Source organism: Notolepis coatsorum, assembly GCF_963971535.1.
Source record: "Notolepis coatsorum genome assembly, chromosome: 11".
In the NCBI taxonomy this organism is placed as follows: Eukaryota; Metazoa; Chordata; class Actinopteri; order Aulopiformes; family Paralepididae; genus Notolepis; species Notolepis coatsorum.
This window is the reverse complement of record NC_140175.1, coordinates 24,081,359-24,225,537: the sequence shown is the minus strand read 5'-3', so window position 1 is coordinate 24,225,537 and position 144,179 is coordinate 24,081,359. Positions and strand designations below refer to the sequence as shown.

At 45.7% G+C, this 144,179-nt stretch overlaps 10 protein-coding genes across 10 annotated transcripts in view; 5 read left to right on the top strand and 5 right to left on the bottom strand.

Annotated features, from left to right (window-relative positions):
- Positions 1–17,469: 17,469 nt before the first annotated feature.
- Positions 17,470–19,953, bottom strand: LOC311237036 (neurofilament light polypeptide-like; the record flags this gene model as incomplete). The annotated part of the gene is made up of 4 exons (XM_084324843.1): positions 17,470–17,747; positions 17,857–18,191; positions 18,521–18,645; positions 18,901–19,953. The coding sequence occupies 4 exons, from the start codon at positions 19,951–19,953 to the stop codon at positions 17,470–17,472; spliced, it is 1,791 nt and encodes a 596-aa protein (XP_084180969.1).
- A 1,062-nt stretch (positions 19,954–21,015) lies between these two features.
- LOC311237035 (uncharacterized protein) lies at positions 21,016–27,772 on the top strand (the record flags this gene model as incomplete). Its single annotated transcript, XM_084324842.1, has 6 exons — positions 21,016–22,044; positions 23,384–23,508; positions 23,719–24,686; positions 24,816–24,961; positions 25,397–26,254; positions 26,612–27,772. 6 exons carry the CDS (start codon positions 21,016–21,018, stop codon positions 27,770–27,772), a joined length of 4,287 nt encoding a protein of 1,428 aa, XP_084180968.1.
- A 20,702-nt stretch (positions 27,773–48,474) lies between these two features.
- LOC311237034 (neurofilament light polypeptide-like) lies at positions 48,475–50,951 on the bottom strand (the record flags this gene model as incomplete). Its single annotated transcript, XM_084324841.1, has 4 exons — positions 48,475–48,752; positions 48,862–49,193; positions 49,523–49,647; positions 49,899–50,951. 4 exons carry the CDS (start codon positions 50,949–50,951, stop codon positions 48,475–48,477), a joined length of 1,788 nt encoding a protein of 595 aa, XP_084180967.1.
- A 1,088-nt stretch (positions 50,952–52,039) lies between these two features.
- Positions 52,040–58,493, top strand: LOC311237033 (uncharacterized protein; the record flags this gene model as incomplete). Its single annotated transcript, XM_084324840.1, has 5 exons — positions 52,040–53,068; positions 54,803–54,927; positions 55,142–57,127; positions 57,234–57,258; positions 57,309–58,493. The coding sequence occupies 5 exons, from the start codon at positions 52,040–52,042 to the stop codon at positions 58,491–58,493; spliced, it is 4,350 nt and encodes a 1,449-aa protein (XP_084180966.1).
- A 14,613-nt stretch (positions 58,494–73,106) lies between these two features.
- LOC311237032 (uncharacterized protein) lies at positions 73,107–110,662 on the bottom strand (the record flags this gene model as incomplete). Its single annotated transcript, XM_084324839.1, is given in 15 exon segments — positions 73,107–73,384; positions 73,496–73,818; positions 74,147–74,271; positions 74,569–75,728; positions 76,978–77,161; positions 79,495–79,659; positions 84,261–84,727; positions 85,624–85,717; positions 86,543–86,866; positions 88,467–88,718; positions 88,950–89,007; positions 105,989–107,644; positions 107,862–107,986; positions 109,645–110,637; positions 110,639–110,662. Coding segments are annotated over 15 exon segments (6,228 nt in total), but the record flags the coding sequence as incomplete, so codon positions are not given.
- LOC311237500 (neurofilament medium polypeptide-like) lies at positions 76,601–80,853 on the top strand (the record flags this gene model as incomplete). Its single annotated transcript, XM_084325420.1, has 3 exons — positions 76,601–77,626; positions 79,102–79,226; positions 79,449–80,853. The coding sequence occupies 3 exons, from the start codon at positions 76,601–76,603 to the stop codon at positions 80,851–80,853; spliced, it is 2,556 nt and encodes an 851-aa protein (XP_084181546.1).
- A 1,137-nt stretch (positions 110,663–111,799) lies between the features above and the next one.
- Positions 111,800–113,697, top strand: LOC311237031 (neurofilament light polypeptide-like; the record flags this gene model as incomplete). Its single annotated transcript, XM_084324838.1, has 3 exons — positions 111,800–112,849; positions 113,151–113,275; positions 113,598–113,697. The coding sequence occupies 3 exons, from the start codon at positions 111,800–111,802 to the stop codon at positions 113,695–113,697; spliced, it is 1,275 nt and encodes a 424-aa protein (XP_084180964.1).
- An 8,118-nt stretch (positions 113,698–121,815) lies between these two features.
- On the bottom strand, positions 121,816–126,432 carry LOC311237499 (uncharacterized protein; the record flags this gene model as incomplete). Its single annotated transcript, XM_084325419.1, has 3 exons — positions 121,816–123,601; positions 123,827–123,951; positions 125,407–126,432. The coding sequence occupies 3 exons, from the start codon at positions 126,430–126,432 to the stop codon at positions 121,816–121,818; spliced, it is 2,937 nt and encodes a 978-aa protein (XP_084181545.1).
- Positions 126,433–127,415: 983 nt separating this feature from the next.
- Positions 127,416–129,964, top strand: LOC311237030 (neurofilament light polypeptide-like; the record flags this gene model as incomplete). The annotated part of the gene is made up of 4 exons (XM_084324837.1): positions 127,416–128,465; positions 128,712–128,836; positions 129,128–129,462; positions 129,570–129,964. 4 exons carry the CDS (start codon positions 127,416–127,418, stop codon positions 129,962–129,964), a joined length of 1,905 nt encoding a protein of 634 aa, XP_084180963.1.
- Positions 129,965–139,665: 9,701 nt separating this feature from the next.
- Positions 139,666–144,179, bottom strand: part of LOC311237029 (uncharacterized protein) — a gene marked incomplete at both ends in the record, with an annotated part of 5,566 nt that continues 1,052 nt past the window's right edge. Inside the window, 3 exons of the mRNA XM_084324836.1 lie at positions 139,666–140,757; positions 141,595–143,122; positions 143,328–143,452. Coding sequence (XP_084180962.1) covers positions 139,666–140,757; positions 141,595–143,122; positions 143,328–143,452 — 2,745 coding nt within the window. The remainder of the gene's footprint in view (positions 140,758–141,594; positions 143,123–143,327; positions 143,453–144,179) is intronic.

Below are 144,179 nucleotides of genomic sequence, written 5' to 3'. Positions count from 1 at the left end.
GGCAGAACGTTTGTGATTATTATAGGTTTTGAGTAGCGACCATCTGTGGGGATTTGTAGATTCTTTATATTCGGTTTTTTCAGTTGTTGATGATGGATGTGTATACTTGTTTGATTATCAATCTGTATTTGTTATGGGCCAAGTATGATGGCGCTGGTGGGATGGTAATGAAATAGATGTGTGGGTTTGTTTTGTGGCTTTTCTAGATGTTATTCGAATTATAGGCTGCTGATGTGAATGACGGGTTGAGAGATGTTGACGGTATGTGTCTGTCTGCGCATGCGCACCACGGTCGGTCGGCGCGAGAAGGAGGGACTATGGGCTTTTGATGAGGCAGTGGACAGTGAAGGGCTATGGGGGGCGATGTTGGTCAGGTATGGTTGAAGTGAGAGCAGCGGCGTTGTGTGATGGGATTTTGCGTGAACCCCCCCCCCCCCCTTTTTTCCTCTGTCTCTTCCTCCCTCCCTCCCTCTCTCCCTCCTTCTCTCCCTCCCTCCCTCCCTCCCTCCCTCCCTCCCTCCCTCCCTCCCTCCCTCCCTCCCTCCCTCCCTCCCCCCCCCCTCCCGCCCCCCTCCGCTCCATCCCTATCTCCCAGCTTGACTTTGTGAGATGACGGGTGCGCAAAGGGAGTTTTGTTGTTGCCTTTATGGTGGGCTTGGAGTATTGGTTATATTAATATAGTGTTACTTGCTAAATTATTACTTAGGGATAAATAGGATATTCATGGTCATTTTGGAGCCCTCCCCCCCTCCCTCTATGTCTCTCCATGCGGACTCTTTTAGTCTGATTGAAGTTAAGGTTGATTTGGGTTAAAGTTGGCAGCGGATGATGGTGATAGTGTTTGGAGTCCTGTGGGTAAACGGGACGAGGCAATACGGGGTAATCTGCTGATTGAGTGTAGACGGTTTTGGTAATAGTTAATGTTGCATTGTGTGCCCCCCCCCTTTCCTCCCCTCAGTCCCTGGATCCCTGTATCCCTCCCTCCTTTTTCTTTTCCCTGTGCCCCCCTCTGTCTCTCCTTGTATTTCTCCCTGTGGTTCGCCATCCCTGGTTTTGCGGCATGTTGTGGGCATTGGTTTGTGGGTTTATTTGAACTGCGTTGTTATTATGTATGTGAAGTAGGTACCGGATGGGCGTTGGCCTGTCTGGGTGCAGGTGATGGTAGGTTGAGTTTGTGGTATTCCTTGGTGGGAAGCTTGGGGTGTTTCCGTTCAGGTTAGAAACTGAAGGGAGGATGCTTTGGGCTGTGAGTTGACGGTTCTTTGTGTATTCAGGGAACTGGGTGAATATTGCGGGTGGCGTAGTGCGGATGTCCATGAATTTATTAACATGGCCAGCTGTGCTATGTGACGGTCAGGGTTTTAGTGATCTAAGTTGCTAAAAGTTTATTGTTTTCCCTGATTGGTGGTTGGTAGCAGTAGCAACACTAATTAATTTTTATTAGTGTTGTGAGGGGGTAATGGTTGTGTGTAAGGATGTAAGTGTGTGTGTGGGGATGAATGAAATTGATGTTGTATGAGGAGTGTGAAGCAAAAGCGAATAATACATTTAGTCGATACGCTAATCGGGCATTTAAAGTAAGAAATAAGATTAGGATGAACAGATTCATCAAAGCAAAAAGAAATTGGAACGGATGAAAGACCAGGTTTACAAAGGTTATTAGGCAATTGATAGGCGTGGGACTAATGATTATGTTTCCCAGAAAATCAGGTGAAGAGAACACACAGGGGATTGGAAACCTCCGGTGTTCCTGTTGAAGGAACGGACAAACACAAGATAAGCTGTATCGTTATTTTCAAACAGATCACACTGTGTCTCTCTAAAAATTTAGTATAGTGTTGCCCGACATTTCCAATGCATAACGAATAGTGGAAATAACAGGGAAATGCCACTGTATTAAGTCTGGATGTTTTTGCTTTCTTTCTGTACAGGTGCTCGGCTGGACAGGAGCTCTAAACGATTTCCATAACCATCTGGGGAAACGGCTGTAATGAGCCTTGGTATAAGTATGAATGATAAGCCAGTTATCAATCCTTGTCTGCACAGTAAAAATTTGACAGTGTGAGTGTTTTAACTCAAGTAAGTAGAAATAGTGAAAGACAGAGAAACTTGTTTTTTCAAACGGTGGTTGCAGGAGTGTTTGAAAGTGGAATGAATGACAGTAACATAGGAAGTTCACCTTAGTGGAACATTGATAGGAACAACTGAAGCGTTAGATGCAATAACAATAGAATAACAACAACAACAATATGGAAAAGGGCCTTAGTGATCAGGCCATTGGGGGGAGAAGGCCGAGAGCCTCTGCAGACATTTCCCAGATAGACTTTACCAGTGATGATAATCTGATTGATTGGAATATGGACTTCTCTCATGTGACCAGTACGACAGAAGGACTTGAAATGTTGACTTTGGTTCCAATACAGGGGAGTGAACCAGTGACAACGGTGTTACTCCAACCAGAACCGATTCAAGCTGGAGTGTCCATTGCAGGCGACTGCAGTTTAACCAAGGGGCAGAAAAAGAGACTGAGGTTACAGCAGTCCCACGAAGTCCACTCTGGCCGGAGGGCTGGAACTGAGACCGACAGCAGGTATGGAATAATACACGAACAGTTTCTACAGCCCACCCGTTTCCCATGTCCACCCTGCCCTCAGCACCGAAGCCAAGATGAGAGGCGGGGCCCAGCGATGGGAAGTCAAACCGCCAGTGCTGAGATGGGGGAAGAGGCAGCATCCTATAGACAACAGAGAGCGTTTGTGACAGCGTTCGAACAACACGAGGCGGTTCATCGAGATCTGATGAAGACACAGCTGGAGATCGGTCAAGCCGCACACGAGACTCAGAGATTGGAACGAGAACTGGCAAGAAAGGCTGCGCTACTAGAAGCGACAGCTGTTGAGGTCATGCTTCGGGCGTCTGACCTAGGCCGCCGTGATCAAAGAGTGCCCTGTGCTCCGTTGCCCGGACAGGGAACTGGGCCGCGACAGGGTGAGCAGAACCGCAGGAGGGGTGAGTTTCTAGGCCCCTCCCAACAAGAGAAGGCCCGAGGAGAGGCAGCAGAAAAGGACAGGTATGCCCCTCTCTCCTCCAGGCAACAGGACATGCGACCAGAGGACAGGAGAGGGGTTGACCTGGCGAGGACTGTGGGATGCCAGCCGAGAGACTGCGGGAGTCGTGGTAAACTGGAACCCCTGGGATGGCCGGCGTCGGCTGTGTGCTGGCATTGTGGGGAGATTGGCCATTTCGCTCGGTCATGTGACAAAGGGTGGCGGGCTCAGCAACAGTCCAGTAGAAAGCGAGAGTCCATCAGAGAACAGAGTTGCTGGAAATGTGGAGAGTTGGGACATTTTCAGAGGGGGTGTAAATAGGGGGTGTCTGCATAGGTCATAGGTTGAATAAGAGCGAAGCGGAAATGCACAAACAAAGCCTTTTGGGTGCTCGAGTAAATAGAGTTATTGATAAATTAAAGTGGAAAATGAGACTGATTAGAATAAGGATAGAGACGAGGATACATAGATAAGGTTTGATTAGGTGTGCAAGTTACTAAAATGGTTTGGAAGACTAACCAGGGTAAGTTGGGGCTATAGAGGGATGACGTAACTGAATATTGCATGGGCTAATCAAACTAACAAAATTTATGGTTTTAGACAGGAACAATGGAACATTTAATATTAGACAGAGTTAGAAACAAAGGACTATTTATAGTAGTGATTACATACTTGATCAAAGGGTGGTCAAGTTGAATTTGAAAAAAAAAAAAAAAAAAACACAACAACATTATTATTTCATTACTTATTTTATTTCTTTTTGGATTTTTAATTTTGCTGTCTTAGTTTTTGCGGGGGTATTTATGCCTCTAGATGATGGTTAAATTCTGTTGGATGGGTGTGTAGCATGTAGGCACTCACAATTTTTTGTTTGTTAATTTGTTTGTTTTTGTTTGGTACTGGGGAGATCTCTCGCCGGTCAGGGATGGCAGGTGGTGGTGACACAGCGAGACTGGTAGGAAGTCTGATGTAATGAGCTGGAAACTGAGAATGGACGGGAGCTGGTTCATGGTTTGTTTTCCGCTCATTAAGTGTCCAGATGTAGAATCTGGGGGGTTGTGTCACATTTTGGGTTATGGTAAGTGTTGGGGAAACATATTTCTCTGTCTATAGAAAGCTCTGTAGGTTTTTGGTCGCAAATTGGCCAGATGGTGTTCATGTAGGGTGCAGACATGTGAATTTGATGATTGACTTATGGGGGACTCTGCACCGGCTTGTTGAAGGCTGGCGGAGTGTGTGTGATGTGTGTTTAAAGGGACTGTGGTTTGTTGACCATGCACCTAGGTTCTGTTGGTGATTGGCCTCATCTAGAGCTGACTGTCCGGACCGAGGAGCTGTCTGGAGACAAGGTATTGATAGTGAAATAATGGTTATTCCACTTTCAAGGGTGGAAGTGGTAGTTGTGTTGATCTTGAGATATTTGATCTAGTAAAACAGTACAGCACAAAAAGAAATGAGACAAAGGTGATTTGATTGAATGCTAACGTAAGAAGCTGTGAAATACATAGATAATTAATTTGGAGAAAAATGTATTGTCAGAATGCAGAACAGTAGAGAATGTATCTGCGAAAGTAAAAGTTTCCAATCTATTGTGTGTTTGTAAATAATAATCCAAAATGCAAAAAGGACAGAGGGAAAATCGTTTCCTTCTGTGGAAAAATCGGAGCAGTACCGAGACCTGCACACAACAAAGAAGAGGCTGTGGTTAGCACAAAAATACAACAAGAAGAGAACAGTAAAAAACAAGTTAGCAGTAAAGGCCTCAGGAGGTTGAAATAGGGATAACTGACAGGGAGGTAATTGAGGCCTCAGTGGTCTTTTCAAGGAGAAGAAATGATTTATGTTGCTTGTTTGAATTTTCTCAAATGTTTAGAGTGTTAATCTTTTAGTGGTGTGATGTATTAATCTTTTCTTGCAGAGTCCATTACACAAAATAGACATTGAAGCTAATTACACGGATAATGGATAGTCATAATTGAAATAAGCTGAGAATGGTACGATGATTCTTTTTGTATAAAGACACGGACCTAGACTGGAAGTCGTACTTATAACTGATAATGTGTATAACTGTGAAAGGAGGAAAAGGTAGGGGAAATGATGATTTTGTAACTGTACAGATGGAAAGGGGTTTTGTAGTTCGATTTGTGTAAATTTTGGATTTTTTTGAAATTTTTGAAAATATTAGCAAAAATTATGATTATGATTTTAACATGTTTAATTTAGAATATTGATGCTGTATAGTGGGTTATTAAACCCCCTAAGGGTGGATTGTCGTATATTTCTAAATGAAAACATGAACATAGCAACTGAAATGTACAAGGTAATGATTAGAAAGACAAAATGCTGATTGATAGAAGGGCCATTAGAGCCAACTGGAGGACAATCTGCCGTCAGGGTTTCACAGATGAGGGTTCGCTGATAGGGCAAAAGACTGTTTATGACGTTAATGCACATTCCACTGGTTGGTTAGCAGCTGTGGTTTAGGAAATGGCCACCTCCAACAGACAAGGAAGGAGATCATTATCTTTGAAACAGGAACCAAACTCAAAATAACAGTTGAGATCAAAAGGTCATATTTACCCTAAGTAAGGAATTTCAGGTTACGACATGGCAGATGGTCTAGTGGGAGACCAGTGTTCAATGCATCAAGGTTTAGCAAATCAGAAACGGAAGAAACAATAAGAAATGCAGTTGATTGGTAAATATCAGAGGTAAAGGGTTAGACCATTTGCAAAATGTGGTGAAATGACTAACAACTGTTTTCAGCCAAGGTTACCATTTAGTATTATAAAGGAAAGTGTCCATGTGTTTGGGTTCAAATAAAATGAGTTGATTTGCTAATTCTATAATGTAAAATAATGAAATAGGCTACATTGTATAAACTTAGTCACAATAAAGAATAAAAACTCTTAATACTAGAAGATAAAAGCTGTACAATATTGGTCATATAATTTAATCAGGAAATAAAGTGTTACTCAGTGAAAAACGGATCCCCTCATCAAGTAAATGATTAAACAGCCCGGCAATATTATGGTGAACGGTTGTGTCAGCAGAATAAATTGTGTAACATGTTGTCACAAGACCCCGCAGACAAGTTCCTGCTGGAATGTGGCCAAATAAGGAAGGCAGATGGTGGGGGTTGTGACTAGGCAGGCAGGGAATCTCTCTCTCTCTCTCTCTCTCTCTCTCTCTCTCTCTCTCTCTCTCTCTCTCTCTCTCTCTCTCTCTCTCTCTCTCTCTCTCTCTCGCTCTCTGATAAATAGGGCTGACGAGATGGAGACTAGAGACACACAGAGAACAGACACTCAGAGGACACACACCCGGTGACGGGAGCGAGGAGACCAGAAGGGAACCTGGGGACTGAGAGACAGACCTGGAGCGCTGAAAACCTCCACCGACAGAGGGAGACTCGCCAAGCCGGCTACTGGAGAGCCGATGACACAGAGAGCCATTGACACCAGATGGCAGAGCCGAGGTTCATAGCAGACTCCGCCGATACGAAATCAAGCGCTCCCTGCCTGATCGGCAAGGAACGACCACAAACCACTAAGAGAGGACTCGTTGTTGCCATGGACAACCTGAGACAGCGAACAGCAATGGAGAAGAAAACCCTGATCAGCCCTAGCTGATCCGAGCATGGACCAAACAAGCCACATGAAAGAGACAATTAGATTGAACCAAAGAGACGATGTACTTGTTTTGATTCCTGAGCTGTGGTATTAATAAACACCGCAGTTGTTATTTTGACCACCTCGTCAGTCTCCCCTTACTTGAACCGAACATCTAAAATACCTAACCAATGCAGAGGAAAGGGTAATAGAAAACTATACGATCAATGAACTTAGATATAGGTAAATGAAGAACAGAAAGTTACTTCAAGTGATAATAATAATAATAAAAATATATAAATGCATTTTGAGTGAAAGCTTTAAATGGGCTTCGCTACAGATGCGGTCAGGAGTGTGTGAGTGAGACATTCTATTATATTCTTTCTTTCTGCATTCACAGGTGGGATGTGTCTGCATACTGTAGCTCAGTTCGGGGGAATCCCTTCCTCTCTTATACTATGTTTGTATCTATGGAAGGGAGACACTGTGCACATGTTAATATATAGTATATAAATATATGCGGGTGGGTGTGAGAGTGAGAAATGTTGATGAAGTTATATGACTTTTTTTTGTTTAAAATAAAGGGGGGAGGGCTCTACTCCTGCTCTTTTGAAGTAGCCTTACTTGATATGGAAAGATACCAGCTGAGCCAAAAAGAAACTACTAACAAATACACAACAGACAGTGAAAAAAGATAAATACATTTGGTGCGATGAACTCATGACCAACATCCAGTACCCAAAAGAAACTAAAGCTTAAATAAACCTGAAGAGACTTAAACATGCTTTTTCATCAACTGTGAGTGCAATTGAACATATAAACAAATGCGCACACGTGCATTCTTGCATGCATAGGATGGACTTTAATTTAAATACTGAACATAGATGAGGTGCTACTGTGTGCAGTTGCAACATATAGTTTTTCGAGTATCTTTGAGAACTGTGATAGCAGGGATACCGGTCTATAATTGGTAAACAAATGCTTGTCTCCAGCTTTAAATAATGGTATAACCTTTGCAATTTAAATTTTTTGATGGAATGCTCCGATTTTGAACGACAAATTGAATATATGAGATAGTGGCTCCACAATTCCTTGAATAATATTTTTTACCAGAGACATATCAATGTCATCCCCATCTGTGGAGGTTTTATTCATGCATTTGTTTACCATCTCAATAATGTCCTCTTTCTCCACAGATCCCAGAGATATTGAAGCAGGGTTTCTTTCTCCACAATCTTCCACCGCAAAAATCTTCCCAGTGTTGACTATTTCATTGGCTAGTTTTGGTCCCACATCAACAAAAAAGTTGTTAAACCCATCCACTACCTCATTTATAAGAATAATCTTTCTGTCCTTTTCTGTAAAATAGTAAGGGTAAGCTAGGTTGTTTGGTTTATTTCTAATAATACTATTTAATATGTCTCATATTCATTATTGTATCCAATAATTTGGTATAATAATCCTTCTTGCATTTCCTCATAATACTAATTAGTTTGTGAAATGAAACTATCCTCCAACACCAGGAGCGATAGAAACTCCAACAAGACAGTGTGCCACTTACAACAAGACAGGAACCGGGTAACGTAAGGTTATGAATATAACCAAGTTCTATGAATGCTAGTGACGCTCAGCGTCATATTGCATATATCTCGCTTCAGTGTATATGCACTGAATAAATTTCAAAATGCACCTTTACATACCAACATCCGTGTGACCACACCCCCATCTGCTACCTATATAAGCAGGGGTGGGGCCACACACTTATCTCCTTCCCAAAAAATTTCACCACAATGAAAAATCAAGGGCCGCAGTGGTGTCTAGACGCTGAGCGTCACTAGCATTCATAGAACTTGGTTATATTCATAACCTTACGTTCTATATCATGCTAGCTTCCGCTCAGCGTCATATTGCATAACAGGAGCTGAGCGGGAGCTCGACAAATGTACCCCGCTGAGGCCCCCCACAACCATCAGACCGGAGAGGACCGAGCCCCCCCGACCCTCCCTAATGGAGGATACCCTCCCTATTGGAGGACGGGAGGGAGACGAATCTGACCGTGCGAAGAGAAACTCGAGCAACTCAACGCACAGGGTGAGCAGACCGTGGCTTGACCCCACGACTACGCACACGCACAACCCGCATGCCACCAGGGAACGAACGGAAGGAACAAACCTTGTTACTGCCCCCAAAATCACAGGGGTCAAGAGCAAACTCAACCCCATGGCAAGGCCGTAGCAGCGGAGCACGAAGGAAGACCCAGACCCACTGAAGGGACTGGATCCCCCGGAAAAAGGGGGCCCGGAGAGGGCAACGACGCCACAGCATCAAGACCTCACCAGGCGGTCACTAGTGACACCGCCCCCCACATCGCTAGCGTATTTGGACTGGGCCCCTCCAAGAGCGGGCCCTTCCCCCCACTAGCACGCCGCCTGGCACACTGACCCTGGCACACTCAGGCAGTCAGCATGGCTGTAACTCGAAGCACTCAAGAGGCTACACCACAGCGGGAGCAGGCAGCGCGCCGGGGAGACGACCACCAGAAGGGGTCGATCTCTCAATCCAGGCAGCAGGCATTTGACCCAAGCCTGGAGCACTGTGGACAAGACAGGCGCCAAAGGGGTCAACTGAAAACAGCATCCCCGGTGGAAGGGGCGTATGCTGGCATTGTTGCGCACTATGACAAAGCCTCCACCAAAAAACCCTGACCCAGAGGGGCCGAGGCAGAGAAGGCTGACACGATTGGCAGACGTCATGAACGTGCAGGGGCACACTCAACCGGGTAACCCGGGAGTTGACTCTGCTCCAACACACCAGGGAATCAACCACCCTCTTGGTACCACATGCGGTGGTTGTTCCTATAACCCCTCAAGAAAAAACTCCAAAACACACTGCTATACCGCAGTACAAGTGTTTCAGTTTTCAAAAAGGGGTTATTCCAGGCCTACGGGTCGACGAAACACAACTTCGGACCGAGCCCGGCGGCCCGGGAAGCACACAGGGATGGCAGAGGAGGTCCATAAGACCACCCCAACAGCCCCCTCTTCGCCATGCGTAAGAGAGGAGCGAAAGGAATGGAAAACCCGCCCCTTTATGATAACGCAGGGTACAACATGTACCCAACAAAGAGTCTCCATAACGCCCAACCCTGTGACACCCGGGCCGACCCAGCATTTTTCCCCCCGAAAAAAGCACAAGTCCCTCAGGGTACCAGAACAGCAGATCTGCGTCCCCGGTGGGCAACGGGTTAACTGACCTGGACCAGCGTGACCAGAACCAGTCCCGTGCCCTAACCACGCCGACATCCCCACTCCAAGAGAGGGGGTAGGTACGCGTGTCGATCTAAAACATGAAAAGAGGGTGCCACCCAGACGGTCCCATTCGTACCGCGCTCAGTGGCCCACCCCAAGGGCGTGAGACCCCTCTACCTATGTTTTGATCTATTCCGTTAACATCCCCCAGATATGAACAAGAATTCGTCGAGACCTAGTAACAGGCGCTCGGAAGAGAAAACCTCCATCCCAGTTGCCCTATAAAAACGCTTTTTTAATAATGAGCAACCAAGGTGTACCAGCCTCATGCGTGATTCTTATTCTTATTCTTAAAACACCCTGAGCCAGCACTATGTATGCGTCGAGACCCAAACACATCAATGGATAGTCTAACAAGACACCAGACATTGTTCCTCCAAGTCGCCTGGGAGAACGACAAGGAGCCGTCATGCTTCATGTTCTTTCCTCTTTTTATTAAAAAAGAAAGAAACACCGACTGACATGAATCCCACGTGACGCGGCTGAGGGTAGAAATTGTTTTCATTTTTACATCCCGCCACCCTCGCCACAGGGAGGAGACGGGAATCCCCAGAGAGACTTCCCACGCGAGTTGTATAGATTGAAAAGAAATATTGCAACATTGAGCTATGTAACACTTAGGTTAGGGCTCTCCGAGGAGGAGGCACTGAACCAATACACACTCAATAATCGAATTGAATCGAATACACATACAATAGAGCAGAACTCCTTTTTGAAGTTCTTCTCACCTTGACAATCTGAGGAGGAGGTTTTAACCCCTGACCAATCAGAAAAGGGGAGGAAAGCATTACCAGTTCACCCCTTTACGACCCCTCACCCCTGATACGATGTAATGACAAAGTAGAGCATGACCCAGTCATAGCATGCTACATGAAGCATCTAACAGCTTCACATAGCTCATGTGCTAACCTGCTATCTGAGTTTTACTAAGGAAAAAACACAGAACAGAGAGGGCCCCTTTAAGAGCCCTGGTCCAGACTTACACATGTGCTTCTGTGGGCCAAACCTAACCCAGTTGTAGATCACAACGACACACACAACCCTTCATCACAACAAAAAATGGCAAAGTACACTCTTATTACAGAGGAACGCCGTTTTTCATAACGAGAGAGACATAAGTCCTTGATTACATATTGGCCACAGGCCTTGCTAAGCACATGTGATAAGTGACCAAACAACCTTTTCTTTAGGAAAATAATAGTTTCTCAAGCGGAAGCACAACCCCAGCAATTTAAGCTGAGGGTTACATCGTATCCCCACAAACACAGTGACACAATATATTGTAAACAAACATGTCTGAGAGGAGGGGGGGAAGCCCCAGGGAAACCGGGGGGGTCACCCCTCCTACCTTACCCTTGATACGACCAGGTTGAACAGGTACTCCTGTTAATATGTGAACATGCTGTTCATTGTCATCACAGGTTGAGAAAAAGATTCATTCCTCAATCACATGTCACTAAGCATAGCTTCACAGGTTAACTAACCCTCTTAGTTGTGAGTTCACCCACGTTACAACGTTACATGAACACACATGTTCTCATCACAACTAACCAGTTCATTTTTACACATGTAAAAAACAACGCCGATTTTCATGTTTTGGAAACATTGTTATTACAAAACATTTAGAAGGGAAGAAAAGAAGAAGTGTTTAAAGTCCGGTCAGGACTCCTACCTTCACCCTGAGCGCAGGCCAAGAGGACTGCAACACTGGTCAATGGGACACCGAGTTGAACCCGGCATCTCCTGCGTCGGTGACGAGGGTAATGTCCGCTACGCCACCCAGCCGCCGTTCTCCATGTTGACGAAGTCCTCGCTGGCATGGCACCCGGGTGTAGGGTCGACTAACATCCTCTGTCAAAGATGACGTCGTAGTCAGAGTGTTTAAGGCATGTTATAGTCACAGTAACGTTCAACAGTGTAGCATTAAGCTAACAGCCGCTCCCGACTGATAGCAACAAGCTAACGTTCACTAGCTTAGTGAACACAACGAGCTAGCGCCGCAGCTAACAGCTGACTGGTTAACAACAGTAGGCCACAAACTAGCACGCCAGCTAAGCAGCTATCACCTGAACTGTACACAATGACATAATAAGCCATACTTCAGACAGGCCGCCGCCTGAGTCCCTCCCCATCCTAAGAGGGAAGAGAAAAAGAAATGTCAAACACAGTTTTCAACGGTGATTTACCAGACATACAGCGGAGCCGGCACAATTCCCATCCGGGCTGCAGCCGACTTGAGCATGGATCTTCCGATAACGAAGGTCCATGCCCACATTTCCTCGTTAGGGTGTACTTCCACATTCATGTGAAAGATGGGGCCTGCACGGGACAGGGACAGAGAAGCATCCGCTCGTCCAGAGAATCCCAGGTTCAAACCAGGTCTCGGTCGCGGCCCACTAGGTTGACCATCATGGGCGTCAGACCAAGATCCTCCATCCGCCGCCTAAGAAGCCGAGCAGAGGACCCCAATCCGGGGCCGGCCTTCATAAAATTGTCAGCTAACCCCCATAGCGTTAACAGACAACTAGTGCTTGCAAGCAAACAGTACTCACCCAGCTCGGAAGCAAACCGGTTTCTCACAACAGCCGGTGCCTCCCACAGTCCAGCTGTATGACCGGAGGTTCAATACCTATCCAGCCGCAGCAAGGAGGACTGCAGGTGGGGAGTATATCAGCGGCGCGAGCCCCTAATACGAAAAAGCTGGTGGAGGTCAGAATGATCATCATCTTCCAGACACTCCAGTGACGAAGACAATATCGCCGTATTTTCTCAAAAAATTGTGAGAGAGAAAATAAAGATATAATGTCAACGTATCTCCTTGTCTTCTGTTTTCCTTTCTTCAGATAAATACTTTCTTTCCCACGTCAAGTGAGGTATATAACAGGCACTTCTTTGTGGTGAAATTTGAGAAGGAGATGAGTGTGTGGCCCCACCCCTGCTTATATAGGTAGCAGATGGGGGTGTGGTCAGACGGATGTTGGTATGTAAAGCTGCATTTTGAAATGTATTCAGTGCATATACACTGAAGCGAGATATATGCAATATGACGCTGAGCGGAAGCTAGCATGATATAGAACAACGTGTAATGACGCGACAGGGAAGACAGGAACTCGCAGGCTTATATACAGACACTGATTGACACAGGAGGGTAATTGGGTGATTAGACTCAGCTGGGGAGAACAGAGTGACACAGAACATTACAAGGTTGAAATATATATACACACAAAATAACAACACTACCCAGAACACAAAACCAACACAGATAGGAGAGACATTAGACCAGGGAGTGTAACATCACAGACAAGACAGACAGCAAATGAACAGAACGCAAATTGATAATAATAACATGACATAACATGGTGATCAGGGAACAAAGCTGCACCACCTGAAATAGTACACAAGATGGCGCACAACCTGGGGAGCGTTACAAACATTACTTGTTCAAAGCATGCACACTTGTGACAGTGACAGTGACAAGCCTGCGCCATCTAAGCTGGGAGTGACAAAACAGCAGTCACAGCGCGGCCCTGAGGGTAGCTGGACCCTTCTCAAATAAGCACGAAAAAGACGTCACTCGCCACTTAAAGAAATCAAAAGCATGTATTTAACAACCTCAAAAACGTTCGAAACACGCTTTATATTAATTTAATAAATAAACAAAAACGAAAAATCTACTTATGTCAACGAAAATGTCCAGTAGGACTAAATAACAGATATACATCTCTGTTACACGCCAGCAGCAGTTGGCCGAATCTGTCAGACGGCACTGGAGTAGATATACAGTACTGTTACATCCAGAACACACACACACATACACAATTACACAATTACACATGTTGCACCATATCTACACCCTCACACAACTCTGTCGCTTTTTCAGGAGTAGCAGGGAACATAGAACCTTTTTTTAGTCGTGACGTGTACGTTTGAGAACACTACCGTAATGACAGAGAAATGAAGCAAGCTGACATGGTCGGCCCTCACACAACTCGTCGCTTTTTCGGGAGCCGCAACAGGAGTGGGGAACATAGGACCTGGGGAACATAGGAATTTTTTTTTATCGCTACCGGGGAACATAGGACCCGGGGAACATAGACATGCTCCCGGCATTGTGATTCACTGAAGAAAATTACCCTTGATTGTGTTTAATTTGCCGCTTTTTCCGATCCGTTTTCTGCACTAAATGAAGCGTACACAATGTACCCGGGGTGAATGTTTCCCCTAAGCCGTAGTTGCGTAGCAACAACCGACAGGAAGTTGACTTCGAGAATTAATCGTTATACTGTATGCTAGTCACTTACGTAGTATAGTATTCATTGTTATCATATATGCTCTAACATTAGATTGTAATATCTGATTTGATTATATTGCATTTTCTTGCCCCTATAACTTTAAGTATCTGGCCCTATGAAAAGGACGCAGATGTTGCCCTGCTCTCTTTATGGCAGACTGAAGAAGGTATCTTACCCAGGTGTTGCCCTGCTCTCTTTATAGCAGACTGAAGAAGTATTCTTACCCAGATGGTGCCCTGCCCTCTTTATGGCAGACTGAAGAAGGTATTGTCGTATATTAATGTAAACATACTAGGTTAATCACAGTGTACATAGGTTGCTAAATGGATAGAAGAAGAATAGACATGGTGGAATGGTTTTCCCCTTCAGGGGAATAACGCTTGTAGTCAGGACAACCGAGCTAGGATTCAAACTCATATTTATTGCCAGAGGCCCAAGGTGGAAGAGCAGGTTTAGACACACAGGGATTAAATCATAGTACAATCATAATGAATACATGGTCACAGATACTTTCATATTCACACAAGTCTACACACATGTTCACATGTTTGTCAATGAAAGGGAATATACTATGCAATCACATGGTTAACCTGGTCCAAGATAGGGACCTTACATTTAAACTAGACCACCCAACAACAGTGGTTATCAGAATCATGGTTTACTCACATACATTGCAAAATACACTCTCAGGTGGCGCGGTGGAGACCAGACCTCGGTTGTCTGGCCTACCCTCTAACCCTACAGATCAGATCTTTATAGTCAATATGACATCACGGGTTTGACTATCTTTAGCCAATCAGAGTTATATCCAAAATTGTCTTCTACCAATGAGGTGTAAACAAGAGGTTGCTGTTCCTGGGTCTGTCTCTCTGTCTCCCCAGAGACCTCTCCATATATGGGCGTATTGTTCCTGCAGCCCAGGGCCCCCCTTGTCGTCTGTGGCTTCTTGCTTGAGTTGGCATAGAGGCTTCTCCCCCCAAGAGAGGATGAATTGGCAGTTGTCATTTCTTGTGTTGGCCGTTGAATACTAAAGCATTTCCAATGTACATGGTTCGTGTAATGAATTATAGATATCCAGCATTAAACCAATGTAGTCGTTGCCTATAGTTTGATACCAAATAGGCTATATGAAATAATCACAAGCCTGTATTTTCCAGACTGAACTAATGATATTTGGCATTTCCAAATTATTTATATAAACTCAGTTTTAACAGAGAAGTAGCAGTAGCAGGCCTGCTCTCTTTATGGCAGACTGAAGAAGGTATCTTACCCAGATGGTGCCCTGCTCTCTTTATGGCAGACTGAAGAAGGTATCTTACCCAGATGGTGCCCTGACTTCTTTATGGCAGTCTGAAGAAGGTATCTTATCCAGATGGTGCCCTGTCCTCTTTATGGCAGACTGAAGAAGATTTGTTTTGTACAGAACTATGGACTATTAACACTAGCACAGCCATGGAGAAAATGCCACTAATTCCCGCCAGGAACGGGTCAGATGACCCGACAGCTTGAGAAATATGAGAAAAGGAAACAGTGTAAACTATATAATTACCTCTGAATATACAAATATGAGGTTTACCACAATGAAATGTAGGTTTGAGTGAAGAAAAAAAAAGATTATAAAATAAAAAATAAATATATATATATATTATTAAAAAGAATGACATGAATTTGCTGTACCATACATGTTGTGATGTGGTCTATTTCATTATCTTGGCATTAGTAAGGTAATAAAGGGGTAGTTCAGAATCTTTGATTCCTAGCACTATTTCTTACTCATCGATGATGTTGTCATATGGAGTCCTTTCTCAACACAATCCATGCTGTGTTCCATAATGGATAAACCCAGCTCCTCCTTATTTAACCACAAAACGTATGTAAAGTTAATAGGACCATTGTAAAAAGCATTTAATCATACTCATGAACGTATTTAGCTGGTTTTCATTATTTATTCCAGGGCTTTTAGACACCAAAGCATGGCCTCATTACTTCAATGTAATTACCTACAGTAACCAGAGGTGCAGGTGTGGTTACAAATCTCGCAGGTCCAACCATTTGAATTAGTATATTTGTTTCTCTGGCCAAACTAACGTCAACGTTATTAACTTATTAATTCTGCCGCTGCACATTATTTAAAAACAGCCAATCAAATCCCAATCAATGGAAAATTAACCCGCCCATACCCATGCTGATTGGTCCTTGTGTGAGTGTATGCTTGGTTTCAATCCAGCCTTGCCTAAACACCAGCTGATGATTTCACTAATTGGTGCACCTCTTCAACTAACTCACCTGGTGCAATGTGTAGTTAAAATGAAAACTTGGCCCATGATGGAATGAGTTTGAGAACCCTGGTCTATCCCTTGCAATAAAAAAAAGTTTTTACTTAAACTTTTTAGTACTTAAGTACATTTCAAAGTAGAAACGTTTTGACTTTTACTCAAGTGTGTTTTAGCCAGATACTCTGACTTTTACTTGAGTATGATTTTGAGACAGTATACCCATACTTTCACTTAAGTATAATTTCTGGGTACTTTTTACACCCCTGGAAATAGGGCTATCCTTTAGATGCATTGTTATAATTTCCCTGTATGGCATTATTGGTATTTCTGTAACTTTGGAATCTCTCCTTTGAAATATATGGGGTTCTAGAATTGTTTTGATCTTCCAATCACAATGATTGCCTTCATCCGAGGGAAGCAACAGTTGTGATTGGAGGATCAAGAAAAGAGAGGATGGTTTGAGATAGGTCTATTCTGACTGATGCCCTATATCCCTCCCTTTCATCTTATATCAAAATGCCTAAATGTTTTTATTTTACATTAATAAATATATGTATTGGCCCTGTTGACATTACATAATATCACATTGATGAATCTAGTACATTCTTTGATCGAGACTAATTAATCACACACTCTTTTGTGGAATTCAGCAAGTGTTTATTTAACCATCAGAAACCACACACTCAGTCTCACATAAAGACACAGCACACAATTATTTTCACACGATTACACTGCAGTGATTGTGTAACCATTTTATTGACTACCCTGAAAGTTGGCAAGCAATTAACCTTGATTTGATACAGTAATTGATTCTATTAGACCACGTTGTACTGAGCACTGTGTTAACAAGCACACATGATAAGGTAAATGCAGGTATTCTACTGTATTTGTAACTGGATGGTCTTGTTGTGACTGGAGGTTGTAGTGAGTCTACCAGCTTACTTCTTACTCTTGGTCTTCTCGGTTTCAACTTTCTTCTTTTCTTCTACAGCAGGCTTTTCACTCTTTACCTCAGGTTGCGCTTCCTTTCCCTCTTCTTCCTTCTCCTCCTCTTTCTCACCCTCGTCTTTGTCGTCACCTCCTTCTTCCTTTTCTTCTCCTTCCTCTGCCTCCTCCTTGCCTTCCTGAGCCTCCTCTCCCTCTCCTTTGTCCTCCTCTTTCTCTCCTTCATCTTCAACTGTTTCTGCATCTCCCTCCTTATCAGCATCATCACCGCCTGTATCAAAAGAAATAAAGGGAATCTTTTGTTAGTGTCAGATGTCAACAGTTATTCAGACCATTTCCTCTTACAAATAAACGTGTGTCGTGAAGACAGAGGTGCTGACCTTCTTCTTCTCCTTTAGTCTCCTCTCCATCTTCCTTCTCCTCATCTCCTCCCTCCTCCTCCTTCTCCTCCTCTTCCTCCTTTGCCTCCTCCTCCTCCTCTTCCTCAGGTGGGCTGGCCTCCTCCTGCTGTGCCTGGCTTGTGGAGATGATGTCCTCTGTGTTGAAGGTGGTTCTGAGGAGATGTGATGATGTCAGGTAGGGGGCGCGAGAGCTCAGACTGGTGAAGAAGGGTCGGGTGAAGGAGGGTGTGGCCGATAGGGTGTGGCTGTACATACTGGACATGCCCCCAGCCACTCCCACACTGAAATGAGACTCCTCCCCATCGAGCAGCTGCCTGCAAAGGTGGAGATCATAGGAGAGACAGATGCTGAACACTTAGTAAACAGTAGTAGTGGAGTCAAGTTTATTTGTATTGTCCATTATCATGGTAGCATGTCTCAGTGGGCTTCACAGGCCGACATAGGACCCATCATATCAAGCTTTAAATACACTAAAATAGTAATTACCGCATTTATTATTAGCTTTATTGTTAACACTTTCTTGTCCTTGAGACAGATTAGAAAATTATTCCACATTTGATAATGAATGGATTTGAATGATCTTGAAATAATTAAGCACAAATTTACATGTATTTTTCTCAGTCCTTCATTCCGTGCCTCTTACCTATATGCAGCGATCTCAATTTCCAGGGCCATCTTAACATTGAGAAGGTCCTGATATTCCTTCAGGTAATGGGCCATCTCCTGCTTGGTGCCTCCTAGTTCATTCTCCAGCTGACCAATCGTCTCCTATAAGAAAATAAAGTACAATAATAATACTTTATATAAATTACTTTAGAAATCAATTAAGCCTAGACACTTTCACATCATATCTTAAGCCATTTTTGTTACCAAAGATTATAGATTTTTTAATTTATTTAGTTATTTGTATGACGATCATGAGAGGTTCCTATCGTACATTCTAAATGCTAATTCCAAACACAGAAAATACACATAAGTGTATTATTAAGCATAAAGTCATGCACCTGCAGTACCACTACTGACCTGCATGTCGACGACCTCAGCGCTCTGCTTGTCTTCTACATCATGTAGCTGTTTCTCCAGAGACTCGTTGAGACCTCTGCAAGCATCGATCTCCAGGAGACAGGACTGAAGCTGACGCTGGAATTCTCCAGCCTCATCCTTGGATCTTTTAACAGTGTCAGTGTGCTGGGCAACGCTCTCTGTCAGGGAACCCACCTTCCCTCTGAACCACTCTTCAGCAGACTGCATGTTACTGGCTGCCAGCCTCTCATATTGGGACCGGATGTCCTTCAGAGCCCCAGAGAGGTCTGGTGCAGTGGCCTTAGTCTCCACCGCCACCTGAGCCCCCAGCTTAACCTGGGCCTGGAGCTCCACCACCTCCCCCTCATGGATCCTCTTGAGGAACGTCAGCTCGTCCAGCAGACTCTCCACCCTCTTCTCCGTCTCAGCCCTGGCTAAGGCAGCATCGTCTGCCCCACGTCGGCCCTCCATCAGCCGGCCCTCTGCCTCCTCGCGAGCCAGTACCTCTTCCTCATAATGGGCCTGCAAGGTGCTGAGAGTCTGCTCCATGTGCTCCCTCTGTCCTAGGGCTGCCTGCTGCTCAGCCCTGGCCTCATCCACAGCGCCCCTCAGGGCCCGGGCCTCCTGCTCGTACAGCGCCCGCAGGCAGGATGGCTCAGTGTGCCTCTGCCTGAGCATCTGGAGTTCTGCCTTCAGGGCCCGGTTCCGATGTTCCAGGTCCCGCACACGCTCAATGAATCCAGCAAAGCGGTCATTGAGGCCCTGCAGCTGGGCACGCTCTTGGGTACGCACGGTGCGGAACTCAGAGCTGATCTGGGCCGCCTGGCTGAGCTGCAGCTCCACAGAGGAGGAGGAGGAGGCCCGTGAGGAGGAGGAGAGCAGCGCCCGGCCAGGAGAGGAGTACTGCAGACCGGAGGAGGAGAGGGGAGAGGTGTGGGAGGAGTAGACCAAGTGAGTCATCCCCATGGTCCCCACAGCTCGGGGGGTGGCCTCTACATTCCATCGTCGGTATGAGGAGGTGGCGTAGTAGGGGTCATAACTGATGCTGCTCATGGCTGTGTGTGATGTGAGGATAGGCTGCTCTCCTTCTCCTCTCTGTCTGGATGTGAAGTTGTGTGAGGAGCTCAAGTTGAAGCCTGAACTGCTCGCTGCTGCAGAGGCTCCTGCTTATATAGGAGGAGGAGGAACTCTGACGCAAGTGTTTTATCTAAACACTGACAATGCAGGATCAATAGCCTTACCCTGCAACAGAGAGAGTGAGAGAGAGAGAGAGAGAGAGAGAGAGAGAGAGAGAGAGAGAGAGAGAGAGAGAGAGAGAGAGAGAGAGAGAGAGAGAGAGAGAGAGAGAGAGAGAGAGAGAGAGAAGATGGGTGCGGGTGAGGGAGGGACAAAGAGAGAAACATGGAGAGAGGTGGAGCAGAGGTGAGTGGGTGGATTACGCGCTACTTGCGTTTCTCTGTAAAACGTGTTTAGCAGGCTCAAGATTCAAAATGTCGTTTATTGTCATTTCTATGTACTTCCATACATAGGAAAAAAGTGTATACTGTTCCTCCAAGTGCAGTGAAACAAGTAAGGTTCAGAGGTTAACCAAATTGTCTATGCACATAACATCTAAAATATCTAAAAACCATTTAGGATGAGGTATGAAAGCCATATACTGTAGGTTGACATATAAGACACTCAATCAAGGATTAAATCAAATCAGTTAGCAGCACAGTTAATTAAAGTGTGTTGGTGAGAAAGTGGGAGGTCATAGTCTGTTCATAATCCTGACTGTCTGTGGGTAGAAACTGTCGCATCCTGCTGGAATTGGCACAAGCTGTTGACGTATAGGTGCAGATACAGCTCTTCATAGGAGTGTGGGAGCATCTAAGGTGCTGAGTCACGCCCCTCCCCTTCGTTCAATCAATGGGCCAGACAACACTGCTCCTTCTTGCCGTGCTAGCGTTGGATCCTCAGATATATAAAGGAGAGACGGTAGCTATAGAGGTACAGTCGCTGTGAGAGCCATACACCCTGCACCTGCACACATACACTAACGCATAACACTCATTATACATCCACACACTCATCCACCTCCAGCACCGTCCCCCCCATCCCCCATAGTCTGACCGGATGAGCTACCCGGTGGACACCATAGGGAGCCCCTTTAGGAGAACCATGGATAGTAGGACCACCGGTTACGGCTACGGCCGCTCCAGCGGCACCCCCTCCAGTGGATTCCGATCTCAGTCCCGGTCCCGGACAAGCCCTGGCTCCACGATGACCACGTCTTACAAGAGGAGCGTGAACGTGCCCGTGTCCCGTGCCTACAGCTCCACGATGCTTAGCTCTGCAGACAGTGTTGTTGACAAGTGCTCCAATGAAAAAGAGCAGCTCCACGGGCTTAACGACCGCTTCGCCGGTTACATTGACAAGGTGCACTACCTGGAGCAGCAGAACCAGCAGATTGAGGCAGAGATTGAGGCGCTGCGGCAGAAGCAGGTGTCTCGGACCCAGCTGGGGGATCTCTATGACCAGGAGCTGCAGGAGCTGCGCTCCATGTTGGAGCAGATCCACCACGAGAAGACGCACATACAGCTCGACATCGATCACATTGAGCAGGACACCCAGCGGCTTAGGGACCGTTTCGACGAGGAATCCCGCATCCGGGAAGATACAGAGGCCATCATCCGTGTCCTGGGGAAGGAAATGGGCGACTCTGAGTTGGTTAAGTCCGAGATGGAGAAGAAAGTTAATTTGCTGCAGGATGAGATCGCCTTCATCCGCAATAACCACGAGGAGGAGGTGAGCGACCTCCTTGCCCAGGTGCAGGCGTCACAGGTGACCATGGAGAGGAAAGACTTCCAGAACGCAGATATCACAGAGGCGCTCCGGGAGATCCGTTCTCAGCTGGAGGGATACTCCAACCAGAACCTGCAGCAGGCGGAGAACCAGTTCCTGTGCCGCTACACCAAGCTCACGGAGGCTGCAGAGCAAAATAAAGATGCCATCAAGTCCGCCCGTGATGAGATAGCAGACTACCGTCGCCGGCTCCAATCAAAGACGGTGGAGTTGGAGTCTGTCTGCGGGACCAGAGAGTCGCTGGAGAGGCAGCTCAATGACATCGAGGACCGCCACAACAACGACCTGTCCAGCTTGCAGGTAGGAGAACAATTTAGAGATATTTTACAAGGTGAATGGAGCAGAGTGTTGATATTCTTAGTTATCACATATGAATGTGGATAACTGATCATTGAGCCTATAGTTTATATATTTTAATAACTAGTATTAGTAGTAATATCAACAATGATACTAACCTACTACTACTACTACTACTACTACTACTACTACTACTACTACTACTACTACTACTACTACTACTACTACTACTACTACTACTACTACTACTAGTAGTAATAATAACAATAATGATGATAAAAAGAACAAGAACAAGAAGAATAGGAGCAGTAGCTGTAAATGTGAGGAACATAAATTGTAAAGCGCTTTTGGATAAAAGTGCTACATAAATGCACCATTTACCATTTTTTATTTGACCATTTAGTAATAATAGTAATACTTTATTAAATGTTCTTTTTAGTTTTCTCCAAGCCAGACACATTTTCTGTCTAGATTGCTTTTTTATGAATCATAACCCCTATAGGGAGGTGTAGTGGTTACGTTATTGCTGTTTCCGGCCGGTCCACCATCTTGAAAACGCAATGTAATTCTCCATTGACCATTTCTAAATCGTCTCGTTTAAAACAAATAAAGCATTAACATTTGCATGGTGTACCTCTCTGTGCGTATTCATCCACAATCTATAGCTCAACATGAAAATATTCTCAATTAATCAAATAAGAAATTGCCGAATTTGATTTCAAACAGAAATGCTTAAACAATAATGTTAGTGATAGAAGGGAACTCGTTTTGTGCAAAAAAGGAAAGCTTTTCAATATTCATGAGGCAGAATTGCTACAATAGCCGATAATCCATTTTCCCAATGATAAATCCATATACGGGTGGACCTCGCGGGCGGTCCAAAGCGACGTCGGACTACACCTCCCTATAGAAGCGTCTTCAATTGTTTCACATTTCTATTGCAATGATATTGACACAGTTGACTTGACACAGAAAGGTGCAAACCTGCATGCAAACGTGTATTATGACATTTATACAAATATAAGAAAAATATGAAATTAAACATAATTAATTACCCCACTCAGGTCAGTGAGTCAGAAAACTGCATACAATTTCTTTTAACATAATGTGCCCATACATTTTAATACCATCCTGTCTCTGTCACCCTACTCTGTTCTCCTGCTCTGTTCTCCTGCTCTGTTCTCCTGCTCTGTTCTCCTCCTCTGTTCTCCTGCTCTGTTCTCCTCCTCTGTTCTCCTGCCCTGTTCTCCTCCTCTGTTCTCCTGCACTCTTCTCCTGCTCTGTTCTCCTTCTCTGTTCTCCTTCTCTGCTCACTAACACGTCACACTTGGTGTTTTCCCAGGAGACCATTCACCAGCTGGACAATGAGCTCAAGGGCACCAAGTGGGAGATGGCGCGTCATCTTCGTGAGTACCAGGACCTGCTCAACGTCAAGATGGCCTTGGACATCGAGATCGCAGCATACAGGTATACAGGTCTCAGACCAGCACTTATACCTCTCTGACAGTGGGAGCTCACTAAGTTGTTTTGATTTGAGTTTCAAAAATGTAATTATCCTCATGTGGACTTACGACATTTTAAAAGCATTTTAGAGCCAATCACACGTTAATGTATTTTAAATGTAAAGGTTGTTGGGGGGATGATCATATATGACTCGTATTTTTGTTTTCCCATCAGGAATCTCCTAGAAGGAGAGGAAACTCACTTCAACACGTTCCCTTACCGCCAGGCCGTCACCTCCACGGTCCACAAGTCTAAGTCTGAGCCGCGCAAGATGAAGGTCCAGCACAAGTTTGTGGAGGAGATCATCGAGGAGACCACAGTGGAGGACGACACGGATAACCTGGATGAGGCCCTGGCAGAGATAGCACAAGAGCTGTCTGCCAAACTGGGAGGTGGAGGAGATGGGGGAGAGGAGGAAGGCGAGGGAGATGATGCAGGGGGTGATGAGGAAGAGGGAGAAGGTGGTGAGGAAGGTGAGGGAGAAAGGGAGGGCAGAGATGAGAGAGACAATTATGAAGATGAAGAGGGAGGCAAGGAAGGAGAGGAAGAGGAAGTAGAGGATGCAGAAGATGAGGAAACTGTGTTATGCTCCAAGGCCCCAGAGTCAAAGGCCTCTCCTGACAAAGAGAAGGCAGGAGACAAAGAGGGCAGTGGAGGAGAAGGGGAGGCACCATCAGAGGAGGATGAAGAGGAGGGTGGGGATAAGGACGAAGATGCAGAAATTCAGCTCTTATCTCCTAAGTCTGAATCCCCCAAGCCCGGATCTCCTAAGTCTGAATCTCCTAAGATCGTATCTCCTGAGTTTGCATCTCCCAAGCTTGTGTCTCCTAAGTCTGAATCTCCCATGCTCGGATCTCCTACATCTGAATCTCGCAAGCTTGTATCTCCTATGTCTGAATCTCCCATGCATGGCTCTCCTAAATCTGAATCTCCTAAGCTCGGATCTTCTAAGTCTGAATCTCCTAAGATCGGATCTCCTAAATCTGCATCTCCCAAACTTGTATCTCCTATGTCTGAATCTCCCATGCATGGCTCTCCTAAATTTGAATCTCCTAAGCTCGGATCTCCTAAGTCTGATTCTCCCAAGCCCGGTTCTCATAAGTCTGAATCTCCCAAGCCCGGAACTCCTACATCTGAATCTCGTAAAATCGGATCTCCTAAGTCTGAATCTCCCAAGCTTGTATCTCCTAAGTCTGAATCTCCCATGCCCGGATTGCCAAAGTCTGATTCCCCCAAGCTCGGATCTCCTAAATCTGAATCTCCCAAGCCAGGTTCTCCTAAATCTGAATCTCCCATGACCAGATCTCCTAAATCTGAATCTCCTAAGATCGGATCTCCTAATTCTGAATCTCCCAAGCTTGTATCTCCTAAGTCTGAATCTCCCACGCCTGGATCTCCTAAGTCTGATTCTCCAAAGCTTGTAGCTCCTACATCTGAATCTCCCAAGCTCAGATCTCCTATTTCTGAATCTCCCAAGACCGGATCTCCTAAGTGTGAATCTCCAAAGCTTGGATCTCCTAAATCTGAATATCCAAAGCCTGGATCTCCTATGTCTGAGTCATCTAAGGCTGGTTCTCCGAAGTTTGAATCTCCCAAGCTCGGATCCCCTAAGTCTGAATCTCCCAAGCTTGGATCTCCTATGTCTGAGTCATTAAAGGCTGGTTCTCCGAAGTCAGAATCTCCCAAGCTTGTATCTCCTACATCTGAATCTCGCAAGCCCGGATCTTCTAAGTCTGAATCTCCTAAGATCGGATCTCCTAAATCTGAATCTCCCAAGCTTGTATCTCCTATGTCTGAATCTCCCATGCACGGCTGTCCTAAGTCTGAATCTCCAATGCTCGGATATCCTAAGTCTGATTCTCCCAAGCTTGTATCTCATAAGTCTGAATCTCCGATGCCCGGATCTCCAAAGTCTGATTCCCCCAAGCTTGGATCTCCTAAATCTGAATCTCCCAAGCCAGGTTCTCCTAAATCTGAATCTCCCATGACCGGATCTCCTACGTTTGAATCTCCTAAGATCCGATCTCCTAAGTCTGAATCTCCCAAGCTTGTATCTCCTAAGTCTGAATCTCCCATGCCCGAATCTCCTAAGTCTGATTCTCCAAAGCTTGTAGCTCCTACATCTGAATCTCCCAAGCTCAGATCTCCTATTTCTGAATCTCCCAAGACCGGATCTCCTAAGTCTGAATCTCCAAAGATTGGATCTCCTAAATCTGAATCTCCAAAGCCTGGATCTCCTATGTTTGAGTCATCTAAGGCTGGTTCTCTGAAGTCTGAATCTCCCAAGCTCGGATCCCCTAAGTCTGAATCTCCTAAGATCGGATCTCCTAAATCTGAATCTCCCAAGCTTGGATCTCCTATGTCTGAGTCATCTAAGGCTGGTTCTCCGAAGACAGAATCTCCCAAGGTCGGATCTCCTAAGTCTGAATCTCCCAAGCTTGTATCTCCTAAGTCTGAATCTCCCATGCCCGGATCTCCTACATCTGAATCTCCCAAGCCTGAGACTTCTAAGTCTGAATCTCCCAAGCTTGTATCTCCTAAGTCTGAATCTCCCATGCCCGGATCTCCTAAGTCTGATTCTCCCATGCACGGATCTCCTAAATCAGAATCTCCGAAGCCCGGTTCTCCGAAGTCTGATTCTCCCAAGCTCGGATCTCCTAAATCTGAATCTCCCATGCCTGGATCTCCTAAGTCTGATTCTCCCAAGCTTGTATCTCCTACATCTGAATCTCCCAAGCCCGGATCTCCTAAATCTTATTCTCCTATGATCGGATCTCCTAAGTGTGAATCTCCCAAACTTGTATCTCCTAAGTCTGAATCTCCCATGCCCGGGTCTCCTAAGTCTGATTCTCCCAAGCTCGGATCTCCTAAATCTGAATCTCCCAAGCCAGGTTCTCCTACATCTGAATCTCCCAAGACCGGATATCCTAAGGCTGAATCTCCTAAGTTCAGATCTCCTATGTCTGAATCTCCTATGCCCGGATCTCCTAAGTCTGATTCTCCCAAGCTCAGATCTCCTACATCTGAATCTCCCAAGCTCAGATCTCCTATTTCTGAATCTCCCAAGACCGGATCTCCTAAGTCTGAATCTCCAAAGCTTGGATCTCCTAAATCTGAATCTTCCAGGCCTGGATCTCCTATGTCTGAGTCATCTAAGGCTGGTTCTCCAAAGTCTGAATCTCCCAAGCTTGGATCTCCAAAGTCTGAATCCCCCATGCCTGGATCTCCTAAGTCTGATTCTCCCAAGCTTGTATCTCCTAAGTCTGAATCTCCCATGCCCGGATCTCCTACATCTGAATCTCCCAAGCCCGGATCGTCTAAATCTGTATCTCCTAAGATCGGATCCCCTAAGTCTGAATCTCCCAAGCCAGGTTCTCCTAAGTCTGAATCTCCCAAGATCGGATCTCCTAAGTCTGAATCTCCTATGATCGAATCTCCTAAGTCTGAATCTCCCAAACTTGTATCTCCTAAATCTGAATCTCCTAAGCCCAGTTCTCCTAAATCTGACTTTCCCAAGCCCGGATCTCCTACGTCTGAATCTCCTAAGCTTGGATCTCCTAAGTCTGAATCTCCCAAGCCTGGATCTCCTATGTCTGAGTCATCTAAGGCTGGTTCTCCCAAGTCTGAAACTCCCAAGCTTGGATCGCTTAAGTCTGAATCTCCCAAGCATGGATCTTCTAAGTCTGAACCTCCTAAGATCGGATCTCCTAAGTCTGAATCTCCCAAGCTTGTATCTCCTAAGTCTGAATCTCCCAAGCCCGGTTCTCCTAAGTCTGATTCTCCCAAGCTCGGATCTCCTAAATCTGAATCTCTCAAGCCAGGTTCTCCTAAGTCTGAATCTCCCAAGCCCGGATCTCCTAAGTCTGAATCTCCTAAGCTTGGATCTCCTAAGTCTGAATCTCCCAAGCCCGGATCTCCTACGTCTCAATCTCCTAAGCTTGGATCTCCTATGTCTGAATCTCCCAAGCCTGGTTCTCCTATGTCTGAGTCATATAAGGCTGGTTCTCTCAAGTCTGAATCTCCCAAACTCGGATCCCCTAAGTCTGAATCTCCTAAGATCGGATCTCCTAAGTCTGAATCTCCCAAGCTTGGATCTCCTAAGTCTGAATCTCCCATGCCTGGATCTCCTAAGTCTGATTCTCCCAAGCTTGTATGTCCTAAGTCTGAATCTCCCATGCCCGGATCTCCTACATCTGAATCTCCCAAGCCCGGATCTTCAAAGTCTTAATCTCCAATGGCCGGTTCTCCCAAGTCTGAATCTCCCCAAATCGGATCTCCTAAGTCTGAATCTCCTAAGCTCGGATCTCCTAAGTCTGAATCTCCCAAGCATGCAACCAAATCTGTCACCGTCCCTGAGACACTGAAGGAGGTGGAAGATGTCGTGCAGGAGAAAATGGTCTCCAGCAAGAAGACAGAGAAGCACTCTACTCACTCTATCAAGCAGGTGACAGAGACAGAGTGAGCACGCTTCAGCCAACCAACCCAGAGAAGAATGAAGAGGGAGGGGCAGAGGAAGAAACAATGATACGCAATCAAACCAGAACTACAGTAACATATGTTGATCATAATGTAATGTACAGTCTCACATATGCCAGTCAGCCACTATTCCTCTACTGCGCTATAAGTAGCTATGTTGCTCCTTGCGGGTATCCATACATGTGTGTATATGACTTCTGCGCATGTGCAATAAAGTTATCTCCCTGCCCCGCCAAGTACGTTGTGGACGTGTGTCTTTTGCTCCTGCAGTCTAACTCGACAAAAGTATATTACCATACCTAACAAGTATGTAGCTAGTGTCATAAATATGAACAGTGCAACAACATAACAAACCAATCATAAAGCTAGAGTGATGTAATAAAGATCTAAAGACCACTCTCAAACATACATAACATACACAACTAAGTATACAAAGAAGCCCAAATTATGCGAAGTAAAACAATTAATTCTAATAATAGTGATAATAATAATAATAAAAATATATAAATGCATTTTGAGTGAAAGCTTTAAATGGGCTTTGCTACAGATGCGGTCAGGAGTGTGTGAGTGAGACATTCTATTATATTCTTTCTTTCTGCATTCACAGGTGGGATGTGTCTGCATAGCTCAGTTCGGGGGAATCCCTTCCTCTCTTATACTATGTTTGTATCTATGGAAGGGAGACACTGTGCACATGTTAATATATAGTATATAAATATATGCGGGTGGGTGTGAGAGTGAGAAATGTTGATGAAGTTATATGACTTTTTTTTGTTTAAAATAAAGGGGGGAGGGCTCTACTCCTGCTCTTTTGAAGTAGCCTTACTTGATATGGGAAGATACCAGCTGAGCCAAAAAGAAACTACTAACAAATACACAACAGACAGTGAAAAAAGATAAATACATTTGGTGCGATGAACTCATGACCAACATCCAGTACCCAAAAGAAACTAAAGCTTAAATAAACCTGAAGAGACTCCTTGTGAGGTTTTGTCCGCTGCTCACCAACTTTCTCTGTTTTCTTTAAGCCTACTGTTAGGAATTCCCTACTCACTCTCTCTAGCCCCCACCCTCTCGTTCTTTACTCTCGTTTACTCTCAGTGGCCACACCTGGACTATTTATCAATTACCTCTCGCACCTGTGGTGGCAGGCTAATTAGTTCCCCTGTGGGCTTTAAATACCAGGGCTCTTCCCCTCGTTTCGGCGTGGGGTCGTGTTGTATTCATGCTGAGTCATATTCTCTAACATCTAGACTCTTTCGGGAGATCCTCTGGTCTACCAATGCTGTATATGGATTTCTCCAGCCTTGAGATGTTTTGCTCCAGCCTTCGTCTGCTGTCGCCGTAGCCTGTGGAGGAGACTGTTCTGCGCTCCCTGTACTTCCACGGGAGGCACCCCAGCGCTCCACTGCAGACCCCAGCGCAGCTGTTCGTCCTGACGCACATCTAGACCAACGCGCATCTCCCGGACCCTCGGGCTTGGCACGCTCTCCAGTCACCAGCGCGCAACGCGCATCTTCAAGGGCTTGGCACGCTCTCCAGTCTCCAGCGCGCAACACGCATCTTCCAAGGATCCTCGTGCTTGGCACGCTCTCCAGTCACCAGCGCGCAACGCGCATCTGCAAGTGCTTGGCACGCTCTCCAGTCACCAGCGCGCAACGCGCATCTTCAAGGGCTTGGCACGCTCTCCAGTCTCCAGCGCGCAACGCGCATCTTCCAAGGATCCTCGTGCTTGGCACACTCCTCCTCGCAGACGCACCCCGAGGCGTCTCTCGGTTCCGACGTGCACACCAAGGTGTGGCGCGCCACTCTGTTCCTTCGGCTCCGACAGCGGCTACCCGGTGGACGACACCCTCACCACCGCCGCTGTTCCAGCACCCTGTTCCTCGGCTCCGACAGCGGCTACCCGGTGGACGACACCCTCGCCACCGCCGCTGTTCCAGCACTCTGTTCCTCAGCTCCGACAGCGGCTACCCGGTGGACGACACCCTCGCCACCGCCGCTGTTCCAGCACCCTGTTCCTCGGCTCCGACAGCGGCTACCCGGTGGACGACACCCTCGCCACCGCCGCTGTTCCAGCACTCTGTTCCTCGGCTCCGACAGCGGCTACCCGGTTGACGACACCCTCGCCACCGCCGCTGTTCCAGCACTCTGTTCCTCGGCTCGGACAGCCAGCTACCCGGTGGCGACACCCTCGCCGCCGCTGCTGTTCCTGCACCATTACGCATACGCCTGGGTGAGTTTTGATTGTGATGTCACTCACCCAGCGTAATGCCTCTTGCCCCCGTCCCGCTGCGTTTCCTGTACCATTACGCATACGCCTGGGTGAGTTTTGATTGTGATGTCACTCACCCAGCGTAATGCCTCTTGCCCCCGTCCCGCTGCGTTTCCTGTACCATTACGCATACGCCTGGGTGAGTTTTGATTGTGATGTCACTCACCCAGCGTAATGCCTCTTGCCCCCGTCCCGCTGCTGTTCCTGCACCATTACGCATACGCCTGGGTGAGTTTTGATTGTGATGTCACTCACCCAGCGTAATGCCTCTTGCCCCCGTCCCGCTGCGTTTCCTGTACCATTACGCATACGCCTGGGTGAGTTTTGATTGTGATGTCACTCACCCAGCGTAATGCCTCTTGCCCCCGTCCCGCTGCGTTTCCTGTACCATTACGCATACGCCTGGGTGAGTTTTGATTGTGATGTCACTCACCCAGCGTAATGCCTCTTGCCCCCGTCCCGCTGCTGTTCCTGCACCATTACGCATACGCCTGGGTGAGTTTTGATTGTGATGTCACTCACCCAGCGTAATGCCTCTTGCCCCCGTCCCGCTGCTGTTCCTGCACCATTACGCATACGCCTGGGTGAGTTTTGATTGTGATGTCACTCACCCAGCGTAATGCCTCTTGCCCTCGTCCCGCTGCTGTCCCTGTACCATTACGCATACGCCTGGGTGAGTTTTGATTGTGATGTCACTCACCCAGCGTAATGCCTCTTGCCCCCGTCCCGCTGCGTTCCTGTACCATTCCGCATACGCTTGGGTGAGTTTTGATTGTGATGTCACTCACCCAGCGTAATGCCTCCTGTTTTTGTTCTCACTTAGTTAGTAGTTTGGACATTTCACCTCCCACTCTGTTTTTGTTCTCACTTTGATAGTACTTTTGGACATTACATCTCCCCCTGTGTGTTTGTCACACGAAGATATTATTACTTTGTTACTTTGTTTATTTGGACTGTTCTGCATCTGCTCTGTTTGTTCCCTTTTGAATATTAACCCTCTCCTCTGTTCTGCAGAGCGGCCCAGATGTTTTTCCCACCAGTCCTCCCAGTCCTCCCTGTCCCCAGCCCGCCTCCGCGGGCCTTAGTCCCCTCTGTCCCTAGTTCTCCCCTTTCTAGTTCCACCTAGTTCCTTGTCCCTAGTTCTCCTAGTCCCCAGTTCTCCTGTTCCCTAGCTCTCCTTGTCCCGACATCTCCTAGTCTCTAGTTCCTCTGTTCCTTTAACCTTCCCCTAGCGTTCCTTTAATGTTTCCCCTAGCGTTCATAACCTTCCCTTAGTGTTCCCTTTTCCTGCCCGCCTCTTAAAGGCACCTAGTTTTTCCCCTCTTGTTATATTCCTGTATTTGTGTTCTCCCTTAAAGGGACAGTGCCCTTTTTTCCCTGTCTCTCAATAAATATCTGTTTCTTGGCAAACCATCATACCTGTCTTGTGTTGTGCGATTGGGGTCGGTTACAAACCATAACAGTACGACCCCACCAAATCGACGACCCCAGCCAGCACAGACGGTATATGTTGAGTTTGCCCTTTTTTTTTCTTGTTCCCTCTAGCTCCCCTGTTAGCCTGTTACTCCCCTGTTTAGCTTGTTAGTCTCCCCGGTTAGCTCCCCTGTTTGCTTCCCGTTTTGCCCTGTTTGACCCCCCTGTAGCTAGCCATGCCCTGGCAGCTAACCCAGTCCCTCAGCAGAGCCCCTGTCTGCTAGCTTAGCCCCGGCTGCTAGCACAGCCTCTATGTTTATGCAGCCCTTACTGCTGGCATGGGCCCTGTAGCTAGCCATGCCCTGGCAGCTAACCCAGTTTCCCTCTGCATGGCCCCGGTCTGCTAGCTTGGCCCCGGCTGTTAGCACAGCCTCTATGTTAATGCAGCCTTGCAGCTGGCATAGGCCCTGTAGCTAGCCAGGCCCAAGCAGCTAACCCGGTCCCTCTGCATGGCCTCCACTTTTTTGTGTAGTTTATCCCACTGCTAGGACTGCCCTTTCAGCCAGCAAGGTCAGTTTATCTCACACAGCTAGGACTGTCCTTCCAGCTAGCTTGTGCTCTCATGCTGGTCCAGCCCTGTCTGCCAGCCTAGCTCCGGCAGCTAGCGCAGCCTCTATGTTGATGTAGCAGTACAGCTAGCATAGGCCCTGTAGCTATCAGTGCCCTGGCAGCTACCCTTTCCCTCTGCTAGCCTGGCTCCGGCAGCTTGCGCAGCCTCTATGTTGATGTAGCAGTACAGCTAGCATAGGCCCTGTAGCTATCAGTGCCCTGGCAGCTAACCTTCCCTCTGCTAGCCCTTTCCCGGTGCTACCATGGTTACCCCTTTGCTACCCTGCTTGCCCCTCAGTTCCTCTAGACCAGTTGCTCTAGACCAGTTCTCTAGACCCAGTTCCTCTAGACCAGTTCCTCTAGACCAGTTCTCTAGACCAGTTCTCTAGACCAGTTCTCTAAACCAGTTCTCTAGACCAGTTCTCTAGACCCAGTTCCTCTAGACCAGTTCCTCTAGACCAGTTCCCCCAGTTGCCCCTCTGCTACCCTAGTTACCCCTCGGCGACCCTGTTTCTTTTGCTAGCCCCACTCTTGTGGTGGCTTCCCCTGCTGGCTTGGCCAGTACCTCTTGTTTTGCCCCCTGCCACTCTGTCTGTATTTGTTTTGGGTCGCCGGGTGGCTCCCGTTGAGGGGGGGGTACTGTGAGGTTTTGTCCGCTGCTCACCAACTTTCTCTGTTTTCTTTAAGCCTACTGTTAGGAATTCCCTACTCACTCTCTCTAGCCCCCACCCTCTCGTTCTTTACTCTCGTTTACTCTCAGTGGCCACACCTGGACTATTTATCAATTACCTCTCGCACCTGTGGTGGCAGGCTAATTAGTTCCCCTGTGGGCTTTAAATACCAGGGCTCTTCCCCTCGTTTCGGCGTGGGGTCGTGTTGTATTCATGCTGAGTCATATTCTCTAACATCTAGACTCTTTCGGGAGATCCTCTGGTCTACCAATGCTGTATATGGATTTCTCCAGCCTTGAGATGTTTTGCTCCAGCCTTCGTCTGCTGTCGCCGTAGCCTGTGGAGGAGACTGTTCTGCGCTCCCTGTACTTCCACGGGAGGCACCCCAGCGCTCCACTGCAGACCCCAGCGCAGCTGTTCGTCCTGACGCACATCTAGACCAACGCGCATCTCCCGGACCCTCGGGCTTGGCACGCTCTCCAGTCACCAGCGCGCAACGCGCATCTGCAAGGGCTTGGCACGCTCTCTAGTCACCAGCGCGCAACGCGCATCTGCAAGGGCTTGGCACGCTCTCCAGTCACCAGCGCGCAACGCGCATCTTCAAGGGCTTGGCACGCTCTCCAGTCTCCAGCGCGCAACGCGCATCTTCCAAGGATCCTCGTGCTTGGCACGCTCTCCAGTCACCAGCGCGCAACGCGCATCTGCAAGGGCTTGGCACGCTCTCCAGTCACCAGCGCGCAACGCGCATCTTCAAGGGCTTGGCACGCTCTCCAGTCTCCAGCGCGCAACGCGCATCTTCCAAGGATCCTCGTGCTTGGCACACTCCTCCTCGCAGACGCACCCCGAGGCGTCTCTCGGTTCCGACGTGCACACCAAGGTGTGGCGCGCCACTCTGTTCCTTCGGCTCCGACAGCGGCTACCCGGTGGACGACACCCTCACCACCGCCGCTGTTCCAGCACCCTGTTCCTCGGCTCCGACAGCGGCTACCCGGTGGACGACACCCTCGCCACCGCCGCTGTTCCAGCACTCTGTTCCTCGGCTCCGACAGCGGCTACCCGGTGGACGACACCCTCGCCACCGCCGCTGTTCCAGCACCCTGTTCCTCGGCTCCGACAGCGGCTACCCGGTGGACGACACCCTCGCCACCGCCGCTGTTCCAGCACCCTGTTCCTCGGCTCCGACAGCGGCTACCCGGTGGACGACACCCTCGCCACCGCCGCTGTTCCAGCACTCTGTTCCTCGGCTCCGACAGCGGCTACCCGGTTGACGACACCCTCGCCACCGCCGCTGTTCCAGCACTCTGTTCCTCGGCTCGGACAGCCAGCTACCCGGTGGCGACACCCTCGCCGCCGCTGCTGTTCCTGCACCATTACGCATACGCCTGGGTGAGTTTTGATTGTGATGTCACTCACCCAGCGTAATGCCTCTTGCCCCCGTCCCGCTGCGTTTCCTGTACCATTACGCATACGCCTGGGTGAGTTTTGATTGTGATGTCACTCACCCAGCGTAATGCCTCTTGCCCCCGTCCCGCTGCGTTTCCTGTACCATTACGCATACGCCTGGGTGAGTTTTGATTGTGATGTCACTCACCCAGCGTAATGCCTCTTGCCCCCGTCCCGCTGCTGTTCCTGCACCATTACGCATACGCCTGGGTGAGTTTTGATTGTGATGTCACTCACCCAGCGTAATGCCTCTTGCCCCCGTCCCGCTGCGTTTCCTGTACCATTACGCATACGCCTGGGTGAGTTTTGATTGTGATGTCACTCACCCAGCGTAATGCCTCTTGCCCCCGTCCCGCTGCGTTTCCTGTACCATTACACATACGCCTGGGTGAGTTTTGATTGTGATGTCACTCACCCAGCGTAATGCCTCTTGCCCCCGTCCCGCTGCTGTTCCTGCACCATTACGCATACGCCTGGGTGAGTTTTGATTGTGATGTCACTCACCCAGCGTAATGCCTCTTGCCCCCGTCCCGCTGCTGTTCCTGCACCATTACGCATACGCCTGGGTGAGTTTTGATTGTGATGTCACTCACCCAGCGTAATGCCTCTTGCCCTCGTCCCGCTGCTGTCCCTGTACCATTACGCATACGCCTGGGTGAGTTTTGATTGTGATGTCACTCACCCAGCGTAATGCCTCTTGCCCCCGTCCCGCTGCGTTCCTGTACCATTCCGCATACGCTTGGGTGAGTTTTGATTGTGATGTCACTCACCCAGCGTAATGCCTCCTGTTTTTGTTCTCACTTAGTTAGTAGTTTGGACATTTCACCTCCCACTCTGTTTTTGTTCTCACTTTGATAGTACTTTTGGACATTACATCTCCCCCTGTGTGTTTGTCACACGAAGATATTATTACTTTGTTACTTTGTTTATTTGGACTGTTCTGCATCTGCTCTGTTTGTTCCCTTTTGAATATTAACCCTCTCCTCTGTTCTGCAGAGCGGCCCAGATGTTTTTCCCACCAGTCCTCCCAGTCCTCCCTGTCCCCAGCCCGCCTCCGCGGGCCTTAGTCCCCTCTGTCCCTAGTTCTCCCCTTTCTAGTTCCACCTAGTTCCTTGTCCCTAGTTCTCCTAGTCCCCAGTTCTCCTGTTCCCTAGCTCTCCTTGTCCCGACATCTCCTAGTCTCTAGTTCCTCTGTTCCTTTAACCTTCCCCTAGCGTTCCTTTAATGTTTCCCCTAGCGTTCATAACCTTCCCTTAGTGTTCCCTTTTCCTGCCCGCCTCTTAAAGGCACCTAGTTTTTCCCCTCTTGTTATATTCCTGTATTTGTGTTCTCCCTTAAAGGGACAGTGCCCTTTTTTCCCTGTCTCTCAATAAATATCTGTTTCTTGGCAAACCATCATACCTGTCTTGTGTTGTGCGATTGGGGTCGGTTACAAACCATAACACTCCTAGCCTTAAACATGCTTTTTCATCAACTGTGAGTGCAATTGAACATATACTGTAAACAAATGCGCACACGTGCATTCTTGCATGCATAGGATGGACTTTAATTTAAATACTGAACATAGATGAGGTGCTACTGTGTGCAGTTGCAACATATAGTTTTTCGAATATCTTTGAGAACTGTGATAGCAGGGATACCGGTCTATAATTGGTAAACAAATGCTTGTCTCCAGCTTTAAATAATGGTATAACCTTTGCAATTTAAATTTGTTGATGGAATGCTCCGATTTTGAACGACAAATTGAATATATGAGATAGTGGCTCCACAATTCCTTGAATAATATTTTTTACCAGAGACATATCAATGTCATCCCCATCTGTGGAGGTTTTATTCATGCATTTGTTTACCATCTCAATAATGTCCTCTTTCTCCACAGATCCCAGAGATATTGAAGCAGGGTTTCTTTCTCCACAATCTTCCACCGCAAAAATCTTCCCAGTGTTGACTATTTCATTGGCTAGTTTTGGTCCCACATCAACAAAAAAGTTGTTAAACCCATCCACTACCTCATTTATAAGAATAATCTTTCTGTCCTTTTCTGTAAAATAGTAAGGGTAAGCTAGGTTGTTTGGTTTATTTCTAATAATACTATTTAATATGTCTCATATTCCTTTAACATTATTTTTATTTGTATCCAATAATTTGGTATAATAATCCTTCTTGCATTTCCTCATAATACTAATTAGTTTGTGAAATGAAACTATCCTCCAACACCAGGAGCGATAGAAACTCCAACAAGACAGTGTGCCACTTACAACAAGACAGGAACCGGGTAACGTAAGGTTATGAATATAACCAAGTTCTATGAATGCTAGTGACGCTCAGCGTCATATTGCATATATCTCGCTTCAGTGTATATGCACTGAATACATTTCAAAATGCACCTTTACATACCAACATCCGTGTGACCACACCCCCATCTGCTACCTATATAAGCAGGGGTGGGGCCACACACTTATCTCCTTCCCAAAAAATGTCACCACAATGAAAAATCAAGGGCCGCAGTGGTGTCTAGACGCTGAGCGTCACTAGCATTCATAGAACTTGGTTATATTCATAACCTTACGTTCTATATCATGCTAGCTTCCGCTCAGCGTCATATTGCATAACAGGAGCTGAGCGGGAGCTCGACAAATGTACCCCGCTGAGGCCCCCCACAACCATCAGACCGGAGAGGACCGAGCCCCCCCGACCCTCCCTAATGGAGGATACCCTCCCTATTGGAGGACGGGAGGGAGACGGATCCGACCGTGCGAAGAGAAACTCGAGCAACTCAACGCACAGGGTGAGCAGACCGTGGCTTGACCCCACGACTACGCACACGCACAACCTGCATGCCACCAGGGAACGAACGGAAGGAACAAACCTCGTTACTGCCCCCAGAATCACAGGGGTCAAGAGCAAACTCAACCCCATGGCAAGGCTGTAGCAGCGGAGCACGAAGGAAGACCCAGACCCACTGAAGGGACTGGATCCCCTGGAAAAAGGGGGCCCGAAGAGGGCAACGACGCCACAGCATCAAGACCTCACCAGGCGGTCACTAGTGACACCGCCCCCCACATCGCTAGCGTATTTGGACTGGGCCCCTCCAAGAGCGGGCCCTTCCCCCCACTAGCACGCCGCCTGGCACACTGACCCTGGCACACTCAGGCAGTCAGCATGGCTGTAACTCGAAGCACTCAAGAGGCTACACAACAGCGGGAGCAGGCAGCGCGCCGGGGAGACGACCACCAGAAGGGGTCGATCTCTCAATCCAGGCAGCAGGCATTTGACCCAAGCCTGGAGCACTGTGGACAAGACAGGCGCCAAAGGGGTCAACTGAAAACAGCATCCCCGGTGGAAGGGGCGTATGCTGGCATTGTTGCGCACTATGACAAAGCCTCCACCAAAAAACCCCGACCCAGAGGGGCCGAGGCAGAGAAGGCTGACACGATTGGCAGACGTCATGAACATGCAGGGGCACACTCAACCGGGTAACCCGGGAGTTGACTCTGCTCCAACACACCAGGGAATCAACCACCCTCTTGGTACCACATGCGGTGGTTGTTCCTATAACCCCTCAAGAAAAAACTCCAAAACACACTGCTATACCGCAGTACAAGTGTTTCAGTTTTCAAAAAGGGGTTATTCCAGGCCTACGGGTCGACGAAACACAACTTCGGACCGGGCCCGGCGGCCCGGGAAGCACACAGGGATGCCAGAGGAGGTCCATAAGACCACCCCAACAGCCCCCTCTTCGCCATGCGTAAGAGAGGAGCGAAAGGAATGGAAAACCCGCCCCTTTATGATAATGCAGGGTACAACATGTACCCAACAAAGAGTCTCCATAACGCCCAACCCTGTGACACCCGGGCCGACCCAGCATTTTTCCCCCCGAAAAAAGCACAAGTCCCTCAGGGTACCAGAACAGCAGATCTGCGTCCCCGGCGGACAACGGGTTAACTGACCTGGACCAGCGTGACCAGAACCAGTCCCGTGCCCTAACCACGCCGACATCCCCACTCCAAGAGAGGGGGTAGGTACGCGTGTCGATCTAAAACATGAAAAGAGGGCGCCACCCAGACGGTCCCATTCGTACCGCGCTCAGTGGCCCACCCCAAGGGCGTGAGACCCCTCTACCTATGTTTTGATCTATTCCGTTAACATCCCCCAGATATGAACGCGAATTCGTCGAGACCTAGTAACAGGGGCTCGGAAGAGAAAACCTCCATCCCAGTTGCCCTATAAAAACGCTGTTTTAATAATGAGCAACCAAGGCGTACCAGCCTCATGCGTGATTCTTATCAGAAACACCCTGAGCCAGCAATATGTACGCGTCGAGACCCAAACACATCAATGGATAGTCTAACAAGACACCAGACATTGTTCCTCCAAGTCGCCTGGGAGAACGACAAGGAGCCGTCATGCTTCATGTTCTTTCCTCTTTTTATTAAAAAAGAAAGAAACACCGACTGACATGAATCCCACGTGACGCGGCTGAGAGTAGAAATTGTTTTCATTTTTACATCCCGCCACCCTCGCCACAGGGAGGAGACGGGAATCCCCAGAGAGACTTCCCACACGAGCTGTATAGATTGAAAAGAAATATTGCAACATTGAGCTATGTAACACTTAGGTTAGGGCTCTCCGAGGAGGAGGCACTGAACCAATACACACTCAATAATCGAATTGAATCGAATACACATACAATAGAGCAGAACTCCTTTTTGAAGTTCTTCTCACCTTGACAATCTGAGGAGGAGGCTCTGAAACTCTGAGGAGGCTCCCTCATTGGGAAGGAGAGTCCGAACTCACAGAAGGCACTTCTCCCTGAGGAGGAGCTTCGTGAGGAGGAGCTCTGACAACTCCCTGAAACAGATCCATAACATGGAACCTGAACAACTCACGGAAGTCTTACCAATAGAGACGCGCTCAGTGACGTACTCTATGGCGGGGGAATTTCCGCGGTGCACACGCCCAATTTTTCAGGCCGTGGAACGAGGAAACCCCCCCCCCCCCCCCCCCTACCCTGTAACGTGCCGAACAGCAACGTGACAGGAACCCTGAAGGACAGGGGGTTTTAACCCCTGACCAATCAGAAAAGGGGAGGAAAGCATTACCAGTTCACCCCTTTACGACCCCTCACCCCTGATACGATGTAATGACAAAGTAGAGCATGACCCAGTCATAGCATGCTACATGAAGCATCTAACAGCTTCACATAGCTCATGTGCTAACCTGCTATCTGAGTTTTACTAAGGAAAAAACACAGAACAGAGAGGGCCCCTTTAAGAGCCCCGGTCCAGACTTACACATGTGCTTCTGTGGGCCAAACCTAACCCAGTTGTAGATCACAACGACACACACAACCCTTCATCACAACAAAAAATGGCAAAGTACACTCTTACTACAGAGGAACGCCATTTTTCATAACGAGAGAGACATAAGTCCTTGATTACGTATTGGCCACAGGCCTTGCTAAGCACACATGATAAGTGACCAAACAACCTTTTCTTTAGGAAAATAATAGTTTCTCAAGCGGAAGCACAACCCCAGCAATTTAAGCTGAGTGTTACATCGTATCCCCACAAACACAGTGACACAATATATTGTAAACAAACATGTCTGAGAGGAGGGGGGGAAGCCCCAGGGAAACCGGGGGGGTCACCCCTCCTACCTTACCCTTGATACGACCAGGTTGAACAGGTACTCCTGTTAATATGTGAACATGCTGTTCATTGTCATCACAGGTTGAGAAAAAGATTCATTCCTCAATCACATGTCACTAAGCATAGCTTCACAGGTTAACTAACCCTCTTAGTTGTGAGTTCACCCACGTTACATGAACACACATGTTCTCATCACAACTAACCAGTTCATTTTTACACATGTAAAAAACAACGCCGATTTTCATGTTTTGGAAACATCCTTATTACAAAACATTTAGAAGGGAAGAAAAGAAGAAGTGTTTAAAGTCCGGTCAGGACTCCTACCTTAACCCTGAGCGCAGGCCAAGAGGACAGCAACACTGGTCAATGGGACACCGAGTTGAACCCGGCATCTCCTGCGTCGGTGACGAGGGTAATGTCCGCTACGCCACCCAGCCGCCGTTCTCCATGTTGACGAAGTCCTCGCTGGCATGGCACCCGGGTGTAGGGTCGACTAACATCCTCTGTCAAAGATGACGTCGTAGTCAGAGTGTTTAAGGCATGTTATAGTCACAGTAACGTTCAACAGTGTAGCATTAAGCTAACAGCCGCTCCCGACTGATAGCAACAAGCTAACGTTCACTAGCTTAGTGAACACAACGAACTAGCGCCGCAGCTAACAGCTGACTGGTTAACAACAGTAGGCCACAAACTAGCACACCAGCTAAGCAGCTATCACCTGAACTGTACACAATGACATAATAAGCCACACTTCAGACAGGCCGCCGCCTGAGTCCCTCCCCATCCTAAGAGGGAAGAGAAAAAGAAATGTCAAACACAGTTTTCAACGGTGATTTACCAGACATACAGCGGAGCCGGCACAATTCCCATCCGGGCTGCAGCCGACTTGAGCATGGATCTTCCGATAACGAAGATCCATGCCCACATTTCCTCGTTAGGGTGTACTTCCACATTCATGTGAAAGATGGGGCCTGCACGGGACAGAGAAGCATCCGCTCATCCAGAGAATCCCGGGTTCAAACCAGGTCTCGGTCGCGGCCCACTAGGTTGACCATCATGGGCGTCAGACCAAGATCCTCCGTCCGCCGCCTAAGAAGCCGAGCAGAGGACCCCAATCCGGGGCCGGCCTTCATAAAATTGTCAGCTAACCCACATAGCGTTAACAGACAACTAGTGCTCGCAAGCAAACAGTACTCACCCAGCTCGGAAGAAAACCGGTTTCTCACAACAGCCGGTGCCTCCCACAGTCCAGCTGTATGACCTATCCAGCCGCAGCAAGGAGGACTGCAGGTGGGGAGTATATCAGCGGCGCGAGCCCCTAATACGAAAAAGCTGGTGGAGGTCAGAATGATCATCATCTTCCAGACACTCCAGTGACGAAGACAATATCGCCGTATTTTCTCGAAAAATTGTGAGAGAGAAAATAAAGATATAATGTCAACGTATCTCCTTGTCTTCTGTTTTCCTTTCTTCAGATAAATACTTTCTTTCCCACGTCAATTGAGGTATATAATCTGAGAAGGAGATGAGTGTGTGGCCCCACCCCTGCTTATATAGGTAGCAGATGGGGGTGTGGTCAGACGGATGTTGGTATGTAAAGCTGCATTTTGAAATGTATTCAGTGCATATACACTGAAGCGAGATATATGCAATATGACGCTGAGCGGAAGCTAGCATGATATAGAACAACGTGTAATGACGCGACAGGGAAGACAGGAACTCGCAGGCATATATACAGACACTGATTGACACAGGAGGGTAATTGGGTGATTAGACTCAGCTGGGGAGAACAGAGTGACACAGAACATTACAAGGTTGAAATATATATACACACAAAATAACAACACTACCCAGAACACAAAACCAACACAGATAGGAGAGACATTAGACCAGGGAGTGTAACATCACAGACAAGACAGACATCAAATGAACAGAACGCAAATTGATAATAATAACATGACATAACATGGTGATCAGGGAACAAAGCTGCACCACCTGAAATAGTACACAGGATGGCGCAGCAGCCTGGGGAGCGTTACAAATGTTACTTGTTCAAAGCATGCACACTTGTGACAGTGACAGTGACAAGCCTGCGCCATCTAAGCTGGGAGTGACAAAACAGCAGTCACAGCGCGGCCCTGAGAGCATTGCTCTCCAGCTGTGCAGCTGGACCCTTCTCAAATAAGCACGAAAAAGACGTCACTCGCCACTTAAAGAAATCAAAAGCATGTATTTAACAACCTCAAAAACGTTCGAAACACGCTTTATATTAACTTAATAAATAAACAAAAACGAAAAATCTACTTATGTCAACGAAAATGTCCAGTAGGACTAAATAACAGATATACATACTATATACTCTGTTACACGCCAGCAGCAGTTGGCCGAATCTGTCAGGCGGCACTGGAGTAGATATACAGTACTGTTACATCCAGAACACACACACACATACACAATTACACAATTACACATGTTGCACCATATCTACACCCTCACACAACTCTGTCGCTTTTTCAGGAGTAGCAGGGAACATAGAACCTTTTTTTAGTCGTGACGTGTACTTTTGAGAACACTACCGTAATGACAGAGAAATGAAGCAAGCTGACATGGTCGGCCCTCACACAACTCGGTCGCTTTTTCGGGAGCCGCAACAGGAGTGGGGAACATAGGACCTGGGGAACATAGGAATTTTTTTTTTTTTTTTTAAGCTTTATTTTTTAGCGTTCATCGCTTTTCTGGTCAAGCATGACCGACAGTTGTAGAGTGAAACGGGAGGGAGAACAGGGGAAGACATTCGGCAAATGATGGTGGGTCCGGGAATCGAACTCGGAGTCAACCAGAACCTGACGCAGCACGGCTCCTCCCGACGCAGAAATAGCGCCGAGATACGCGGTGAGCTACTGGAGCTCCCCATAGGAATTTTTTTTATCGCTACCGGGGAACATAGGACCCGGGGAACATAGACATGCTCCCGGCATTGTGATGCACTGAAGATAATTACCCTTGATTGTGTTTAATTTGCCGCTTTTTCAGATCCGTTTTCTGCACTAAATGAAGCGTACACAATGTACCCGGGGTGAATGTTTCCCCTAAGCCGTAGTTGCGTAGCAACAACCGACAGGAAGTTGACTTCGAGAATTAATCGTTATACTGTATGCTAGTCACTTACGTAGTATAGTATTCATTGTTATCATATATGCTCTAACATTAGATTGTAATATCTGATTTGATTATATTGCATTTTCTTGCCCCTATAACTTTAAGTATCTGGCCCTATGAAAAGGACGCAGATGTTGCCCTGCTCTCTTTATGGCAGACTGAAGAAGGTATCTTACCCAGGTGTTGCCCTGCTCTCTTTATAGCAGACTGAAGAAGTATTCTTACCCTGATGGTGCCCTGCCCTCTTTATGGCAGACTGAAGAAGGTATTGTCGTATATTAATGTAAACATACTAGGTTAATCACAGTGTACATAGGTTGCTAAATGGATAGAAGAAGAATAGACATGGTGGAATGGTTTTCCCCTTCAGGGGAATAACGCTTGTAGTCAGGACAACCGAGCTAGGATTCAAACTCATATTTATTGCCAGAGGCCCAAGGTGGAAGAGCAGGTTTAGACACACAGGGATTAAATCATAGTACAATCATAATGAATACATGGTCACAGATACTTTCATATTCACACAAGTCTACACACATGTTCACATGTTTGTCAATGAAAGGGAATATACTATGCAATCACATGGTTAACCTGGTCCAAGATAGGGACCTTACATTTAAACTAGACCACCCAACAACAGTGGTTATCAGAATCATGGTTTACTCACATACATTGCAAAATACACTCTCAGGTGGCACGGTGGAGACCAGACCTCGGTTGTCTGGCCTACCCTCTAACCCTACAGATCAGATCTTTATAGTCAATATGACATCACGGGTTTGACTATCTTTAGCCAATCAGAGTTATATCCAAAATTGTCTTCTACCAATGAGGTGTAAACAAGAGGTTGCTGTTCCTGGGTCTGTCTCTCTGTCTCCCCAGAGACCTCTCCATATATGGGCGTATTGTTCCTGCAGCCCAGGGCCCCCCTTGTCGTCTGTGGCTTCTTGCTTGAGTTGGCATAGAGGCTTCTCCCCCCAAGAGAGGATGAATTGGCAGTTGTCATTTCTTGTGTTGGCCGTTGAATACTAAAGCATTTCCAATGTACATGGTTCGTGTAATGAATTATAGATATCCAGCATTAAACCAATGTAGTCGTTGCCTATAGTTTGATACCAAATAGGCTATATGAAATAATCACAAGCCTGTATTTTCCAGACTGAACTAATGATATTTGGCATTTCCAAATTATTTATATAAACTCAGTTTTAACAGAGAAGTAGCAGACTTGTTCCATTCTCTTCACAAACAGTTGTAATTGCAAATGACATTCAAATATCCCCTGGTATCTCATAAGTCAGATTTTTATGTAATATTCAATGTGTATGTAATTTCCTTCAGTTGGATACCAAGCACTAATGTGCTACCAGATTGTTGGACATTTTACCTTAATCTAATATATGTATAACTATGAATGGTTCTTATATGTCTTTTTTGAAATACATGATACACAGTTCTACACATTAATGTCCTGTTGTCTACACCATATACATATATATTTTGAAGAGAGAATCACTTTTGGTGATTCTGCTCCTCTCAACCAAATTATCTTCTCAGATCCCGGAATGTGGTGCTGTTTCGCACATTTTAGCAGTTTGGCTAGTGGGGGTTGGTTAGCGTTTTATGACATGTAACCCAATCTATAGTTCCTGTTTCTGCTGTAATGTTGTTCCAACCTGTTATCTGATGCAACTGTCACATGCCTGGTAACTACACAGCGCTCTCTGGTGAGCTATTTACGATGTTTAGTGTAGGCCGGTCAGTTGAAACTGCCCCCAGGATCTAACCCCACCTTTTGGGCATTTTAGTCACCCAACAGTTTACACATTGCTCATTGAAGTTAATCATTTTCAAGTCAATGTTACCACAGTATCTTACCCAGATGGTGCCCTGCTCTCTTTATGGCAGACTGAAGAAGGTATCTTACCCAGATGTTGGCCTGCTCTCTTTATGGCAGACTGAAAAGGTATCTTACCCAGATGTTGGCCTGCTCTCTTTATGGCAGACTGAAGAAGGTATCTTACCCAGATGGTGCCCTGCTCTCTTTATGGCAGACTGAAAAGGTATCTTACCCAGATGTTGGCCTGCTCTCTTTATGGCAGACTGAAGAATGTATCTTACCCAGATGTTGGCCTGCTCTCTTTATGGCAGACTGAAGAAGGTATCTTACCCAGATGTTGGCCTGCTCTCTTTATGGCAGACTGAAGAAGGTATCTTACCCAGATGGTGCCCTGCTCTCTTTATGGCAAACTGAAGAAGGTATCTTACCCAGATGGTGCCCTGCTCTCTTTATGGCAGACTGAAAAGGTATCTTACCCAGATGTTGGCCTGCTCTCTTTATGGCAGACTGAAGAAGGTATCTTACCCAGATGTTGGCCTGCTCTCTTTATGGCAGACTGAAGAAGGTATCTTACCCAGATGGTGCCCTGCTCTCTTTATGGCAGACTGAAGAAGGTATCTTACCCAGATGGTGCCCTGACTTCTTTATGGCAGTCTGAAGAAGGTATCTTATCCAGATGGTGCCCTGTCCTCTTTATGGCAGACTGAAGAAGATTTGTTTTGTACAGAACTATGGACTATTAACAAGAGTATTTTTGTTATGAATAAAGTAAAGGATGTGTTAGAGTATGAGGCAATGAGAACACTCTACTGCTCACTCATCTCACCTTATATCAGTTATTGTGTTGAAGTATGGGGGAATACTTATGGGACAAATATAAAACCATTATATATACTACAGAAGAGGGCTGTACGAATCACACATAAAGTGAGTTATCGAGAACACACAAATATATTATTTATTAAATCTAGAATAATTAAACTTGAAGACATGGTTAAGTTTCAAACAATGTTAATTATGTTTAGGGCAAGAAATAATACACTGCCAGAAAAACTACAAAATCTTTTTCATTTAGAAAGTGAGTTTAGTAGGAGAAAATACAATTTTAAACATCAGTTTGCACGTACCACACTTAAACAGATGTGTCCTCCAGTTATTGGTGTAAAGTTATGGAATTCTCTCCATAGCGAGCTTAAGGGATGTAACAGTGTTTATCAATTCAAAAAAATTTATAAAAAAAAAATATTTAGTCAGTATGAAAATCAAAATGTGATCTGAATAGTGAGATTTTTTTTTTTTTTCTTCTCTTTCTTTTCTTTTTTTCTTCTTTATCATTATTATTATTTAAATTTTTCTTGTTTAACTGTGGATTGTGTTTCTTTTATAATGGTATAAATGATTATTTGTGTAAATAAGGTTATACGCCGACCATTAAGAAAATACATGTTAGTTTAGGAATAAGGGGCAGGTAATTATAAGATTTATTCTTCTTCCTGCTCCTTTTGTCCATGGAATGGCTATTTATGATTTTTTAATGAAGAAACTATGATTGTATTATTCCATGTGGCAAATAAAAACTCTGAACTGAACTGAACTGAACTGAAACACTAGCACAGCCATGGAGAAAATGCCACTAATTCCCGCCAGGAACGGGTCAGATGACCCGACAGCTTATATGAGAAATATGAGAAAAAGAAACAGTGTAAACTATATAATTACCTCTGAATATACAAATATGAGGTTTACCACAATGAAATGTAGGTTTGAGTGAAAAAAAAAAAAGATTCTAAAATAAAAAAAAATATATATATATATATTATTAAAAAAAATGACATGAATTTGCTGTACCATACATGTTGTGATGTGGTCTATTTCATTATCTTGGCATTAGTAAGGTAATAAAGGGGTAGTTCAGAATCTTTGATTCCTAGCACTATTTCTTACTCATCGATGATGTTGTCATATAGAGTCCTTTCTCAACACAATCCATGCTGTGTTCCATAATGGATAAACCCAGCTCCTCCTTATTTAACCACAAAACGTATGTAAAGTTAATAGGACCATTGTAAAAAGCATTTAATCATACTCATGAACGTATTTAGCTGGTTTTCATTATTTATTCCAGGGCTTTTAGACACCAAAGCATGGCCTCATTACTTCAATGTAATTACCTACAGTAACCAGAGGTGCAGGTGTGGTTACAAATCTCGCAGGTCCAACCATTTGAATTAGTATATTTGTTTCTCTGGCCAAACTAACGTCAACGTTATTAACTTATTAATTCTGCCGCTGCACATTATTTAAAAACAGCCAATCAAATCCCAATCAATGGAAAATTAACCCGCCCATACCCATGCTGATTGGTCCTTGTGTGAGTGTATGCTTGGTTTCAATCCAGCCTTGCCTAAACACCAGCTGATGATTTCACTAATTGGCGCACCTCTTCAACTAACTCACCTGGTGCAATGTGTAGTTAAAATGAAAACTTGGCCCATGATGGAATGAGTTTGAGAACCCTGGTCTATCCCTTGCAATAAAAAAAAGTTTTTACTTAAACTTTTTAGTACTTAAGTACATTTCAAAGTAGAAACGTTTTGACTTTTACTCAAGTGTGTTTTAGCCAGATACTCTGACTTTTACTTGAGTATGATTTTGAGACAGTATACCCATACTTTCACTTAAGTATAATTTCTGGGTACTTTTTACACCCCTGGAAATAGGGCTATCCTTTAGATGCATTGTTATAATTTCCCTGTTCTATAGAATGGCATTATTGGTATTTCTGTAACTTTGGAATCTCTCCTTTGAAATATATGGGGTTCTAGAATTGTTTTGATCTTCCAATCACAATGATTGCCTTCATCCGAGGGAAGCAACAGTTGTGATTGGAGGATCAAGAAAAGAGAGGAGGGTTTGAGATAGGTCTATTCTGACTGATGCCCTATATCCCTCCCTTTCATCTTATATCAAAATACCTAAATGTTTTTATTTTACATTAATAAATATATGTATTGGCCCTGTTGACATTACATAATATCACATTGATGAATCTAGTACATTCTTTGATCGAGACTAATTAATCACATACTCTTTTGTGGAATTCAGCAAGTGTTTATTTAACCATCAGAAACCACACACTCAGTCTCACATAAAGACACAGCACACAATTATTTTCACACGATTACACTGCAGTGATTGTGTAACCATTTTATTGACTACCCTGAAAGTTGGCAAGCAATTAACCTTGATTTGATACAGTAATTGATTCTATTAGACCACGTTGTACTGAGCACTGTGTTAACAATCACACATGATAAGGTAAATGCAGGTATTCTACTGTATTTGTAACTGGATGGTCTTGTTGTGACTGGAGGTTGTAGTGAGTCTACCAGCTTACTTCTTACTCTTGGTCTTCTCGGTTTCATCTTTCTTCTTTTCTTCTACAGCAGGCTTTTCACTCTTTACCTCAGGTTGCGCTTCATTTCCCTCTTCTTCCTTCTCCTCCTCTTTCTCACCCTCGTCTTTGTCGTCACCTCCTTCTTCCTTTTCTTCTCCTTCCTCTGCCTCCTCCTTGCCTTCCTGAGCCTCCTCTCCCTCTCCTTTGTCCTCCTCTTTCTCTCCTTCATCTTCAACTGTTTCTGCATCTCCCTCCTTATCAGCATCATCACCGCCTGTATCAAAAGAAACAAAGGGAATCTTTTGTTAGTGTCAGATCTCAACAGTTATTCAGACCATTTCCTCTTACAAATAAACGTGTGTCGTGAAGACAGAGGTGCTGACCTTCTTCTTCTCCTTTAGTCTCCTCTCCATCTTCCTTCTCCTCATCTCCTCCCTCCTCCTCCTTCTCCTCCTCTTCCGCCTTTGCCTCCTCCTCCTCTTCCTCAGGTGGGCTGGCCTCTTCCTGCTGTGCCTGGCTTGTGGAGATGATGTCCTCTGAGGTGTTGAAGGTGGTGCTGAGGAGGTGTGATGACGTCAGGTAGGGGGCGCTAGAGCTCAGACTGGTGAAGGGTCGGGTGAAGGAGGGTGTGGCCGATAGGGTGTGGCTGTACATACTGGACATGCCCCCAGCCACTCCCACACTGAAATGAGACTCCTCCCCCTCGAGCAGCTGCCTGCAAAGGTGGAGATCATAGGAGAGACAGATGCTGAACACTTAGTAAACAGTAGTAGTGGAGTCAAGTTTATTTGTATTGTCCATTATCATGGTAGCATGTCTCAGTGGGCTTCACAGGCCGACATAGGACCCATCATATCAAGCTTTAAATACAGTAAAATAGTAATTACCGCATTTATTATTAGCTTTATTGTTAACACTTTCTTGTCCTTGAGACAGATTAGAAAATTATTCCACATTTGATAATGAATGGATTTGAATGATCTTGAAATATTTAAGCACAAATTGACATGTATTTTTCTCAGTCCTTCATGTCGTGGCTCTTACCTATATGCAGCGATCTCAATTTCCAGGGCCATCTTAACATTGAGAAGGTCCTGATATTCCTTCAGGTAATGAGCCATCTCCTGCTTGGTGCCTCCTAGTTCATTCTCCAGCTGACCAATCGTCTCCTATAAGAAAATAAAGTACAATAATAATACTTTATATAAATTACTTTAGAAATCAATTAAGCCTAGACACTTTCACATCATATCTTAAGCCATTTTTGTTACCAAAGATTATAGATTTTATTTATTTAGTTATTTGTATGACGATCATGAGAGGTTCCTATCGTACATTCTAAATGCTAATTCCAAACACAGAAAATACACATAAGTGTATTATTAAGCATAAGTCATGCACCTGCAGTACCACTACTGACCTGCATGTCGATGACCTCAGCGCTCTGCTTGTCTTCTACATCATGTAGCTGTTTCTCCAGAGACACGTTGAGACCTCTGCAAGCATCGATCTCCAGGAGACAGGACTGAAGCTGACGCTGGAATTCTCCAGCCTCATCCTTGGATCTTTTAACAGTGTCAGTGTGCTGGGCAACGCTCTCTGTCAGGGAACCCACCTTCCCTCTGAACCACTCTTCAGCAGACTGCATGTTACTGGCTGCCAGCCTCTCATATTGGGACCGGATGTCCTTCAGAGCCCCAGAGAGGTCTGGTGCAGTGGCCTTAGTCTCCACTGCCACCTGAGCCCCCAGCTTAACCTGGGCCTGGAGCTCCACCACCTCCCCCTCATGGATCCTCTTGAGGAACGTCAGCTCGTCCAGCAGACTCTCCACCCTCTTCTCCGTCTCAGCCCTGGCTAAGGCAGCATCGTCTGCCCCACGTCGGCCCTCCATCAGCCGGCCCTCTGCCTCCTCGCGAGCCAGTATCTCTTCCTCATAATGGGCCTGCAAGGTGCTGAGAGTCTGCTCCATGTGCTCCCTCTGTCCTAGGGCTGCCTGCTGCTCAGCCCTGGCCTCATCCACAGCGCCCCTCAGGGCCCGGGCCTCCTGCTCGTACAGCGCCCGCAGGCAGGATGGCTCAGTGTGCCTCTGCCTGAGCATCAGGAGTTCTGCCTCCAGGGCCCGGTTCCGATGTTCCAGGTCCCGCACACGCTCAATGAATCCAGCAAAGCGGTCATTGAGGCCCTGCAGCTGGGCACGCTCTTGGGTACGCACGGTGCGGAACTCAGAGCTGATCTGGGCCGCCTGGCTGAGCTGCAGCTCCACGGAGGAGGAGGAGGAGGCCCGTGAGGAGGAGGAGCGCAGCGCCATGCCGGGAGAGGAGTACTGCAGACGGGAGGAGGAGAGGGGGGAGGTGTGGGAGGAGTAGACCGAGCGGGACCTTCCCCTGGTCCCCACAGCTCGGGGGGTGGCCTCTACATTCCATCGTCGGTATGAGGAGGTGGCGTAGTAGGGGTCATAACTGATGCTGCTCATGGCTGTGTGTGATGTGAGGATAGGCTGCTCTCCTTCTCCTCTCTGTCTGGATGTGAAGTTGTGTGAGGGGTTCAAGTTGAAGCCTGAACTGCTCGCTGCTGCAGTGGCTCCTGCTTATATAGGAGGAGGAGGAACTCTGACGCAAGTGTTTTATCCAAACACTGACAATGCAGGATCAATAGGCCTACCCTGCAACAGAGAGAGTGAAAGAGTGAGAGAGAGAGTGAAAGAGTGAGAGAGAGAGAGAGAGAGAGAGAGAGAGAGAGAGAGAGAGAGAGAGAGAGAGAGAGAGAGAGAGAGAGAGAGAGAGAGAGAGAGAGAGAGAGAGAGATGGGTGCGGGTGAGGGAGGGGCAAAGAGAGAAACATTGAGAGTGACAGAGAAGAGGTGAGTGGGTGCACTACGCCCCTACTTGCATTTATCTGTCAAACATGTTTAGCAGGCTCAAGATTCAAAATGTAGTTTATTGTCATTTCTATGTACTTCCATACATAATTTTTTTTTAATACTGTTCCTCCAAGTGCAGTGCAACAAGGAAGGTTCAGAAAAAATAAACCAAATTGTCTATGCACATAACATCTAAAATATCTAAAAACCATTTAGGATGAGGTATGAAAGCCATATACTGTAGGTTGACATATAAAACAGCGAATGAAGGATTAAATCAAATCAGTTAGCAGCACAGTTAATTAAAGTGTGTTTGTGAGAAAGTGGGAGGTCATAGTCTGTTCATAATCCTGACCGTCTGTGGGTAGAAACTGTCGCATCCTGCTGGAATTGGCACAAGCTGTCGACGTATAGGTGCAGATACAGCTCTTCATAGGAGTGTGGGAGCATCTGAGGTGCTGAGTCATGCTCACGCCCCTCCCCTTCGTTCAATCAATGGGCCAGACAACACTGCTCCTTCTTGCCGTGCTAGCGTTGGATCCTCAGATATATAAAGGAGAGACGCTAGCTATAGAGGTACAGTCGCTGTGAGAGCCATACACCCTGCACCTGCACACATACACTAACGCATAACACTCATTATACATCCACACACTCATCCACCACCAGCACCGTCCCCCCCATCCCCCATAGTCTGACCGGATGAGCTACCCGGTGGACACAATAGGGAGCCCCTTTAGGAGAACCATGGATAGTAGGACCACCGGTTACGGCTACAACCGCTCCAGCGGCACCCCCTCCAGCGGATTCCGATCTCAGTCCTGGTCCTGGACAAGCCCTGGCTCCACGATGACCACGTCTTACAAGAGGAGCGTTAACGTGCCCGTGTCCCGTGCCTACAGCTCCACGATGCTTAGCTCTGTAGACAGTGTTGTTGACAGGCACTCCAACGAAAAAGAGCAGCTCCACGGGCTTAACGACCGCTTCGCCGGTTACATTGACAAGGTGCACTACCTGGAGCAGCAGAACCAGCAGATTGAGGCAGAGATTGAGGCACTGCGGCAGAAGCAGGTGTCTCGGACCCAGCTGGGTGATCTCTATGACCAGGAGCTGGAGGAGCTGCGCTCCATGTTGGAGCAGATCCACCACGAGAAGACGCAGATACAGCTTGACACCGATCACATTGAGGAGGACACCCAGCGGCTTAGGGACCGCTTCGACGTGGAAGCCCGCATCCGGGAAGATACAGAGGCCATCATCCGTGTCCTGGGGAAGGAAATGGGCGACTCTGAGTTGGTGAAGTCCGAGATGGAGAAGAAAGTTAATTCGCTGCAGGATGAGATCGCCTTCATCTGCAATAACCACGAGAAGGAGGTGAGCGACCTCCTTGCCCAGGTGCAGGCGTCACAGGTGACCATGGAGAGGAAAGACTTCCAGAAGGCAGATATCACCGAGGCGCTCCGGGAGATCCGTTCTCAACTGGAGGGATACTCCAACCAGAACCTGCAGCAGGCGGAGAACCAGTTCATGTGCCGCTACACCAAGCTCACGGAGGCTGCAGAGCAAAATAAAGACGCCATCAAGTCCGCCCGTGATGAGATAACAGACTACCGTCGCCAGCTCCAATCGAAGACGGTGGAGTTGGAGTCTGTCTGCGGGACCAGGGAGTCACTGGAGAGGCAGCTGGATGACATCGAGGACCGCCACAACAACGACCTGTCCAGCTTGCAGGTAGGAGAACAATTTAGAGATATTTTACAAGGTGAATGGAGCAGAGTAGTTAATTAAGTGTTGATATTTTTTGTTATCATAGCTTATATATAGTAATCTAGTATTAGTAATATCAACAATGATACTAACCTACTACTACTACTACTACTACTACTACTACTACTACTACTACTACTACTACTACTACTACTACTACTACTACTACTACTACTACTACTACTAGTAGTAATAATAACAATAATGATAATAAAAAGAACAAGAAGAGAAATAGGGTCACCAACCCCGGAGCTGTGAGCTGGATTCGCCTGTTCGAATCCAGCTCACAGCTCCGGGGTTGTCACCTGCTTGGCTGGCCGTCCACACTAATACAATTGGCTGTATTAGAGGGTGGGAGAAGCTGGCGGGGTGGGTCCGGGTCGTTGTAAACAGCGACTCCTACAGTTCGGTCGGGGCGCCTGCTAAGCGCGGATAGGACTTGAGGGGGATAGTGTGATCCTCCCACACGCTACGCCCTCTCAATGAGAATCCGCGCTGCCAGGTGAAAAGAAGCGGTGATTGGCTGGACGTGTGTCGGAGGAAGCACGTGGTAGCCTCCACTCTCCCAGATGATCTGACTGTGGGGGGTAAGTGCGCAGCGACCAGGAAGGGACTGGGAATTGGCATACGACTAACATTGGGATGGGAGAAAATCGGAGGAAAATGGAGGGGGAAAAAGATCAATAAAAAAAAATAAGAGAAATAGGAGCAGTAGCTGTGAATGTGAGGAACAAAAATTGTAAAGTGCTTTTGGATAAACGTGCTATATAAATGCACGATTTACCATTTTTTATTTGACCATTTAGTAATAATAGTAATACTTTATTAAATGTTCTCTTTAGTTTTCTCCAAGGCAGACACATTTCTGTCTAGATTGCTTTTTTTATTAAGCATAATCCATAGAAGCTTCTTCAATTGTTTCACATTGACAATGATATTGACACCGTTTCTATTTGCTAACAGAAATGTGCAAACCTGCATGCAAATGTGTATTATGACATTTATACAAATATAAGAAAAATATCAAATTAAACATAATTAATTACCCCACTCAGGTCAGTGAGTCAGAAGACTGGATACAATTTATTTTAACATCATGTTTATTTTACCATCCTGTCTCTGTCACCCTATTCTGTTCTCCTGCTCTGTTCTCCTGCTCTGTTCTCCTGCTCTGTTCTCCTGCTCTGTTCTCCTCATCTTTTCTCCTTCTCTGTTCTCCTTCTCTGTTCTCCTCGTCTGTTCTTCTTCTCTGTTCTCCTGCTCTGTTCTCCTCCTCTCTTCTCCTGCTCTGTGCTCCTGCTCTGTTCTCCTCCTCTCTTCTCCTGCTCTGTTATCCTCCTCTCTTCTCCTGCTCTGTTCTCCTTCTCTGTTCTCCTCCTCTGTTCTCCTGCTCTGTTCTCCTCCTCTGTTCTCCTGCTCTGTTCTCCTGCTCTGTTCTCCTCCTCTGTTCTCCTGCTCTGTTCTCCTCTCTTCTCCTGCTCTGTTTTCCTGCTCTGTTCTCGTCCTCTGTTCTCCTGCTCTGTTCTCCTGCTCTGTTCTCCTCCTCTGTTCTCCTCCTCTCTTCTCCTGCTCTGTTATCCTCCTCTGTTCTCCTGCTCTGTTCTCCTGCTCTGTTCTCCTCCTCTGTTCTCCTGCTCTGTTCTCCTTCTCTGTTCTCCTTCTCTGCTCACTAACACGTCACACTTGGTGTTTTCCCAGGAGACCATTCACCAGCTGGACAATGAGCTCAAGGGCACAAAGTGGGAGATGGCACGTCATCTCCGTGAGTACCAGGACCTGCTCAACGTCAAGATGGCCTTGGACATCGAGATCGCAGCATACAGGTATACAGGTCTCAGACCAGCACTTATACCTCTCTGACAATGGGAACTCACTCAATTATTTTGATTTGACTTTCAACATTTTTATTATCATCATGTGGACTTAACCATGACATTTTAAAGGCATTTTAGAGCCAATCGCACGTTAATGTATTTTAAATGTAAAGGTTGTTGGGCGGATGATCGTATATGACTTGTATTTTTGTTTTCCCATCAGGAATCTCCTAGAAGGAGAGGAAACTCACTTCAACACGTTCCCTTACCGCCAGGCCGTCACCTCCATGGTCCCCAAGTCTAAGAATGAGCCGCCCAAACTGAAGGTCCAGCACAAGTTTGTGGAGGAGATCATCGAGGAGACCACAGTGGAGGACGACACGGATAACCTGGATGAGGCCCTGGCAGAGATAGCACAAGAGCTGTCTGCCAAACTGGGAGGTGGAGGAGATGGGGGAGAGGAGGAAGGCGAGGGAGATGATGCAGGCGGTGATGAGGAAGAGGGAGAAGGTGGTGAGGAAGGAGAGGAAGGTGAGGGAGAAGGAGAGGGCAGAGATGACAGAGACAATTATGAAGATGAAGTGGGAGGCAAGGAAGGAGAGGAAGAGGAAGTAGAGGATGCAGAAGTTGAGGAAACTGTGTTATGCTCCAAGGCCCCAGAGTCAAAGGCCTCTCCTGACAAAGAGAAGGCAGGAGACAAAGAGGGCAGTGGAGGAGAAGAGGAGGCAGCAGGAGAGGAGGATGAAGAGGAGGGTGGGGATAAGGATGAAGATGCAGAAATTCAGCTCTTATCTGCTAAGTCTGAGTCTCTCAAGCCCGAATCTCCTAAGTCTGAATCTCCTAAGATCGTATCTCCTAAGTCTGCATCTCCCAAGCTTGTATCTCCTAAGTCTGAATCTCCCATGCCCGGATCTCCTACATCTGAATCTCGCAAGCCCGGATCTTCTAAGTCTGAATCTCCTAAGATCGGGTCTCCTAAATCTGAATCTCCCAAGCTTGTATCTCCTATGTCTGAATCTCCCATGGTTGTATCTCCTACATCTGAATCTTCCAAGCCCGAATCTCCTAAATCTTATTCTCCTAAGATCAGATCTCCTAAGTCTGAATCTCCCAAGCTTGTATCTCCTAAGTCTGAATCTCCCATGCCCGGATCTCCTAAGTCTGATTCTCCCAAGCTTGTAGCTCCTACATCTGAATCTCCTAAGATCAGATCTCCTAAGTCTGAATCTCCAAAGCTTGGATCTCCTAAATCTGAATCTCCGAAGCCTGGATCTCCTATGTCTGAGTCATCTAAGGCTGGTTCTCCGAAGTCTGAATCTCCCAAGCCTGGATCTCCTACATCTGAATCTCCTAAGCTTGGATCTCCTAAGTCTGAATCTCCCAAGCCTGGATCTCCTAAGTCTGAATCTCCAAAGCTTGGATCTCTTAAGTCTGAGTCATCTAAGGCTGGTTCTCCCAAGTCTGAATCTCCTAAGATCGGTTCTCCTAAGTCTGAATCTCCCATGCCTGGATCTCCTAAGTCTGATTCTCCCAAGCTTGTATCTCCTAAGTCTGAATCTCCAATGGCCGGATCTCCTACATCTGAATCTCCCAAGCCCGGATCTTCTAAGTCTGAATCTCCTAAGATCGGATCTCCTAAGTCTGAATCTCCCAAGCTTGTATCTCCTAAGTCTGAATCTCCCATGCCCGGATCTCCTAAGTCTGATTCTCCCAAGCTCGGATCTCCTAAATCTGAATCTCCCATGCCTGGATCTCCTAAGTCTGATTCTCCCAAGCTTGTATCTCCTAAGTCTGAATCTCCCATGCCCGGATCTCCTAAATCTGAATCTCCAAAGCCAGGTTCTCCTAAATCTGAATATCCCAAGACCGGATCTCCTAAGTCTGAATCTCCTAAGATCGGATCTCCTAAGTATGAATCTCCCAAGCTTGTATCTCCGATGTCTGAATCTCCCATGCCCGGATCTCCTAAGTCTGATTCTCCCAAGCTCGGATCTCCTAAATCTGAATCTCCCAAGCCAGGTTCTCCTAAATCTGAATCTCCCAAGACCGGATCTCCTAAGTCTGAATCTCCTAAGCTTGTATCTCCTATGTCTGAATCTCCCATGCCCGGATCTCCTAAGTCTGATTCTCCCAAGCTTGTATCTCCTACATCTGAATCTCCCAAGCTCAGATCTCCTATTTCTGAATCTCCCAAGACCGGATCTCCTATGTCTGAATCTCCTAAGCTTGGATCTCCTAAGTCTGAATCTCCCAAGCTTGGATCTCCTAAGTCTGAATCTCCCAAGCTTGTATCTCCTACATCTGAATCTCCCAAGCCCGGGTCGTCTACGTCTAAATCTCGTAAGATCGGATCTCCTAAGTCTGAATCTCCCAAGATTGTATCTCCTAAGTCTGAATCTCCCATCCCGGGATCTCCTAAGTCTGATTCTCCCATGCCCGGATCTCCTAAATCTGAATCTCCTAAGCTCGAATCTCCTAAGTCTGAATCTCCCAAGACCGGATCTCCTATGTCTGAATCTCCTATGATCGGATCTCCTAAGTCTGAATCTCCTAAACTCAGATCTCCTAAATCTGAATCTCTTAAGCCCGGTTCTCTTAAATCTGAATCTCCCAAGCCCGGATCTACTACGTCTGAATCTCCCAAGCCTGGATCTCCTATGTCTGAATCATCTAAGGCTGGTTCTCCCAAGTCTGATTCTCCCAAGCTTGGATCTCCTAAGTCTGAATCTCCCAAGCCCGGATCTCCTAAGTCTGAATCTCCTAAGCTTGGATCTCCTAAGTCTGAATCTCCCAAGCCCGGATCTCCTACGTGTGAATCACCCAAGCTTGTATCTCCTAAGTCTGAATCTCTCAAGCCCGGATCTCCTACATCTGAATCTCCCAAGCCTGGATCTTCTAAGTCTGAATCTCCTAAGATCGGATCTCCTATGTCTGAATCTCCCAAGCGTGTATCTCCTAAGTCTGAATCTCCCATGCCCGGATCTCCTAAATCTGAATCTCCCAAGCCCGGTTCTCCTATGTCTGATTCTCCCAAGCTTGGATCTCCTAAATCTGAATCTCCCAAGCTAGGTTCTCCTAAGTCTGAATCTCCCAAGCTCAGATCTCCTATTTCTGAATCTCCCAAGACCAGATCTCCTAAGTCTGAATCTCCCAAGCCCGGATCTCCTAAGTCTGAATCTCCTAAGCTTGGATCTCCTAAGTCTGAATCTCCCAAGCCCGGATCTCCTACGTCTGAATCTCCTAAGCTTGGATCTCCTAAGTCTGAATCTCCCAAGCCTGGATCTCCTATGTCTGAGTCATATAAGGCTGGTTCTCCCAAGTCTGAATCTCCCAAGCTCGGATCCCCTAAGTCTGAATCTCCTAAGATCGGATCTCCCAAGTCTGAATCTCCCAAGCCCGGATCCCCTAAGTCTGAATCTCCTAAGCTCGGATCTCCTAAATCTGAATCTCCCAAGCATGTAACCAAATCTGTCACTGAGACACTGAAGGAGGTGGAAGACGTCGTACAGGAGAAGATGGTCTCCAGCAAGAAGCCAGAGAAGCACTCTATCAAGCAGGTGACAGAGACAGAGTGAGCACGCTTCAGCCAACCAACCCAGAGAAGGATGAAGAGGAGGGAGGGGCAGAGGAAGAAACAATGATAAGCAATCAAACCAGAACTACAGTAACATATGTTGAACATAATGTAATGTACAGTCTCACATATGCCAGTCAGCCACTGTATTCCTCTACTGCGCTATAAGTAGCTATTTTGGTCCTTGCGGGTATCCGTGTGTATATATGACTTCTGCGCATGTGCAATAAAGTTATCTCCCTGCCCCGCCAAGTACGTTGTGGACGTGTGTCTTTTGCTCCTGCAGTCTAACTCGACAAAAGTATATTACCATACCTAACAAGTATGTAGCTAGACATCCGTGTCATAAATATGAACAGTGCAACAACATAACAAACCAATCATAAAGCTAGAGTGATGTAATAAAGATCTAAAGACCACTCTCAAACATACATATTATGCGAAGTAAAACAATTAATTCTAATAATAATGATAATAATAATAAAAATATATAAATGCATGTTGAGTGAAAGCTTTAAATGCGCTTCGCTACAGATGCGGTCAGGAGTGTGTGAGTGAGACATTCTATTATATTCTTTCTTTCTGCATTCACAGGTGGGATGTGTCTGCATAGCTCAGTTCGGGGGAATCTCTTCCTCTCTTATACTATGTTTGTATCTATGGAAGGGAGACACTGTGCACATGTAAATATATAGTATAGAAATATATGCGGGTGGGTGTAAGAGTGAGAAATGTTGATGACGTTATATGATGTTTTTTCTGTTTAAGATAAAGGGGGGGGGGCTCTACACCTGCTCTTTTGAAGTAGCCTCTTACTTGATATGGGAAGATACCAGCTGAGCCAAAAAGAAACGACTAACAAATACACAACAGACAGTGAAGAAAGAGAAATACATTTGGTGCAATGAACTCATGACCAACATACAGTACCCAAAAGAAAATAAAGCTTAAATAAACCTGAAGAGACTCCTAGCCTTAAACATGCTTTTTCATCAACTGTGAGTGCAATTGAAAATATAAACAAATGTGCACACAATGTATTCTTGCATGCATAGGATGGACTTGAATTTGAATACTGAACATAAATGAGGTGCTACTGTGTGCAAACCCATGTCTTTACTCACCACGAATGACTTCCCAACAGCATTTGCTCAATAAATGTCATATTGAAGTTAAAGAAATAGAAACAGCCTTGTGTCGTTTCCTGATTGTGTTTTACTGTTTTATTGTGTGTATTTTATGAGAGAGAGAGAGAGAGAGAGAGAGAGAGAGAGAGAGAGAGAGAGAGAGAGAGAGAGAGAGAGAGAGGAAGGAAGAAAGATAGGTACACTCAAACATTTTGAGAAATACTTTTATTTGCCATCTTCCTAGCCAACAAAAGTGAATATACAACTTCCCATAACTCTAAAACTGATGTACAGAGAAGTAATCAGTCTTCTTGTATGACTCTGGGGAAGTCAATACATGTACTGTATTTAAAAAATGCAATAAATTTATTTCCCAGAGTGTTCTGTAGTATAATTTGCCTCTTAAATTATACATATTCTTAATCATTATATTAACTCCCATTTTGGAACTCAAGAGAAAGGTTTTAGAATAAATCCTCAGGTGACTTAAAGGAAAACTCCAACATTTTGGGAAATTAGCTTATTTAACATCTTCCCTGGAGTTAGACAAGAAGATACATACCTTTTTTGTCTCTCTGCATGCATTAGGCTTAGGGAACGCCCGCACCGTTAGCGTAGCTTAGCTTCATCACTGGAAGTGGAGCAGTCCTTTACCCTGAAGTTCCCTACAGTCCCCTACAGTCACGAAATACACTCCAAATACAACTCCAAAACGTTCCTGTAAACATGTTGTGACCTGTGTATTTACCACGTGGAGAAATACAAAATAATTGAATTTGACATTTACGTTTTCTAAGCAAATATACTCGGAACAATTTTTTGCCGAACCACTCCTCTCTGGGCTCAGTGATTTCACGCAACGTAGTGCTACTTTCTAACGTGACGTCAGTGTTTGTTTACATTTTCATTTCATTCAAAGGATCCGAACCGATTGAAGTTTATGGATACCATGACTGTGGTAAGATTTAAGGGGCTAGCGTTACACAATAAATGAGTTATAATAATACCACAAGTGTGGATTCACTCACCCAAACCCTGTAGCCATGCATCGCAGTCAGGAAAGGGGCTAACTAGGTCGATAGTCCAGCAACGTTATGTCCTATTCATCAATCTCACAATATTCGCTAACGTTAGACAGATGGAATACAGCCTTCCATCTAAAAACATAAATGAAAACTTACCACAGTCATGGTATCCATAATCTTCAATCGGTTCGGATCCTTTGAATGAAATGAATAGTTGAACTTTTGTTGCACTTTTTTGTGTTTATTTCATGTTTTGAAAGATTGCGTATTACTGCAATATTTATTTTTTACATAAATCATAGTGGTTCAAAACTTTGGGTCGCGACTTAATGACTAATATAAGGAAAATGTTGGGTCCCGAGGCTAGACCAGTTGAGAACCACTGCCCTAGATCAGGGGTGCCCAAACTTTTCAGGCCGTGATCCCCAAATAACGGTGTCAGAGAGCCGCGACCCCCACTATTATAAAAAAAAATAAAAATTATAATTTTCTTTTTTTTATATAGAAATGGAAATGTATGGTTGAAACATGCAAACGTTCAAACGCATAAGCATTGGAGGCTTTTAACCAGGGCCTGACTGGGGAAATCATTCAGGCCAGGAAATATAGTGCAAAATATAGCCCCCAGTCAGACCACTTTTTAAGCAGGGGGTCTGTGTGGGGGTCCCCTACCAGGAAATTTTTTGTTACAAAGACTTAATTTCCTGCATTCTGGTGCAGGAATTTTTTTATTTGTACCCTTTAAATGCCAGTGTTTGTGATGGCATCACACAAATTATTGTTAAAAAACAGGCTAGCCTATGTATGATTAGCAACAACACTTTTGATGGATTTTCTGTTTTTTTGTAATGTCAGATTGAAAAAAATACAATCTTTTATTCAACTTCAGCCCTGATCATAACACCACGTATTCATTTTATAATTCTAACCCTTTAAGTGTGTGTGATGGCATATATTTGCAATATATCAAATGCAAAGTAGATTTTTCTGGGGGGGATTATTACAGGCTAGCATGTGCATACAACTTGAAACCATAGGGCCACCTCTCATTTCTAAATTTTTCATTTATTGACACCCTGGTGTACAAGCAAAAGTGAGCTCCATTTTTAATTAATAGTAACATATAAACATGAAAAAGGCATGTAGGCTACTTGAAGCCTCCAGTGCACATACACTGAGAATGGACTATAAGGCGAAGTAGCTAGTGCTCAGCTAACATTTATCTGCTGTTTACAGCCTCACAGCCAATAATTAATTTACGATATAAATATTTGTTCCTTTTTCTCACCCGTCATGAAATGGGTAGAGAAGATATACGTATGATTTGACTTGGGGGACCAGTGTCTGCTTTGATAGACTCTCCCGTCTGCATCTACGTGTGCCCTCTTGATAGCTGCCAGCCACTTTTTCCTCAGTGATGGCTCAGCTGGTATTATTATAAAACTTGCGATTTTTTTATTTTTTATTTAGTTATTAGTACAAAACGTAACACAGCTCTTTGACATTGTGATGCACTGAAGAAAATTACCTTTGATTGTGTTTAATTTGCCGCTTTTCCGATCAGTTTTCTGCACTAAATGAAGCGTACACAATGTACCTGGGGTGAATGTTTCCCCCAAGCCGTAGTTGCGTAGCAACAACAGACAGGAAGTTGACTTCGAGAATTAATCATTATACTGCTAGTCACTTACGTAGTAGTATTCATTGTTATATACTCTAACATTAGATTGTAATATCTGATTTGATTATATTGCATTTTCTTGGCCCTATAACTTTAAGTATCTGGCCCTATGAAAAGGACGCAGATGTTGCCCTGCTCTCTTTATGGCAGACTGAAGAAGGTATCTTACCCAGGTGTTGCCCTGCCCTCTTTATGGCAGACTGAAGAAGGTATCTTACCCAGGTGTTGCCCTGCCCTCTTTATGGCAGACTGAAGAAGGTATCTTACCCAGATGTTGCCCTGCCCTCTTTATGGCAGACTGAAGAAGGTATCTTACCCAGGTGTTGGCCTGCTCTCTTTATGGCAGACTGAAGAAGGTATCTTACCCAGGTGTTGCCCTGCTCTCTTTATAGCAGACTGAAGAAGGTATCTTACCCAGGTGTTGGCCTGCTCTCTTTATGGCAGAATGAAGAAGGTATCTTACCCAGATGTTGGCCTGCCCTCTTTATGGCAGACTGAAGAAGGTATCTTATCCAGATGGTGCCCTGTCCTCTTTATGGCAGACTGAAGAAGGTTTGTTTTGTACAGAACTATGGACTATTAACCTCTTAAGCCCTAGCCATATTTTCAGAAAATCTAAAAGTACACACCTGCCGGCCAAATCCTCCCTGCTGACCGACCATTCCATCAGTGGATAATATAGCCGTGGCCTCATCTCCGACTGCCACGGACCTTTGTGTAGTCCTTGACGACGGGCTGAACTTCTCCGCTCACATCGCCGCAACAACCAGAACCTGCAGATTCCTCCTGAGCAATGTCAGAAGGATCCGCCCCTTCCTGACAAAAGAAGCCACCCAACTCCTTGTCCAATCAACAGTCATGTCTCGCCTAGACTTGCTGGTCTGCCGATCACCGCCACCAAGCCTCTTTAACTCATCCAGAACACAGCTGCCCGCCTGATCTCCAACCTACCAAAGTCAGCCCATGTTACCCCACTTCTTAGGGACCTGTACTTGCTCCCCGTTGCCGCACAAATCTGGTTAAAGGTCCTTGACCTGCATATCACGCAGCGAAGGGAACGGCAAAATGTAAATGTAAATGTAGACATAAAATTCAGGCCACTTTTTTGTCAACCACTTACCCCGGAGTTGTTAAAATGCTCCCAACTTCTCAAATTTAAATGGAGAGACTGTCTCTTTACTGGGGGTTGAAATATTAATGAGAAGAGAGTGTTTCACAAATAAGCGTAACAGAAAGAAGCATTTTGTATAAAAGTATTCTGTACTTCTGTATGACAACTATTAAAGAAACTTGAAACTTGAAGTGGCCCAGATTTAATATTTTAGTTAATATATAATGTTTCTGAGTAAGTAAAATAAAATGACATGATGTACCAACCGTCAAGGAGATCTAAAGTTAATTTCACTCAATGTTAATTTGCTCAGTTGTAATTTGCTGTACCATACATGCAGGGCCACCTCAGGGGGTGTGCGAGCAGTGCGGTCGCACAGGGCCTCGCGGGAAGGGGGGCCTCGCGAAATAAAAAATACTTTTTTTTTTTTTTTTTTGCGAGGCCCCCCTTCCCGCGAGGCCCTTTTTCATCACAGACCTAAAATCTAGTTTTGCTTATATGCTTATATATTTCACATTAGACACGTTTGTAGAATGTGTCTGACTTGTTCCTGGGTCTGCAGACATACTCACTATTGGAGCTCAGCCTCTGGGGTTCTGCAGCAGACATACTGTTACAAAGGATCAGATTAAACCGAATATATATATTTATTTATTGATATATATTGCATAGTATTTGTATATCGTTTGATATCCCTTGTATATTCCTTGTACATATACACGGAATATCCCTTTAGCCCAGACCATAATATTTCATTCTCCTATTGGACAGCGGTCCACAGGCGCCGGAGCCGTGCCTCCAGAGTCAGGTTCAAAGTCACCGTCAAGACATGTCTGGACATGCCCGGCCTTTGCCCAGGGATACGAGACAGAAATGTCGTTGGCACTAGTTTGTTCACCGTGCATATAAATATGGCGCAGGTGAATACAGAAGCACTTAGTCAGAAGTCAAGAGTTACCCAATAAGTTGAAGCCTCACCCACGATACGTGCGGTGAAGTATGGCCTGTTTGGCCCCAGAATAGAGCATTGAGACCGCGTGCGAATTAATAACTGAATTGTCAGAGTTTGGCGCTATACCGTCGAGTGCGACATATTTCTATTAAGTCATTAATAGTCTATTTGTGTATAGTGTATCGTGCGGCTAAAGTTCTACAGTGACCAGCATCACCAACGCTTCCTCGTATTAGCTAGAGTTCTTATCCAGGCTGGGCTGCTTTCATGGCGCTTTCACCCGAGGATACCTAGACGAGAACCGTGTGGACATGTACACTGGATTAATCTACCCGACGACTACATAGCCCTTTGCGGCTGGATTATATTTGCTTTGGTCCTGTGATTTATGGAGCGGAGAATCGCCGACGCTTACACGTGTTGGATTTACCCCGCGAGGAGCCAAGTCGAGTCGGCGCCTCAGAGAGCCTGAGGCCGGCTAGCTTTCTTCACTGTGGAGCTACAGTCTACGGAGAACAGCTGTATTCGTCTGTGGATCAAGAGGCTATTGCACCGTCTCCTGTACTTGGAGTCTCCTTAGTCATCGTTGACCAGACTCTCTACTACCGACAGCTCCTCTACCCCTGCTGGCTTACAACCAGGGGGACCCTTCCAGTATCTCCCGCTATATATTACTAGTGTACCATAGATATAATTCCCTAAGATTCAGGTTGTATAATTACCTCCTGCGTAACCAGAGAATGGACATTCATTGTTGATTTGCCTACGCACATTCCTTTGCCTTACAAGTGCATTCAAAGTATAATCGAGAAGTATTATGTACCTTTTGCTGCAATAAATACTTAAAGACAACTTTGTGTAGAACCGGTTCATTGTGGGAAGTGTTCATTATATTTAGATATCATGTACTGTATGGCCAGTAATTAAAGTACATAAAGCGGTAGTGGTTTAATGATACCATACTTATCAATACAGTCAGGGAATTGTACCCCTCAGTTACAATTGGTCCTTCGAGCCGGATGGTAACTAGTGTAATATTAATATAGTGGTATTAATATTGACATGGCCTATGATGAACACTCCACAAAACGGTTCTCCTAAAGTAGATCGCCCGCAGCGTAGACGGCAGACACCTCAGTACTTAGAGGATTACGTTGCCAATATACTACCTAGCCTTCTACAGATGGTAAACGCGGAAAAAGTAGATAGTAAAATTATGTCCGACCCTATCGCCCAGGCTACCCCGCCAATAGAGGCCCTAGTGGGTTCTAACGTAACTGACCAAGCTCACGGTAGGGACCAGGAGGGACCTGACACGACTTTACCCCCCGCCAAGACCGAAGAAGTAGTCCCCGGAGAGCTCCAGGATAAAGACAGCCCTCCAGGGATGGAACTCTACCCGCTACAAGAAGAGGAGAGCACCCCGGAGATGGATCTCCAGGACTCGCCACAGGAGAACAGATCTCCAACGAGTACTGCCAGGAGCGGATCACCTCAACCAGCGTCTTCCCCGAGCGAGGCGGACAAGATGCTGGCACAGGCATTCCTCGCCAGCCTAGCAGCCTCAACAGAGCGCGATCGACTCCAAGCACAGACGCTTAGTGAGCGCGAACATTCTTCCATGGAAAGAGAACGCCTTCAGGCGCAGCAACGGAGCGAAGAAGATCGTATACGTCTGGAGATTAGACGCCTTCAGACGGAAGAGAATATGGGAAGGGACCGGGCCGAAGCCCAGCGCGCCGCAGCCGGTGCCCAAAGAGAAGCAGAGCGCGACCTCGCTCTCACCAAGCGCGAAGCCGAGCGCGACCGATTACAAGCGCAGATAATGGAGCAGCTGATCACCAGGGCAACACCCCCTCCCTCCGCACGGGGTTCCAGGGCCTCGTCAAGACAAGGGTCAAGGGCACCCTCCCCTACCCGATCAAGCGACCCTGAGCCCGACCACCAGAGAGAGCCTATACCCCCCTCCGAACTCCTTCCCCGACCGGTCCACGCGAGACCCAGCTACAAGGAAGAAACGGTCTACACCGCGGAGAGGCTAAATAGACGACTACAGGATCTAGAGGACCTGCCAGAGGAAGAAGAAGAGGGAGAGGAGGAGAGTCAAGCCCGACAGCAGCACAGTACTCCACAGGACCAGGAGGTCCAGTACAGCCCAGGCTCTACCCCCGCGGCTCTGCGCTACAGACCCCCGACTCAATTCACGGGTGAGCTTGATGCACGACCAGCCCCGAGGGACAGCACCTGGATACGCGGGCCATGGTACCCAGCAGGTACCAGCCCACCAAGAGGCGTAAGAGGAGACTCGCCTAGGAGGCCTCTCTTCCAACGCTCACCGATGTGCCAGCCATCCATGGCATCATACATTGGCACACCGACGTTTCCGGACTTCACCCACGAGAACAGAGCACAGTACACGGAGCTACGAATGTGCTTGGAGACAATGATGTCCGATGTAGCTGATGAACCGTACAAGTATGCTATCCTACTGAAGCACCTCAAGGTGCCCCGAGCGCACAATATAGCGCTGGCCTATGCCACCTCCACTACCCCATACACAGCGGCTCTAGCAGCACTCGACCAAAGATATGGACGCATATGGGACTACGTAATACAAGAGATAAGCCATATTGACCGCCTACCCCCAGCCACAGACAATCGCTCACTAGATGACCTGTCTATCAAGGTACAATCCCTGGTAGGGATGCTGGGGGCGCAAAGAGAAAAGGGTATGCACGAACTGTGCGCAAACTCTAATGTCGAGAGGATTTTAGAGAAGCTTCCGCCCGCCCGACAAGAGCGCTTCAGGCGGCAAAGAGACCACCGTGATCCTAACGGTCCCGAGCCATCCCTCCTAGACCTAGCCGACTTCCTGGCGAGAGAAGTCAACAGCCTACGGTTGGATACGTTCATGCGGAGCACCCCAAGCTCCAGAGAGGGACCTAGGAGAGCAAACGATGGCCGAAGATTGGTGACCGTCATGCACCAATCAGAATCAGTACCGAGCAGCAAGAACCACAGTACCCCCTCGATGAAAGAGAAGTGGAAGATGGTGTGCCCGTACTGCGAAAAGGAACACTGGTTGTCACAATGTGACACGTTCAAGAAGATGACCGCCGACGAGGTGAGTCAATGGATAAAGTCCAACCGACGCTGTTACCGATGTGCGCGCAGTCACATGGCAGCCGATTGCCGCTTAAAGAAGAGGTGTAGTCGGTGTGACGGAGCCCACCTAGATGTCCTACACGACAGTAACAGAAGAAAGCCTGCACCCTCAAGCAGCACAAAGGCAAGTGTTATGTACATTGACCCCGCCAGCAGCGGGGGCGCCCGGGTGCTCTTAAAGGTGGTCCGCGTAACACTGAGTTACCAAGATAAGGTCATGGACACTTACGCCGTCCTTGACGACGGGTCAGAGAAGACCCTTCTCCTCGCGTCCGCTGCGGCCCAGCTGGGGCTGCGGGGGAGCGAAAACCAGATGACGATTCGGACAATAAGAAGAGATCTAAAGACGATAAAGGGCGAGAATGTCTCCTTCACTATCGCAGCAAGCGGGCAGCCAGAGAGACGGTATAGGATTACTAATGCTTTCACCAGCCAAGAAATAGGCCTGTCGCAGTACACCTACCCCATCGCCAAGCTGATGGATAAATATGTGCACCTGCGTCAACTACCTATACCGCTCATAGACGGTGCCACCCCGACCCTGCTGATAGGCTCCGACCATGCAGACCTCATAGTCCCGATTGACCGGGTCCACACAGGGCCCAGAGGCTATCCTGCAGCAGTCGAGACCCGCCTAGGATGGACATTACAAGGCCCCCTCGCTAAGTCTCTTAACCGAACAGCAGCCACTAACTGCCTCCACTCCAGAGTGACAGAAGAAGACACCACCCTCCTACAGCATGTCGAGAGGCTATGGACACTAGAGACAATGCCCTTTAAGAACGAAAAGAAAGACATTCGTTCCAAGGAAGACATTTACGCTATAGCCCTCCTCGAGCAAGGGACAAAGAGAGTCAAAGTCAACGGAGTGATGAGATACGCAACTCCACTCCTGAGGCGAGAGGGTATGCCTACCTTCCACGCCCCAAAAGAAGCGACGGAGCGGTATCTATTGAACACAGAGCGGCGCCTAGCCAGAGACCCCGCTCAAGAGACGGTGTACCGCGCTGAGATTAACAAGCGAATCACAGCGGGACACATAAAGAAAACTGACTGGCGACGTCGTGCGCTGCTCCGCGCCTCCCTGATCAAAGGCGGCTTTGATCTCCGGCAGCGGGCCAGCAGCGACCCCCCAGTATTGCGCAGCCTCTCCCCAGAGGACAAGCCCCTGCTGCGGTTCCTATGGAGAGAGAGGATCGGGGATGAGCAACCAGCCATCTATCAATGGGAAGTCCTCCCTTTCGGAACCACATGCAGCCCATGCTGTGCTACGTTTGCACTGCAAAAACACGTCGCAGAGGACCCAGCAGCTGATGAAGAGGTCCGACAAAGTGTAGGAAATAGTTTCTACGTGGACAACTGTCTGCAAAGCGTCTCGACGCCAGAAGAAGCCGAGGCCCTTCTACTCAAGCTCCGCGCCTCCCTGATCAAAGGCGGCTTTGATCTCAGGCAGTGGGCCAGCAGCGACCCGCAAGTATTGCGCAGCCTCTCCCCCGAGGACAAGGCAGCAAGCAGCGAGACCTGGATGGCGACCATCCCAGGAGAAGCCCAAGAAATGACATTAGGACTAGTCTGGCGCTTCAAAACAGACTCGCTCCATTATAAACACACACCCCTGACTAAGGAGCAGGGAAGGTCGACTGCACTACCGACCACCAGACGGAGTGTATACAGAACACTCGCCAGACAATATGACCCGTTGGGATGTATTCTACCTTACACCACCAGGGCAAAGATGATTGTAAGAGCGTTATGGGACAAGGACCAGGGCTGGGACGACCCCATACCCGAACACCTTGCATCCACATGGAGAGAGTGGGAGACGGAACTCAGCTCACTCCCAGGCGTCAACATACGCCGCAGCTACTTCCCACCCACAGTGAGGCCGGAGACGTGCCAGATGGACCTGCACGTCTTCAGCGACGCCTCCGAAGTAGCCTACGGTTCGGTGGCCTACTTGCGTGCCCGAGAGGAGGGAGGAGAAATACATACTGCTTTCATCCTGGCTCGCTCAAGAATAGCCCCACGAAAGCAACAATCTATCCCGCGTCTAGAGCTCTGCGCAGCCCTAGCAGGAGCGCAACTCGCCACGTTAATCCAACGTGAACTCACCATTCCGGTGCAAAGAACAATCTTGTGGTCAGACTCCACGACAGTACTCACATGGATCCGGTCTGATTCGTGCAGATACAAGGTCTTCGTGGGAGTCAGAGTCACAGAGATTCAAGATTTAACAGAAGTAGCAAGCTGGAGGTATGTGGACACAAAACACAACCCAGCTGACGTCATCACCCGGGGAATGACCCTGGATGACCTCACCCGTCACAACCTATACAGTGACGGGCCAGAGTTCCTCAAGCTCCCGGAAGAAGAGTGGCCTACACCCACCCCACGGGAAGCGAGTAAAGAGGAGGCCGAAAACAAGAAATCTATGTTCTGTGGATTGAACACACTCGTCTCCACAGACCCCGACATAGACGATTGCCTCACCCTAGAGAGTGCGCAGCTAAAGACATTCCTGTGGCACCACCCAGAGGTTCAGCTCACTACTGACATTACAGCAGCTGACTACGAAGAAGCAGAACTTCTTCTACTACAACGAGCCCAGAGAGACTCGTTCCCCGATGAGCTAGACTGTCTACAGGGAGCAAAGCCCGTCCCATCAGACAGCAGACTGCTCCACCTAGCCCCCGAGAGAGACGCCCATGGTCTCATCAGAGTGGGTGGTCGTCTGCGGAGAGCTCCAGACTTACCGGATGACGTCAAGTACCCGATAGTCTTAAACAGCCGACACAAGGTCACAGAGCTGATCATAAAGAAATACGACGAGGATGTGCATCACGCCGGGGCAGAGAGAGTCTTCGCGGAGATCAGACGTTGTTATTGGATACTGCAAGGGAGAGAAGCAGTGCGGCGCTTCCAGCGAACCTGTCTAGACTGTCGTAAGTGGCGAGCGCAGCCCAGTATACCCCGGATGGCTGACCTACCTCCCTGTCGCCTCCGACTCGGCGACAAGCCTTTTCACTCCACCGGTATGGACTGTTTCGGCCCGCTGTATATAAAGAAAGGAAGAGGAACCGAGAAGCGGTGGGGTATTGTATTCAAATGCATGACCACCCGAGCGATGCATATAGAACTCCTTCCAACCATGAGCACAGACTCATTCCTTATGGCCTTCCGAAGATTCACATCGCGGAAAGGCAAACCGTCTATATTATTGTCTGATCACGGGACAAACTTCAAAGGCGGAGAAAGAGAGCTGAGAGAGAGCTTCCAACAACATTTGGAGATACGACATGTGCTGTGTGTGAATTCATTGTCTTGGTCGTTTGTGTAGCTTGGGTAGCGTTGGGCCGTTGGCCAAAGCTGTGTGTGGCCTGGTGTCAGTAGCCTACCTGGCTAGCCTTTAGCTGTCGGCCATTGGCTCCTTGCTGCTTTGTTTTCTCTGGTATAGACCCTCTTCTCTTTGGATTTAAGTGTTGATCTTTGTCCTTTTGGATCTATGTATATTCATGTTGCCTTTGTGAAGTTATCTTTTCCTTCTGTTTTGTTCTTTCATTAAAAGTTGAATATCCTTTAGGGGGTCATCTTTGCTTATCTCTCTCATACATGCTCTCTCTCTAACACACATGCTCTCTCTCTCTCTCTCTCTTTCTAACACACACAGTCTGCCTATGGCGGCCTTTCTCGATGGCTAGGCTGTGCTCGCTGAGTCTGTACCTAGTCAAGGATCTTCAGTCACAGTGCTCAGGTATTCTGCCACTGTGTACTCTCTGTTTAGGGCCAAATAGCATTTCAATTTCTTTCCAATGTGTCTCTCTCTCTGTACACTGTATATTGACTGTAGAACGGGAGCTCTCTCTCGCTCTCTCTCTTGCTATATGTTGACTGTATCATGCCCAGCCTCGGGCAGCGCTATTATTTACAAATATGTTGACTGTATAAAAAAAAAAAAAAAAAAAAACCTTTTGGGGGGGGGGGGGGGGGGGGGGCCTCGCGTTTAAATCTCGCACAGGGCCTCGCATTTCTCCCAGGCGGCCCTGCATACATGTTGTGATGTGGTCTATTTCATTATCTTGGCATTAGTAAGGTAATAAAGGGGTAGTTCAGAATCTTTGATTCCTAGCACTCTTTCTTACTCATCGATGATGTTGTCATATAGTCCTTTCTCAGCACAATCCATGCTGTGTTCCATAATCGATAAACCCAGCTCCTCCTTATTTAACCACAATACATATGTAAAGTTAATAGGACCATTGTAAAAAGCATTTAATCATACTCATGAACGTATTTTGCTTTAGCTGCACTGTGGTTTTCATTATTTATTCCAGGGCTTTTAGACACCACAGCATGGCCTCATTACTTCAGTGTAATTACCTACAGTAACCAGAGGTGCAGGTGTGGTTACAAATCTTGCAGGTCCAACCATTTTAATTAGTATATTTGTTTCTCTGGCCGAACTAACGTCAACGTTATTAACTTATTAATTCTGCCGCTGCACTTTATTTAAAAACAGCCAATCAAATCCCCATCAATGGAAAATTAACCCGCCCATACCCATGCTGATTGGTCCTTGTGTGAGTGTATGCTTGGGTTCATTCCAGCATTGCCTAAACACCAGCTGATGATTTCACTAATTGGCTCACCTCTTCAACTAACTCACCTGGTGCAATGTGTAGTTTAAATGAAAACTTGGCCCACGATGGAATGAGTTTGAGACCCCTGGTCTATCCCTTGCAATAAAAAAAAGTTTTAACTTTTTAGTACTTAAGTACATTTCAAAGTAGAAAGGTTTTGACTTTTACTCAAGTGTGTTCTTAGCCAGATACTCTGACTTTTACTTGAGTACGATTTTGAGATGGTACCCATACTTTCACTTAAGTATAATTTCTGGGTACTTTTTACACCCCTGGAAATAGGGCTATCCTTTAAATGCATTGTTATAATGTCCCTGTTCTATAGAGTGGCATAATTGGTATTTCTGTAACTTTGGAATCTCTCCTTTGTAATATATGGGGTTCATCCGAGGGAAGCAACAGTTGTGATTGGAGGATCAAGAAAAGAGAGGAGGGTTTGAGATAGGTCTATTCTGACTGATGCCCTATATCTCTCCCTTTCATCTTATATAAAAAATGCCTAAATGTTTTTATTTTACATTAAATATATGTATTGGACCTGTTGACATTACATAATATCACATTGATGAATCTAGTACATTCTTTGATTGAAACTAATTAATCACACACTCTTTTGTGGAATTCAGCAAGTGTTTATTTAACCATCAGAAACCACACACTCACAGTCTCACATAAAGATACAGCACACAATTATTTTCACACGATTACACTGCAGTGATTGTGTAACCATTTTATTGACTACTCTGAAAGTTGGCAAGCAATTAACCTTGATTTGATATAGTAATTGATTCTATTAGACCACGTTGTACTGAGCACTGTGTTAACAAGCACACTTGATAAGGTAAATGCAGGTATTCTACTGTATTTGTAACTGGATGGTCTTGTTGTGACTGGAGGTTGTAGTGAGTCTACCAGCTTACTTCTTACTCTTGGTCTTCTCGGTTTCATCTTTCTTCTTTTCTTCTACAGCAGGCTTTTCACTCTTTACCTCAGGTTGGGCTTCCTTTCCCTCTTCTTCCTTCTCCTCCTCTTTCTCACCCTCGTCTTTGTCGTCACCTCCTTCTTCCTTTTCTTCTCCTTCATCTGCCTCCTCCTTGCCTTCCTCAGCCTCCGCTCCCTCTACTTTGTCCTCCTCTTTCTCTCCTTCGTCTTCAGCTGTTTCTGCATCTCCCTCCTTATCAGCATCGTCACCGCCTGTATCAAAAGAAACAAAGGGAATCTTTTGTTAGCATCAGATGTCAACAGAGTTATTCAGACCATTTCCTCTTACAAATAAACGTGTGTCATGAAGACAGAGGTGCTGACCTTCTTCTCCTTTAGTCTCCTCTCCATCTTCCTTCTCCTCATCTCCTCCCTCCTCCTTCTCCTCCTCTTCCTCCTTTGCCTCCTCCTCCTCTTCCTCAGGTGGGCTGGCCTCCTCCTGATGTGCCTGGCTTGTGGAGATGATGTCCTCTGTGTTGAAGGTGGTGCTGAGGAGGTGTGATGATGTCAGGTAGGGGGCGCGAGAGCTCAGACTGGTGAAGGGTCGGGTGTAGGAGGGTGTGGCCGATAGGGTGTGGCTGTACATACTGGACATGCCCCCAGCCACTCCCACACTGAAATGAGACTCCTCCCCATCAAGCAGCTGCCTGCAAAGGTGGAGATATAGGAGAGACAGACGCTGAACACTTAATAAACAGTAGTAGTGAAGTCCAGTTTATTTGTATTGTCCATTCTCATAGCATGTCTCAGTGTGCTTCACAGGCCCACATAGGACCCATCATATCAAGCTTTACATACAGTAAAAAAGTAATTACAGCATTTATTATTAGCTTTGTTGTTAACACTTTATTGTCCTTGAGACAGATTAGAAAAATATTTTATTTTTCCACATTTGATAATGAATGGATTTGAATGATCTTGAATTAATTAAGCACAAATTGACTTTTTCTCAGTCCTTCATTCCGTGCCTCTTACCTATACGCAGCGATCTCAATCTCCAGGGCCATCTTAACATTGAGAAGGTCCTGATATTCCTTCAGGTAATGAGCCATCTCCTGCTTGGTGCCTCCTAGTTCATTCTCCAGCTGACCAATGGTATCCTATATAGTAGGAATTAGAATGTATAATTTTTTATTGAAAAAAATAACAAAGTACAATAATAATACTTTAGATAAATTACTTTAGAAATCAAGTAGGCCTAGACACTTTCACATCACATCTTAAGCCATTTTTGTTACCAAAGATTATAGATTTTTTTTATTTATTTAGTTATTTGTATGACGATCATGAGAGGTTCCTATTGTACATTCTAAATGCTAATTCCAAACACAGAAAATACACATAAGTCTATTATTAAGCATAAGCATAAGTCATGCACCTACAGTACCACTACTGACCTGCATGTCGATGACCTCGGCGCTCTGCTTGTCTTCTACATCATGTAGCTGTTTCTCCAGAGACTCGTTGAGACCTCTGCAAGCATCGATCTCCAGGAGACAGGACTGAAGCTGACGCCGGAATTCTCCAGCCTCATCCTTGGATCTTTTAACAGTGTCAGTGTGCTGGGCAACGCTCTCTGTCAGGGAACCCACCTTCCCTCTGAACCACTCTTCAGCAGACTGCATGTTACTGGCTGCCAGCCTCTCATATTGGGACCGGATGTCCTTCAGAGCCCCAGAGAGGTCTGGTGCAGTGGCCTTAGTCTCCACCGCCACCTGAGCCCCCAGCTTAACATGGGCCTGGAGCTCCACCACCTCCCCCTCATGGATCCTCTTGAGGAACGTCAGCTCGTCCAGCAGACTCTCCACCCTCTTCTCCGTCTCAGCCCTGGCTAAGGCAGCATCGTCTGCCCCACGTCGGCCCTCCATCAGCCGGCCCTCTGCCTCCTCGCGAGCCAGTATCTCTTCCTCATAATGGGCCTGCAAGGTGCTGAGAGTCTGCTCCATGTGCTCCCTCTGTCCTAGGGCTGCCTGCTGCTCAGCCCTGGCCTCATCCACAGCGCCCCTCAGGGCTCGGGCCTCCTGCTCGTACAGCGCCCGCAGGCAGGATGGCTCAGTGTGCCTCTGCCTGAGCATCAGGAGTTCTGCCTCCAGGGCCCGGTTCCGATGTTCCAGGTCCCGCACACGCTCAATGAATCCGGCGAAGCGGTCATTGAGGCCCTGCAGCTGGGCACGCTCTTGGGTACGCACGGTGCGGAACTCAGAGCTGATCTGGGCCGCCTGGCTGAGCTGCAGCTCCACGGAGGAGGAGGAGGCCCGTGAGGAGGAGGAGAGCAGCGCCCGGCCGGGAGAGGAGTACTGCAGACGGGAGGAGGAGAGGGGGGAGGTGTGGGAGGAGTAGACCGAGCGGGACCTTCCCCTGGTCCCCACAGCTCGGGGGGGGGCCTCTACATTCCATCGTCGGTATGAGGAGGTGGCGTAGTAGGGGTCATAACCGATGCTGCTCATGGCTGTGTGTGATGTGAGGATAGGCTGCTCTCCTTCTCCTCTCTGTCTGGATGTGAAGTTGTATGAGGAGCTCAAGTTGAAGCCAGAACTGCTCGCTGCTGCAGTGACTCCTGCTTATATAGGAGGAGGAGGAACTCTGACGCAAGTGTTTTAGCCAAACACTGACAATGCAGGATAGATGGGCTTACCCTGCAACAGAGAGGGAGGAGAGGGAGAGAGAGAGAGGGGGGGGGTGCGGGTGCAGGAGGGCCAAAATGAGATATGTGGAGAGAGACAGAGAAGATGGAGCGGGTGGACTACGCCCCACATGCATTTCACTGTAAACATGTTATTTTGTTTGTTGTTATTTCTTGTACTTCCATACATAAAAAATGAAATACTGTTCCTCCCAGCACTGAGTTGTGCAAAAAGAAAGGTTAAAATATAATAAAAAATGTATATGCATATAAAATATTCAATCTAAAATATCTAAAAAGCAAATAGGTTGAGACATATACTGTAGGTCGACACATAATCAATGAATAAATGAAATCAGTTAGCAGCACAGTTAATTAAAGTGCGTTGGTGAGAAGGTGCAATTTGTGAAATGTTTCACTTCAATGTTGGCATTATGTTGGAGGTTTATAGTCTGTTCATAATCCTGACCACCTATCGATAGAAATTGTGTAGCATACTAGCATCCTGCTGGATTTGGCACAAACTGTCGACGTATAGGTGTACAGATAGTGTGGGTGCATCCGAGGTGCTGAGTCATGCCCCTCCCTTGGTCCAATAGTGACCAATCAATGGGCCAGACAACACTGCTCCTTCTTGCCACCTCGCATATATAAAGGAGAGACGGTATCTATCGCGCTACAGTCGCTGTGAGAGCCATACACCCTGCACCTGCACACATTCACATCAACACGCACACACACTCATACACCCACACACTCGCATCTATCTCCAGCACCGTCCCCCTCATCCCCCATAGTCTGACCGGATGAGCTACCCGGTGGACACCATAGGGAGCCCCTTTAGGAGAACCATGGATAGTAGGACGACCGGTTACGGCTACGGCCGCTCCAGCGGCACCCCCTCCAGCGGATTCCAATCTCAGTCCTGGTCCCGGACAAGCCCTGGCTCCACCATGACCACCTCTTACAAGAGGAGCGTGAACGTGCCCGTGTCCCGTGCCTACAGCTCCACGATGCTCAACTCCACTGACAGCGTTGACAAGCGCTCCAACGAAAAAGAGCAGCTCCACGGGCTTAACGACCGCTTCGCCGGGTACATTGACAAGGTGCACTACCTGGAGCAGCAGAACCAGCAGATTGAGGCAGAGATTGAGGCGCTGCGGCAGAAGCAGGTGTCTCGGACCCAGCTGGGTGATCTCTATGACCAGGAGCTGCAGGAGCTGCGCTCCATGTTGGAGCAGATCCACCACGAGAAGACGCAGATACAGCTCGACACCGATCACATTGAGGAGGACACCCAGCGGCTTAGGGACCGCTTCGACGTGGAAGCCCGCATCCGGGAAGATACAGAGGCCATCATCCGTGTCCTGGGGAAGGAAATGGGCGACTCTGAGTTGGTGAAGTCCGAGATGGAGAAGAAAGTTAATTCGCTGCAGGATGAGATCGCCTTCATCCGCAATAACCACGAGGATGAGGTGAACGACCTCCTTGCCCAGGTGCAGGCGTCACAGGTGACCATGGAGAGGAAAGACTTCCAGAAGGCAGATATCACCGAGGCGCTCCGGGAGATCCGTTCTCAGCTGGAGGGATACTCCAACCAGAACCTGCAGCAGGCGGAGAACCAGTTCATGTGCCGCTACACCAAGCTCACGGAGGCTGCAGAGCAAAATAAAGATGCCATCAAGTCCGCCCGTGATGAGATAACAGACTACCGTCGCCAGCTCCAATCAAAGACGGTGGAGTTGGAGTCTGTCTGCGGGACCAGAGAGTCACTGGAGAGGCAGCTGGATGACATCGAGGACCGCCACAACAACGACCTGTCCAGCTTGCAGGTAGGAGAACAATTTAGAGATGTTTTACAAGGGGAGTGGAGCAAAAGATGTTATTCCTGTATTCTTATTTTTTATTTTTTATTATGCGTAAATGTGGATAACTGATCATTGAGCTTATACTGTAGCTTAGGCTTAATAGTAAATAATAGTTGTAGCACTAATAACAACAACAATATTACTACTATAACAATAATAATTATAATTATAATTATAATAGTAATAAATGATGATAGGAAGAAGAAGAAGAATAGGAGCTGGAGCTGTTAGTAGTAATAATAATAATAATAATAATAATAATAATAATAATAATAATAATAATAATAATAATAATAATAATAATAATAATAATAATAATAATAATAATAATAATAATTAATAATAATAATAATAATAATAATAATAATAATAATAATAATAATAATAATAATAATAATAATAATAATGTCTCTTTATAGTTTATAGGCTATTTCAATATAGTGACGCAGTTTATATTTGAACAGAAAGGTGCAAACCTGCATGCAAACGTGCATTTTGACATAACTAACTATTCTCAGCACTTTTCAATAAAAAAATCATATTTAAGCTTTATTTATATATAGCATATAAATGAGCATATTCTGCTGTGTAATAATACCGTGTCTGTGCGCATTATAGCGTCCAGTAATATGTTAAAACATATTTTGGCCACAGACGTGAACTGAACGCCGTTGTAATACAAGCTGGTAAAATATAGGGGGTTAAACGAGGACACAATACTGCGGACTGCTTTTCTTTTCTTTTGCCGAGTCAGAGATGCGGCTCGATGCAGGGAGGCATCGTCATCACACCACTGAAAGGTAGAGGGTGCCCTTGAGACACAGCATTCACCCTCTGAATAATGGTGTATCAGAGCAGCTGGCACAATTTTTTTCTTAAAGGGGTTTGTTTAATTTTCCACTCTATCCAGTACATTCAAATGAAAACTGAAGGTTTTCAGAATTACTGTGAATTATTATGAGACTAAACATAAGCCCATCATACACCTTGAAACATAACATACGTCATTCAGGGCAGTGACTGCATGACATCTTTTATTGTATTTTATTGTATACATATACCTATACTTTAGAATCCATCCTAGGCTATTTCCATCACCCTGGTCTGTTCTCCTCCTCTGTTCTCCTCCTCTGTTCTCCTGCTCTGTTCTCCTCCTCTGTTCTCCTGCTCTGTTCTCCTCCTCTGTTCTCCTGCTCTGTTCTCCTGCTCTGTTCTCCTCCTCTGTTCTCCTGCTCTGTTCTCCTCCTCTGTTTTCCTGCTCTGTTCTCCTCCTCTGTTCTCCTCCTCTGTTATCCTGCCCTGTTCTCCTGCGCTGTTCTCCTCCTCTGTTCTCCTCCTCTCTTCTCCTGCTCTGTTCTCCTCCTCTGTTCTCCTGCTCTGTTCTCCTTCTCTGTTCTCCTTCTCTGCTCACTAACTAATCACACTTGGTGTTTCCCCAGGAGACCATTCACCAGCTGGACAATGAGCTCAAGGGCACCAAGTGGGAGATGGCGCGTCATCTCCGTGAGTACCAGGACCTGCTCAACGTCAAGATGGCCTTGGACATCGAGATCGCAGCATACAGGTATACAGGTCTCAGACCAGCACTTATACCTCTCTGACAATGGAAACGCACTCAGTTGTTTTGAGTCGAGTTTAAAACATTTAATTGTCCTCATATGGACTTAACCATGACATTTTAAAAGTGATTTAGGGCCAATTGCAAGGTAATGCATTTTAAATGTAAAGGTTGTTTAAGGGGAGGGGGTGTCATTGTGTGTGACTTGTATTTTTGTTTTCCCATCAGGAATCTCCTAGAAGGAGAGGAAACTCACTTCAACACGTTCCCTTACCGCCAGGCCGTCACCTCCAAGGTCCACAAGTCTAAGTCTGAGCCGCAGAAGATGAAGGTCCAGCACAAGTTTGTGGAGGAGATCATCGAGGAGACCACAGTGGAGGATGACAAGGATAACCTGGATAAGGCCTTGGCAGAGATAGCACAAGAGCTGTCTGCCCAACTGGGAGGTGAGGGAGAGGAGGAAGGAGAGGGAGATGACACAGGGGGTGAGAAAAAAGAGGGAGAAGGTGATGAGGAAGGAGAGGAAGGTGAGGGAGAAGGAGAGGGAAGAGATGAAGGAGAAAAGGGTGATGATGAAGTGGGAGGTGATGAAGAAGAGGAAGGAGAGGAGGCGGAAGTTGAGGAAACTGTGTTATGCTCCAAGGCCTCAGAGTCAAAGGCCTCTCCTGACAAAGAGAAGGCAGGAGACAAAGAGGGCAGTGGAGGAGAAGAGGAGGCAGCAGGAGAGGAGGATGAAGAGGAGGGTGGGGATAAGGACGAAGATGCAGGAAGTGACAAAGGATCCAAAAGCGAAGATGAGAAGGAGGATGAGGGAAAAGAAGAGGCAGATAAAGGCAAAGAAGTAGAGAGCGAAAAAGATGAGAAGGCAGGAGACACATCAGAAAAAGACAAGGCAGCCGTAGTCAAGACAGAAACCCCTGCTGAGTCTGCTGAGCCTGAAGCCAAGAAGGAAGAGTCTAAAACAGAGGCTCCAAAGTCTCTGAAATCTGAATCCCCCAAATCTGAATCCTCTAAACCCAGATCTCCTAAATCTGAATCTCCCAAGCTTGGATCTCCTAAGTCAGAATCTCCCAAGCTCGGATCTCCTAAGTCAGAATCTCCCAAGCTCGGATCTCCTAAGTCAGGATCTCCCAAGCTCGGATCTCCTAAGTCAGAATCTCCCAAGCTCGGATCTCCTAAGTCTGAATCTCCCAAGCTCGGATCTCCCAAGTCTGAATCCCCAAAAACTGTCTCCTCTAAAGCTGAGTCCCCAAAGCCAGAGGCAGAGAAATCAGAGAAAAAGAGTGATTCAGCAGAAGACAAGAAGGCAGACAAGAAAGATGTTACCATGAATGGAGATGTGGAGAAGAATGTCCCTGAGGACAAGGGAAAGAAGGATGAGGGGAAGAAAGAAGATGATGTAATTGCTAACGGGGTAGACGAGAGTCTTATCAAAGAAGACCCTGATCAGAAGGTGGTGATAACCCAGACAGTGGAGACCATCACCACTGGAGAAGATGGGGCCAAGCATGTCACCAAATCTGTCACCGTCACCGAGACAGTGAAGGAGGTGGAAGACGTCATGCAGGAGAAGATGGTCTCCAGCAAGAAGACAGAGAAGCACTCTATCAAGCAGGTGACAGAGACAGAGTGAGCACGCTTCAGCCAACCAACCCAGAGAAGGATGAAGAGGAGGGAGGGGCAGAGGAAGAAACAAGCTAGAGTGATGTAATTAAGATAACCACTATAAAACATACATAACAAAGTAAAAAACCCAATTTATGCAAAGTGAAAAACAAGAGAAAAAAAAGAGAAAAAATAAAGCTAAAATAAAAAGATTAAGTAAAAATGCATGTTGAGTGAAAGCTTTAAGTGGGCCTCACTGCAGATGCGGTCGGGAGTGTGTGAGTGAGACATTCTATTATATTCTTCCTTTCTGCATTCACTGGTCGGCGTACAAGTGTGATGCGTCTGCATAGCTCAGGGGAGGGGAATCTCTTCCTCTCTTACACTATGTTTGTATGTATGGAAGGGAGACACTTTGTAAATATATAGTAAATATATATATATATGCGGGTGGGTGTGAGAGTGAGAAATGTATAGTAAATATATATATATATATTTGTTGGTGGGAAAGTGAGAAATGTTGATGACGTTATATGAGTTTTTTCTAGTTGAAGATAAAAGGGGGTGCTCTACACAGACACCTGCTCTCTTGAAGAAGCCTTACTTGATATGGGAAGATACCAGCTGAGCCAAAAAGAAGATACTCACAAATACACAACAGACAGTGAAGAAAGAGCAAGCCATTTGGTAAAATGAACTCATGACCATGCATCCAGTACCCAAAAGAAACTCAAGTTTAAATAAACCTGAAGAAACTCCTAGCCTTAAACATGCTTTTTCCCTGTGTCTATTATCTTTACCTAATGAGTGCAATTAAAATAATAAACTTGTAAATGCGCACACAGTATGCATAGGATGGATTTTAATTGAAATACTGAACATAAATGAGGTGCTACTGTTTGCAAACCCATGTCTTTACTCACCATGAATGACTTCCCAGCAGCATTTGCTCAATAAATGTCATACTGAAGTAAAAAATAATTGTGTCATTTCCTGATTGTGTTTGACTGGAAATAATATGTATCCTACTTGCTGACTTATTGGTCATAGACCCATTTGAATGTTGGGATGCTAAGACAAAGTGAGTACAAGGGAGCTACAGTGTGCAGACTTACTTCTTTATTTCATGTAATTTATTTTAGTCAAGCACCTGCCTGGAAGGTTTTGAATGTGCATGACTACTTTTTCATCTGGTTCATAGACCCATTTTAAACACACAATCACACTTCTTTAACATTGCAAGGACTTATTGGTCATATATCCATTTCAAATACAGAATTCTACATTTTCAACCATTGCAGGGATTTATTGTGCTGTGATAAGCATTTGATTAAGCTTACTGAAAGGTTAAACGTTACATTATGTTTAATGTAAATGTTCTGCACTCTGATTCTGGTGAATATCTCATATCTGCCACTGATCTCTAGAAGGTCAGTATTCACATCATGTGTCGCTGAGGAAGGAAACTAATTTGCCAAGAGTCATAAACCATTTAGTTTTGTCGCTGTCTCAAACTTAATATAGCATATAACACTGAATGCAGGGTTTGAGAAGCACAGCTGTGTGTGAGTGTGTATATACATAAAGTATGTCTGTGTGTTTGGGGGGGGGGGTGCTGCATGTATGTGTCTCAGTGCCCTCAATACTAAATGAGAGAACGGAGGCCGTCCTGGACCAAGATAGATTTGTTTCCTATATAAAAAGATGAGAGGAGCAGCCTGATTCAGCACCAAGGACAGCTCAGCATGTCACTGAAGGCTCCCTCTGCTGTTTCTACCAGGTACTTCATTAATACCCCAATAATAAAATCCTGGAAGGGACATGAAAGTGTCACTGCTTCTCTCTGGCATGGCATGCTTGCGTGTGTGAGTGTGTGTGGGTGTGTGTGTGTGTGTGTGTGTGTGTGTGTGTGTGTGTGCGTGCGCACGCGCGTGCGTGCGTGCGTGCGTGCGTGCGTGCGTGTGTGTGTGTGTGTGTGCGTGTGTGTGTGTGTGTGTGTGTGTGTCTTAGTTTGTGCACGTGTGTGTGTGTGTGTGTGTGTGTGTGTGTGTGTGTGTGTAATGAGAGAGTTTTTACTGACTTTTCTAGACCAAATTGAGAAAATGTTTCATTTTAGAACTGAAGTGAAGGTAAAAGTTAGAATTAGAGTTACATTCCAAGATAGGTTTATGGCTTAGGAATTAAAGGAACACTCCCAACATTTTAGGAAATATACTTATTTGCCATCTTCTTGGCTTAGCTCCAACAATAGTGAAGAAATACAACTTCCAATAACTCCAAAACGGACGAACAGAGATGAAATTGATATCAGTCTTCTTGTCTGACTCTGGGGAAGTCATTAAATACGTGTATTTCCCAAAATGTTGGCGTGTTCCTTTAAAGGCTATGATGCAGGGATAAAGTCTATCTATAGAACATCTAACAGTCTCTTAAACAAAAATATTGTTAGATGCAAAGCAATGACTAAGCGATAACTCACTCACTCACACGCTCATTCACTCACTCTCCTTTTCAAATATGTAATGACAACATTTTGTTAGACTTTTGTGTAGAATTTTTATATTTGAATGGCTTAAGGCTATATCTGTACATGTTGTTTGTTTGTTGTTGTTGCATATTTGAAATAAACTTCAATCAATCAATCAATCAATCAATCACAATGGTTGCTTTCGTCCGAGGGAAGAAATAGTTGTGATTGGACGATAAAAAAAAGAGAGCAGCGTTTGAGATTCAAGTCCATTCTGACTGATATATATCCCCCTCTCTCATCTTAAATAAAAAGTGCCATTACATTTTTATTTTACATTAAATATATCTATTAGAACTGTTGACATTACATATATCACAGTGATGAATGTAGTAAGTACATTCTTTGATCGAGACAAATTTATCACACACTCTTTTGTGGAATTCAACAAGTGTTTATTTATTCATCAGAAACCACACACTCACAGTTTCACATAAAGACACAGCACACAATCTTTTTCACACGATTACACACGTGATTAACCTTGATTTGATACAGTAATTGATTCTATTAGACCATGTTGTACTGAGCACTGTGTTAACAAGCACACTTGAGAAGTTAAATGCAGGTGTTACTGTATATGTAACTGGATGGTCTTGTTGTGACTGGAGGTTGTAGTGAGTCTACCAGCTTACTCTTTACTCTGGTCTTCTCGGTTTCATCTTTATTCTTTTCTTCTGCAGCAGGCTTTTCACTCTTTACCTCAGGTTGGGCTTCCTTTCCCTCGTCCTTCTCTTCTTTGGTATCTGCTTTTTCCTCCTTCTTTCTGTCCTTCTCATCTTGTTTGTCGTCCTTCTGCTCATCGTCCTTCTTGTCGTCTCATCATTTGTTGTCTTTCTTCATATCAACCTTATCCTATTTTCTCTCTTCACTTTTTTCTCCCTCTTCTTCCTTCTCCTCTTTCTGACCCTCATCTTTGTCGTCACCTCCTTCTTCCTTTTCTTCTCCTTCATCTGCCTCCTCCTTGCCTTCCTCAGCCTCCTCTCCCTCTCCTTTGTCCTCTTTCTCTCCTTCGTCTTCAGCTGTTTCTGCAGCTCCCTCCTTCTCCTCCTCACCTTCCCCGTTCTCGTTACCCTCTTCCTCGCTGCTCCCTCCTCCTTCTCCCCCTTTTCCTCAATGGCCTCCTCCTCCTCTTCCTCAGGTGGGCTGGCCTCCTCATGCTGTGCCTGGCTTGTGGAGATGATCTCTTCTGAGGTGTTGAAGGTGGTGCTGAGGAGGTGTGATGACATCATCAGGTAGGGGGCGCGAGAGCTCAGACTGGTGAAGAAGGGATGGGTGAAGGAGGGTGTGGCCGATAGGGTGTCGGCTGTACATACTGGACATGCCCCCAGCCACTCCCACACTGAAATGAGACTCCTCCCCCTCGAGCAGCTGCCTGCAAAGGTGGAGAATAGATCATAGGAGAGACAGATGCTGAACACTTAGTAAACAGTAGTAGTGGAGTCAAGTTTATTTGTATTGTCCATTATCATGGTTGCATGTCTCAGTGGGCTTCACATTTGATGGTGAATGGATACAAATGATCTTGAATTCATTAAGCACCTGTTATCACGTTAGTACAGTGAAACATATTTCATTATTGCATTTCCATTGCATTAATTTCTTCTTGCATTCAACCATCAATAATGCCAATATCTCTCGAAATAACATATCATGTTTTTCTCAGTCCTTCATGCCGTGTCTCGTACCTATATGCAGCGATCTCGATGTCGAGGGCCATCTTAACATTGAGATGGTCCTGATATTCCATCAGGTAATGGGCCATCTCCTACTTGGTGCCTCTTACTTCATTCTCCAGCTGACCAATGGTCTCCTATATAGAAGGAATTAGTGATTCATTCTTTTTTGGATACAATAATTGTCTGGTTTTAAATGTTAAGAAGAATGAGGAGATGGTGTTTGACCCCAGAGGTGTTGGGGACCGCAGGCCTGTGGTCATCCACAAACAGTCCATCTTGCAGGTCTCTTCATATAAGTATCTTGGGATTTTTGTTGATAATAACTCATTAACTTGGAACACCCATGTAGACAGCCTGTGTAGCAGACTACAACAACGACTGCACTTTCTACGCCGCCTTAGAGTTCACGGTGTAGATAAAAAATGTATGTTACTTTTTTACCAGTCTGTATCAGATACAGTATTACAGCTTGGTTTGGTAACCTGTCTGTACAACTAAAGTCCAAACTGTTAGGGTAGCAATAACTTGAGCCCAAGAGAAGAACACAGGGAGAGGAGAATGAGGCGCTTTAGGTTGTTTAATACCAAGGTACCATGCAGACAGGGTTTTAGAATGAACAGGAATGTGTGACAGGTGCGAGCAGGAGCACTCCTCGTGATCCACGGGAACGTCCAGGCGGGTGGTGTCTTGGGAGACAGGGATCCTGGGCACAGGGAGACAGGGTTAGAGCAAGGCGGGGAAACAGACAGAGTAACAAGTAGGTTACGTCCTTGTACCTAGGTAGGTGTAGCAACACTCGGACAGGGAGTGTCAGGAAACCCAGGTCTCTTGTCAGGGCCGGTGATGACCTGACGAGTCTCAGGTGCGTCGATTGATCCCAGGTGACAGTGTGTGGAAGCTGCCCATATAAGGGGGCGTGGAAGCAGGGGGAGCGAGAGAGGCTCTGGCCGTGATTGTAACACAAACTGGTCCGTCTGATGCAGACTGCATGGAAGATCATAGGGGTGAAAGGTCACCCATCCCTGCAGTCTATTTTTGAACAGGCTACTCTAAGGCAAGCCAATAGAATTGTCTCGGACCCCTCCCATGTTTTACATGCTGAGTATGAGCGACTGCCCTCTGGGAGGAGGTTTAGAGTTCCACGCTCCCACGCTCTAGACTAAACAGGTTTAAAAACTCCTTTATTCCATTCTCAGTTAAACTTTTAAATAGTGACAAAAAATTATATAATTGTTTTGGGAGTTATTTATATGACAATCATGAAAGTTTCCTATTTTACATTCTAAATGCTAATTGCAAAAAAACAAAAATACACATAATGAAGTCATGCACCTGCAGTACCTACTGACCTGCATGTCGATGACCTCAGCGCTCTGCTTCTCTGCTCTGTTTCTCCAGAGACACGTTGAGATCTCTGCCAGCATCGATCTCCAGGAGACAGGTCTGAGGACTGACGCTGACGCCGGAATTCTCCAGCCTCATCCTTGGATCTCATCCTCTCGAGCCAGTACCTCTTCCTCATAATGGGCCTGCAAGGTGCTGAGAGTCTGCTCCATGTGCTCCCTCTGTCCTAGGGCTGCCTGCTGCTCAGCCCTGGCCTCATCCACAGCGCCCCTCAGGGCCCGGGCCTCCTGCTCGTACAGCGCCCGCAGGCAGGATGGCTCAGTGTGCCTCTGCCTGAGCATCAGGAGTTCTGCCTCCAGGGCCCGGTTCCGATGTTCCAGGTCCCGCACACGCTCAATGCCGGCAAATCGGTCATTAAGGCCCTGCAGCTGGGCACGCTCTTGGGTACGCACGGTGCAGAACTCAGAGCTGATCTGGGCCGCTTGGCTGAGCTGCAGCTCCATGGAGGAGGAGGAGGCCCGTGAGGAGGAGGAGGAGGAGGAGAGCAGCACCTGACCAGGAGAGGAGTACTGCAGGTGTGGAAGGAGTAGACCGAGCGGGACCTCCCCCTGGTCCCCACAGCTCGGGGGGTGGCCTCTACATTCCATCGTCGGTATGAGGAGGTGGCGTAGTAGGGGTCATAACTGATGCTGCTCATGGCTGTGTGTGATGTGAGGATAGGCTGCTCTCCTTCTCCTCTCTGTCTGGATGTGAAGTTGTGTGAGGAGCTCAAGTTGAAGCCTGAACTGCTCACTGCTGCAGAGGCTCCTGCTTATATAGGAGGAGGAGGAGGAACTCTGACGCAAGTGTTTTATCCAAACACTGACAATGCAGGATCGGAAGACTTACCCTGCAACAGAGAGGGAAGAGAGAGAGAGTGAGAAAAAGAGACCTGGAGAAAGAGAGAGAGTGTGGGGGGGGGTGCGGGTAAGGGAGAGGGAGTGGCAAAGAGAGAAATGTGGAGAGTGACAGAGAAGAGGTGAGTGGGTGCACTACGCCCCACTTGCATTTCACTGTCAAACATGTTTAGCAGGCTCAAAATTCAAAATGTAGTTTATTGTTATTTCTTTGTGCATTTCCAAACATAAAACATTTTAAAATACTGTTCCTCCCAGAGCAGTGCAACAGGAAAGGTTCAAATATAAACAAAAATATTCAATCTAAAATATCTAACAACCAAATACATTACATTTATATTACATTTAGTCATTTAGCTGACGCTTTTAGCCAAAGCGACTTACAAGTTCTGTACGACAGGTCATCAGGAGTAACAATGTTCATCAAAGTGTTGCGTGTTACAGTGTAGGTTAGTTTATTAGGACAAGTGCATAACAGTCAGGTTAGTTAGGGTTAGATTGTTTATTTTTTATTTAAATTTTTTATTTTTTTCAAATAGGATGAGGTACGAAATACATAATGTAGGTCGACATATAAGACACTCAATCAATGATTAAATAAAATCAGTTAGCAGAACAGTTAATTAAAGTGTGTTTGTGAGAAAGTGGTGGGTCATAGTCTGTTCATAATCCTGACCACCTGTGGATAGAAACTGTGTGAATTTGGCTAAATCTGTCGACGTATAGGTGTAGAGTCAGCTCTGCATAAGAGTGTGGGAGCATCTGAGGTGCTGAGTCATGCGCCCCCTCTCCTTGGTCCAATCAATGGGCCAGACAACACTGCTCCTTCTTGCCATGCTGGCGTTAGAGCCTTGCATATATAAAGGAGAGACGGTAGCTATGGAGCTACAGTCACTGTGAGAGCCATACGCTGCACACATACAGATGTTACGGCCGCTCCAGTGGCAACTCTAGTGGATTCCGATCTCAGTCCTGGTCCCAAGCGAATCCAGACTCCACGATGACGACCTCTTACAAGAGGAGCCTGAACGTGCCTGTGTCCCGTGCCTACAACTCCACGGTGCTCAGTTCTGCCAACAGAGTTGATTACAGTCGAACCTCAATTCTGAATGGAGACTACAGGCGCTCTAATGAAAAAGAGCAGCTCCACGGGCTTAACGACCGCTTCGCCGGTTACATTGACAAGGTGCACAACCTGGAGCAGCAGAACCAGCAGATTGAGGCAGAGATTCAGGCGCTGCGGCAGAAGCAGATGTCTCGGACCCAGCTGGGTGATCTCTATGACCAGGAGATGGAGGAGCTGCACTCCATGTTGGAGCAGATCCACCATGAGAAGACGCAGATACAGCTCGACACCGATCACATTGAGGAGGACACCCAGCGGCTTAGGGACCGCTTCGATGAGGAAGCCCGCATCCGGGAAGATACAGAGGCCATCATCCGTGTCCTGGGGAAGGAAATGGGAGAGTTTGAGTTGGTGAAGTCCGAGATGGAGAAGAAAGTGAATTCACTGCAGGATGAGATCGCCTTCATCCGCAATAACCACGAGGAGGAGGTGAGCGACCTCCTTGCCCAGGTGCAGGCGTCACAGGTGACCATGGAGAGGAAAGACTTCCAGAAGGCAGATATCACCGAGGCGCTCCGGGAGATCCGTTCTCAGCTGGAGGGATACTCCAACCAGAACCTGCAGCAGGCGGAGGACCAGTTCCTGTGCCGCTACACCAAGCTCACGGAGGCTGCAGAGCAAAATAAGGACGCCATCAAGTCCGCCCGTGATGAGATAACAGACTACCGTCGCCAGCTCCAATCGAAGACGGTGGAGTTGGAGTCTGTCTGCGGGACCAGGGAGTCACTGGAGAGGCAGCTGAATGACACAGAGGACCGACACAACAACGACCTGTCCAGCTTGCAGGTAGGAGAACAATTTAGAGATATTTTACAAAGTGAAAGAAATCGGTGTTTTTCAATATACATTTGGTTTATAACTGATATATAGAGATGAGCTTTAAGAGCGTCTACTGAGACAGATCTATAGATCTTAATAGCGCTGGCAGGCAGAGGGTGTTGCAGCAGCAGACTGAGATAGAGCTCAGGGCATGCCGAGGTCGCCATCGGCACATAAACAAACTGATAAGCAGCAAGAGGGGTGGGTCGGAGCGATGGGGAGAGGTTTGACATCATTAGAAACGGCGTTTTATGTGTGTTAAAGGTTGTTACCATGACAGCGCGTCACATAGCGACCGAAGAGAGGCCGGGCCTGTCGTTGCTATGGCGAGAATATAGAAAAGTAAGTTTTCTTCCGGGTAAGGGCAGACTGAGATACGAACCACACAGAAGAGAAGAAGCTTGATCAAAGACTTGGAAGCGATTCCCCCTCCCCCTCCCCTCGCGGGGAAAGGACTGACGTGGCACGACCACAGAGAAGGCTTTGGGATAACAGCCAGGCCGCAACGATCACCCAGCGGGGTAACAGGAGATCATTAGAATAATGAACTTTAGTGTTCCATCAGAGACTTTCGCAGGGACAACACAATCTGATAACATCTGATTATGAGGTTTTGTTTATGGAATAAACAACGCTTTTCCGAGAAAGGTATTACGCTGTCAAGTGTCGAATTCTTACAAAGGCGGGGAATTATTATGGTTACGGACTGCATTAACGGGGAATGATAAGGATTGTACAGCCAGTAGGTGAAGACGTCAAAGAAATAAACACAACGCAGGGTCAGTGGATGGAGAGATGATAACACAAGCCAAACAGACGAATAGGTGATACTGGCTCAACCATCAGAATCTAACAAAAGGGAATGGTGCAGAATAGTTAAGTTTTTTATCACATGCATAATGTGGATAACCTACTGTAGCCTATAGCTTATAGTAAGTAATAAGATAACATAAGATAACATAAGATATTCCTTTATTGATCCCTTTATTGGGGAATCTTTATGCCTTTATTGGGGAAATCTGGGAGTCAGAGCAGCATGGGGGGAGGGGGAAAGGGGAGTTCAGAGGTATGGGAATGGATATAGTACAGTAGGAGACATACATATAGGCAGTAGAATTATAGTAAAGATAAAGATAAGCAGTGTAAACAATATAGTTAACTCTGAATATAACTAGTATTAGCAGTAATGTCAACAACAATACTGGCCTACTACTACAACTTTTGTGCCAATACTTTATAATCCATCCTGTTTCTGTCATCTCCTGCTCTGTTCTCCTGCTTTGTTCTCCTGCTATGTTATCCTGCTCTGTTCTCCTGCTCTGTTCTCCTGCTCTGTTCTCCTGCTTTGTTCTCCTGCTTTGTTCTCCTGCTCTGTTCTCCTGCTCTGTTCTCCTGCTCTGTTCTCCTGCTCTGTTCTCCTCCTCTGTTCTCCTGCTCTGTTCTCCTGCTCTGTTCTCCTCCTCTGTTCTCCTGCTCTGTTCTCCTGCTCTGTTCTCCTGCTCTGTTCTCCTGCTCTGTTCTCCTTCTCTGTTCTCCTGCTCTGTTCTCCTGCTTCGTTCTCCTGCTATGTTCTCCTGCTCTGTTTTCCTGCTCTGTTCTCCTTTTCTGTTCCCCTTCTCTGCTCACTAACACGTCACACTTGGTGTTTACCCAGGAGACCATTCACCAGCTGGACAATGAGCTCAAGGGCACCAAGTGGGAGATGGCACGTCATCTCTGTGAGTACCAGGACCTGCTCAACGTCAAGATGGCCTTGGACATCGAGATCGCAGCATACAGGTATACAGGTCTCAGACAAGCACAGTGGATTTCCTTTTTTTTCCAAAATGTTATTCTCCTCATATGGACTTAACCGTTACATTTTAATAGCCATTTAGAGCCAATCGCAAGTTAATATATTTTAAATTTAAATGAAGGTTGTTTATGGGGGGTATGACTTGTATTTTTGTTTTCCCATCAGGAATCTCCTAGAAGGAGAGGAAACTCACTTCAACACGTTCCCTTACCACCAGGCCGTCACCTCCAAGGTCCACAAGTATAAGTCTGAGCCGCCCAAGATGAAGGTCCAGCACAAGTTTGTAGAGGAGATCACAGAGGAGACTATGGTGGAGGAAGACAAGGAGAACCTGGATGAGGCCCTGGCAGAGATAGCACAAGAGCTGTCTGCCCAACTGGGAAGTGGAGGAGATGAGGGAGTGAAGAAAGGAGAAGAAGAGGGAGAAGATGGCAGAGAGGGAGATGATGCAGGGGGTGAGAAAGAAGTGGGAGAAGTTGGTGAGGAAGGAGAGGAAGGTGAGGGAAAAAAAGAGGGTGAAGGAGGGGGCAGAAAGAGAGAAAAGGGTGATGAAGTGGGAAGCGATGAACGAGAGGAAGAGGAAGGAGAGGAAGCGGAAGTTGAGGAAACTGTATTATGCTCCAAGGCCCCAGAGTCAAAGGCCTCTCCTGACAAAGAGAAGGCAGGAGACAAAGAGGGCAGTGGAGGAGAAGAGGAGGCAGCAGGAGAGGAGGATGAAGAGGAGGGTGGGGATAAGGACGAAGATGCAGGAAGTGACAAAGGATCAAAAAATGAAGATGAGAAGGCGGATGAGGGAAAAGAGGAGGCAGACAAAGGCACAAAAGGAGAGAGTGAAAAAGATGAGAAGGCAAAGAACCAATCAGACAAAGACAAGGCAGCCGTAGTCAAGACAGAAACCCCTGCTCAGCCTGAAACCAAGAAGGAAGAGTCTGTTAAAACAGATGCTCCAAAGTCTCTCAAATCTGAATCCCCCAAGTCTGAATCCCCTAAACTTGGTTCTCCTATGTCTGAATCTCACATGCTCAGTTCTCCTAAGAGTGAATCTCCCAAGCTTGGATCTCCTACATCTGAATCTCCTAAACTAGGATCTCCTAAATCTGAATCTCCCAAACATGGATCTCCTAAGTCTGAATCTCCTAAGCTCCTATCTCCTAAGACTGAATCTCCCAAGCTTGGATCTCCTAATTCTCAATCTCCCAAGCTCGGATCTCCTCAATGTGAATCTCCTAAGCTCAGATCTCCTAAGTCGGAATCTCCCAAGGTCGGATCTCCGAAGTCAGAATCTCCCAATCTCGGATCACCTAAATCTGAATCTCCCAAACTTGTATCTCCTAAATCTGAATCTCCCAAGCTTGGTTCACTGAAGTATGAATCTCCTAAGATAGGTTCTCCTATGACTGAATCTCCCAAGTTTGGATCTCCTCAATGTGAATCTCCCAAGCTCGGATCTCCTAAATCTGAATCTCCCAAGCTCGGATCTCCTAAATCTGAATCTCCCAAGCTCGGATCTCCTAAATCTGAATCTCCCAAGCTTGGTTCTCCTAAATCTGAATCTCCCAAACTTGTATCTCCTAAATCTGAATCTCCCAAGCCTGGTTCACCAAAGTCTGAATCTCCTAAGCTTGGTTCTCCTAAATCTGAATCTCCCAAACTTGTATCTCCTAAATCTGAATCTCCCAAGCCTGGTTCTCCTATGACTGAATCTCCCAAGCTTGGTTCTCCTAAATCTGAATCTCCTAAACTTGTATCTCCTAAATCTGAATCTCCCAAGATTGGTTCACCGAAGTCTGAATCTCCCAAGCTTGGATCACCTAAATCTGAATCTCCCAAGCTTGCATCTCCTAAATCTGAATCTCCCAATCTCGGATCACCTAAATCTGAATCTCCCAAACTTGTATCTCCTAAATCTGAATCTCCCAAGATTGGTTCACCGAAGTCTGAATCTCCCAAGGTCGGATCTCCTAAGTCTGAATCTCCCAAGCTCGGATCTCCTAAATCAGAATCTCCCAAGCTTGGATCACCTAAGTCTGAATCTCCCAAGCTTGCATCTCCCAAATCTGAATCTCCCACTCTCGCATCATCTAAATCTGAATCTCCCAAACTTGTATCTCCTAAATCAGAATCTCCCAAGCTTGGATCACCTAAGTCTGAATCTCCCAAGCTTGCATCTCCCAAATCTGAATCTCCCACTCTCGCATCACCTAAATCTGAATCTCCCAAACTTGTATCTCCTAAATCTGAATCTCCTAAGCTTGGTTCTCCTAAGTCTGAATCTCTCAAGCTCGGATCTCCTCAATGTGAATCTCCCATGCTCGGATCTCCTAAATCTGAATCTCCCAAGCTTGGATCTCCTAAGTCTGAATCTCCCAAGCTTGCATCTCCCAAATCTGAATCTCCCACTCTCGCATCACCTAAATCTGAATCTCCCAAACTTGTATCTCCTAAATCAGAATCTCCCAAGCTTGGATCACCTAAGTCTGAATCTCCCAAGCTTGCATCTCCCAAATCTGAATCTCCCACTCTCGCATCACCTAAATCTGAATCTCCCAAACTTGTATCTCCTAAATCTGAATCTCCTAAGCTTGGTTCTCCTAAGTCTGAATCTCTCAAGCTCGGATCTCCTCAATGTGAATCTCCCATGCTCGGATCTCCTAAATCTGAATCTCCCAAGCTTGGATCTCCTAAGTCTGAATCTCCCAAGCTTGGATCTCCTAAGACTGAATCTCCTAAACTTGGATCTCCTAAATCTGAATCTCCCAAGCTTGGATCTCCTAAGACTGAATCTCCTAAGCTAGGATCTCCTACGTCTGAATCTCACAAGCTTGGATCTCCTAAGTCTGAATCTCCTAAGCTCGGATCTCCTAAGTCTGAATCTCCCAAGCTTGGATCTCCTAAGTCTGAATCTCCCAGACCTGCACCCCCAAAGTCTGAGTCACCTAAGGCTGGTTCTCCCAAGTCTGAATCCCCAAAGCCTGTCTCCCCACAAGAGGCTCATAAGACCGAGATATCTGAGAGTGATTCAGCAGAAGACAAGAAGGCAGAGAAGAAAGATGCTGTCATGAATGGAGATGGAGAAGCAATCAAACCAAATCTACAGTAACATAACAAAGAAATAATACAGCTAGAGTGATGTAATGAACATAACCACTCACAAACTTACAAAACATAACATACATTACTAAGTATAGAAAGAAGCCCAAATTATGCAAAGTTAAAAAAGAAAGAAAAGAAATCTACATTTAAAAATGTTATTTAAAATGCATGTTGAGTGAATTCTATTCTATTGTTTTTTTTCTGCATTCACAGGTGGGCGTAGAGGTGGGATGTGTCACTGTCTGCATAGCTCAGGGGAGGGGAATCTCTTCCTCTCTTAAACTATGTTTGTATATGGAAGGGAGACACTGTGTACATGTAAATGTGTAGTAAATATATATGCAAGTGGGAGTGAGAGTAAGAAATATATAGTAAACCTGAAGAAACTCCTTGCCTTAAACAATCTTTTTTTCAGTGTCTATTATGTTTATCTAATGAGTGCAATTCTTAGTATGCATAGGATAGACTTGAATTCAATTACCAAACATAAATGAGGTGCTACTGTTTGCAAACCCATGTCTTTACTCAACATGAACGACTTCCAAGCAGAATTTGCTGAATAAATGTCATACTGAAGTAAAAAAAATATATATATATCATTCTTGTGTCATTTCCTGATTGTTTTTTAATGTTAAGAAAAAATATGTCGGTTACTTGCAGACTTATTGGTCATAGATCCATTTAAAATACATTGTTTTGTGTTTCTCATTCTGCAGCTCTTTTGGGCATTTTTTTTGTATGAACAGTTCAATCAATGCGAGAATGCTTCATATCTATAACATGGTGTGTCATTGCTTTTCCACCGTTTGGAAAACTATAATCAATTGAATTACAAATAATTGTATGACAGGGCGGTTAGGTGGCCGAGCGGAGATTGCGTTCGTCACCAGCCCCGGAGCTGAGCTGGATTTGCCTGTTCGAATCCAGCTCACAGCTCCGGGGTTGTCACCAGCTTGGCTGGCCGTCTGCACTGATACAATTGGCTGTATCAGAGGGTGGGAGAAGCTGGCGGGGTGGGTCCGGGTCGTTGTAAACAGCGACTCCTACAGTTCGGTCGGGGCGCCTGCTAAGCGCGGATTGGACGTGAGGGGGATAGTGTGGTCCTCCCACACGCTACGCCCTCTCAATGAGAATCCGCGCTGCCAGGTGAAAAGAAGCGGTGATTGGCTGGACGTGTGTCGGAGGAAGCACGTGGTAGCCTCCACTCTCCCAGATGATCTGACTGTGGGGGGTAAGTGCGCAGCGACCAGGAAGGGACTGGGAATTGGCATACGACTAACATTGGGATGGGAGAAAATCGGAGGAAAATGGAGGGGGAAAAAGACCAATAAAAAAAAATAATAATAATAATAATTGTATGACTTTATGTAAACCATAAAGATGGTGTTGTGATTAGGACTTCTCTCCTGAAGTCATGAAATGAAAGATTAGATTACATTAGATTAGATTCGTTTAGATTAAATTATATTATATTCGATTCGATTTCGATTCGATTAGATCAAATGTATTGGGCGGCCAGTCTACGCCAGGAGGTAGAGCGGTCATCTGGTAATCGGAAGATTCCCGCTCCTCCCGGGCACAGTGTCGAAGTGTCCTTGAGCAAGACACTTAACCCCTAATTGCCACCGGTGAGCAGGTTGGTACCTTGCATGGTTCAGCGTCTTTGGGTTCCTGAAAAGCGCTTTATAAATTAAATGTATTATTATTATTATTATTATTATGGTTGCCTCCGCCATCGGTGTGTGAATGTGTGAGTGAATGGGTGAATGTGAGGAACAAAAATTGTAAAGCGCTTTAGATAAAAGCGCTATATAAAATACACCATTTTGTCATTATGCAGCACAACGAAAATAGGTTTGGCATCCAACCAGAGTGCAAATGTAACAGTAAAGTGCAACAGCAATATACAATGTAGGTGATTAAACTGGGTACAAATTATACAAATGAATACTACTGAGTGTAGTGCTAATCAGATTTTGTAGTATACAGTGGTTCCCAAAGTGCTAATCATTGACACATGCTAGCCTGTAATAATCCCCCCCAGAAAAATCGACTTTGCATTTGATATATTGCAAATATATGCCATCACACACACTGGCATTTAAAGGGTTAGAATTATAAAATGAATATGTGGTGTTATGATCAGGGCTGAAGTTGAATAAAATATTGTATTTTTTTCAATCTGACATTAAGAAAAAACAGTGTTAATGCTAATCATACATATGCTAGCCTGTTTTTAACAGGCATTTAAAGGGTAAAAATAAAAAAAAATCCTGCACCAGAATGCAGAAAATCTTGCCTGACTGGGGCTATATTTTGCACTATATTTCCTGGCCTGAATGATTTACCCAGTCCGGCCCTGTTAAGCCTTAAGGTCCCCCTATAGGGGACCCTGCTTTTCTTTATCATAAATCGATCAATAGAGACCGTATTAGATCCCCAATTATCATATCATGGGGTACCATTGGAAAGCCCCGGGGGTCAGGGGTGGTAATGTGTACTTTTGCGTACTTTAAAGCCCTATTTCCTATACTTACCAATGCTGTTGGGTTGGGTCCTTTCTCTAATGGATGCTGCTTTTTACACTGGATACCTGCACCTCTGGTTACTATAGATAATTACACTGAAGTAATGAGGCTATGCTTTGGTGTCTAAAAACCACAGTGTACCTAAAGCAAAAGAGGTTTGATTATGATTGATTATGATTGTGCTTCTTACAATGGTCCTATTAACTTTACATACATTTTGTGGCTAACTAAGGAGGAGCTGGGTTTATCCAGTATGGAGCACAGCATGGATTGTGCTGAGAAAGGACTCTGCACTATATGACAACATCATTGATTAGTAGGAAATAGTGCTAGTAGTTAAAGATTCTGAACTACCCCTTTATTCCTTTACTAATGCCATAATCATCCACAAGTCAACCACTCCACTGTCACAGGGTTACAGACTAAACACCCTGAGGCATTCATCATCATAAACGGCGACTTCAACCATGTCAGGATATCCAGATCCCTGACCAATTTCACGCAATATGTCACTTGCAAAACAAGAGACAACAAGACCCTGGACTTACTATATGCAAATCTCAAGGAAACATACAGCCACACTGCCCTCCCCCCGCTTGGGCAGCTCAGATCACAACCTGATCAGACTTGATCCAATATACAAGCCTGTGATCAAACGACAGCCAGCAACAACCAGGATTGTCCCACAGTGGTCGGAGGACGTTGTGGAAGAGCTAAGGGAGTGCTTCAGCTCCACGGACTGGGACCTGTTCCAACGGACCCATGGTGAGGACATCAATGGACTCACCGAATGCATAACAGACTATATCAGGTTCTGTGAGGAGAGCATCGTACCCACTAAGAAGGTATGCTGCTTTCCTAACAACAAACCCTGGAGCAACAGGGACATCAAAAACCTCCTGAACAGGAAGAAGAGAGCCTTCATGGCTGGGGACACTGAGGGGGCCAAGACTGTACAGAAGGAGCTCAAAAAAGAACTCAGAGCGGCCAAGCACATCTATAAGGACAAGCTGGAGGGCCAACTACAGGCAAACAACCCCAGAGAGGTGTGGGGAGGGGTCAGGAAAATAACAGGCTTCCGACAAAAAAGCACGGTCGTGGAGGGGCCCCTTGAACGTGCAAATGAGCTGAACCGGTTTTTCAACCGATTTGACCTGACGAGACCTCAGTATGTGAGACTTCAGGGCAGCCAATCAGAGGTGCTGGTGAGCAACACCGGCGCTCCCCAGGGTACCGTGCTGTCACCCTTTTTGTTTACCCTCTACACCTCCAACTTCCGCTACAACACAAGGACGTGCCACCTGCAGAAGTTCTCCGATGACTCCTCCATCGTCAGCTACATTGTGGATGACGATGAGGCTGACTACAGGGCTCTGGTGGAGAGCTTCGTAGGATGGTCAGACAGTAACCAGGTCCAACTCAACATCAGCTAGACAAAGGAGCTAGTGGTGGACTATCGGAGAGGTATGAAGGGTCCGCCTTCTCCCATAATCCTCGGGGGGGGAGGAGGTAGAGATGGTGGGGTCCTACAAGTTCCTTGGAGTTCACCTGAACAAAAAACTGGTCGGACAACACTGAGGCCCTCTACAGGAAGGGACAGAGTAGGCTGTTCTTCCTGAGGAGACTCAGGCCGTTCGACGTGTGCAACCGACTGCTGCTATCGTTCTACCAGTCGGTTGTAGCCAGCGTCCTCTTTTTTGCTGTGGTGGGCTGGGGGGGGGGGGGCAACATCAACTCGAGGGACTCCAGCAAGCTGAACAAGCTGGTGAAGAAGGCTAGCTCAGTAGTCGGTGGTGAGCTGGATAACCTAGAGGTGGTGGCTGAGAGGAGGATGAGGAAAAAGCAGAAGCCATTCTGGAAAACCCCTCTCACCCCCTCTACGAGGAGCTAGCCAGAATGAAGAGCACGTTCAGCCTAAGACTCATCCCCCCCCGACACACCACAAACCGCCTGGGCCGGTCCTTTATACTGGCAGCCATCAGGCTCTACAACAAAGGGCTCCTCATTAGGGGATATTTTTAATAACCAGGGCTTCTGTAGTTATGGCGAAATATGCACAAAGTTTAACCTCACCGAGTCCACATGGCTTTTTTACATACAGTTACGACTATGTCTGAGGTCTCACAGTGTTCCATTACTCATACCAATTGAACACCACAGATACCACAAATTTTTCTATGAAAGAGAAACATTGGGAGGTTTTGTATCAGGTTTTTATTATCAATTACTAACGTCCTCGTATGAAACCCTTCAACTAGACACTGTCTGGAGGAGGGATATACCAGACCTGGAAAATGACTTTGATTGGCAAGGAGCCTGGGCAAATGTCCGACTTACATCAAGGAACCCGGATCATCAACAAATCAATCTGAACTATATTCACAGGACATACTTGACTCCTATAAGACTGTGCAGAATGGGGCTTAAACAAGACTCCAAATGCTCCCAATGTACAAATGGGGACGAAGGAACATTTATGCACATGTATTGGGACTGCCCACCAGTTAAGGCATTCTGGAAAGGTGTCCCAACAATTATCAAAACTCGTATCTTGGAATATACCTGTACACCCCTCGGTATTACTATTGAATGATGTTTTTGAGTTTGCAGTGAATCCACAGCTAAAGAGATTGGTTTTATCGGGTATCACAGTAGCTAAAAAGCTGATCGCATCACGCTGGTTTCAACCGGAAAAAATGTGCCGGAAAGTTTGGTTTCTTACATATCTCGATGTGATATATCAAGAAATATCTACAGCAAGAATTCTGGGTCTCAATGAATCCAAAATGTCAATGTGGGTAGAAGTGGTGGAGAGAATAAAAGCTAGCTTATAATGGTAGTGTCTGGTTAGGAGTGAGGGATAATGGAGGTACTATCCAAGGGGGGGTCCGGGAGGGGGGGGTTCGAGCTGGAGCATATGTGTGTAGGGTTTTAGAAAATAGGTATTAGGGGTATATTCTATACTAACATTTATATAATTGTAATTTCGCTGGATATACACTGTATACGGTTAAAATGTTATTATAGACTATTTTTGTTTTATCTTGTTTCTGTACTTGCATGTAATTTTAACCACCTTGACTGAAAGTTTCATTATGCATTATGTGTTGAGTACTGACTTTTAATAATTTTTGTTTTGCAATAAAAAAAAAAAAAAAAGGGCTCGAGCGGCCGGATCGGCCGGTTCTGCTGCCAGAGCTATCACTGTGACAACTCGGGACTTGAGAACTAGAGACTCACATCACTGTACCGACTATCTTGATTATTTGCACTAGATACTCATACCACTGGACTCTCACCACTGGACTATCTTGTGTTTGTACTTTTATATTACTATATTGTATTTGTACTGTGAAGCTGTATCCCTGTATCCCCCCCATGCTGCTTTGACACCCGAATTTTCCCAAGGGGATCAATAAAGGATTATCTTATCTTATCTTATCTTATCTTAATAATGAAATAGACCACATCACAACATGTAGCATTAGCTGGTTCCTGGTTGTATATGTACTGCTGCGCTTTGCTTCCTTCATATCATAGCCAGTCAAAATTAACATAGAGGAGATGTAGACCTCGAGGGGGAGGAGATAGATGATGAATAGGAGCGGACCCAATAATGACACCCAGTGAAACAGCCAAACACCCTGACTTGTGATTCCTTAGTTGTACAAACTGTTGTCTGTCAGTGAGGTATGATGTGAACCAGGAGAGTGCGACACCAGTGATCCCAATGCCAGCCAGGCGGTCCAGGAGTAGTGGATGGGAGAAGGTATTGAATGCAGTGCTGAGGTCAAGGAGGATGAGGATGGTGAGAAGTCCCCCCCCACTCCCCCACCCCACCCAACCCCCTCTAATGTACAGTTTCTTCCGCTTCGGATATATATATTTTCATGATGTTCTCTCTTTCTTACACAGTACCGTATATTTGTATGTCATAAATGTCTTGATGAATTGAAAATGGAGGACCCTTATGTAATCAAGACGAAAGTCTTTTTCTGGAATTCATCCTCTTAGCAGTTGATTGATTGATTGATTGATTGATTGATTGATTGATTGATTGATTGATTGGTTGATTGATTGATTGATTGATTGATTGAAAATAAATTGTATTAACAGATTGCAGAATGGGTACAATACAGTACGGCTCAATACAAACAATTGTTAAGGGGATGCAGACCAGAGAAAGACTTTCGTCAGGGTACCCCATTTTCAATTCATCATAACATTTATGACATACACGACATACAGCTGTTACATCCAGACATTTATGACATACAAGATATACAAACATACAGTACTGAGTTTCTAAAAGAGAATATATACATTTGAGGGGGAAGAAACTGTACATTGGAGGGGGTTGGGTGGGGGGGGGGGGGGGGGGTTGGACATTTACCAGGACCAGTTTCGAATTGCAGCCTCCCGTAGGTGCTCTTTGAGAGCGGTTTTGAAGGTGGGTAGGGATTCACATTATTTTACAGCTGTGGGTAGGGCGTTCCACATTGTTGTGGCATAATTGCGAAACGTGTTTAGTCCCTTGTTTGAGCCAAATCTGGGTTGAACATGATTTGTGGAACTCACTGTTGACTAAAAACACACTTCTTCAATCAATATCAGAAAATAATATATATTTAAAAAGAAATCACAAACCTTCTTATTGTCTTTTACTATTATGTACTTTGCTACACTATCTACACTACTATCTACTATGCCCATACTACTACCAACTATGCTAATATGTCTATACCAGTGGTGCAGTCGTAATATGGGAACTGGTAACACGCCACGCCACGTGCACGCGCACGCGGGTACGTGCATGCGCACAGAACTGATTTATACACGCACGCACGCACACACACACGCACACACACACACAAGCGCATATACGCAAGTGCAATCTTTCTATCATACAAGCTCTTCTTGCTCTCTATTTGTGTGAATGTGCGCGTGGAAAGCTGGCGCGCAGCACAGACGCTTGATTCAATATCATAAGCAGGTAGACCCCCATCACGAATTCCGAGCCACATTAGTATTCACCTCCACTGCCTGTGTCACACAGAATGAAGGGGGAGATGCATTCAGATAGCCAACACCCAGACACTTAGTCTACCTGCGCTTTTTGTTATGTAAAACGGTGGCCGGGTACTAGTCACAACGAATGGATACAGCGCATTTTTGTGTGCGCGTACACGCGAGTACACATCCGTGCGCGATCGCGCGTACTTCTGCCTCAGTGATCTGGTAACACGGCGTGTAACCGGGTGTGACCACGACTGCACCACTGGTCTATACTACTATGCACTCAAAGTGTATTACTCAAGTTCAACACTGTTTGACCAATAATATCACTTACCCTTAGCTGCAAGAGTTGTACCCTTCCTGCTGACTTGTTGTACAGAAAGTTTCTTTGGATAAAAGTGTCAGCTAAATGACTAAATGTAAATGTAAATAAAAAAAAACAAAATTATGTATTTGAAATGGTTTTATGACTAATAAGAGGCACCGTGCCGGCCACCCGCCCCCTACAGGCGGGTGTCCCCCAGGGTTCGGTCCTTGGAGCCTTCCTCTTCTCTCTCTATACAAAATCTCTGGGAAACATTATCACTTATCATATCACTGCTATGCTGATAACAATCAATTCTTCCTCTCCTTTCCTTTCCTCCCTCAGATACCCAAATCTCTGAATGGATCTTGGCCTGCCTATCAGACATTTCCGCCTGGATGAAAACCAACGACTTCAAACTGAACCTGAGCAAAACAAAGCTACTTCACTTGCCGGCTGAATCCTCCCCACTGACCGACCTTTGAATCACAATAGAGAATGTAACCATGGCTATGTCCCCAAACACCAAGAACCTAGGTGTAGTCCTTGACAACCAGCTGAACTTCTCTGCTCAAATCGCCTCTACAACCAGAACCTGCAGATTCTTCTTGAGCAACATGAGAAGGATCCGACCCGTCCTGACAAAAGAAGCCATCCAACTCCTCCTGCAATCACCAGTCATGTCTCGCCTCGACTACTGCAATGCAGCTGTTTTACCGGCTTGCGCCATGGCACTTCAACTCATACAGAACACAGCGGCTAGCCTGATATCCAATCTACCAAAGGCAGTCCACATCACCCCACTTTTTAGAGAGCTGCACTGGCTTCCACTTGCCATACGAATCCACGTCAAGGTTCCTGACTTGATGTGTAGTGAGGGGAATGGCTCCCTCCTACTGTACCTCCATGGTCTCTAACCAAGGCCAGATTAAGACTTCAGAGGCCCCTGGGCCAGATTCTTGTGGAGGCCCCCCACACACACGTGCATGCACGCACAGTGGCGTTTTTTATATGTCACTTTAAATATATATATATATATATATATATATATATATATAATTCCTCTAATAGTAACCCCGGCTTGTATTTGTTTCAACTGTAGTGGATACCAGGCTTGTATTAGGAGGAGGCATGTATAAGAGAGAGGCCTATATTTCTAATTTTCGTATCTCTTTAATTTTTTTTACTGAATGAATGAAAACTTTATTTAACAGATTGCAGAATGGGTACAATACAGTACGGCTCAATACACACAATTGTTATGGCAGGGGATGCAGAACTGAGAAAGACGTTTGTCTTGTTTACATCAGGGTCCCCCATTTTCAATTCATATAGACATTTATGACGTACACAACATACATGACATTTATGGCATAGGGACATATAGGTATTTAGTACTAGTACTAGTGTGTAGTGTGGAGGCCCCTAGTCGCGTTATTTCTAAACCTAGCCGCATTTCTGGCAAGACGCTCTCTGATTGGCCGATGCCTGTTTCTACACTGGTTAAGCTTAGGCACTCTTTCGAAGTTGGTTAAGGTTAGAGTTTGTCTTAGAGCATGGCGATAGAACGCCAGGTAGTTTGCAGGCTGTTTGACGAGGAAATGGGCAAAGACACAGCTCGTCACGCGATTGGGCAAACATGTCAGTGGCCAATCAGAGAGCGTCAGTCAGTGCCAATCATTCAGTGTCACAGTATGACATCGATCTCCAAAATAAGAAAAAAAAAAAAAAAAAATGTGGGGCCTCTAGTGACGAGGGGCCTCCAAAAATGTTTAAAATAAAAGTAAAAAAAAAATTAACAAATATTTGGGGCCCCTAGTGACGAGGGGCCTCCAAAAGAAAAGAAAATAAAAGTAAAAAAAAAAAAAAAAAATTTGGGGCCTCTAGTGACGAGTGGCCTCAACAAATTAAAAATTTAAGTAAAAAAAAAAAGAAAAAAACGTGGGGCCTCTAGTGACGAGGGGCCTCCAAAAAAATTAAAAATTAAAAATATATATATATATTTTTTCTTTTTTTTTTTGAGGCCCCTCATCACCCGAGGCCCACGGGCCGCGGCCCGGTCGGCCCGGTCGTTAATCCGGCCCTGTCTCTAACTACACACCCTCAAAACTTTTAATCTCAATCAGATCCGATCAGATTTTGAAATCCCATTTTTTTGTGATCCATGATCAGACAACTCGGCCAGATTCTGTCCCGGTATTTCAAAGCAATTCAGGATAGGATCACCCTGATCCAGATCCAAACTTTTCAAGATTACTAGATCCTGAATATCAGTGCTTTAATCCTACCAATCTCCATCTAGTGGATATGAAAAATAATTGTTGTTTATTGTATTTGTTCTAGTGTCTTCTTCGCCCAGGTGTTTTCCATTGTTAATCTGTGTTAATTAGTGTCAGTATATATTGCTTGTGAGTTGTTGGGATCATTGTGGCGTCATTGTCCCCTTGTTGTTCCCGTATCGTGCCTATGTCCTATCAAGTGAGTTTGTTGTCCTGTCTAGTGAGCTTGTTCTTCTGTTTGTTATGTTAGCAATGTTTGGTGCTCTTTGTTTTTTCGTGATCAGTCTGTGTTTGTTCTAGAGCCAGCCCGGCTGTGCCTCCCTTTTGTTTTGGTAGTTTGGTTGAGTTAGTAAACATCCCTTCTTTAAGCATCACCCCTCGTCTCTGCCTCCGTTCCTTCGTCCTTGTCTGCATACTGTGTTCTCACCTTCATCATCACCCCCAACCGTAACACCAATCCTGTTGTTTGAACTACCCGTTTTGAAGATTTGATCCAGATTAAAGCTTGGATTTGATTTCCTGATCTGATAGGATATCAAAGTGATCCTAATCCTGTTTTTTGGTTTTGAACTACCCAAAATCCAAATCTGATCTGATCAGATAGGGATTCAAAGTTTTGAACTACTGGGCGCTGGGGGTCATAAAAGAGGAGCAGGCTATTCTCATTCCTCACTCCACAATGGTGGAATGAATTTCCAAATAGTCAGGATAGCCGAAACCCACCGAAATCTCTGCCGTCAACTAATGATGACCAATAAATCACACAGTTTTCATACATTTTACTTCAGTATGACATTTATTTAGCAAATGCTGCTGGGAAGTCATTCATGGTGAGTAAAGACATGGGCTTGCAAACAGTAGCACCTAATTTATGTTCAGTATTTAAATACAAGTCATACAAGAATGCATGTGTGCGCATTTACAAGTTTATTTTTTCAATTGCACTCATTAGTTACTAATAGACACTGATAAAAAGCATGTCTTCAGGTTTATTTAAGCTTTAGTTTATTTTGGGTACTGGATGTTGGTCATGAGTTAATTGCACCAAATGTCTATCTCTTTCTTCACTATCTGTATTTGTTAGTCGTTTATTTTTGGCTCAGCTGGTATCTTCCCATATCAAGTAAGGCTTCTTCAAAAGAGCAGGTGTCTGTGTAAAGCACCCCCTTTTATCTTAAACAAAAAGAAAATCATATAACGTCATAAAGATTTCTCACTTTCCCACCCACCCACAAATATAAAGATTTATTATACATTTCTCAATCTCAGACCCACCTGCATACATATATATACTATACATTTAAATGGGCAAAGTGTCTTCCTCCCATACTGTACATACAAACATAGTATATGAAGAGATTCCCCTCCCCTGAGCTATGCAGATGCATCCCACCTGTACGCCCACCTGTGAATGCAGAAAGGAAGAATATAATATAATGTCTCACTCACACACTCCTGACCGTATCTGCACCCATTTAAAGCTTGAAATATTTTTTTCACTCTGACATTTTTGATCTTTTTCAATTTTGGCTTTTTTTTTTTTTTTTTTTTTTACTTACAGTAGCATCTTTTTTTGCTTCTTTCTATACTTTAAGAGATATGTTTGATCGAGTGATTATGTTCATTACATCACTCTAGATGTATGATTTTTGTGTTATGTTACTATAGTTCTGGTTCGATTGTTCTGTCATTGTTTGTTCCTCTGCCCATCCCTCCTCGTCCTCCTTCTCTGGGTTGGTTGGCTGGAGCGTGCTCACTCTGTCTCTGTCACCTGCTTGATAGAGTGAGTGGAGTGCTTCTCTGTCTTCTTGCTGGAGACCATCTTCTCCTGCATGACGTCTTCCACCTCCTTGAGTGTCTCGGTGACGGTGACAGATTTGGTGACATGCTTGGCCCCATCTTCTCCAGTGGTGATGGTCTCCACTGTCTTGGTTATCACCACCTTCTGATCAGGGTCTTCTTTGATAAGACTCTCATCTACCCTGTTAGCGATGACATCATCTTCTTCCTTCCCCTCGTCCTTCTTCCCCTTGTCCTCAGGGACACTCTTCTCCACATCTCCAGTCATGGCAGCATTTTTTTTCTCTGCCTTCTTGTCTTCTGCTGAATCACTCTCAGATGTATCTGTCTTAGGAGCCTCTGGCTTTGGGGATTCAGACTTAGGGTTAGGAGATTCAGACTTAGGAGATCCGAGCTTGGGAGATTCAGACTTGGGAGATTCAGACTTGGGGGATCCGGGTTTAGGGGATTGAGATTTAGGAGATCCGAGCTTGGGAGATTCAGTCTTAGGAGATCCGAGCTTGGGAGATTCAGATTTAGGAGATCCAAGCTTGGGAGATTCAGACTTAGGAGATCCAAGTTTAGGGGATTCAGATTTAGGAGATCCGAGCTTGGGAGATTCAGATTTAGGAGATCCAAGCTTGGGAGATTCAGACTTAGGAGATCCAAGTTTAGGGGATTCAGATTTAGGAGATCCGAGCTTGGGAGATTCAGATTTAGGAGATCCAAGCTTGGGAGATTCAGACTTAGGAGATCCAAGCTTAGGAGATTCAGATTTAGGAGATCCGAGCTTGGGAGATTCAGATTTGGGGGATTCAGATTTCAGAGACTTTGGAGCCTCTGTTTTAGACTCTTCCTTCTTGGCTTCAGGCTCAGCAGACTCAGCAGGGGTTTCTGTCTTGACTACGGCTGCCTTGTCTTTGTCTGATGTGTCTCCTGCCTTCTCATCTTTTTCATTCTCTACTTCTTTGCCTTTGTCTGCCTCTTCTTTTCCTTCATCCTCCTTCTCATCTTCTCTTTTGGATCCTTTGTCACTTCCTGCATCTTCGTCCTTATTCCCACCCTCCTCTTCATCCTCCTCTGATGGTGCCTCCTCTTCTCCTCCACTGCCCTCTTTGTCTCCTGCCTTCTCTTTGTCAGGAGAGGCCTTTGACTCTAAGGCCTTGGAGCATAACACAGTTTCCTCAACTTCCGCCTCCTCTCCTTCCTCTTCCTCTTCCTCTCCTTCATGGCCTCCCACTTCATCATTACCCTTTTCACCTTCATCTCTGCCCTCTCCTTGTCCCTCGCCTTCCTCTCCTTTCTCTTCTTCCTCAACACCTTCTCCCTCTCCCCCTGCATTATCTCCCTCTCCCTCCTCTTCTCCTTCTTCTTCTCCCTTCTCTTCCCCTTCCTCCGCTCCCTCATCTCGTCCACCTCCCAGTTGGGCAGACAGCTCTTGTGCTATCTCTGCCAGGGCCTCATCTAGGTTCTCCTTGTCATCCTCCACTGTGGTTTCCTCGATGATCTCCTCCACAAACTTGTGCTGGACCTTCATCTTGGGCGGCTCAGACTTAGACTTGTGGACCGTGGAGGTGACGGCCTGGCGGTAAGGGAACGTGTTGAAGTGAGTTTCCTCTCCTTCTAGGAGATTCCTGATGGGAAAACAAAAATACACGTCATATACAACGACCCCCCCATAAATAACCTTTAAATGTAAAATATAGTAACTTGCGATTGGCTCTAAATCACTATTAAAATGTTATGGTTAAGTCCACATGAGGATAATTACATTTTTGAAACTCAAATAAAAACAACTGAGTGAGTGTCCACTGTCAGAGAGGTATAAGTGCTGGTCTGAGACCTGTATACCTGTATGCTGCGATCTCGATGTCCAAGGCCATCTTGACATTGAGCAGGTCCTGGTACTCACGAAGATGACGCGCCATCTCCCACTTGGTGCCCTTCAGCTCATTGTCCAGCTGGTGAATGGTCTCCTGGGGAAACACCAAGTGTGATGCGTTAGTGAGCAGAGAAGGAGAACAGAGAAGGAGAACAGAGCAGGAGAACAGAGAAGGAGAACAGAGCAGGAGAACAGATGAGGATAACAGAGCAGGAGAACAGAGGAGGAGAACAGAGCAGGAGAACAGATGAGGATAACAGAGCAGGAGAACAGAGGAGGAGAACAGAGCAGGAGAACAGATGAGGAGAACAGAGCAGGAGAACAGAGGAGGAGAACAGAGCAGGAGAACAGAGCAGGAGAACAAAGCAGGAGAACAGAGCAGGATAACAGAGCAGGAGAACAGAGGAGGAGAACAGAGGAGGAGAACAAAGCAGGAGAACAGAGCAGGAGAACAGAGCAGGAGAACAGAGCAGGAGAACAAAGCAGGAGAACAGAGCAGGAGAACAGAGAAGGAGAACAGAGGAGGAGAACAGAGAAGGAGAACAGAGCAAGAGAACAGAGAAGGAGAACAGAGCAGGAGAACAGAGCAGGAGAACAGAGCAGGGTGACAGGAACAAAAATGTATTCATGCAGTTTTCTGACTCACTGCCCCGAATGAGGTCATTATATTTCAATGTTGGCTTATGTTTAGTCTCAATTTACAGTAATTCTGAAAACATTCAGTTTTCATTTGAATGTACTGGATAGAGTGGAAAACTTAAACAAAATCCTTTATAGCCCCTTTAAGTAAAAAAAAATTGCAAGCTGCTCTGATACACCATTATTCAGAGGGTGAATGCTGTGTCTCAAGGGCACCCTCTACGTTTCAGTGGTGTGATGACGATGCAAGGACACCGTCAATTAATGCATCGACCCGCATCTCTGACTCGGCAAGAGAAAAGAAAAGTAGTCTGCAGTATTGTGTCCCCGTTTAACCCCCTATATCTTACCAGCTTGTATTACAAGGCTTTCACGTCAAGCGACTGTGGCCAAATATTACTGAATGCTATAATGCACACATTACACAGCAAAATATGGTCGAAACACTGATTTCTATGCTACTATAAATATAGCTTAAATATTGGATGTAAAGTGCTGAGAATATTAAATGTGTAAAGAAAAATATCATATCATGTTTGCACCTTTCTGGAAGGTAAACTGCGTCACTAACATTGAAATAGGCTATAGAAATGTGACACAATTGATTGAGTTATGATTCTTAAAAAATCTATCCAGACTCAAATGAACCTGCCTTAACCTTGAAACAAACTAAAGAGAACATTTAATAAATTATTATTAATACTACTACTACAATTATTACTACTACAACAAAAACAAAAGCTATTGCTCATATTCGTCTTCTTCTTCTTCTTCATATTATTATTATTATTATTATTATTATTATTATTATTATTATTATTATTATTATTATTATTATTATTATTATTATTATTATTACTACCACTACTACTACTGTACTACTACTACTACTACTACTACTACTACTACTACTACTACTACTACTACTACTACTACTACTACTACTACTACTACTACTACTACTACTACTACTACTACTACTACTACTACTACTACTAGTTCTCATTAAATATAAACTATAGGCTCAATGATCAGCTATCCACATTTAGGTTAATAACACTTAGGAAACAACTATTTTGCTCCATTAGCCATATCTCCAAATTGTTCTCCTACCTGCAAGCTGGACAGGTCGTTGTTGTGTCGGTCCTCGATGTCATCCAGCTGCCTCTCCAGTGACTCTCTGGTCCCGCAGACAGACTCCAACTCCACCGTCTTTGATTGGAGCTGGCGACGGTAGTCTGTTATCTCATCACGGGCGGACTTGATGGCGTCCTTATTTTGCTCTGCAGCCTCCGTGAGCTTGGTGTAGCGGCACAGGAACTGGTTCTCCGCCTGCTGCAGGTTCTGGTTGGAGTATCCCTCCAGCTGAGAACGGATCTCCCGGAGCGCCTCTGTGATATCTGCCTTCTGGAAGTCTTTCCTCTCCATGGTCACCTGGGACGCCTGCACCTGGGCAAGGAGGTCGTTCACCTCCTCCTCGTGGTTATTGCGGATGAAGGCGATCTCATCCTGCAGCGAATTAACTTTCTTCTCCATTTCGGACTTCACCAACTCAGAGTCGCCCATTTCCTTCCTCAGGACCCGAATGATGGCCTCTGTATCTTCCCGGATGCGGGCTTCCTCGTCGAAGCGGTCCCTAAGCTGCTGGGTGTCCTGCTCAATGTGATCGGTGTCGAGCTGTATCTGCGTCTTCTCGTGGTGGATCTGCTCCAACATGGAGCGCAGCTCCTGCAGCTCCTGGTCATAGAGATCACCCAGCTGGGTCCGAGACACCTGCTTCTGCCGCAGCGCCTCAATCTCTGCCTCAATCTGCTGGTTCTGCTGCTCCAGGTAGTGCACCTTGTCAATGTAACCGGCGAAGCGGTCGTTAAGCCCGTGGAGCTGCTCTTTTTCATTGGAGCGTTTGTCAACACTGTCTGCAGAGCTGAGCATCGTGGAGCTGTAGGCACGGGACACGGGCACGTTCATGCTCCTCTTGTAAGACGTGGTCATGGTGGAGCCAGGTGTCCGGGACCAGGACTGAGATCGGAATCCGCTGGAGGGGGTGCCGCTGGAGCGGCCGTAGCCGTGACCGGTCGTCCTACTATCCATGGTTTTCCTAAAAGGGGCTCCCTATCGTGTCCACCGGTGGGGGGTGGGTGTGTGTGTGTGTGTATGTGTGTGTGTGTGTGTGTGTGTGTGTGTGTGTGTGTGTGTGTGTGTGTGTGTGTGTGTGTGTTTGGCCTACTGTCTGTGTGCAGGTGCAGGTGCAGGGTGTATGGCTCTCACAGTGACTGTAACTCTATAGCTACCGTCTCTCCTTTATATATGCGAGGCTCTAGCGCTAGCACTGCAAGAAAGAGCAGTGTCTGGCCCAGTGATTGGACCAAGGGAGGGGCATGACTCAGCACCTCAGATGCTCCCTCACTCCTATGCAGAGCTGTCTCTACACATTTACACATGTACACCTACATTACACGTCGATAGCGTGGGACAAATCCACACAGTTTCTACCCACAGGCGACCAGGCTTATGAACAGACTATGGCCCCCTCAACATAATGCCAACATTGTGAAGTGAAAAATGTCACAAAATGCACTTTCTCACCAACACACTTTAATTAATTGTGTTCCTAACTGATTTAATTTAATCATTGATTGAGTGTCTTATATGTCGACCTACAGTATGTCTTTCATATCTCATCCTAATTGGTTTTTAGATATTTGATATGCATATATATTTTTGTTTTTATTTTAACTTTTATTGTTGTACTGCTCTGGGCTGGGAGGAACAGTATTACATGTTTGTATGTATGGAAGTACACAAAGAAATGACAATAAACGAAATCTAGAATCTGCTAAACATGTTTGACATGCAGTGAAATGCAAGTGGCGCGTATTCCACCCACCACATCTTCTCTGCCTCTCCACGTTTCTCTCTTTGCCCTCCATGACCTGCACCCAATGCCTCTCTCTCTCTCTCTCTCTCTCTCTCTCTCTCTCTCTCTCTCTCTCTCTCTCTCTCTCTCTCTCTCTCTCTCTCTCTCTCTCTCTCTCTCTCTCTCTCTCTCTCACTCTCTCTCTCTCTCTCTCTCTGTTGCAGGGTAAATCTACCGATCCTGCATTGTCAGTGTTTGGCTAAAACACTTGCGTCAGAGTTCCTCCTCCTCCTATATAAGCAGGAGCCACTGCAGCAGCGAGCAGTTCAGGCTTCAACTTGAGCTCCTCACACAACTTCACATCCAGACAGAGGAGAAGGAGAGCAGCCTATCCTCACATCACACACAGCCATGAGCAGCATCAGTTATGACCCCTACTACGCCACCTCCTCATACCGACGATGGAATGTAGAGGCCACCCCCCGAGCTGTGGGGACCATGGGGAGGTCCCGCTCGGTCTACTCCTCCCACACCTCCCCCCTCTCCTCCTCCCGTCTGCAGTACTCCTCTCCCGGCCGGGCGCTGCTCTCCTCCTCCTCACAGGCCTCCTCCTCCTCCGTGGAGCTGCAGCTCAGCCAGGCGGCCCAGATCAGCTCTGAGTTCCGCACTGTGCGTACCCAAGAGCGTGCCCAGCTGCAGGGCCTCAATGACCGCTTTGCTGGATTCATTGAGCGTGTGCGGGACCTGGAACATCGGAACCGGGCCCTGAAGGCAGAACTCCTGATGCTCAGGCAGAGGCACACTGAGCCATCCTGCCTGCGGGCGCTGTACGAGCAGGAGGCCCGGGCCCTGAGGGGCGCTGTGGATGAGGCCAGGGCTGAGCAGCAGGCAGCCCTAGGACAGAGGGAGCACATGGAGCAGACTCTCAGCACCTTGCAGGCCCATTATGAGGAAGAGATACTGGCTCGCGAGGAGGCAGAGGGCCGGCTGATGGAGGGCCGACGTGGGGCAGACGATGCTGCCTTAGCCAGGGCTGAGACGGAGAAGAGGGTGGAGAGTCTGCTGGACGAGCTGACGTTCCTCAAGAGGATCCATGAGGGGGAGGTGGTGGAGCTCCAGGCCCAAGTTAGGCTGGGGGCGCAGGTAGCGGTGGAGACTAAGGCCACTGCACCAGACCTCTCTGGGGCTCTGAAGGACATCCGGTCCCAATATGAGAGGCTGGCAGCCAGTAACATGCAGTCTGCTGAAGAGTGGTTCAGAGGGAAGGTGGGTTCCCTGACAGAGAGCGTTGCCCAGCACACTGACACTGTTAAGAGATCCAAGGATGAGGCTGGAGAATTTCAGCGTCAGCTACAGTCCTGTCTCCTGGAGATCGATGCTTCCAGAGGTCTCAACGAGTCTCTGGAGAAACAGCTACATGATGTAGAAGACAAGCAGAGTGCTGAGGTCGTCGACATGCAGGTCAGTAGTGGTACTGCAGGTGCATGACTTATGCTTATGCTTAATAATACACTTATTTAATAATGTGTATTTTTTGTGTTTGGAATTAGCATTTAGAATGTAAGATAGGAACCTTTCATGATCATCATACATATTACTCCTAATTATATAATCAATATGATTTTTTTATTTGTATGTTTGGTAACAAACATGGGTTAATAAGATATGATATAGAAATGTCTACTAAGTTTATTATCTAAATATTATTATGAAGAAAAAGAAATGTAAATAAATATGACACGTTCTATTTCCTACTATATAGGAGACCATTGGTCAGCTGGAGAATGAACTAAGAGGCACCAAGCAGGAGATGACCCGTTACCTGAAGGAATATCAGGACCTTCTCAATGTTAAGATGGCCCTGGAGATTGAGATCGCTGCATATAGGTAAGAGCCACGACATGAAGGACTGAGAAAATAATGATATGTTATTTTGCGAGATATTGGCATTATTGATGATTGCAATCTAAGAAATACAATTGTGACACTATGTTTCACTGTACTAACATGATAACCGGTGCCTAATGAATTTGAATTCATTGTCAAATTTTACTATATGTAAAGCTTGATATGATGGGCCCTATGTGGGCCTGCGAAGCCCACTGAGACATGCAACCATGATAATGGACAATACAAATAAACTTGACTCCACTACTACTGTTTATTAAGTGTTCAGCATCTGTCTCTCCTATGATCTCCACCTTTGCAGGAAGCTGCTTGATGGGGAGGAGTCTCATTTCAGTGTGGGAGGGGCTGGGGGCATGTCCAGTATGTACAGCCACACCCTCCTTCATCAGTCTGAGCTCTAGCGCCCCCTACCCGATGGCGTCATCACACCTCCTCAGCACCACCTTCAACATCTCAGAGGAGATCATGTCCACAAGTGATGATGCTGATAAGGAGGGAGCTGCAGAAACAACTACTAAAGACGAAGGAGGGATTAGGACAAAGGAGAGGGAGAGGAGGCTGAGGAAGGCAAGGAGGAGGCAGATGAAAGAGAAGAAAACGAAGAAGGAGGTGACAACAAAGACAAGGGTGAGAAAGAGGAAGAGAAGGAAGAAGAGGGAGCAAAGAGTGAAGGGAAAAAAGAGGATAAAGCTGATATGAAGAAAGATGACAAATGAGACGACAAGAAGGACGACGAACAGAAGGACGACAAAGAAGACGACAAAGAAGACGACAAAGAAGACGAGAAGAAGGACGACAAAGAAGACGACAAAGAAGACGAGAAGAAGGACAAAAAGAAGGAGGAAAAAGCTGATACCAAAGAAGAGAAGGACGAGGGAAAGGAAGCCCAACCCGAGGTAAAGAGTGAAAAGCCTGAAGAAAGTTGAAACCGAGAAGATCAGAGTAAGAAGTAAGCTGGTAGACTCATTACAACCTCCAGTCACAACAAGACCATCCAGTTACAAATACAGTAGAAACACCTGCATTCTCAAGTGTGCTTGTTAACACAGTGCTCAGTACAACGTGGTCTAATAGAATCAATTACTGTATCAAATCAAGGTTAATTGCTTGCCAACTTTCAGAGTAGTCAATAAAATGGTTACACGATCACTGCAGTGTAATCGTGTCAAAAAGATTGTGTGCTGTGTCTTTATGTGAGACTGGAGTGTGTGGTTTCTGATGGTTAAATAAACACTTGTTGAACTCCACAAAAGAGTGTGTGATTAATTTGTCTCGATCACACAATGTACTACATTCATCACTGTGATATGTAAAGTCAACAGGTCCAATAGATATATTTAACAAAACATGAATTTTTAGGGCATTTCTGATATAAGATGGGAGAGAGGCATCAGCCCAGGCATGAGATATCATTATCAGTCATAAATCATAATGGATCTATCTCAATCCCCCCTCTCTAATTGATGCTGCTCTTTATCCTGGATACCTGCACCTCTGGTTACTATAGATAATTACACTGAAATAACGAGGCCATGTCTAAAAGCCCTGGAATAAATGATGAAAACCACAGTGCACCTAAAGCAAAGGAGGTTTGTTTATGATTGATTATGATTATGCTTTTTGCAATGGTCCTATTAACTTTACATATTTTGTGGCTAACTAAGGAGGAGCTGGGTCTGTCCAGTATGGAGCACAGCATGGATTGTGTTGAGAAAGTACACACAACATCATCGAGGAGAGGGAAATAGTGCTACTGTAGGAGTAAAAGATTCTGAACTACCCCTTTATTCCTTTACTAATGCCATAATAATGAAATAGACCACATCACAACATGTATGGTAGCATTTGTAGCATGGGCCGGACAAGTCTTCTTAACCTGTTAATCTGTAGACCGTTTTTGCCTAAAGGTACATGCCTAACTAAATGGAAGATTGCTCCACTTCTGCAAGGTCAATTTGCATGTTCTTGGTATCTAGGAACATCTAGGGACCTGGGGGTATGTATTTCCAGTGTCAGAAATATTGTGTCTGTTACTAGGCTGAGTAAATTGTAATGAAGAAAAGGAGAATATAAATTATGATTTATGATTTTTGCTTCTTTGATCAAAAATTGATACGGTAAGAGAAAATGCTCACTGAGCTCATTCACCACCCTATTGAGATCATGTGTACAAAAAATCTAAGCAAATGAATAAAGGGAAGATTATTAAACAGAAGGATTTGTAAATACAGTAATTAATGATAATCGATTTTAATTATAAATTCATATTTGACCTTGAACTTGACCTTGACCTTATTATTTTTTTTTTTTACCTTATTATGGCCAAATCATACATCTATGGATGGGGAAAATGCTCCTCTTTCCAATGGCAGGGTTGAATCTGGATTTAGTCATTTCCTTGCGGTTTTTATGATAATTAGCATTTTCCGATAAATTTGTAGTTCCGATCAATCGTATAAAACATCGGTAAAATGAAAATATACACTTTGACTACTGTTTTTGATAGGGTTATCGTCTTTACTCTTTGCTACAAAAAAATATTAAAAAACATTAACCTCTTAACATCCAAGGGCCCACATGTGGACGATTCTTTGCCGACCTCTAGTGGCTCGGGTGTGCATTTCTTTTAATACAATATATAGATAGAATTAAAGCCCTATTTGTCGCCTGTCGATTGCCCTTTCAGGTGACAAAATCCGTTCAGCGGTTCTCGAGTTACATGCCGATATGTGAGGCGTGCCCCAAAGTACGCAAAAGTACACATTACCATCCCCGACTCCCGGGGCTCTAGTTCCGTCAATCATTTGGCGATCTCGAAAATCTTTGCACAGGGTTGTAGCCAATGAGTGTGGCTTACCCCATGATATGATAATTGGGGATCTAATACGGTCTCTATTGATCGATTTATGATAAAGAAAAGCAGGGGGTCCTATAGGGGGACCTTAAGGCTTAACAGGAAGTCAAGTCAAGAAGAAACAAGTCAAGAAGAAACATCACAATAAATCAAGAACAAAAAACCCACCATGAAATCCAAAATAAATGTTAATATAAATGCAACACTCCCAGACATACCCCAGCGAAGGTAAGGAAAAACTCACAAAAAACCTAGCAATAGGAAAAAAGCACCACAGGCAATGTGGGGGAGAGAAACCTTAGAAGGGCCGTTCAAGGGGGGATCTGTTCAATAGGGATGATCGATGGGTGGAGAATAAAACAGGCGAAATAGTTGGTGTACATAATGCGTAATAAAACACAAATATGAACATGCAACAGCAACTGGGGTACATAAGAACATTTTTGAAAGATTGAAATAGAGTAGAAATAGAGAATGAAAACATGTAATTTTTTATTTTAATTTAATTACATCTCCTAATGTAATTTTATTTGACTTACTCAGAAACATTTTATATTACCTAAACATAAAATCCAGGCTACTTATTTGTCAAACCCTTACCCTGAAGTTGTTGTAATGGTCCAACTTCTCATTATTTCAACAAAGAAGGATCTTTCTGTTTACTGCCCTGCCATGATGAATCGAATGTGACTTGGAGTGAAAACAACACATTTTACATTCTAATCAAGATGTCAACCAGAAAAGAGACACACTTGTGTTGGGAGTGAGCAAGTGCGTGAGAAGACGGAGTTGGCCCCCATCACAATCGAAGGTGCCGCTGTGGAGAGAGTGGGCCAGTTCAGGGTCCCTGGAGTTACCATCACGGAGGACCTGAAATGGGACACCCGTGCCGATCAGGTGGTGAAGAAGGCCCAACAACACCTCTTCCACCTGAGAAGAGTTTGGCATGGGGCCTAGCATCCTGCGTGCATTTTACAGGAGCACCACCGACAGTGTCCTTGCCGGCTGCATCACAGCTTGGTATGGGAACTGCACTGCTCACAGCCGCAGAGCAATACAGTTAGAGTTGTCAAGACAGCTAAAAAAAATGCAATCTTGTATTATCACCAAGGCATCACGCTCATGAATACTATTCAGTCATTCAGATTTTAACGATTGTATTTAGTATTTTAATTTTTTATTTTTTTATTTTTTTTTATCTTTTTCCCCCTCCATTTTCCTCCGATTTTCTCCCATCCCAATGTTAGTCGTTATGCCAATTCCCAATCCCTCTCCTGGTCGCTGCGCACTTATCCCCCACAGTCGGTCTGGGAGAGTGGAGGCTACCACGTGCTTCCTCCGACACACGTCCAGCCAATCAACCGCTTCTTTTCACCTGGCAGCGCGGATTCTCATTGAGAGGGCGTAGCGTGTGGAAGGATCACACTATCCCACTCAAGTCCTATCCGCGCTTAGCAGGCGCCCCGACCGAACTGTAGGAGTCGCTGTTTACAACGACCCGGACCCACCCCGCCAGCTTTCCCACCCTCTAATACAGCCAATTGTATTAGTGTGAACGGCCAGCCAAGCTGGTGACAACCCCGGAGCTGTGAGCTGGATTCGAACAGGCGAATCTAGCCGCTCCGGGGTTTGGTGACGAACGCAATCACCGTTACGCCACCTGACCGCCTAGTATTTTAAGTATTTTAAAGTATTTTAAATTGATTTCATTCTACTGTTGCACTTTTATAACAATCACACTCAGCACTGTCACTTTCTCTTACATCACTATTATGCTGGACTTTATTGTGTTCTTGTGTATTGTATTGTTCTATTGTGTATTTTATTGCTATGCTGTAGGTTGATGCGGCAAGACCCAAGAATTCTGCAATTTTTTGCATGTGAATAGGAAAAAGATGCAACAATAAAGCTGAATCTGAATCTAAATCTGAGTGAGTGGGTGAGTTGAGTGAGTGACATTGCAGTCATTGCTTTGCATCTAACAATCTAATGTTTGACTTGATAAGAGATGTTCTATAGATATTGTTTGAAATATACACTTGAAATATTACAATCATAATTTTACAATCATACAAAGTTTGATTAAGACATTGTAAGGATGTCGCCGATGATTATTAATTATTATTATGACTTATTATCAGAAATATAAAGGAGACAATTCTATAAATTCAGTGCGATCGTTTATTACAACATGGATCCATAAAGTTAGTAACATACAAATAGTTATAATTGTGGTATAAAGTGAGCTCAAGAGGAGGGTGTGTTAGGAATGCAGAAAAGGTAGAGAGAGAGAGAGAGAGAGAGAGAGAGAGAGAGAGAGAGAGAGAGAGAGAGAGAGAGAGAGAGAGAGAGAGAGAGAGAGAGAGAGAGAGAGAGAGAGAGGAGAGAGGGGGGGAGGAGAGAAACAGAGAAGAGGGGGAGAGGGAAAGAGCGGGAAAGGAGAAGAGAGAAGGGGAGAGAGGATGGGGTGGAGGAGAGGGAGCAGGAGCAGCTAGGCCAGAGGTGGAAGGTCAAGAGTGTGAGCGAGCAACAAGAATATATAGTCGTATTACTATAGATGCATATGCAGGGGTGTAAAGTACTTGAGTAATTGCACTTTGTTACAATATACTGTTTTTGGGGATTTGTACTTTACTTTAAGTATTATTAGGTTTGTATACTTGTACTTTTACTCAATTACATTTCAGAGGGGAAAAAAACATACTTTTTTCTCCTTACATTTAAAACGCAGACCTACAAAGTACAAATCTCGCAAGTCCAACTATTTTAATTAGTATATTTGTTTCTCTCGCCGAACTAACGTTAACGTTATTAATCCTGCGGCCGCACTTTATTTAAAAACAGCATCATCAAAGAATAGACAGTCAGAGTGACAAGCTACAGAAGATGGCCACGAACAATAGTACGAGTGATGAAGAGGACGAAACGGAACATTTCATTGCCCCGGAATAAAAAAAAGTTTTTACTTTTATTTTTTAGTACTTAAGTACATTTAAAAGTAGAAACTTTTTGACTTTTACTCAAGTGTGTTTTTAGCCAAATACTCTGACTTTTGAGACAGTACCCATACTTTCACTTAAGTGTAATTTCTGGGTACTGTTTACACCCCTGCGTATTACTGTATAGATGCATATGTAGATTCTGATAGATTCAATGTATACATAGCGATTGGTCCGAGCAGTTCTGCTGTGGTCATCCTGCTGGTCCATGGGTTGTTGACTTTAAGAATGTCCCCAGCATCACTTTTGGAGTTATTGGAGTTATTGGAAGTCATATTTCTTCTCTTTTGTGGGAGCTTGGCTAGGAAAATGGCAAATAAGTATATTTCCTTTAAATCCTAACCCCTAACTTTAATTTGGAATGTAACTCTAATTCTAACCTTTACCCTCACGCCACTTATTTTTTCCAAACTAGGTCTATAAAAGTCTGTAAAACATGTGTACTCTCTTCAAGTTTGTTTATTAATTGTCACAATAAAATACACATACTTTACGGTGAAATGCTTGGTTCTGTATGAGCCCCTGAGAGTGTGCTTCATACAGTACAAAAAAAAGTAAGTAAGAAAGTAAGTAAAAAGGTAAGTCTCATTACACACACACACACACACACACACACACACACACACACACACACACACACACACACACACACACACACACACACACACACACACACACACACACACACACACACACACACACACACACACACACACACACACACACACACACACACACACACACTCACACAAACACACACACACATGCACAAACTAAGACACACACACAAACAAGCATGCCATGCCAGAGAGAAGCAGTGACACTTTCATGTCCCTTCCAGGATTTTATTATTGGGGTATTAAAAGTAGCTGGTAGAAACAGCAGAGGGAGCCTTCAGTGACATACTGAGCTGTCCTTGGTGCTGAATCAGGCTGCTCCTCTCATCTTTTTATATAGGAAACAAATCTATCTTGGTCCAGGACGGCCTCTGTCCTTTCATTTAGTATTGAGGGCACTGAGACACATACATGCACCCCCCCCCCCAAATACACAGACATACTTTATGTATATTATACACACTCACACACAGCTGTGCTTCTCAAACCCTGCATTCAGTGTTATAGGCTATATTAAGTTTGAGACAGTGACAAAACAAAATGGTGACGTTTTCCGACATTGTCTGAAGAAAAGCGTGAGCTGGAAACGTCACATGTTGATGCAAAATTAAAGTGTGTAAAAGGGAGTTAAGTGTAAACATTTATTTATTTCAAATGGGTCTATGACCTATAAGTCAGCAAGTAGACTACATATTATTATTTTTTTTTTTTTTTTTTGGTCTTTTTCCCCCTCCATTTTCCTCCGATTTTTCTCCCATCCCAATGTTAGTCGTATGCCAATTCCCAGTCCCTTCCTGGTCGCTGCGCACTTACCCCCCACAGTCAGATCATCTGGGAGAGTGGAGGCTACCACGTGCTTCCTCCGACACACGTCCAGCCAATCACTGCTTATTTTCACCTGGCAGCGCGGATTCTCATTGAGAGGGCGTAGCGTGTGGGAGGACCACACTATCCCCCTCACGTCCAATCCGCGCTTAGCAGGCGCCCCGACCGAACTGTAGGAGTCGCTGTTTACAACGACCCGGACCCACCCCGCCAGCTTCTCCCACCCTCTGATACAGCCAATTGTATCAGTGCAGACGGCCAGCCAAGCTGGTGACAACCCCGGAGCTGTGAGCTGGATTCGAACAGGCAAATCCAGCTCAGCTCCGGGGCTGGTGACGAACGCAATCTCCGCTCGGCCACCTAACCGCCTACTACATATTCTTTCTTAACAGTAAACACAATCAGGAAACGACACAAGACTGATTCTTTTTTTTTTACTTCAGTGTGACATTTATTGAGCAAATGCTGCTGGGAAGTCATTCATGGTGAGTAAAGACATGGGGTTGCAAACAGTAGCACCTCATTTATGTTCAGTAATTAAATTCAAGTCCATCCTATGAGTACAAGAATGCATGTGTGCTCATTTACAAGTTTATTTTTTTAATTGCACTCATTAGGTAAACATAATAGACACTGACAAAAAGCATGTTTAATTAAGGCTAGGAGTTTCTTCAGGTTTATTTAAGCTTTAGTTTCTTTTGGGTAATGGATGTTGGTTGTCATGAGTTCATTGCACCAAATGTCTTTCTCTTTCTTCACGGTCTGTTATGTATTTGTTAGTAGTTTCTTTTTGGCTCAGCTGGTATCTTCCCATATCAAGTAAGGCTTCTTCAAAAGAGCAGGTGTCTGTGTAGAGCCCCCCTTTTATCTTCAACAAAAAAACTCTTCAACATTTCTCACTTTCCCACCAACAAATATATATATATATATATTTACTATACATTTCTCACTCTCACACCCACCCGAATAATATATATTTACTATACATTTACATGTGCAAAGTGTCTCCCTTCCATATATAAAACATAGTGTAAGAGAGGAAGAGATTCCCCTCCCCTGAGCTATGCAGACGCATCACACTTGTACGCCGACCAGTGAATGCAGAAAGGAAGAATATAATAGAATGTCTCACTCACACACTCCCGACCGCATCACTCTAGTTTGTTTGTTCCTCTGCCCCTCCCTCCTCTTCCTCCTTCTCTGGGTTGGTTGGCTGAAGCGTGCTCACTCTGTCTCTGTCACCTGCTTGATAGAGTGAGTGGAGTGCTTCTCTGTCTTCTTGCTGGAGACCATCTTCTCCTGCATGACGTCTTCCACCTCCTTGAGTGTCTCGGTGACGGTGACAGATTTGGTGACATGCTTGGCCCCATCTTCTCCAGTGGTGATGGTCTCCACTGTCTTGGTTATCACCACCTTCTGATCAGGGTCTTCTTTGATAAGACTCTCATCTACCCCGTTAGTGATGACATCATCTTCTTCCTTCCCCTCATCCTTCTTTCCCTTGTCCTGAGGGACACTCTTCTCCACATCTCCAGTCATGGCAGCATCTTTCATCTCTGCCTCCTTGTCCTCTGCTGAATCACTTGTTTTCTCTGATTTCTCTGCCTTAGGAGCCTCTAGTTCTGGGGACTCGGCTTGCATGGCCACCCGCATATCACTGTATGCCCTGGTATGTATGTGATGAATAACCTCTTGAATCTTGAAACCAGCCTTAGGTGACTCAGACTTTAGGGGTGCAGGCCTGGGAGATTCAGACTTAGGAGATCCAAGCTTGGGAGATTCAGATTTAGGAGATCCAAGTTTAGGAGATTCAGACTTAGGAGATCCGAGTTTAGGAGATTCAGACTTAGGAGATCTGAGCTTGGGAGATTCAGACTTAGGAGATCCGAGCTTGGGAGATTCAGATTTAGGAGATCCAAGCTTGGGAGATTCAGACTTAGGAGATCTGAGTTTAGGAGATTCAGACTTAGGAGATCCAAGCTTGGGAGATTCAGACTTAGGAGATCCAAGCTTGGGAGATTCAGATTTAGGAGATCCGAGCTTGGGAGATTCAGACTTAGGAGATCCGAGTTTAGGAGATTCAGACTTAGGAGATCTGAGCTTGGGAGATTCAGACTTAGGAGATCTAAGCTTGGGAGATTCAGACTTAGGAGATCTGAGTTTAGGAGATTCAGATTTAGGAGATTTGGGTTTAGAGGATTCAGATTTGGGGGATTCAGATTTCAGAGACTTTGGAGCCTCTGTTTTAGACTCTTCCTTCCTGGCTTCAGGCTCAGCAGACTCAGCAGGGGTTTCTGTCTTGACTACGGCTGCCTTGTCTTTGTCTGATGTGTCTCCTGCCTTCTCGTCTTTTTCACTCTCTACTTCTTTGTCTGCCTCTTCTTTTCCTTCATCCTCCTTCTCATCTTCGCTTTTGGATCCTTTGTCACTTCCTGCATCTTCGTTCTTATCCCCACCCTCCTCTTCATCCTCCTCTCCTGCTGCCTCCTCTTCTCCTCCACTGCCCTCTTTGTCTCCTGCCTTCTCTTTGTCAGGAGAGGCCTTTGACTCTGGGGCCTTGGAGCATAACACAGTTTCCTCAACTTCTGCCTCCTCTCTTTCCTCTTCCTCTCCTTCATGGCCTCCCACTTCATCATTACCCTTTTCACCTTCATCTTTTCCCTCTCCTTCCTCTCCTTTCTCTTCTTCCTCAACATCTTCTCCCTCTTCCCCTGCATTATCTCCCTCTCCCTCCTCTTCTCCCTCTTCTTCTCCCTTCTCTTCCCCTTCCTCCGCTCCCTCATCTCCTCCACCCCCCAGTTGGGTAGACAGCTCTTGTGCTATTTCTGCCAGGGCCTCATCCAGGTTATCCTTGTCATCCTCCACTGTGGTCTCCTTGATGATCTCCTCCACAAACTTGTGCTGGACCTTCATCTTGGGCGGCTCAGACTTAAACTTGTGGACCGTGGAGGTGACGGCCTGGTGGTAAGGGAACGTGTTGAAGTGAGTTTCCTCTCCTTCTAGGAGATTCCTGATGGGAAAACAAAAATACAAGTCATACGATGATCCCCCCCATAAACAAACTTTACATTTAAAATATATGAACTTGCAATTGGCTCTAAATCACTTTTAAAATGTCATGGTTAGGTCCATAATGTATTATGTATGATAATTACATGTTTGAAACTCAACTCAAAATAACTGAGTGAGTGTCCACTGTCAGAGAGGTAAAAGTGCTGGTCTGAGACCTGTATACCTGTATGCTGCGATCTCGATGTCCAAGGCCATCTTGACGTTCAGCAGGTCCTGGTACTCACGAAGATGACGCGCCATCTCCCACTTGGTGCCCTTGAGCTCATTGTCCAGCTGGTGAATGGTCTCCTGGGGAAACACCAAGTGTGATGTGTTAGTGAGCAGAGAAGGAGAACAGAGAAGGAGAACAGAGCAGGAGAACAGAGAAGGAGAACAGAGCAGGAGAACAGAGAAGGAGAACAGAGGAGGAGAACAGAGCAGGAGAACAGAGCAGGAGAACAGAGCAGGAGAACAGAGGAGGAGAACAGAGGAGGAGAACAGAGGAGGAGAACAGAGCAGGAGAACAGAGCAGGAAAACAGAAGAGGAGAACAGAGCAGGAGAACAGAGCAGGAAAACAGAGCAGGAGAACAGAGCAGGAGAACAGAGCAGGAGAACAGGGCAGGAGAACAGAGGAGGAGAACAGATCAGGAGAACAGAGGAGGAGAACAGAGCAGGAAAACAGAGCAAGAGAACAGAGCAGGAGAACAGAGCAGGAGAACAGAGCAGGAGAACAGAGCAGGGTGACAGTAAATAAGTATATGTATTATGTACAAAAATAAATTCAAACTCATGCAGTTTTCTGAGACTCTGCCTAAGTGAGGTCATTATGTTTCAATGTTGATAGGCTTATGTTTCGTCTCAGTTTTCATTTGAATGTACTGGATAGAGTGGAAAATTAAACAAAATCCTTGATAACCACAAAATTTTGCAAGCTGCTCTGATACACCATTATTCAGAGGGTGAATGCTGTGTCTCAAGGGCACCCTCTACTTTTCAGTGGTGTGATGATGATGATGCAAGGACACCGTCAATGAATGCATCGACCCGCATCTCTGACTCGGCAAGATAAAAGAAAGGCAGTCTGCAGTATTGTGTCCTCGTTTAACCCCCTATATCTTACCAGCTTGTATTACAAGGCTTTCACGTCAAGCGGCTGTTGCCAAAATACGTTTTAAAATATTACTGAACGCTATAATGCGCACAGACACGGCATTACACAGCAAAATATGGTTGAAACACTGGTTTCTATGCTACTATAAATATAGTTTAAATATAAAATGTAAAGTGTTAAGAATATTAAAGTTAATTGTAAAAAAATATCATAATGCATGTGTGCATGAATGTTTGCACATTCCTGTTGTCTAGCAAATAAACTGTGTCACTAACATTGAAATTGAAGAAACAATTGAAAAAGCTTTGAAGAAAGTGAGTCTCTCTTGACCTTCAGGAAAACTAAAGAGAACATTTACATTATTATTATTATTATTATTACTACTATACTACTACAAAAACAACAGCTATTGCTCTTCTTCTTCTTCCTAGTATTATTATTACTACTATTATTACTACTACTACTACTACTAGTAGTAATAGTAATAGTAGGCTAGTATTGTTGTTATTACTGCTACTACTATTTGTTATATAAGCTATGATGATCAGTTATCCACATTTATGCATGTGATAAAAAAATAAGTTAATAACACTTGGGAATGAACTATTTTGCTCCATTCCCCTTGTAAAATATGTCTAAATTGTTCTCCTACCTGCAAGCTGGACAGGTCGTTGTTGTGGCGGTCCTCAATGTCATTCAGCTGCCTCTCCAGTGACTCTCTGGTCCCACAGACAGACTCCAACTCCACCGTCTTTGATTGGAGCTGGCGACGGTAGTCTGTTATCTCATCACGGGCGGACTTGATGGCATCTTTATTTTGCTCTGCAGCCTCCGTGAGCTTGGTGTAGCGGCACAGAAACTGGTTCTCCGCCTGCTGCAGGTTCTGGTTGGAGTATCCCTCCAGCTGAGAACGGATCTCCCGGAGCGCCTCTGTGATATCTGCCTTCTGGAAGTCTTTCCTCTCCATGGTCACCTGGGACGCCTGCACCTGGGCAAGGAGGTCGCTCACCTCCTCCTCGTGGTTATTGCAGATGAAGGCGATCTCGTCCTGCAGCGACTGAACTTTCTTCTCCATCTCGGACTTCACCAACTCAGAGTCGCACATTTCTTTCCCCAGGACACGGATGATGGCCTCTGTATCTTCCCGGATGCGGGCTTCCACGTCGAAGCGGTCCTTAAGCCGCTGGGTGTCCTCCTCAATGTGATCGGTGTCGAGCTGTATCTGCGTCTTCTCGTGGTGGATCTGCTCCAACATGGAGCGCAGCTCTTCCAGCTCCTGGTCATAGAGATCACCCAGCTGGGTCCGAGACACCTGCTTCTGCCGCAGCGCCTCAATCTCTGCCTCAATCTGCTGGTTCTGCTGCTCCAGGTAGTGCACCTTGTCAATGTAACCAGCGAAGCGGTCGTTAAGCCCGTGGAGCTGCTCCTTTTCGTTGGAACGCTTGTCAACGCTGTCTGCAGAGCTGAGCATCGTGGAGCTGTAGGCACGGGACACGGGCACGTTCACGCTCCTCTTGTAAGGCGTGGTCATCGTGGAGCCAGGGCTTGTCCGGGACCAGGACTGAGATCGGAATCCGCTGGAGGGGGTGCCACTGGAGCGGCTGTAGCCGTAACCGGTCGTCCTACTATCCATGGTTCTCCTAAAGGGGCTCCCTATGGTGTCCACCGGGTAGCTCATCCAGTCAGACTATGGGGGATGAGAGGTACTGTACGGTGCTGGAGGTGGAAGCGAGTGTGTGGGTGTATTTGTATATGTGTATGTGTGCAGGGTGTATGGCTCTCACAGCGACTGTAACTCTATGGCTACCGTCTCTCCTTTATATATGCGAGGCTCTAACGCTAGCACTGCAAGAACGAGCAGTGTTGTCTGGCCCAGTGATTGGACCAAGGGAGGGGCATGACTCAGCACCTCAGATGCTCCCACACTCCTATGCAGAGCTGTCTCTACACTTACATTACACATCAATAGCTTGTGCCAAATCCACACAGTTTCTACCCACAGGCGACCAGGCTTATGAACAGACTATGACCCCCCCCCCCCCCCCAACATAATAATAAATGCACTTTCTCACCAGTGCACTTAAATTAGCTGTGCTGCTAACTGATTTGATTTAATCATTGATTGAGTGTCTTATGTCGACCTACAGTATATGTCTTTCATACGTCCTATAATTGTTTTTTAGGTATTTTATATTTTATATGCATTTACATTTTTGTTTCTTGAACGTTTCTTGTTGTACTACTGCTCTGGGCTGGGAGGCTGATTATAGATTATACAGTGAAATGCAAGTGGGGCGTAGACAGTCCACATCTTCTCTGCCTCTCCACGTTTCTCTTTGCTCTCTCTCTCTCTCTCTCTCTCTCTCTCTCTCTCTCTCTCTCTCTCTCTCTCTCTCTCTCTCTCTCTCTCTCTCTCTCTCTCTCTCTCTCTCTCTCTCTCTCTCTCTATCTCTTTCACTCTCTCTCTTGCAGGGTAAGCCTATTGATCCTGCATTGTCAGTGTTTAGATAAAGCAGGAGTTCATCAGAGTTCCTCCTCCTCCTATATAAGCAGGAGTCACTGCAGCAGCGAGCAGTTCAGGCTTCAACTTGAGCTCCTCACACAACTTCACATCCAGACAGAGGAGAAGGAGAGCAGCCTATCCTCACATCACACACAGCCATGAGCAGCATCAGTTATGACCCCTACTACGCCACCTCCTCATACCGACGATGGAATGTAGAGGCCACCCCCCGAGCTGTGGGGACCATGGGGAGGTCCCGCTCGGTCTACTCCTCCCACACCTCCCCCCTCTCCTCCTCCCGTCTGCAGTACTCCTCTCCCGGCCGGGCGCTCCTCCCCTCCTCCTCACGGGCCTCCTCCTCCTCCGTGGAGCTGCAGCTCAGCCAGGCGGCCCAGATCAGCTCTGAGTTCCGCACCGTGCGTACCCAAGAGCATGCCCAGCTGCAGGGCCTCAATGACCGCTTCGCCGGATTCATTGAGCGTGTGCGGGACCTGGAACATCGGAACCGGGCCCTGGAGGCAGAACTCCTGATGCTCAGGCAGAGGCACACTGAGCCATCCTGCCTGCGGGCGCTGTACGAGCAGGAGGCCCGGGCCCTGAGGGGCGCTGTGGATGAGGCCAGGGCTGAGCAGCAGGCAGCCCTAGGACAGAGGGAGCACATGGAGCAGACTCTCAGCACCTTGCAGACCCATTATGAGGAAGAGGTACTGGCTCGAGAGGAGGCAGAGGGCTGGCTGATGGAGGGCCGACGTGGGGCAGACGATGCTGCCTTAGCCAGGGCTGAGACGGAGAAGAGGGTGGAGAGTCTGCTGGACGAGCTGACGTTCCTCAAGAGGATCCATGAGGGGGAGGTGGTGGAGCTCCAGGCCCAGGTTAAGCTGGGGGCTCAGGTGGCAGTGGAGACTAAGGCCACTGCACCAGACCTCTCTGGGGCTCTGAAGGACATCCGGTCCCAATATGAGAGGCTGGCAGCCAGGAACATGCAGTCTGCTGAAGAGTGGTTCAGAGGGAAGGTGGGTTCCCTGACAGAGAGCGTTGCCCAGCACACTGACACTGTTAAAAGATCCAAGGATGAGGCTGGAGAATTCCGGCGTCAGCTTCAGTCCTGTCTCCTGGAGATCGATGCTTGCAGAGGTCTCAACGAGTCTCTGGAGAAACAGCTACATGATGTAGAAGACAAGCAGAGCGCCGAGGTCATCGACATGCAGGTCAGTAGTGGTACTGCAGGTGCATGACTTATGCTTAATAATACACTTATGTGTATTTTCTGTGTTTGGAATTAGCATTTAGAATCTACGATAGGAACCTCTCATGATCGTCATACAAATAACTAAATAAATCTATAATCTTTGGTAACAAAAATGGCTTAATATATGATGTGAAAGTGTCTAGGCTTAATTGATTTCTAAAGTAATTTATATAAAGTATTATTATTGTACTTTATTTTCTTATAGGAGACGATTGGTCAGCTGGAGAATGAACTAGGAGGCACCAAGCAGGAGATGGCCCATTACCTGAAGGAATATCAGGACCTTCTCAATGTTAAGATGGCCCTGGAGATTGAGATCGCTGCATATAGGTAAGAGGCACGGAATGAAGGACTGAGAAAAATACATGTAAATTTAATTATTTCAAGATCATTCAAATCCATTCATTATCAAATGTGGAATAATTTTCTAATCTGTCTCAAGGACAATAAAGTGTTAACAACAAAGCTAATAATAAATGCGGTAATTACTATTTTACTGTATTTAAACCTTGATATGATGGGTCCTTTGTCGGTCTGTGAAACCCACTGAGACATGCTACCATGATAATTGACAATAAAAGTGTTCAGCATCTGTCTCTCCTATGATCTCCACCTTTGCAGGCAGCTGCTCGATGGGGAGGAGTCTCATTTCAGTGTGGGAGTGGCTGGGGGCATGTCCAGTATGTACAGCCACACCCTGTCGGCCACACCCTCCTACACCCGACCCTTCACCAGTCTGAGCTCTAGCGCCCCCTACCTGATGATGTCATCACACCTCCTCAGCACCACCTTCAACACCTCAGAGGAGATCATCTCCACAAGCCAGGCACAGCAGGAAGAGGCCAGCCCACCTGAGGAAGAGGAGGAGGAGGCAAAGGAGGAAGAGGAGAAGGAGGAGGGTGGAGATGAGAAGGAAGATGGAGAGGAGACTAAAGGAGAGGAGACTAAAGGAGAAGGTCAGCACCTGTCTTCATGACACATGTTTATTTGTGAGAGGAAATAGTCTGAATAACTGTTGACGTCTGACACTAACAAAATATTCCCTTTGTTTCTTTTGATACAGGCGGTGATGATGCTGATAAGGAGGGATTTGCAGAAACAGCTGAAGACGAAGGAGAGAAAGAGGAGGACAAAGGAGAGGGAGAGGAGGCTCAGGAAGGCAAGGAGGAGGCAGATGAAGTAGAAGAAAAGGAAGGAGGTGACAACAAAGAGGAAGAGAAGGAAGAGGATAGCGTTGATATGAAGAAAGACGACAAAGGAGACGATAAGAACGACGAGCAGATGGATGACAAAGAAGACGACAAAGAAGACGAGAAGGACAAAACGAAAGAGGAAAAAGCAGATACCAAAGAAGAGAAGGACGAGGAAAAGGAAGCCCAACCTGAGGTAAAGAGTGAAAATCCTGCTAAAGAAGAAAAGAAGAAAGATGAAACTGAGAAGACCAAGAGTAAGAAGTAAGCTGGTAGACTCACTACAACCTCCAGTCACAACAAGACCATCCAGTTACATATACAGTAACACCTGCATTTAACTTCTCAAGTTTAACATGGTGGTCAGTACAACATGGTCTAATAGAATCAATTACTGTATCAAATCAAGGTTAATTGCTTGCCAACTTTCATAGAAGTCAATAAAATGGTTACACAATCGCTGCAGTGTAATCTTGTGAAAATAATTGTGCTGTGTCTTCATGTGAGACTGTGAGTGTGTGGTTTCTGATGGTTAAATAAACACCTTTTGAACTCCACAAAACAGTGTGTGATTGATTAATTAGTCTCTCAATCAAAGAATGTACTAGATTCATCACTGTGATGTATGTAATATCAACAGGTCCAATACATATATTTAATGTAAAATAAAAATGTTATGGCATTTTCGATACAGTAGGAGTAGGGCATCAGTCACAAAGGAATCCCAAACCCTGCTCTCTTTTCTTGATCCTCCAATCACAACTATTGCTTCCCTCGGAAGAAAGCAAGCATTGTGATTGGAAGATCAAAACATTTTTAGAACTCCATAGATTTTAAACTAAGTCTAGGAGAAATTCCAAAGTCACAGAAATACCAATCAAGCCATTCTATCTAACAGGGAAACGATAACAATATATTTAAAGGGTTTAGTTCAAAATTGTATTTAATCCCCTATAGTCCTATTTCCTATACGTACTGTACCAAGTATGTATGGTAGCGTTTGTTGGTTCCTGTCTGTATACAGTATGTACTGCTGCACTTTGCTTGCTTCATATCACAAGTGAGCAGATTAACATAGAGTGAAATTAACTTTAGATCTCCTGGGCGACGGTACGTAATTTAATTATATTTTACTTACTCAGAATCATTATATAATGAACAAAAAATTTCAACAGAGAAGAATCTTTCTGCTTACTTTCTGCTGCCATGATGAATCGAATGTGACTTGGAGTGAAAATAATACATTTTACATTGTAATAAGATGTCAACCCCCAGTAAAGAGACAGATTTATGTTTAGGTAATATTAAATTTTTCTGAGCAAGCAATGGTAGCATATGTCTTGAGAAATGTCTTGGAGTGGAAATATCAGCACTTGATATAATTCTGTCTGTAGAAATCTGTGTGTATGTTGAGTTTTCTTTTATCTACTATCTACATGGATGTATTGTGTTTAATTCTCAACACCACTAAAGAAAGTCTGAATTGCGGCTGGGTGGCGTAGCGGAGATTGCGCTCGTCACCAATGCAAGAGACTCCGGTATCGAATCCCAGTCTCAGCATTGCCTACGGCTTGGGCCGGCCGTCGTACTGGCTCATTTGGCAGAGTCAGCGGGTGGAAGTCGATGGGTGGGGATTGGACGTTGTGGACAGCGACCCATACAGGTCGGTTGGGTGACACCTGCACAGCAGAGACAGGAAGCCAACCGACCTGTAGGAGTCGCCGTCCACAACGTCCAATCCCCACCCATCGACTTCCACCCGCTGACTCTGCCAAATGAGCCAGTACGACGGCCGGCCCAAGCCGTAGGCAATGCTGAGACTGGGATTCGATACCGGAGTCTCTTGCATTGGTGACGAGCGCAATCTCCGCTACGCCACCCAGCCGCATAATTAAGTTGCCCCAACTTATAATTATTAACTATATATATTACTTTATTGTATTTTATTGTTATTGTACATTGTATTCTTACATTTGATCACTAAAACGATATGTGATATTCTTAATTTTAGACCAAAATCCATCATGCCACGCAGATACAAATGGAAGACAGACAGGGTTTCAACTCCTCTTGAGGAGTTGGAAAGAGCAGTGAAAAAGGTGCAACAGGGGAAGACTATATGTCAGGTTGGAAAGGAGATGAAGATCTGCAGGATGCTTTTACCGCTTTTGAGATAAAAATTATCTGTTTTACTTACAATTATCAATGGCACAATTTACCCCAGTGTATTCTCTCTAATGTCACAATTTACCCCGCACCGGGGGCAAACTGTACCACAAAACCACTTTTTTTTCTAAAGCTATATTTCTGAAACAGTTTATTTAAGATCCAAAGTGATTGTCCCCAGGGATGCACAACATCCTAAACTATGTGTACATATTTTTGTTGGGGGCATTACTGTAATCCCCTTGCTTTAAAGGCACTTTAAGTAAAGATTTGCACTACTTACCCCACTCTCCCATAAAATATATATATAAAAAATTTTAATTAAATGTTTAAATAAATTAACCTTTATTTAACCAGGAAGTCCCATTGAGATACAAGATCTCTTTTGCAAGGGAGACCTGGCCAAGATGACAGCAATAACATTTCCAATATATCAGACAGCAATAAAATGTGCGATACATCACACAAGAACATAATAAAAGTGCATGTATACAATATACAATACATCACATGTAAACAGAATAGTCTACATACATAATAGTAAAAGTGTATGACAGTAATACAGGGTAATACAGTAATTTTGCAGTTTTGCAGTTGGGACTCGGCTACAGAATAGAGAAAGTGCTCACACACTGATATTAACAAAAGGAATGTCCACACTGAGGTTTCAGGATGCAAAGAATTCTCTCAGATTTTTAATGGTTCATAGTTCTGTACAAAATAACCCTTCTTCAGTCTGCCATAAAGAGGGCAGGGCAACACCTGGGTAAGATACATTCATCAGTCTGCAATAAAGAGGGCAGGACAACACCTGGTTAAGTGTTATTATTAGCTAAATAAAAAAAATGTCATACAAGCATTGACTGGAATGTCGTGTTTCTATCTCACAGGTCGAACAAACCTCAACGTTATTGGCATAAAATACTGTAAAACTAAATAAATATTGTTTCTTTGCCTGTCTGTGAACGTCTAAACGTCTAAAATGCGAAGTAACTGTATTTACAGTAGATTTGATTCACGGTCTTTGATGCCCTCTATCGGGCGCCTGGTTGTACTACATCCAGATTCATTACTGGAATCCAAGAGAGATTGATTGATTGATTGATTGATTGATTGATTGATTGATTGATTGATTGATTGATTGATTGATTGATTGAAAACTTTATTTAACAGATTGCAGAATGGGTACAATACAGTACGGTTCAATACACACAATTGTTAAGGGGATGCAGACCAGAGAAAGACGTTTGTCTTGTTTACATCAGGGTCCCCCATTTTCAATTCATAGTGAGTTGAGTCCATGCTGATCATACCATCACCTGAGCACCGTGCTGGGTGGTCCATGCTGATCATACCATCACCTGAGCACTGTCCTGGGTGGTCCATGCTGATCATACCATCACCTGAGCACTGTCCTGGGTGGTCCATGCTGTTAGATTCTGATCAATCAGCCAGTATCACGTCTTTGTCTGTTTGGCTTGTGTTATCATCTCTCCATCCACTGACTCTGCGTTGTGTTTGTTTGTTTGTTTCTTGGACGTCTCCTCATACTGGCTGTATAATCTTCGTCATTCCCCTCTAATGCAATCCCGTAACCATAATAATTCACCACCTTCGTAAGAATTCGACCCTTGACAGTGGAATACCTTTCTCGGAAAAACGTTGTTTATTTCATAAACAAAACCTCATAATCAGATGTTATCAGATTGTATTGTCCTTGCTATCGTCTGTTCAGTCCAATAGTGGCTCAGGCCTTGTCGTTAGCCAGAACCCTTCTCCCGTTAGCCGAAGCTAATGATGATGTGTAATTCCCCCCCCCCACCGGCGAGGGTGAGAGGGATGAGAGTCTCTGATGGTTTCTTCTCTTCTGTGTGGCTCGTATCTCGGTCATTCTTAGTCTGACTTACACCCGGAAAGAACTTACTTTTCTATATTCTCGCCATAGCAACGACAGGCCCGCCCCTCCTCTGGTTACTATGTGACGCTGCCATGACAACAGCTTTAACCTTTAAACACACATTTTAAACGTCTGTTTCATTAATGTCCAACCCTCACCCTCGCTCCTGTGCCTGCTGCAGTTCTTATCAGCTGTTGATGTTCTGATGGAATGCAAACATTCTGCTCGCTGCTCAATGTGCTGCTCACACTGACTCCTGCTTGCCTCTGAACCGCCTCCCCCACTGTCACCATGCACATTTCGACCTCTCTGACCTGGCCCCTTTAGATGCTGTCATCTTCCCCAATATACATTACATACATTGAAAAACACTGATTTCTCTCATTCCCCCCTTTGATTCTAATCAACCTTCAGAATCAACAGACTACTTGGTTTTTTAATCATACTCGGCTGTCCTTTTAACGTACACGACTCCTTTTTTGTACATTAAATCAATGTCAACACAATAGTTCATTAATGGATCTGTACCCGCCGATTGTCATCCATTACACGCATCACACCTAAACCAGAGGGGATAAACAACGGTCAGGGAGGAGAGCGAGAGAGAGAGAGAGAGAGAGAGAGATAGAGAGAGGGGGGGAGCGGGAGAGAGAGAGAGAAGAAAGAGAGAGACACAGATTTGCAACTTTTCAGACAACACACCTAACTCCTTTGGCCCCCCTTACTCAGGTACACCCAACGTCTATCAGGGCGCTCCCTTCCCTCTATTACAGTACATCCCCCCATCTTGGGCCGGTCCCGTCTTCTAGGGCAAGGGCCCCGTCAGAGACGGCTCCCTTCCTGAGCTGGTCCCCATTCCAGGGCGCGGTGCCCTAGGCAAAAGTGTCTCCTCTGGTCTGCTACTGCCTCAGTGTCTCTGGCTGTCCTCTCCACATCTCCCCAGCTGGCCCACCGTCTCATCAGCTCTGCCTCAGTGCTCTCCCACCGCCGCCGTCTCCTCCCTCTCATCATAGATGGTCTGTCTACCAGGCTGCGGTGCCTGGCCCCTGCTGCTCAGCTGCCTCCTCCTCCAGTCTGTCTCCTGGTCGTCTCCACCGCTGTCGGTCATCTCCAGACTCTGAAAGCAGAAAACAACACCAGCAGTCTTCTGTACACAACTTTCCCTTGTTTTTCTATTAGTCTACCACCTTCTCCACACCCATATCTGTCCCTGTTTGTCGTCTTCCGTCATGACACCAGCAGCTAACGATACCCACTCCGCGCAACTCTATCTTCGTCCCAGCTTGACCCCCAGCACGCGCCAGTTCTTTCTGGTGACTGTGTCTTCTGAAAACTCTTGCCTATTCATCAGGTGTGAGAAGGCGCCACTGGAAATTAAACTCCCTCTTTATTCCATAATTAACCTATTTAATTAACTGCACCTCATCTCTCTGTGCGGTTCTTATTTAATCCATTGTATAATTAAACTCTTCTCCTACTTGTTCCAGTGTCCTAACTTGAATCACTCCCCCACTCCGCCACCAGATGGTAGTAGAGACCTATGGAATCACTCTGTCATCATTTCCTGATAAACTCCCCTGCACTACCCCCCTCCGCCACTAAAGGGTTGCAGAGACATTTCCCCACTCCCACCCCTAGATGGCGGCCAACTCAGTCTGGAGTACTTTAGCTGACGTGTCTCTCGTTCATTCTTCTCCTCGTGGAGCCTTACGGCCATCTTGTCTGCTCAGTTTTGTTGACATTCTCTCCTTATCTGGTGTCGGCCTCCTCGTGGCTCTTTGCGGCCATCTTGTCTCTGTGCCTAACTGCCGACCTTTTTTTTTCACTGTCCCTTTAATGCCTCAATCACTCTCTCGCTCTTGATTGACTCTGTCTCTCATACTATCTTACGCTCACGATTCTGCTGTCTCTGTGAAGATGGCTACTCTCTTAAACAAACGGCCGCTGCCCTCCTTTCAAAGGCCTAAAAACACAGCTGTTCTCCTCTCTTTTCTATCCATATCAGGGGACGCTTATCCCGGACAAAACTCTTGCCTGATTGGACATAATACATACTTTAAGGTAAATCTCCTTTCGGCTTTCCTCCTGTCATAACAAATTCCGGCCGTCTTGAGACCACAGCACCAGTCTAAGGTGAGCCGTCTCATGGCGACGGTCTTGTCATACCAGTCCCGCCATAACAATTTTTCCGTCTGGTTTCAGCCGTCCCCCCCTCTCCTCATCTTGCTGGGACTCTCCCAAAACCAAAACCGTGCAGCCTGCCTCTCTCTGTACTACACATCACTCCCTCCCGCCAGATCACTCATTCATATCTCTGTAGATAAACCTCTCGGTATTCAAAACAACACTCTGTTTGTCTTCACATCTATTATTACAGCTGGCGTTCTCTCTGTGTCAAACTAATTATGTTTACGGATGCACTATGGTTCTTTATTTGGCTTAAAGATCAAACAACCGTGGGTGCAAGTGAACTCACATCTTTCTCCTACAGCGCTGGTTCGCGCCTCATGACCGCTCGACTTGACGCTCTCCCCCAGGGCTGGCCGGCCTCGCTTCATGATTCTCCCACTGATTCTCCCATACGATGGCTGTTGTTCACTGTCGCCCCATTATTGAAAAGTCTTTTTCCGTTGTTCTTATCTGTTGCAAATCCGGCTGTCAACGGCAACAACTGTTAGATTCTATCTTTTGCAAATATCCAGCAACTGGCACCAACTGTTAGATTCTGATCAATCAGCCAGTATCACGTCTTTGTCTGTTTGGCTTGTGTTATCATCTCTCCATCCACTGACTCTGCGTTGTGTTTGTTTGATGTTTCTTGGACGTCTCCTCATACTGGCTGTATAATCTTCGTCATTCCCCTCTAATGCAATCCCGTAACCATAATAATTCACCACCTTCGTAAGAATTCGACCCTTGACAGTGGAATACCTTTCTCTGTAAAATGTTGTTTATTTCATAAACAAAACCTCATAATCAGATGTTATCAGATTGTATTGTCCTTGCTATCGTCTGTTCAGTCCAATAGTGGCTCAGGCCTTGTCGTTAGCCAGAACCCTTCTCCCGTTAGCCGAAGCTAATGATGATGTGGCATTCCCCCCCCCCCCCCCCCCCCCCCCCCACCGGCGAGGGTGAGAGGGATGAGAGTCTCTGATGGTTTCTTCTCTTCTGTGTGGCTCGTATCTCGGTCGTTCTTAGTCTGACTTACACCCGGAAAGAACTTACTTTTCTATATTCTCGCCATAGCAACGACAGGCCCGCCACTCCTCTGGTTAATATGTGACGCTGCCATGACAACAGCTTTAACCTTTAAACACACATTGTAAACGTCTGTTTCATTAATGTCCAACCCTCTCCCTCGCTCCTGTGCCTGCTGCAGTTCTTATCAGCTGTTGATGTTCTGATGGAATGCAAACATTCTGCTCGCTGCTCAGTGTGCTGCTCACACTGACTCCTGCGTGCCTCTGAACCGCCTCCCCCACTGTCACCATGCACATTTCGACCTCTCTGACCTGGCCCCTTTAGATGCTGTCATCTTCCCCAATATACATTACATACATTGAAAAACACTGATTTCTCTCAATGCTGATCATACCATCACCTGAGCACCGTGCTGGGTGGTCCATGCTGATCATACCATCACCTGAGCACCGTGCTGGGTGGTCCATGCTGATCATACCATCACCTGAGCACTGTCCTGGGTGGTCCATGCTGATCATACCATCACCTGAGCACTGTCCTGGGTGGTCCATGCTGATCATACCATCACCTGAGCACCGTCCTGGGTGGGCCATGCAGCACTAGGCACATACCATCACCTGAGCACCGTGCTGGGTGGTCCATGCTGATCATACCATCATCTGAGCACTTTCCTGGGTGGTCCATGCTGATCATACCATCACCTGAGCACCGTCCTGGGTGGTCCATGCTGATCATACCATCACCTGAGCACCGTCCTGGGTGGTCCATGCTGATCATACCATCACCTGAGCACTGTCCTGGGTGGTCCATGCTGATCATACCATCATCTGAGCACTTTCCTGGGTGGTCCATGCTGATCATACCATCACCTGAGCACTGTCCTGGGTGGTCCATGCTGATCATACCATCACCTGAGCACCGTCCTGGGTGGGCCATGCTGATCATACCATCACCTGAGCACCGTGCTGGGTGGTCCATGCAGCACTAGGCACATACCCCTTTTTAAAAAGATGCTGAGTCTGAGGCTCCAAGAAATAAGGGAATCAAGGCCATGTCATACCAGGAGCTGTGCTCCTGTGCTGATCATATCATCACCTGAGCACCCCCCTGGGTGGTGCTGATCATATCATCACCTGAGCACCGCCCTGGGTGGTGCTGATCATATGATCACTTGAGCACCGCCCCCTGGGTGGTGCTGATCATATCATCACTTGAGCACCGCCCTGGGTGGCGCTGATCATATCATCACTTGAGCACCGCCCCCTGGGTGGTGCTGATCACATGATCACCTGAGCACCGCCCCCTGGGTGGTGCTGATCATATGATCACCTGAGCACCGCCCCCTGGTGGCCTATGACTCCCCACCAATATAACGGCCTCAGCTCCAATCTGTTTTATTGTGTGCTTAGATTGTGCTTTAATTCCCACAGAGAATCTACACGGGGAGTCCTTTCTAATACAGTTCAGATACAGTTTATGCAGAAAGACCGTACACAGGTTACATGGAATATTCCTATGGTTGCAATGAGTTTACCTTCCTATACAGGTTTGGTAAATCTTTTATAAATTACTTATAATTAAATCAACCTTTAATGAAGCCATCATTCAACAAATGTATTCTACAAACACACACACAATTATGTATTTGAAATGGGTCTATGACCAATGTATCTACAAGTAGCCAACATATTTTTTTCAACAGTAAAGCACAATCAGAGACTGATTCTTTTTTATTTATTTTTTTTATTTCAGTGTGACATTTATTGAGGAAATGCTGTTGGGAAGTCGTTCATGGTGAGTAAAGACATGGGTTTGCAAACAGTAGCACCTCGTTTCTGTTTGGTAATAGAATTCAAGTCCATCCCATTCATACAAGAATGCATGTTTGAACATTTACAAGTACATCTTTTCAATTGCACTCATTAGGTAAACATAATAAACACTGATAGAAAAGCATGGTTAAGGCTAGGAGTTTCTTCAGGTTTATATAAGCTTTAGTTGCTTTTGGGTACTTACTAAACATTTCTCACTCTCACACCCACCCGCATATATATATTTACTATACATTCCATACATACAAACATAGTGTAAGAGAGGAAGAGATTCGCCTCCCCTGAGCTATGCAGACGCATCCCACCTGTACGCCTACCTGTGAATGCAGAAAGAAAGAATATAATAGAATGTCTCACTCACACACTCCCGACTGCATCTGCAGTGATGCCCATTTAAAGCTTTTAAAGGCATTCTTTTTTTTAATGTTAAATGTTGGCTTCTTTCTAAGCTTTGTAATGTATGTATGAGAGTGGTTATCTTCATTACATCACTCTAGCTGTATGATTTGGTAAACAGTAAATGGTGCATTTACCATTTATCTAAAGCGCTTTACAATTTGTCCCTCACATTTTACCCATTCACTCACACATTTAGACAGTGACGGCAGAGGGAACCATGCAAGGTGCCAACCTGCTCATCAGGAGCAGTTAGGGGTTAAGTATCTTGCTCAAGGACACTTTGTAACGCTGCCTGGGAGGAGCGGGAATCGAACCAGGAACCTCTGGCTTACTAGATGACTGCTCTACCTCCCGAGCCACTGTCACCCCTTTTGTGTTATGTTACTGTAGTTCTGGTTTGATTGTTTGTCATTGTTTCTTCCTCTGCCCCTCCCTCCTCGTCCTCCTTCTCTGGGTTGGTTGGCTGAAGCGTGCTCACTCTGTCTCTGTCACCTGCTTGATAGAGTGAGTGGAGTGCTTCTCTGTCTTCTTGATGGAGACCATCTTCTCCTGCATGACGTCCTCCACCTCCTTGAGTGTCTCGGTGACGGTGGCAGATTTGGTGACATGCTTGGCCCCATCTTCTCCAGTGGTGATGGTCTCCACTGTCACCACCTTCTGACCAGGGTCTTCTTTGACAGGGCTCTCATCTAGCCTGTTAGCGATGACATCATCTTCTTCCTTCCCTTCATCCTTATTTCCCTTGTCCTGAGGGACACTCTTCTCCACATCTCCATTCATGGCAGCATCTTTCTTCTCTGCCTTCTTGACTTCTGCTGAATCACTCTCTGATTTCTCCGTCTTAGGAGCCTCTAGCTTTGAGGAGACAGGTTTTGGGGATTCAGACTTAGTAGAATCAGCCTTAGGTGACTCATGCTTTGGGGATACAGACCTGGGAGATTCAGACTTAGGAGGTGCAAGCTTGAGAGATTCAGATTTAGGAGATACAAGCTTAGAAGGTTCAGGCTTAGGATATCCGAGTTCAGGGGATTCAGACTTGGGAGATCCGAGCGTGGGAGATTCAGACTTAAGGGATCCAAGCTTTGGAGATTCAGACTTAGGAGATACAAGTTTAGGAGATTCAGACTTAGGTGATGCGAGCTTAGGAGATTCAGGCTCTGACTTGAGAGATCCGAGCTTGGGAGATTCAGACTTAAGAGATCCGAGCTTGGGAGATTCAGACGTAGGTGATCCGAGCTGGGGAGATTCTGACTTATGATATCCGAGTGTGGGGAATTCAGAATTAGGAGATCCGAGCTTAGGAGAATCAGACTTGGGAGATCCGAGCTTGGGAGATTCAGATTTAGGGGATCCAATCTTGGGAGATTCAGACTTAGGTGATACGAGCTTGGGAGATTCAGATATAGGAGATACGATCTTAGGAGATTCAGACTTGGGAGATACAAGCTTGGGAGATTCAGACATAGGAGGTACGATCTTAGGAGATTCAGACTTGGGAGATATGATCTTAGGAGATTCAGACTTGGGAGATACAAGCTTGGGAGATTCAGACTTAGGAGATCCGAGCTTGGGAGATTCAAACTTAGGAGATCTGAGTTCAGGAGATTCAGACTTGGGAGATTCAGATTTAGCGGATCCAAGCTTGGGAGATTCAAACATAGGAGATACAAGCTTAGGAGATTCAGACTTAGGAGTACCGAGCTTGGGAGATTCAGACTTAGGAGATACGAGCTTGGGAGATTCAGACTTGGGAGATCCGATCTTGGGAGATTCAGGCGTAGGAGATCCAAGCTTGGGAGATTCTGACTTGGGAGATACAAGCTTGGGAGATTCGGACATAGGAGATACGTTCTTAGCAGATTCAGACTTGGGAGATACAAGCTTGGGAGATTCAGACTTAGGAGATCCAAGCTTAGGAGATTCAGACTTAGGAGATCTGAGTGTGGGAGATTCAGACTTAGGAGATACAAGCTTAGGATAATCAGACTTGGGATATCCGAGGTTGGGAGATTCAGACTTAGGATATCTGAGTTCAGGAGATTCAGACTTGGGAGATCCGAGCTTGGGAGATTCAGGCGTAGGAGATCCAATCTTGGGAGATTCAGACTTAGGTGATACGAGCTTGGGAGATTCAGACATAGGAGATACAAGCTTGGGAGATTCAGACATAGGAGATATGATTTTAGGAGATTCAGACTTGGCAGATACGAGCTTGGGAGATTCAGACTTAGGAGATCCGAGATTAGGGGATTCAGACTTAGGAGATACAAGCTGGGGAGAATCAGACTTAGGAGATCCGAGCTGGGGAGATTCAAACTTAGGAGATCTGAGTTCAGGAGATTCAGACTTGGGAGATTCAGATTTAGCGGATCCAAGCTTGGGAGATTCAGACATAGGAGATACAAGCTTAGGAGACTCAGACTTAGGAGTACCGAGCTTGGGAGAATCAGACTTATGATATCCGAGTTCAGGAGATTCAGACTTGGGAGATCCGAGCTGGGGAGATTCAGACTTAGGATATCCGAGTTCAGGAGATTCAGACTTGGGAGATCCGAGCTTGGGAGATTCAGATTTAGGGGATCCAAGCTTGAGAGATTCAGACTTGGGAGATCCGAGCTTGGGAGATTCAGATTTAGGGGATCCGAGCTTGGGAGATTCAGATTTAGGGGATCCAAGCTTGGGAGATTCAGGCGTATGAGATCCAAGCTTGGGAGATTCTGACTTAGGGGATCCAATCTTTGGAGATTCAGATTTAGGAGATCCAATCTTGGGAGATTCAGACTTTGGTGATACAAGTTTAGGATATTCAGAGTTAGGAGATTTGAGTTTGGGAGATTCAGACTTAGGAGATACGATTTTAGGAGATTCAGACTTGGGCGATTCAGACTTGGGAGATCTGAGCTTTGGAGAATCAGACTTAGGGGATCCGAGCTGGGGAGATTCAGACTTGGGAGATCCGAGCTTGGGAGATTCAGATTTAGGGGATCCGAGCTGGGGAGATTCAGACTTGGGAGATACGAGCTTGGGAGATTGAGACTTGGGAGATCTGAGCTTAGGACATTCAGACTTAGGAGATCCGAGCTTAGGAGATTCAGACTTGGGAGATACAAGCTTGGGAGATTCCGATTTAGGAGATCCGAGCTTGGGAGATTCAGTCTTAGGAGATCCGATCTTAGGGGATTCAGATTTGAGAGACTTTGGAGCCTCTGTTTTAGCCTCTTCCTTCTTGGCTTCAGGCTCAGCAGACGTTTCTGTCTTGACTACGGCTGCCATGTCTGATGTGTCTCTTGCCTTTTCATCTGTTTCGCTCTCTGCTTTTTTGCCTTGATCTGCCATCTCTTTTCTCTCATCCTCCTTCTCATCTTCGCTTTTGGATCCTTTGTCACTCCCTGCATTTTCGTCCTTATCCCCATCATCCTCTTCATCCTCCTCTGCTGCTGCCTCCTCTTCTTCTCCATTGCCCTCTTTGTCTCCTGCCTTCTCTTGGTCAGGAAAGGCCTTTGACTCTGGGGCCTTAAAGCATAACACAGTTTCCTCAACTTCTGCCTCCTCTCCTTCCTCTTCCTCTTTTCCATCACCTCCCACTTCATCATCACACGTTTCTCTCTCATCTCTGCCCTCTCTTTCTCCCTCTTCTTCCTCACCTCCTGCATCATCTCCCTCTCCACCATGTTCTCCCTCCTCTTCTCCTTCCTCCTCTCCCTCATCTTCTCCACCTCCCTGTTTGGCAGACAGCTCTTGTGCTATCTCTGCCAGGGCCTCATCCAGGTTCTCCTTGTCATCCTCCACTGTGGTCTCCTCGATGATCTCCTCCACAAACTTGTGCTGGACCTTCAGCTTGGACTCAGACTTAGACTTGTGGACCTTGGAGGTGACGGCCTGGCGGTAAGGGAACGTGTTGAAGTGAGTTTCCTCTCCTTCTAGGAGATTCCTGATGGGAAAACAAAAATACAAGTCATATACAATGATCCCCCATAAACAACCGTTAGATTTAATATATATGAACTTGCAATTGGCTCTAAATGGCTTTTAAAAGGTCCATATGAGGATAATAATTTTTTTTAAACTCAAATCAAAACAACTGAGTGAGTTAAACTTTTTGGAGAGGTATAAGTGCTGGTCTGAGACCTGTATACCTGTATGCTGCGATCTCGATGTCCAAGGCCATCTTGACGTTGAGCAGGTCCTGGTACTCACGGAGATGACGCGCCATCTCCCACTTGGTGCCCTTGAGCTCATTGTCCAGCTGGTGAATAGACTCCTGGGGAAACACCAAGCGTGATGCGTTAGTGAGCAAGAGAACAGAGCAGGAGAACAGAGCAGGAGAACAGAGGAGGAGAACAGAGCAGGAGAACAGAGGAAGAGAACAGAGGAGGAGAACAGAGCAGGAGAACAGAGCAGGAGAACAGAGGAGAACAGAGGAGGAGGACAGAGGAGGAGAACAGAGCAGGAGAACAGAGCAGGAGAACAGAGGAGGAGAACAAGGCAGGGTGATGAGAAAAGGATAGATAAAGGAAGGGCACATTATGTAAAAAATATATCACTGCCCTGAGTGAGGTAATTATGTTTAATTTTACATTTGTATAAATGTCATAATGCGCGTCTGCATGCAGGTTTGCACCTTCCTTTTGTTCAGCAAATAGAAACAATTGAAGAAGCTTCTACTGTATATGAGTTGCACTTAATAAATAAAATCAATCCAGACCCAAATTAGTCTGCTTTAACCTTGAAGAAAACTAAAGAGAATATTTAATCAATTATTATGATTACTAGTAGTAGTAGTAGTAGTAGTAGTAGTAGTAGTAGTAGTAGTAGTAGTAGTAGTAGTAGTAGTAGTAGTAGTAGTAGTAGTAGTAGTAGTAGTAGTAGTAGTAGTAGTAGTAGTAGTAGTAGTAGTAGTAGTAGTAGTAGTAGGCTAGTATTGTTGTTGATTACTGCTAATACTAGTTATTACTATATATAAGCCATGGGCTAAGTTATCCACATTA